The sequence below is a fragment of the Nomascus leucogenys genome, chromosome 13 (assembly GCF_006542625.1).
Source record: "Nomascus leucogenys isolate Asia chromosome 13, Asia_NLE_v1, whole genome shotgun sequence".
Classification (NCBI taxonomy): domain Eukaryota; kingdom Metazoa; phylum Chordata; class Mammalia; order Primates; family Hylobatidae; genus Nomascus; species Nomascus leucogenys.
This window is the reverse complement of record NC_044393.1, coordinates 65327041-65471219: the sequence shown is the minus strand read 5'-3', so window position 1 is coordinate 65471219 and position 144179 is coordinate 65327041. Positions and strand designations below refer to the sequence as shown.

Here is a 144179-nt window from a genome sequence, read left to right as displayed (position 1 = left end):
CTATTGGCCTCTCTCCCCTCACAAACCATCCTAGCCTTCCTAATAATCTCTCCCCACCTCACCCCTTCCCCACTCCCTTACACATAGCATAGGACTACTACGTTATGCAACTCCGAAGACTGACAATTATATTGCAGTCTATGTGAGTAAATGGTGCCCCCATGGAGTTACATAGCACTTAGCCTGTTGGCCATAGGCAGTGCCCCTGTACAAAAACTGCCCAAAATACACATCTAAAAAAAAGGCAACTTAAAAAGTCCAAACTGATGATGCAAATACTGTCTTTCTAGCAAGTTCATGTTCATGTTTGGTAGAATATACCATTATTAACCCTTATCCACTACTCCCAGCTTGTTCAACCTACCTGTACCTCCAGGTGTAATTCTAGGCAATTCCACTACTGACTGCTTAATGTCTTAAACAACTGCCTTATTATTTTGTGGTATAGTTGTGGAGGCCTATTTAATATAGTAGGTTTTTTTTAAAATTTCCTACTTTTCTTTGATTTTTGGAATGGTGAGAAATATCCCACCTAAACTTCTAAATATATCTCATCATTGAAGACTATTTAATATATAATCAAAAGAATTACCATTCTCTTTTTGGTTCAGCCAACACCATGTTTTGTACTGACAATAGAACTGGGACTCTCAGAAGGGCCTGAATAAACTCCATGGCATCAATCTCAAAAGCTAAATGATATACGCTAACATGTTTTAGTCTCTGTTAGTAGCCCAATTCTCACTTATGATTTATGAGTTGCCTAAATCTTCTTATATTGTTTATTTTTCAAAATGTACAACCGACATAAAAATAAATTCTATAACTTTGGATTCATTACAGAAAGCAGACTAATAATATAATTATCTTGTAGGGTAAAAGCTATAAAACTGATTTTCTGATTTGCCTTTTTGTTGTCCAGGCTAGAGTACAGTGGTGTGATCATTGCTCACCGCATCCTCAAACTCCTGGGCTCAAGCAATCCTTCTGTCTCAGCCTCCTGAGTAGCTGGGACTACAGGCTTGCATTGCTGCCACAACTCACTAATTTTTAAATTTAAATTTTAATTTTTGTAGAGACAGCTGTCTGGCTATGTTGCCGGGGCTGGTCTTGAACTCCTGGCCTCAAGTGATCCTCTTGCCTTGGCCTCCCAAAGTGCTGGGATTGCCGGCAGGATTCATTGTACCTGGCCTGATTTTCTTATTCTTACCGTATAGTGAGACATATCAGCAGAGTATTTATTATTCCAGTGGAAGCCGCCTGTTTTTAGTGATGAACTACTTGAGGTCAGGGATTCTGCCTTACTTATCTGTTTCCTTAATGCCTATAGCACTGTGTTTTGCATATAATAGTACTCGATTTCTGTTTCCTGAAGTTCAGTATCCTTTTTTGGATCTATCCTAGCTCTGCTATGTCTTTGAGATAGAACAAGGAGAGGCACAAAAAAGTTTTCAATTGTGTTTGCTTATTTTTTTTTCCAGGAGCATGTCAATTCTTTTTATTTTGTAGCCTGCTAGATAATGATAAGCTGGCACTATTTTTATTTTTTTGAGCTATAGAAGTAAATTCAGCTAAAGCATTAGTTCAAGTACATATTAAAATTTAAATAGGATAATGTTGTGTTGCTACTGAGATTTTTTTTTTTTAAGTATTTTTATTTATTTATTTATTTTTGAGACAGAGTTTTGTTCTTGTTGCCCAGGCTGGAGTGAGTGCAGTGGAGTGATCTTGGCTCACTGCAACCTCCGCCTTCTGATTTAAGAGACTTTCCTGCTTCAGCCTCCCGAGTAGCTGGGATTACAGGCACCTGCCACCACGCCCGGCTAATTTTTGTCTTTTTAGTAGAGACGAGATTTCACCATGTTGGCCAGGTTGTCTCGAACTCCTGACCTCGTGATCCGCCCGCCTCAACCTCCCAAAGTGCTGGGATTACAGGCGTGAGCCACCGTGCCAGGCCTACTGAGATATTTTTAACATTGTTATTTGAAATAGTTCACATTGTATATAGGCTTAAAAAATCTAATAGTTTCCACAGCCAGGCGCCAAGAAAAAGAAATCTAATAGTATAGTTATGTAAAAGTTACAAAACAGCAATGCTTATATTTGGACAGTACTTTAAAATTTCATGTCTATTTGGGAGGCCAAGGAGGGCGGATCACGAGGTCAGGAGTTCGAGACCAGCCTGACCAACACGGTGAAACCCCATCTCTACTAAAACATAAAAATTAGCTGGGCGTGGTGGCAGGCACCTGTAATCCCAGCTACGCAGGAAGCTGAGGCAAGCGAATTGCTTGAACTCGGGAGGTGGAGTTTGCAGTGAGCCAAGATCACGCCACTGCACTCCAGCCTGGACAACAGAGCTAGGCTCCATCTCAATAAAAAAAAAAAAAAAAAAAAAATGCCTGGTATCTCATTTTATCCAGACACCAGTCCAGTGGGAAATGTTCTTTTATCTCCCTTTAATATCAGAAGAAATTGAGATGTGGAGAAAGTAAACCACTTGCTCCCGGTTACATAGCTGACAAGGTTACAAATCAGATAGTCTGCTTTCAAATTCAGTTCTCCTTCCTAGACTTGGGGAAGCCATTTATCTTCTGGCATCTCAGTTTTTGCATTTATTAAATAGAAATAATACCCACATTCCAGAGTTGTTATACGAAATTAATATAATAAATGTTGAATTATTGGCACTTGATAAATGATGGCTGTGCTCTTAATTTGACCATAAAGGGCATATCTAGTTCTGTTGATGTAATAATGCCAGCCAATCAGCTGTGCCCTTGTCAGCACTGAATTCTGATGACAGGTACCGCACCACTGTCACCTGAAGAGTAAGAGCACTGGGATTTCCTTGGACACCTTTAAAGCCCCTCAGAGAGTGAGACAGCATGACACAGTGGACATGCAATAGATATGCACGGAATGAACAAAATAATATGCTGTGCTGTGGCCTCTTTCATCATGTTGTCTTGTGTTCGGTTGACGACACAGTTTTGTCTTCATAAAACTTTTTCTATGTTTATGTTTTGTCTTCCCAAGTACTTTGTAGGTGCTTACATCCATAAGATGTTAAACCTATTCCCTTAAGCACAAAAGATGCTCAACAAGTATTATCTGCTTGAGTGATTGTCAAGACAATGTGGCAGTTGTGCATTTTGCCTCTCTCACTTTGGACCATCCTTTAACAAGTTAGGTTACTACTGTCACCTAAAGAGTAAGAGCACTGGGATTGCCTTGGACACCTTTAAAGCCTCTCAGAGAGTGAGACAGCATGACACAGTGGACATGCAATAGATATCCATGGAATGAACAGAATAATACAATGCACCATCCTTTAACAAGTTAGGTTACCTGGCATGTGGAAGTAGCTTTCAGCAGCCCACGTTGCATTCATTCTACATTCATTCAGTGTGGGTGCTTTCATCACAGAATGTAGAAATGTTGGTCCATACCTCCACTGCATAGACACATCTTCCATTGGTCTGATTCTTGGGAAAGTACTTAATTGGCCCATTATTTTACTAATGGTCTATTATATTTCTAGCCTGCTGTGGGTGTGGCACTGACCAACACAAGGTCTGAGGATGATGCTACATGGGAAATGGAGGTGGGAGTGGTGGCCCAAATGGCTGGACATTTAACTCTATTTTTTTCTGTGAAAATAAATAAGAAAATGAGTTTCTATGCTCTATTTTTTGGCCATAATTATGATTAATTACAAAACGCTAGTTAATTTTAAAATTATTTGAATTAAAAAGATTGTCTTTTCTGTTAGAAAGACTAAGATCTTTTTAAAAAATAATTTTGAGTCATTTATTCATAATTGCTGTCTAAAACTGTAAGAGATTAGCTGATATGGGAGCAGTGAGTCTCTTGTCAACAGAAACACTCAAACAGACACTTCAAGGATGGAATTCATAAGTGAGATAAAGGCTATTTCTAGAGTCAAGTGTCTGTGATTCTGTCCCCATGAGTCTAAGCATGGTCTCCTACTTTATGTTTCTATGAAAGAATTGACCCCAAATCTTTATTTAGGATGTTATGGGAAATTGACCCCAAGGGAAAATCTCATGAGAATTAGAACACTGCTACTTACATTTTTAAAATCTTTGTCAAGATCAAGATGCTGGAGAATGAACAACTGCAATCTAGCTTAAGCCATACATGGCTTTTCTTTTCTCTCTTTTCTTTTTCTTTGAGACGGAATCTCACTCTGTTGCCAGGCTGGAGTGCAGTGGCATAATCTCGGCTCACTGCAACCTCCTTTTCCTGAGTTCAAAGGATTCTCTTGCCTCAGCCCCCCGAGTAGCTGGGACTACAGGTGTGAGCCACCACGCCCGGCTAATTTTTGTGTTTTTAGTAGAGACGAGGTTTCACCATGTTGGCCAGGATGGTCTCAATCTCTTGACCTTGTGATCCGCCCGCCTCGTCCTCCCAAAGTGCTGGGATTACAGGTGTGAGCCACGGCTCTTGGCCATGTGGCTTTTCTTATTGGTGAAACGGATGGTGCTAATTCTCAGAGATTTAATTTTAATTCACTGTGGCTGGGAAAGACAATTTTGGTTTTCAAAGCAAGGCCTTTGGAGTGTCTCACCTGTTTCTCTATTTGGCAAAATAATAGGATTAACGTGTACATTTTTAAAGCTGACAATTTGATGGATCTTGTGAATTAGAATCTTTGACTTTCACAACTATGACCTGACCCCTGCTATGAGTTTCAAAAACGTATTTGGAGCTAAAGCCAAGAACTTGCCTCGGATTCTGCATGTAGTTGTGTTAGTCACGCCTCAATGCAACATGTGTCACCCATTTAATACAGTGATGATCACAAGGAATAGTGTACATTAAGGGGTGGGGAGTTGGGGGAGAGTCAGGGTTGCATTGATGTTGGTGAAGTAGGGTAGTGATGTGAAGGAGCGGAGAACGTAGGTTAATTTATCAAATTCTTACCCTTTAACACATGTAAGAAATAGATGAAACTGAAATGTCTGTTAATCTTTAAGAAAGCTTTCCTTTGACTCCTCTTGTGAAGAATTTTTAAAGGATCTGGGGCCTTTTAGCCTAGAAAACATTAGTCTCTGGGAGTGGCTGGCTGGTGTTTCTTAAGGTCTGCTGAGCTGTCACTGGGCAGGGGAGCCACCAAAAAGTAGGTGGAAGGGAAATTTCATACTGAGTCCCTGCTTTGTGCCAGGGACTATTTCTGTTATTGGATTTATTCTTTTTCTTTCTTTCTTTTTTGTTTTGTTTTGTTTTTGAGATGGAGTCTTGCTCTGTCACCCAGGCTGGAGTGCAGTGGCGCCATCTCAGCTCACTGCAACCTCTGCCTCCCGGGTTCAAGCGATTCTCCTGCCTCAGCCTCCTGAGTAGCTAGGAATACTGACGTGTGCCACCACGCCTGGCTAATTTTTTGTATTTTTAGTAGAGACAGGGTTTCACCGTGTTAGCCAGGATTGTCTACGATTTCCTGACCTCGTGATCCGCCCACTTCAGCCTCCCAAAGTGCTAGGATTACAACTGTGAGCCACCGCACCTGGCGGGTTTATTCTTTAAACAACCACATGAAGGTATTATCACCCTATTTCTGCTGTAGAGAAACAGAGGCTCAGAAAAGTTAAGCAACATTTCCTTAAAGAAGCAGAAAAGCAAAGTGTTTGTAAGCACAGACTCTGGAGCTGAACTGCCTGGTGTTAAACTCAGAATCTGCCACGTATTAACTGACCTTAGGCAATTACTTAACCTCCCTGTGCCTTGGTTTTCTTGACTGTAAAGTGGAGAAAATGATAGGGCACACTCTAAGGGTGGTTGTGAGGTTTAATATCCTAAAATGTGTAAAGTAATTAGAAGGGCACGTAACACATACATTGTAATGTAATTAATTTATACAGATGCAATTGGTATATGCATATGGTATATGGTATAACATGATATTTCATATATAATGCAATACTATATATTCCTATGTATTAAATTTTATAATTTATTCAAGAATTTAGAGAAAAGGGAATAAGGAGAAATAGAATTGCCTATAATTTTTATGAATTTAATAGGACATGAGATGGGACTTGAAGATGGGTAGAATTTTCATATAATAAGCATGCTTTATTTTTGTAAATAGAAAAATAAAAAGATAAAAAGATAAGTGAGCAGATTCAGAAAAAGACTTTCCATATTCAAGGAGCAATTTAAATAAAGGCACTAAAAAATAATTAGTATGATGTATGTAGGAGATTGCGTGATAACCACTGACTGGTCAACCTAATACCCATTCCCACCCCTTTATTCCTTTCACTATAGAAGCTGGCAGGTTAGATACTCATATTCACAGCCTCTCTTGCAGATAGAGTGGTCAGTTGACTCAATTCTGACCACTGAGATAGGAGCAAGTATAAGGATTTTCTAAGGAAGCTTTTGTTTTCCCGATTAAAAGACATGACTGAAGTCACCTTTTCCCTTTTCTTTCTTACCTGAACACAGAAATGATGCCTGGGACTGTGATAACCCTCTTGGAGACAAAAAGATAAAAATCTAAAGAGGTCAAAGCAGAAAGATAGAAAGAGCCTGACTTCTTGAGAGCATCACTGAGCTGCTGAACCACAGCCAGCTGGCTTTTATCTCTCGCCTTATTGTGATGTGAAAAATATACCTCCCTCTTTGTTTCACTTATTTTGGTAGGGATTTCTGGTACTTGAAGCCAACACATTCTACCTACTACAGACAGCTCCTTATACCTACGATTCCTATATTCTTTAGAGCTTTCTTTACTTCTTACTAGTCAATGAAGACTCTAATCTCCTCTTATAGTTAATAATTATTCATGCGAAATGTTACCTGCTCAAATTACTATGTGATTTCTTTCTCCCAATTGGACTCAGAGTGATACCACCTAACTGGAGCAAGTCACTCAAATTGGCGAGTATATGTGGAATAAACAGAGTAAGGTGAAAGTTGTGATGATGGTCATGGTGGGGACACGAAGTTGAAAGCCAGGATGGATTTTTTATTTAAGTTTTGTTCTTTTGGCTGACCTTTTCTCCTCTTCTTTTTCCTTTTCTCCTCCTCCTCCATCACCTTCTCCTCTCCTCCTCATTCCCCTGTCTCTCTTTCTCATTTCCTTCTTTCTTTCCCTAAATATTTATTAAGCCTTTCCTATGTGCTAGACACTGCTACATAGTATCGAGGAAATGATCTGTATACATAAAATTACATTTTGAGTGCTACCACAACAAGAGAACTAACTGGATGGATTGTCTTAAATTTGGATGTTATGCTTTAGATGGGCTGACTTAATACATGGGCTACATCAGTGGTTCTGGGAGAAGATCTCAGAGTTGTCCATTTCTCCTCCCAAGAAGCTACAACTGCCACTTGGGAGAAATTCCCCGAACATATTTTTAACCTTGCAGAATAATCCTAAATCAAAAGTCACATGAGTACAGCCTCTAGAATGCAAGGGTTGGCAATTCATCTCTTACATGGGTAATGCCATGTAATAGTATAGATTCATTTATTTAATGATGGTGCTATAGGGTCAAATACACATGCTAAAAGTCAGATATACAAAAAGAATTGTAATTTCTAATCTTCTGTAATTGAGGTAATGTTGCTCTCAAGCCCTGTTCATCTGGTTAGTGGTGGGTTGAGTGTGGAGTGGAGAAAGTGAGACAGGCAAACTTGCTAATTTGCATTATCTTAGTTTCTTCTAGTTTAAAATAATCTTACTTGGGTTTAACATAGTCTCTTTTTGGTAAATGCTTACTGTTTTATGGTTTACCCACTTCTCTTTCACATAGTAGCATCCTATTTCAGGGGACCTATGTGTGTTTATGCCATGAAGGTTGGATCCCTGGTCCATGTGCTGTCCCTTGGGATAACAAATCTAGTTTTCAAGTTATCAAAATAGGGAAAATAATGCTGGGTAAAATTAATATCTAAAGTCACTTGTTCACAAGCACTTTGAAAAGTACTAGTACATTGTTCTGACACTCTTGAGATTCTACATTGTGGCTGCTTCTTCACTCATAAGGCCCTAAATTATAACAAAAAATCTCCTGGTCTATGTTAATAACATTGGCAGAGACATCAAGATCACTGTATATATTCAGGTTCACATGTCTCATTATCTTAAATACATTATTAAACCTAAATACTTTCACTTGCTAATCACCTTTGGAATAACAAAGAAAATGTTTAAATATTTTGTGACCTATAAGAAAATGTCAAGGCAATGCTCATAGCAGCATTTTGCTGATTTTTGGCATTACTTAAGGCAATTAAGTGCAAAACGCAACAGAAAAGTAGAGTTTTTCAGTCTCTGTTTTTAAATTTGAGTCTATGGATGCCTCCAAGAATGAAACATTCCATTTATAAATTACCCAGTCTTATGGTGAGTGATGGGGAATGACCTCAACTTAAAGCATTTTAGAAGAAAATTTAGAAAATGCTGCCTAATTTCTTCAGTTATCTGCAAAAGCAAATAATTTTCTCAAAGGATCTTTTTCAATGAGAAAAAGGTCCCTCTGTGGTAGAATTTCCTCTTTTACTTTATATTTGAAGGTGAAATGCATATCATCCAGATTCTCATCAAATGTTTTAACTGTTTAAATATCAATTTAGAAAAAAAATACCTACTTAAAAATATTTTTTCTTACTCTCTAAATGATGCCTGTTGTAAACTAGAAGAAACTGCAAATGTCCTTTTGGGATGAAAGGTGTTAAGTTAGCAGGTCTGAGACTTCAATTCTTCAAAAAGCTTACTTGCAAGGTGGCTGATGTCTGAGAATTTGAATTTGGGGGTGTTCTCACCAATTCCCTTAGTGATAAAGTTGGTTTGCTGTGCCTAGACTGAAACACAGCGTGGTATATGCCGAACACCTGCTTTCCTCCTGGGGGTCTGGAAGTTTGGTACGTGGTAAGCAGGGGCTGTCTACATGACAAGCTCCGAATAAAAACCTTGGGTACTGATATGGTTAAGCTTTGTGTCCCCCACCCAAAGCTCATCTTCAATTGTAATCCCCATAATCACCATGTGTCAAAGGAGAGACCAGGTGGACTTAATTGAATCATGGGGGGGGAGTTTCTTCCATGCTGCTCTCGTGATACTGAGTGAGTTCTCACGAGACCTGATGGTTTTATAAGGGGCTCTTCCCCACTTCGCTGGGCACTTCTCTGTCTTGCCACGTTGTGAAGGAGATGTCTGCCTCCCCTTGCCTTCCACCACGATTGTAAGTTTCCTGAGGCCTTCCCAGCCATGTGGAACTGTGAGTTAATTAAACCTCTTTCCTTTGTAAATTACCCGGTCTTGGGGATTTTCTTCATAGCAGTGTGAGAAAGGACTGATACAGGTACGGAGTCTCTAGGGGGCCTCTCTGAACAGAAACATCACACAGGTGCTGTGTTTGTTTGCTGTGGAAGAGGGTGCTCAATGTGACCTCTCATGGGAAGGGGTGAGCATAGGGAGACTGCATGTGGATTCCTCTGGACTTGCCTGTGCTGGTTCCCTTATGCTGTGCCGTATATCCTCACTACACTGCCCTTCTAAGTCTTAGCTGTGAGTACAACTACATGCTGGCTCCCATGGATCATTTTAGGGAATCTCCAAGCAAGGGATGGTCTCAGGGACCCCAGTACACCCCTACAATATTTTACAATTTTTTTAAATGAAGCTTGACATAAAAATGGAAAAGTACAAATGTGCCATTAGCTGCTGACTCATAGGATTTTTTTTTGCCACGAAGATTAAATTTTATCTCATTCTGATAAATAGGTCAAACTTTCTTTCTGCAGGGTTACATGGTAGCATTTTATAGTTACAAAAATATGACAGGACATCATAGCGACCTAGTTTCAGCATAAATACTGAATAAAGAAAATGAACATGCAAACTTTTAAAAGAAACTGTGTTGCGTGAATGGTACAAATTTTAATCCAAATAAGGTTCATACTGGCCCTTTATAACTATGCAGCTCAGAGGGAGGAAAAATGTAACTGGGCTGGTAAATGTGCAACAGCTGGCAAGCTTCTGTTGCCAGCTCTTATTTTAAATTACTCAGAGTCCTGGCTCTATGAAATGTAGTTCAGAATCTCAAAGAAATGTCAGAGGGGATTTTTGAAATTTCATTTCTTTTTTATTTTCTTGAGCTCATTAAGTTAGTAAATGTGGAAGGAAGTGTGACTGAAAAGAACCTATGGTAGGTAGGATGATAAATAACAATTCAGAAAAGCAGACAGCTGTAACTTATAATGAGTTTTAAGCTGATGCCTTCGTGTTGCCAGTTAAGCTGTTGTGAAAACTTGCCATTGACTAATTGAATGCTGGCTTATTTATAAGGAAAACCTGACAGCCAATTAAATCAATCCAAAATGCTTATAGTCCCTGAGCTCTCTCAAAGTACCTATTTACAAGGATTCTGGGGCTTGGGATACATTTTAAAAATGTTAGTGACATTTCAAAATCCTATGGATTTTATTATTATCTCATTGAAGGGAATAAAATGCAGTATAGATTTGGCTGTAATAGAAAATAGAAAAAATAAAAGATAAAAATTCAGTTTGTATAATGTAAAGAGTTGTCCCAGATGCTCTCCTAGGCCTCCTGCCTGGTACCTCTATTCCATTCTGCATTGATATTATTGCTGCATCCTTTAATGGATTGATGTAATGACAGTGCTCACCTAATATAACATGATTGAGTGTAAATGAAAAAGTTATTGTCATGTTTAGTTAAAGCATTTATATGTTTTTTGTGTGTGTGTTTTGAAGTGCTATGTCTAAGAACTTACTTTATTGCCCTTAGTGCACAAATAATCAATGAAAATGTACCCACTGATTATTATGGGCAGGAGGAGGGGCCTCATGGCTCTTTCATATTTCACCAGAGAAGGTACACTTTTATTCATGGATTGTGCAGTTTCATGTTCAATAAATAGAGCAATAGAATATTTTTTCTGAATGTAAAAAGTTACATAATATAATTTCTATATGTTCCATTCCACTCCTGCTATTTTTCCCTATTCACTTTTTAGTTCATGTAACTGAGATTTTCCATAAGTTGAAACCTCTGTTTTTCCCCTATTTTTTTCTTCCCTCATCTTTCAGTTAAAGCATTTATGTAATTCAAGCTTTAATCACATGACTGGTTTCTAGACACTGATGAGAAAATTAGTGTTCATATATATGTGTGTATGTATATGTGTATATATGTGTGTCTATACATATATACACATGTATATGTGTCTGTATATATACATATATGCGTGTATAAATATATATATATATATATACACACACACATTACTTGGAAGATGAAGACCACCAGATATAATCACTCTTCTACTTTCTCTCATTCTCTCATTCTCTTCAGAAGGCTCAGAAGAGGAAGTTGATCTAACCATTTATGATCAATAATTTTCCCACCAATGCAGAAGATTCCACACATTTTCCCCTAAGTAATGAGAGATCTCACTTTTGTTTTCATGCTGTGTGGTTAATTTTATGTGTCAATTTGACTGGGCTAAGGAATGCTCAGATAGCTGGTAAAACACTGTTTCTGAGTGTGTCTGGAAGGGTGTTTCGGGACGAGATGAGCATTTGAATTGGTAGACTCAGTGAGGAAAATTGTCCTCCCCAATGTTGGTGAGTATAATCTCATCAGGCCCTTTTAGGGCCTGAATAGAACAAAAGGCAGAGGAAGGAGAAATTCGCCTGTTTTTCTTTTGCCTCACTGCTGTGCTGAAACATGCCATCTCATCTTATCCTGCCCTGAGATTGGGATCTACACCATTGGCTCCTCTGGTTCTCAGGCCTTTGAACTTGGACTGGATTATACCTCTGGCTTTCTTTGTTCTCCAGTTTACAGATGGCAGACTGTGAACTTTTCAGCCTCCATAATTATATGAGAGTAAATCTATATATAAATCATAAATCTCTCTCCATCTATATCTATACTTCCCCTCCCCTCCCCTCCCTTCCCCTTCTTCCTTCTTTCCTTCCTTTCTCTGGATAATCCTGACTAATATACATGCCTTCCCCGCATTAAAATTCTTTTCTTCTTCCCTGAATACTTCACCTTTAAGCTTTTATCTCCCTGATCGCTACCTAAATCTGATATTATGTCTCCAGTGGTTGACAGAGGAATTTTGTGGATACATTTGATTAAAGATCTGTATTGTATTGAAACAGTAGTTTTCTCTTTAATGTCAACTTCCTGGCTACTTTGAAAAGCACCATAATGTGGAACTCTTAGCCACTACTCTTATTTGTGAGTGTTTTGTAATTTACCCACTGTCATGCTGAACCCCTGTTGACTCCAGTAGGGATGGCACCGTGTCTGAGAGGTCAAATAAAAGACATAGATGCAGCGAATGAGACATAGGGTTAACTGAGGACTTACAGGGGTAACCTTAATCCCCCTTATTATGGGGGATTAAGGTCCTTTATTTTGGATTAAATGGAGGTTGCTAGGTGGAGGGTGCTTAGTGGAAATGCTATGTAACCTGCACGTTTTTTTACAAATGGTAGCAGTTCTCCTGTCCAGCCTGTCACTGTTGAGACGCCCCTGTATGTAAGTAGAGGAGTCTAGGGAACCATATGAGGAAGATAGAGGAGTCTAGGTTCTTGGCTTTGGCAATGGGTAGGCTGTTGTATCATTTACTGAGCAGGGAACACAGGAAGAACTGCAGCCTTGGAGAGGAAAGTAATGAGTTCAGTATCGGATATGTAAAAGTTGACTTGCCAATATTACATACAGAGTGAGTTATTCATCAGCGGTTTAATGTATGAATTTGCAGCTCAAAAGAGAGATCTAGGCTTGAGATAAATATTCAGAAATTGTCAACATGGAGAGGTATGCAAAGCTAAGGTGCAGGAATAAATTTTCTTTTTTTTATTATTATACTTTAAGTTTTAGGGTACATGTGCACAACGTGCAGGTTTGTTACATATGTATACATGTGCCATGTTGGTGTGCTGCACCCATTAACTCATCATTTAGCATTAGGTATATCTCCTAATGCTATCCCTCCACTCTCCCCCCACCCCACAACAGTCCCTGGGGTGTGATGTTCCCCTTCCTGTGTCCATGTGTTCTCATTGTTCAATTCCCACCTATGAGTGAGAACATGCAGTGTTTGGTTTTTTGTCCTTGCAGTAGTTTGCTGAGAATGATGGTTTCCAGCTTCATCCATGTCCCTACAAAGGACACGAACTCATCCTTTTTTATGGCTGCATAGTAGTCCATGGTGTATCTTTGCCACATTTTCTTAATCCAGTCTATCATTGTTGGACATTTGGGTTGGTTCCAACTCTTTGCTATTGTGAATAGTGCTGCAGTAAACATACATGTGCATGTGTCTTTATAGCAGCATGCTTTATAATCCTTTGGGTATATACCCAGTAATGGGATGGCTGGGCCAAATGGCATTTCTAGTTCTAGATCCCTGAGGAATTGCCATACTGATTTCCACAATGGTTGAACTAGTTTACAGTCCCACCAACAGTGTAAAAGTTTTTCTATTTCTCCACATCCTCTCCAGCACCTGTTGTTTCCTGACTTTTTAATGATGGCCATTCTAACTGGTGTGAGATGGTATCTCATTGTGGTTTTGATTTGCATTTCTCTGATGGCCAGTGGTGATGAGCATTTTTTCATATGTTTTTTGGCTGCATAAATGTCTTCTTTTGAGAAGTGTCTGTTCATATTCTTCACCCACTTGTTGATGGGGTTGTTTGTTTTTTCTTGTAAATTTGTTTGAGTTCATTGTAGATTTTGGATATTAGCCCTTTGTCAGATGAGTAGGTTGCAAAAATTTTCTCCCATTCTGTAGGTTGCCTGTTCACTCTGATGGTAGTTTCTTTTGCTGTGCAGAAGCTCTTTAGTTTAATTAGATCCCATTTGTCAATTTTGGCTTTTCTTGCCACTGCTTTTGGTGTTTTAGACATAAAGTCCTTGCCCATACCTATGTCCTGAATAGTATTGCCTAGGTTTTCTTCTAGGGTTTTTATGGTTTTAGGTCTAACATGTAAGTCTTTAATCCATCTTGAATTAGTTTTTGTATAAGGTGTAAGGAAGGGATCCAGTTTCAGCTTTCTACATATGGCTAGCCAGTTTTCCCAGCACCATTTATTAAATAGGGAATCCTTTCCCCATTTCTTGTTTTTGTCAGGTTTGTCAAAGATCAGATAGTTGTAGATATGTGGCATTATTTCTGAGGGCTCTGTTCTGTTCCATTGATCTATGTCTCTGTTGTGGTACCAGTACCATGCTGTTTTGGTTACTGTAGCCTTGTAGTATAGTTTGAAGTCAGGTAGCGTGATGCCTCCAGCTTTGTTCTTTTGGCTTAGGATTGACTTGGCGATGCGGGCTCTTTTTTGGTTCCATATGAACTTTAAAGTAGTTTTTTCCAATTCTGTGAAGAAAGTCATTGGTAGCTTGATGGGGATGACACTGAATCTATAAATTACCTTGGGCAATATGGCCATTTTCATGATATTGATTCTTCCTACCCATGAGGATGGAATGTTCTTCCATTTGTTTGTATCCTCTTTTATTTCATTGAGCAGTGGTTTGTAGTTCTCCTTGAAGAGGTCCTTCACATCCCTTGTAAGTTGGATTCCTAGGTATTTTATTCTCTTTGAAGCAATTGTGAATGGGAGTTCATTCATGATTTGGCTCTCTGTTTGTCTGTTATTGGTGTATAAGAATGCTTGTGATTTTTGCACATTAATTTTGTATCCTGAGACTTTGCTGAAGTTGCTTATCAGCTTAAGGAGATTTGGGGCTGAGACAATGGAGTTTTCTAGATATACAATCATGTCATCTGCAGACAGGGACAATTTGACTTCCTCTTTTCCTAATTGAATGCCCTTTATTTCCTTCTCCTGCCTGATTGTCCTGGCCAGAACTTCCAACACTATGTTGAATAGGAGTGGTGAGAGAGGGCATCCCTGTCTTGTGCCAGTTTTCAAAGGGAATGCTTCCAGTTTTTGTCCAATCAATACCTAACTTACTGAGAGTTTTTAGGATGAAGTGTTGTCGAATTTTGTCAAAGGCCTTTTCTGCCTCTATTGAGATAATCATGTGGTTTTTGTCTTTGGTTCTGTTTATATGCTGGATTACATTTATTGATTTGCGTATGTTGAACCAGCCTTGCATCCCAGGGATGAAGCCCACTTGATCATGGTGGATAAGCTTTTTGATGTGTTGCTGGATTTGGTTTGCCAGTATTTTATTGAGGACTTTTGTGTCAATGTTCATCAAGGATATTGGTCTAAAATTCTCTTTTTTGTTGTATCTCTGCCAGGCTTTGGTATCAGGATGATGCTGGCCTCATAAAATGAGTTAGGGACGATTCCTTCTTTTCCTATTGATTGGAATAATTTCAGAAGGAATGGTACCAGTTCCTCCTTGTACCTCTGGTAGAATTTGGCTGTGAATGCATCTGGTCCTGGACTGTTTTTGGTTGGTAAGCTATTAATTATTGCCTCAATTTCAGAGCCTGTTATTAGTCTATTCAGAGATTCAACTTCTTCCTGGTTTAGTCTTGGGAGGGTGTATGTGTCGAGGAATTTATCCATTTCTTCTAGATTTTCTAGTTTGTTTGCGAAGAGGTGTTTGTAGTATTCTCTGATGGTAGTTTGTACTTCTGTGGGATTGGTGGTGATATCCCCTTTGTCATTTTTTATTGCATCTATTTGATTCTTCTCTCTTTTCTGCTTTATTAGTCTTGTTAGTGGTCTATCAATTTTGTTGATCTTTTCAAAAAACCAGCTCCTGGATTCATTGATTTTTTGAAGGGTTTTTTGTGTCTCTATTTCCTTCAGTTCTGCTCTGATCTTAGTTATTTCTTGCCGTCTGCTAGCTTTTGAATGTGTTTGCTCTTGCTTCTCTAGTTCTTTTAATTGTGATGTTAGGGTGTCAGTTTTAGATCTTTCCTGCTTTCTCTTGTGGGCATTTAGTGCTATAAATTTCCCTCTACACACTGCTTTGAATGTGTCCCAGAGATTCTGGTATGTTGTGTCTTTGTTCTCTTTGGTTTCAAAGAACATCTTTATTTCTGCCTTCATTTCGTTATGTACCCAGTAGTCATTCAGGAGCAGGTTGTTCAGTTTCCATGTAGTTGTGTGGATTTGAGTGAGTTTCTTAATCCTGAGTTCTAGTTTGATTGCACTGTGGTCTGAGAGACAGTTTGTTATAATTTCTGTTCTTTTACATTTGCTGAGGAGTGCTTTACTTCTAATATGTGGTCAATTTTGGAATAGGTGTGGTGTGGTGCCGAAAAGAATGTATATTCTGTTGATTTGGAGTGGAGAGTTCTGTAGATGTCTGTTAGATCCACTTGGTGCAGAGCTGAGTTCAATTCCTGGATATCCTTGTTAACTTTCTGTCTCGTTGATCTGTCTAATGTTGACAGTGGGGTGTTAAAGTCTCCCATTATTATTGTGTAGGAGTCTAAGTCACTTTGTAGGTCACTAAGAACTTGCTTTATGAAGCTGGGTGCTCATATATTGGGTGCATATATATTTAGGATAGTTAGCTCTTCTTGTTGAATTGATCCCTTTACCATTATGTAATGGCCTTCTTTGTCTCTTTTGTTCTTTGTTGGTTTAAAGTCTGTTTTATCAGAGACTAGGATTGCAACCCCTGCCTTTTTTTGTTTTCCATTTGCTTGGTAGATCTTCCTCCATCCCTTTATTTTGAGCCTATGTGTGTCTCTGCACATGAGATGGGTTTCCTGAATACAGCACACTGATGGGTCTTGACTCTTTATCCAATTTGCCAGTCTGTGTCTTTTAATTGGGGCATTTAGCCCATTTACATTTAAGGTTAGTATTGTTATGTGTGAATTTGATCCTGTCATTATGATGATAGCTGGTTATTTTGCTCATTAATTGATGCTGCCTCTTCCTAGCCTTGATGGTCTTTACAATTTGGCATGTTTTTGCAGTGGCTAGTACTGGTTGTTCCTTTCCATGTTTAGTGCTTCCTTCAGGAGCTCTTTTAGGGCAGGCCTGGTGGTGACAAAATCTCCCAGCATTTGCTTGTCTGTAAAGTATTTTATTTCTCCTTCACTTATGAAGCTTACTTTGGCTGGATATGAAATTCTGGGTTGAAAATTCTTTTCTTTAAGAATGTTGAATTTCGGCCCCCACTCTCTTCTGGCTTGTAGAGTTTCTGCCGAGAGATCAGCTGTTAGTCTGATGGGCTTCCCTTTCTGGGTAACCCGACCTTTCTCTCTGGCTGCACTTAACATTTTTTCCTTCCTTTCAACTTTGGTGAATCTGACAATTATGTGTCTTGGAGTTGCTCTTCTCGAGGAGTATCTTTGTGGTGTTCTCTGTATTTGCTGAATCTGAATGTTGGCCTGCCTTGCTAGATTGGGGACGTTCTCCTGGATAATATCCTGCAGAGTGTTTTCCAACTTGGTTCCATTCTCCCTGTCACTTTCAAGTACACCAATTAGACGTAGATTGGGTCTTTTCACATAGTCCCATATTTCTTGGAGGCTTTGTTCATTTCTTTTTATTCTTTTTTCTCTAAACCTCTCTTCACGCTTCATTTCATTCATTTCGTCTTCCATCGCTGATACCCTTGCTTCCAGTTGATCACATCGGCTACTGAGGCTTGTGCATTCATCACGTAGTTCTTGTGCCGTGGTTTTCAGCTCCATCAGGTCCTTTAAGGACTTCTTTGCATTGGTTATTCTAGTTATCCATTTGTCTAATTTTTTTTTCAAAGCTTTTAACTTCTTTGCCATTGGTTCAAACTTCCTCCTTTAGCTCCGAGTAGTTTGATCTTCTGAAGCCTTCCTCTCTCAACTTGTCAAAGTCATTCTCCGTCCAGCTTTGTTCTGTGGCTGGTGAGGAGCTGCTTTCCTTTGGAGGAGGAGAGGTGCTCTGATTTTTAGAGTTTCTGGTTTTTCTACTCTGTTTTTTCCCCATCTTTGTGGTTTTATCTACCTTTGGTCTTTGATGGTGGTGATGTACAGATGGATTTTTGGTGTGGATGTCCTTTCTATTTGTTAGTTTTCCTTCTAACAGTCAGGACTCTCAGCTACAGGTCTGTTGGAGTTTACTGGAGGTCCACTCCAGACCCTGTTTGCCTGAGTATCAGCAGCGGTGGCTGCAGAACAGCAGATATTGGTGAACCGCAAATGCTGCTGTCTGATCGTTCCTCTGGAAGTTTTGTTTCAGAGGAGTACCCGGCCCTGTGAGGTGTCAGTCTGCCTCTACTGGGGGGTGCCTCTCAGTTAGGCTACTTGGGGTTCAGGGACCCACTTGAGGAGGCAGTCTGCCCATTCTCAGATCTCAAGCTGCGTGCTAGGAGAACCACTACTCTCTTCAAAGCTGTCAGACAGGGACATTTAAGTCTGCAGAGGTTATTGCTGTCTTTTGTTTTTCTGTGCCCTGTCCCCAGTGGTGGAGCCTACAGAGGCAGGCAGGCATCCTTGAGCTGTGGTGGGCTCCACCCAGTTCAAGCTTCCTGGCCGCTTTGTCTACCTACTCAAGCCTGAGCAATGGCAGGCGCCCCTCCCCTAGCCTCCCTGCCGCCTTGCAGTTTGATCTCAGACTGCTGTGCTAGCAATGAGCGAGACTCCGTGGGCGTAGGACCCTCTGAGCCAGGTGTGGGATATAATGTCCTGGTGTGCCGTTTGATAAGCCCATTGGAAAAGCGCAGTTTTAGGGTGGGAGTGACCCGATTTTCCAGGTGCCGTCTGTCACCCCTTTCTTTGACTAGGAAAGGGAATTTCCTGACCCATTGCGCTTCCCGGGTGAGGCGATGCCTCGCCCTGCTTCGGCTCATGCACGGTGCGCTGCACCCACTGTCCTGCACTGCTGTCCAGCACTCCCCAGTGAGAGGAACCCGATACCTCAGTTGGAAATGCAGAAATCACTCGTCTTCTGTGTCGCTCATGCTGGGAGCTGTAGACTGGAGCTGTTCCTATTTGGCCGTCTTGGCTCCACCCCCTAAGGTGCAGGAATAAATTTTCTTGGGTGAGTTTGTAGGAGACATGTGGAGAGGGACTCTGCTGGGCATGGAGGATCCCCACATTGAAGGACAGGCAGAGAAGGAGGATGCAACAACAGTAGAGTGACAGAGCCAGAGGATCAAGGCTATGAGGGGAACATGATGAGTGTGGAATCAGAACCAAGGCTTTAGATGAAATTGTCAATAGTGATAAGCACAGCAGAAAGCTTAAGTAAGAGAGGAACTCAGAAGAGACTCTTGGACTTGGCCCCATTGCGTTGTTGGTAACTTTGACAAGAACAGCTTCTGTGGGCATTAGGCCTATAGTGTGGGGAAAGACTCTATCCCAGGATAATGGCCTGTAAGGATGGCTTGCTTGCTTTTATGATGGCCCCACTGTAGTGAGCACTTAGGGGAACATTGGAAACAGCTAGGAGGCTTAAGTCCACTCTATTAGCTTCCTAGGACTGCCATAACAGACTACCTCAAACACAGTGGCTTAAAACAACACAAATTTATTCTCACAGTTCTGGAAGCTGGAAGTCTGAAATCAAGGTGTTGGCAGGACCGTGCTCCCTCTCAATGCTCTAAGGAAAAAATGCTTCCTTCACTCTTTTGGCTTCTGTTGATTAGTGGCAATCCTTGGCATTCTTTGGCTGGTAGCTGCGTCACTCCAATCTCTGCCTCTATTTTTCATTGCCTTCCTCCCTGTGTGTCTCTCTGTGTCCTCTCTTATTCTTCTTATAAAGACATCAGTCATTGAATTCGAGCCTGTCCTAGTTCAGTATAACCTTAACTAAATATATTTGCAAAGACCCTATTTACAAATAAGGATATATTCTGAGGTTCTGGGTGGATGTGAATTTTGGGGGCAGGACACTATTGATTACAGCCACCAAACAAGCATCTGTAATAAATATTGCAGTGGATTATGAGGTAGGTGGTTCATAGCTCACACTTCAGGAAACACTGAGCCTACACAGACGGCTTTTAATGTAAAGATGGGAGTAGAGTTCAGTTAGGGGGGCAGAGGGGTTCCCTGGAAGCTTCAACCCCAGCATAACTGATCCTAACAGCCAGACATCAGTAAAGGCATACTTTAATTGGATTTTAAACAGCATTAGCTCTTTAATCTCAAGAAAACTTAAATGAAGAAAGATACCAACCTGATTTAGAGTTCAGCATTGTTGCCAGAATTGAAAAACTGATAGCAACAAAACAGACCTTCATTGTCCTGAGTCCTGAGAAGGCATCTAGGCTATAGTGCAGAGGATCCAACATATACAACTCCTTTAGTAAGAAACTGAATGGAAAGGTCATTAAAAAATTAAACTAAAAACACTGAGGTTGCTCCTTCCATGTCAGTTTTGTCAGGAATCTCTGGTAATCAGGGAAATACATCTTTATTGAAAATGTTGTCATATTTGTAAGATATATTATTATATGCCAAAATACCTCAGATAAGGCACTAATATTACAAAAAAGAAAAAAACCTGTTTTTATTAAATTTTACTGTTAATGTGCAACAAGTCATTTAATAGAAAACATAATATCAAAAAACAAAGTGCTATTCAGAAACTGAGTTATTAAAAAGAAAACAGACAGGTTATCTACAAAAGAAGAATGAAAATAGATTGGTTAAAAGATAGTCCCTAATGTAGCTGAGATAATGTTTCATAGTATTATGACAGTTTTATTTGGAAAGCATTTATGACAAGTTTATGGAGATTCTCATGATAAATTGATAATTCATAGAGAACAAACATTTTTATTATTGCAAAAACCTTATCACATAAATCACTTTTTTGAACCACATAGAGCTGTGTAAAATTTTATTAATCATAAACATAAATAAAAAGATAGGTTAGATACCCTTTTGAACTCTCTCATGGATGTAAGATCTTATGATATTTATAAAAATAATTATTTTTGCTGCTCTAGAACAGAGATAGCATGGTATTAGCACATTATACTAAAGAAGAAAAGAAAGGCAAAGCGGGAGGAAGGATGGAGAGGGGAGGCCCTAGAGGCTGTGCTGTTATTTGTGTCTCATCTTTGGCCACGTGCTGTTACATTAGCAAGAATGTGAAGGCTGAAGTCAAGGACCAGGAAGCCTTCCTTTGCCAGCAGGCACAAGGCTGAAGATAGCTGTGACCTTGGTAACCACGGAATCAAAAAGGTGTCCCTGTTTTGTGCCTGAAGAGCAGAATTTGTTAACCTTGCATTCATAGCAGCAAAGGATTCAAATTGTTTTGCTCATAGTCTTGTAGTATCTAACTCAATATGAGGTTTTAAAATTAGCACATCCAGAAAAAGTTAAATATGTTCAAAAGTACTAATTAATGTTTTATTAATTAATGTTTTATTAAATGAAAACTTAAAGAACAAACTACCCAGAAAAATACAAAATCATCAAGCTACTCTCATACTTGATGGTTTTCTATTGCCTTGAGTTGCCAGCGCCTTTGTACCTAATAAATATAAGAGGCAACTCCCAATAAATAATACAACAGAATGGAACAGTCTTAAGGGTATAATGAGAACTCATAATTTAGACATCTACTTTATGTCTTATTGATACATTTCTTCATGTAATACATATATACATATATATTTGTTTTTCCAAACAGGGTCTCACTGTTGTCCAGGCTGGAGTCCAGTGACAAAATCACAGCTCACTGCAGCCTCAACTTCCTAGGCTCAAGTGATCCTCCCACTTCAGCCTCCTGAGTAGCTGGGACCACAGTCACAAGCCACTGTGCCTAGCTAATTTTTTAGTTTTTTGTAGAGACAGGGTCTCACTATGTTGCCCAGGCTGGTCTTGAACTCCTGGCCTCAAGCAATCCTCCTGTCTCGGCCTCCCAAAGTGCTAGGATTACAAGCATGAGCCACTGCACCCGGCCCCATATATTTTTAATATGTTACATAAGAATTTTAAAAGAAAATTTCTACTTCTTGCCAACATCAGAAGATTTCAAGTTTAAATTTTGCAAAATGCATAAAAGTAAATAACTGTCTTAAATTATATTAAAAATTATTTACATGACATGCACTTGAATTCAGACCAATGAGGGCAATGATACCTCTTTACAATACTTTCTCCTGGCATCCTAGGGTGCCAAATAATTCTACGTGTAGTTATTTATTGAATATCTGTAGTCCCTGTTCACTCCATGATGACTAAGAGATGCATCCCTGGTATCTAGCATTGTACATAGTGGGTTCTTAGTAAATATTCAATAAATGAATGAAAACAAGGAAAAGGGAGAGGAAGTGTGGTGAGGGAGTAAGTTTAACATTCCTTGAGTGTGCACTGTGTCATACATCATCACACCTTGGGCACAATTCAGCTTTTAAACTAAATAAAAATGGGTAAAAAAGTAGTAATTGAATGTATTTGCTCTTAAAATAGGAAAAAACTATGATAAAGCTAATAAGGAAATAATTTCTTTGATTGGTTTAAATTTGTATGACTTTGTGCATTTGTAGATGGTAATAACCACTGTTTCCAGTTTCTGTATTTGATATTTTGACATCTCACTGACACTGGGGAGACTGCCCTTCCCAGGGCTAGGTAATTCCTAGAGACAGCAAATGACTAGCCTGCCAGTGAGAGTGTCTTTCATGTGCAAACCAACTAATCCAGAGTCAGTCCCCACTACCTCCTTTAGTAGTCTCTCATACTCTGAGCCACTAATCTACCCACCCTGTCACCCAAAGCCAGGTACCAGACAATGAAGGACACCCCAGACCTCACTGAAATTATTCAAACGAACCAATGCTAAGCCGGTTATCCTGTCCTCCTATTCCTTCTTGCAAAACCCCCAAAGGCTCTTGCCCACATATCCTCCTCATTCCTTCTGCCTCCTGACTGACCCTGGTGCTTCCTTGTTTGGCCACCTGTGGCTTGGCAGCTGCCTCCATTTGGGAACTGTGAGTAACGAATGGTATTTTTAATGGCAATTGTTTCCTGATCTGTGGTTCTCACATATCTGAATTAAAACCTATGCTGCAAAACATAGATTCACTGTAAAAATTCTCTTACGTATTAAAAACTGAAGCAATAAGCTGGTCAAAATATAATCTCTCAATTGATACATTTGTCTTATTTCTAAATAATTGCAGTGAAAAAGACCTTTTTAATCTGTTTCACTTAATAATATTTTAAATAATTTTTTGCCAAGTTTTATCCTTCTAGCTAATATAATTTACTGACAAGATAAAAACAGATTAATTTACACTGTTAATAGCAATAGAGACTTCAGAAATAGACTAATACTTAAATGATAGACACAAAGAATACTTTATTCTGTAATTGCATTTTTGTATACAAGAACAAATAATATTCCAAATCCAGTTTCAATTGCATTCAAAAAGGCAGAATGAATGAAGCTCCAAATGGATTTTGTTATATAAGCCCACCATCCCTCATTTACAATTCCAAAATTCAAGCACGTTATGAAAACCAACTTTTCATAGGTTTGTGACAAACTCATTTGGTGGCAAAACCTACTCTGAATTGATGAGGCCTTTGTGTTGTTATTTATTTTTCTTGAGGGTGAATTCATATTTTTGCCATAAGGATATTAATGTGTTTTATTTTCAGATGCTGACCCAGGCCATGGTAGAAATATTAAATAATGTATAGTTTACAGGCTGTTACATTTTAAAATTCATCAAAAATTTTGAATTTTGAAATATAGCTATCCCCAAGTTTCAGAAGAGGAATTATGGACCTAATTCTGTGTGTGTGTGTGTGTGTGTATAGGGGTGTGTGTGTGTGTTATTTAAATATTTTGGTGGTAGGGGCACAGAATGTTACCCTCTCTTTATTAATATTTAATTTTATTTACTAAATTAAATACTTTTAAAAGTATTCAATTTTAAATTAATTTTTTAAAAAATTAATTTGAAGGAGTACAATAAAGACACTGGACCAACAGTTCAAGGCAGTTCTTGATGATTTTCTATGAAAAAAGGGTACAGCGAGGGATATATTCACATGATTATGGAAATAACTTGACATATTCTGACTCTTGCCAATGCTCAAGTTCTTCTCATTAGTATCGCTCTGTCAGTGGTTAGAGACATTTTTAGCTTTTTAACATCAGTAGAAGCTCCTGGAAAAAAAGTAGCTCAGCTTTTGGTATGCCATTGTGTTTAAACAGAGTATAGTGCTATTTGCAGGATTTAATAAAATGCCAATGCAGCGTGGATGCCATGCCGTCCTCCGTCAGGCACCAGATATCTCTGTCTGAACATGACAGATCCTTGGACAGAATGACTGCAAGCACTGAATGCATTCTACTCATCCATAAAATCACATTAGTAAGATAAATAAAGTGCTTTCTTTCCCATAAATGTATACCATTGGCCTGCGGTGATGTGGTATTTAAATCTTAGGTTAGAATTGACAGTGGTGAAGTTCTAGCTGGTATTTTCAAATGCTCATCTCCAAGAAGTGCCAACAGCAAAGATATGATCCGTTGGGTCTTTTCAAGGAAGGAAGATGACAATCTGGTTTTAAACAGCGCTGCAAGAGGAAAAGGTTACAGGCAAAATAAAACTAAACTAAAAAACTCCACTTCCATTTTCATTCTGTTAAGCTATATTATAAGAGAAGCTTTCACGTTGTTAATAATGGTTTCCCTGATTTTGCAGCTGAGCCCCTTTTTACTTTGCAGCCTGGCTGACACAAATCATTGAGAATCTCTGTATAATAAATCATTTGAAAAATATATAGAGGCAATAAGCCAAGAAAGACATTTAGCAGTTAATCAAAGATGACCTAATGTTTTCCACCTATTGTCTGTAAAATGAAACATATTACTCAATTTAATCATCAAACAATGTCAATTTAGAGGGAAAAGTGTTGAACTTTGCAACAAGGAGGTATTTGGGATTACTTTAAAAGAAAAACTAGCAGACAGAGTTTAGGGGCCTAATTATTTGTTAGGATTCTTTAACATCATAGCTGGTACCCCAGTTGATTTATGCTCATTACTATTAATCATAGATTACTCAGGTACAAAATCTAGGACGCTAGACCATATAGATTCTAAGATCTATTTTATTTTTAAAATTCTGTGATACCGTTTTGTACTGTATGCTATGGCCATGTTATGAACCTAATAGTGTTAATCCAGTTTAAAGGCCAAGTATTATCTTGCCTCATAGCTTCATTCTTTATACAATAATTATAAAGTTACTTGCTAATAGCTAATGTTTCATAAATAATGCCATTTAATACAGATGGCATACACGATCATCCCAATTCTTTACGATTTCTGAGAATGTGTGCCTAGCTTTCTGCAAGACTGCATTAATTACCTAAAGAAAACCCAGAGAATATATTGTGTATAAAAAGAAACCATTATGATTTTAAAATGTAAAGCCCATACATTTTATACATTATTTCATGAATGATTACAGTGGTCTAAAAACGTCTTTGGTAGTTGTCCATTTGTCATCCAGCCTATGTGTCTTAGGAAATTGTCTGAAATCCTGTGAAACATGAATAGGCATTGCAATCTGTGTCAGAGTCTAATGAATCATGCAAGACATTACTGTACAAAGACTAGGTGAACCAAAGGCTGAAAACTGTCAACACTACACACCTGGTTGTATCTTTTCCAGTTTTAGATAATAGATTTCATTGTTTTATTGTTAATTCATGCTCCTAAATAACAATTGCTTATTCACCAAAACCTCTGGCATCATATTTTCTTCCCCGTTCTTAAATGACACTCGTTAATGTGCTTGAAGCTGTTTTAAGTGCTGTTTCATGTCTCTTTATTCATTTAATTCTCATACCACCTTTTGAGGTAGGACTATAATTACCCCTATTTTATATCTGAGAAAACTCAAAACAGAAATGTCTGAAGTCACTTGTACTGGAACGCACAGCTAGAAAGTTTTTGAGCTGTGATTCCTGTGTAGGGGTGCCTGGAGGACAACGTAAACTTAACCTACATGCTGCACTGCTGTGATAAAGAAGAGCTGCTTTGATCGATTTCTATCTGGCTTGCAGAGTCTCATATATGAGCGTAGAACTGTCCTAGTTTTCCTACACATACCATATCTTCTGCTGTTGATTATCTTAGACTTCTGATAGTTTTAAAAATAAAAATTGTGGTAAAATGGAATCACGGGATTTAAGTTTAAAGTCTTTAAGTCCTACAATATGGCTTTGTTAGATGTGTTAGTAAGCAAATACAACATAAGTTAAAAGAAGCATTGGCTTCCTAGTCACCCCAAAGACATTGTCTCCAATAAATAGTGAAATTGAACATTCCTGCTATCGTATCCCAGTATGAACTTCAACATATTTAAAAATATTATTCAGTGTTATTGCATTTCAGGGCCATTGTAAGACAATAGGTATGACTAAGCATATAAACATCATGATGAACTATGACAAGACGTTCCTCCTTTTATACATGTTACTTGACAAGATTATGGAAAAAAATATTTCTCAGATTTTTCTGAATCCATTTGTTACTCTGAGCAGAAACCTATCTTTCGAGTCCGTGTGTTCGGTCCTAAGAGGTGTGAACCTCGACAAGATGCTGGCAATGGTAAGCAAGTCAGACAACCTAGAATTCATTTTTTACTCAAGTTTATTTATAAAGGCCATGTCACGTACTTAGTGGAAAACAGTGATAGGTGTATTACCACTAGAAAGAAGTACCGTTATACTTCATGGAAACGTATTTTCAGATGGCTATTTGACATGCTTTTAAAAACCGGGAAAATCACAAAGACATGTTATCAATACGAATGTTTGCTTTGTAGCCCACATTTGAGTGGCAACTCCCGTGAAGAGCATCTTCACATGTGTCATGTGGTGGTTTGTGGAAATTGATTGTTAAGATGACTGTTAGCTAATTTTCCAGGTGAATTCCCTCTTCTTGCTCTACATATGAAATAATTTTAAAGTAATAGACATGTTGAGGCATAGTAGGGGGTGGTTTGAAAGAATACATTTTTGCCCATAAAGAGTAAAATATTATAAATATGTGGATATGGAAAATAGAGATGAGTTTTTATTATTTAATACCCTAAACCACAGCTCAACACTTTTTAAAAAGAAAAACAAGCTATCATCTCTACCAGGTTTCCCAGATAATCCCATTCTGAAGCACAGACTTGGGAACCTCTAATGCTTAGAGTAGCACATTGCTATTTTCTTGACTATTTCTCAAAAAGTATGCAAATTCTAACTTTTGGGTTGTGTTACTCCCTCAATTACACAAAGCATATAACTGATCTTTGGTAAAAACCAGAAACATTCACAGTATTTCTTTAGCCCTTAGCCACCTAGCACGTGTGAATTGTAAAAATAAAGTTCTCTATTTTTGTGAGTATTACGTGAAAATACTTTACTGATGATATATGCCACCCAAAATTATACCAAATTGGGTTTTGAGAGAGTTATAATTACTAGTAATACTACAATTACTACTACTATTAATGATAGTAGGAAAATTCATAACTACAAAAGTATTTTTGAAAGTATAGAATATAGTATTCTGGCCAAAGTTTTATTTAGGATAGAAATTTATATACTCAATGCTTAGCATTAAGGCTTCCCAGATTTAAGAGCACTGGACGTTTAAACTTCTTTGTTGATCCAAGAAAAAAAACCACAGTATTTTTTCTTTTATATGTATATTATATGTATAATATCTAAAAATTATAGAACAAAACTTCTAAGGTTATAGAAATAAGCTCAGAAACAAAAAGCCAATTATAATCAAAGATGGCTAATGCTTCTTGGGCATCCTGCTACATTCCCTCCCATGCTCATGACAGACATTATTTGTTGACTATGGCCAGAGGCAGTTTCAGACCTCTCTCCAAACAGTGCTCTAGGAAGCCACAGTCAGCTAGCAATGGCAAAGGGACCAAACCAATTCGTTATGAATGGATCAAAATAGAACATGACATCTTTTCATCTAGACATCTCCCATTGTATCTGTATCTGTAACCAAAAAGGTTCTACTCTATACGAATTAAGTTGAAGGAAATGAACCCTTAGCTTGTAAGAAAGAAAATGGAGGAAGATCACCTCAGAGCTGTTCACTGGAATGTTTCTATATCCTTTCAGACCTATAGAAGCAGAGAAAACATGTCCTTATATGAAGCAATCAGTTTTGGAAAAGGAAGTTAGCAAGGATCCCAGCATCAGGAATTCCCTCCCACAGGAAATGTGGCCTTGGAGGCTGATGGGTGACCCGCTCAAAGGCAGTTGGCTGCAGTGTTTCCATGTCAGGGAAGCAAACCCTGACCTAGAGGGTGCTCTTCTGTGGAAGACCCAGGCTGGCTAAGAATAGAAATGGGCTGTGTGACAGTGAAGCTGAAAATGATTTCCTCTTGTCTTTATTTTTTCAGTTTTAAAAATATTTTTTTGTGTAATTTATATATTTATGTACTTCACTGGTGGTCTTTTGGCAAGCAATGAAAATGGCTATTAAATATGAGAATTCTTTTTTTGTATGTATGTGAGAAGAATAGGAAAACCTACTAGAAAAATAATATAGTACTTAACCTATACAAAAAAAATCCAAACCAAACAAGCATCTGTATTAGTCTGTTCTCACACTGGTATAAAGAAATACCTGAGACTGGGTAATTTATAAAGAAAAGGGGTTTAATTGGCTCATGGTTCTACAGTCTGTACAGGAAACATGGCTGGAGAGGCTTCAGGAAACTACCAATCATGGTGAAGAGGAAGGAGGCATGTCTTACATGGCCAGAGCAGGAGGGAGAGAGTGAAAGGGGAGGTGCTACACACTTCTAAACAACCAGATCTCATGAGAACTCACTAGCGTGATAATAGCAAGGAGGGAATCTGCCCCCATGATCCAATCACCTCCCACCAAACCCCTCCTCTTACACTGGAGATTACAGTTTAACATGAGATTTGGGTGGGGACACAAATCCAAACCATATCACAACTATGTCATAATAGGAAGACTGTGTTTCACAAACAAGAGTTACATGTTTTCCCATGGGGTCCCAGTGATACCCTCAATGTTCTTAGCCTTATGTAAGCTCTCAAAGGATGGGTGTTGGTTGGTCCATCTTAAAACATTTCAGAATTGAAGTTTTACTAAAATCTCATCAATTAATTAGGGAAATATATAAGGTTTTCCTATCATGAAAATCAGGATAAAAAACAATTAGAGTTTAAGAGGTCATGTTAAGAGCATAATAAGGTGGTCAGATATAAAAGTCAATATACACAAATTAGTAATTTTTTTTTTTTTTTTGAGACAGGGTCTTGCTCTGTTGCCCAGGCTGGAGTGCAGTGGTGTGATCGTGGCTCACTGCAAGCTCCACCCCCTGGGTTCACACCATTCTGCCTCAGCCACCCGAGTAGCTGGGACTACAGGTGCCCGACACCATGCCTGGCCAATTTTTTGCATTTTTAGTAGAGACAGGGTTTCACCGTGTTAGCCAGGATGGTCTCCATCTCCTGACCTCATGATCCACCCGCCTCGGCCTCCCAAAGTGCTGGGATTACAGGTGTGAGCCACTGCGCCCAGCCAAATTAACATTACCAATAATGACTTAGAGAACATAACGATAAAAGCAGTCTCATTCACAATAGCAACATAACACATTTTATACTTGGGAAGAAATAGAAAATGTGCAGAACTTTTCTAAAAGGGTATTTAAAAACCTATAAAAATGAAATTCTATTTCATATTTTTCAATGGGAAGATTCAACATTGTAAAGATGTTGACAAGCTGGTTCTCATTTATGAAAAGAATACCAGTGATTAGCAAATTAACTTTTAATAAAAAGAGAATAACAATGGGATATGACCTACTAATAACCAGAATATAGTATAAAAACAGTGTATTTAGGCATGGGGATGAACAAATACATTAAGAAAAAAAAGTAGAACAGAAACCCAGACATGTACAAGAATATTGTTCATAGTAAAGGTAGCATCTCAAATCAATAAAATTATTCAAGACTTCTCACTAAATTGCATTGTGACAATTGGCTAACCTAAGAAAAAATTAAACTCAGTTCATAACATAAAGCAAAAATATTCAGAGAGATTAAAGAAACTGTTAAAAACAAATTATAAAAGTATTTGAAGAAGATACTTTTTAAATTTATAACTCTGGGGATAGAGAAAGCTTTCCTAAGCAATACACAAAACTCATAAATCATGTAAGTATAACTTTGACCCCCATAAAAATGAAAAAATAAAGTTCTGTGAGATAATCATAAAAATGAAGTTAAGCTACAGACTAGGAGAAATATTTATAACATGTAAAATATTCATAATATATAGAGTGCTTGCATATAAAAAAATACAAATAACTGAGTAGAAGGTATAAAGAGGATACAAAGATTCACCTACAGAGGAAATACCAAAGCATGTATAAGATAAATGATATTTACCAAAATGTAAAGGAAGCTTACTCTTTGATCTTGCGATATACTTCTAGGAATCTGTTCTGCAGAAATACTCATAGGCACTAAGACATATTTACGAGCATATTTGCTATTTTTAATAGGTATTATAGCAAATAAGTAGAAACAAACTATCATTAACAAAAGTCGATGTAACTATATTACAGAACATTCTATTATTATAAAGAACTAGATCTATGTTTACATATTAAAAGTTTTTTGAGACCCAAATATATTTTATTTTATTATTTTTTTTGAGATGGAGTCTTGCTGTGTCACCCAGGCTGTAGTGCAGTGGTGCAATCTCGGCTCACTGCAAACTCCACCTCCCGGGTTCAAGTGATTCTCCTGTTTCAGCCTCCCAAGTAGCTGGAATTATAGGCGCCTGCCACCACACCTGGCTAATTCTTATATTTTTAGTAGAGATGGGGTTTTGCCATGTTGGCCAGGCTGGTCTTGAACTCCAGACCTCAGGTGATCCACCCGTCTTGGCCTCCCAAAGTGCTGAGATTTACAGGCGTGAGCCACTGTGCCCAGCCCTAAGACCCAAATAAAAACAGGTTGTCACAGCATAGCAGAATCATATGTAATGTATGTGTCCCATATATGTATAAATACACTGTATTCATTTATTTTTTACCTCATTGCTTTTGGGTGTTTTTTTCTTAAGCACCCTTTCCTTTCCTTTTAATAAAAGTTGTGTAGATTGAGGCCAGGTGCAGTGGCTCATGCTTGTAATCCCAGCACTTTGGGAGGCCGAGGCAGGTAGATCATGAGGTCAGGAAGATCGAGACCATCCTGGCTAACATGGTAAAATCCCGTCTCTACTAAAAATACAAAAAAATTAAAATTAAAAAATTAGCCGGGTGTGGTGGTGGGTGCCTGCAGTCCCAGCTACTTGGGAGGCTGAGGCAGGAGAATGGCGTGAACCCCAGAGGCAGAGCTTGCAGTGAGCCGAGATCGCACCACTGCACTCCAGCCTGGGTAACAGAGCGAGACTCCGTCTCAAAAATTAAAATAAAAAAAGTTGTGTAGATTTAACGTGTACAATATGCTGTTTTGATATAACTATCCATAGTGAAATAATTACCACAGCAAAGCAAATTCACATATTCTTCCCCTTACATAGTTGCCACCTTTTGTAACTATGTGTGTATGGCAAAAGCACCTGAAATCTACTTTCTTTAGTTATGCGTGGTGAATTAGTCTAGCGATCTAATGGGTTGACTCTTCTACTGTGTGAGAGTATAGTCATGTGGTTCTTATTTAACTAAAATAATTTGTTGTTGTTAAAGAGGAATATTCAGGAAAGGTCAGGTCTGGTGGCTCAAGCTCTTCCTCACATGATAGAGAACTGCTCTGAGGAGGCTGTGTGGGAATCACATGTCTGTTGATAACTTGAGTTCGGCCTTCTCTGTACTTATTCTCTTGACCTGGGGCTGTGCTGTCAATTTTTTCTTTTCTGAGGGTTTTTTGAAATGAACATAAAAAATCCTTTTAAGACTGTTCAGATCCTTGCTATGCAAAAATTGCATTTGAAAGAGGTCTTAGATATGATCTAATGCAATTCCCAAACTTTATGTGGAATTCTGATTTCTGAGATGGCGAGGACACGTTATTTTTATTTTCAAGACAGGGTCTCGCTCTTTTGCCCGGGCTGGAATGTATGGAGTGATCACAGCTCACTGAAGCCTGGACCTCCCACTTCAGCTTCCCGAGAAGCTGGGACTACAGGCATGTGCGAGCATGCCTGGCTAATTTTTTGTGTTTTTTGTAGAAATAATGTTTTGTCATGTTGCCCAGTCTGGTCTCAAACTCCTGGGCACAAGCAATCTGCCTGCCTCAGCCTCCCAAAGTTCTGGGATTACAAGCATGAACCATTGTGCCTGGCCAACCAGGACAGTTTAATGGGAATTTCATATTTCTCATCCGTGAGTCATATCCCCTTACCCAGAAACTGGGAAAACATCTCCACTGAAAACCCAAATAGGTGGTACTACTTTCCCAATTTTTACATCAACAAAACAAGGTAATTTCATTCAAAGGAATTATAGTTAATATTATGTATTTTTCAGCAAATTAATTCCGTGATGCCATTTGATGACCTACAAAAAATGTGTCCCAGTGTTAGTTACTTCACTGTTCTATATTAGGGCCCTTTTATACACAAACTCTGTGGTATTCCTTTCTACTAACTGCCCAGCACTGGCCTGGTTAGTTCATCTCCATTTGTCAAATCACTGTTCAGGGGTAATTGGTCATGTTAGTGTGTTTAAGCCATGTCACGTTATTCTGTTAGTCAGGTCCTATGTGTCCCTAGAGCCCTTCAAGAAACTCACTGGTCTCTTTAGATCCTAGCAAGGAAAGACTGGAAATGGCTCCTTCCAATTTGGTGATTGTATTTCTTATAGAACGGACTGCTTTGGCAATAAGATGCCAAATACTGCTACTCAGAGCTTATCTGATTTGCATGCAGCTAAACTGCCTCTGTGTATTCAGCTGCATGTCCCTATAGAAAAATCACCTTACTATTTTTAGAACTCCACTGTCCATTGTCCTATTCTGGAATAGAGAGTAGCTCTGACTATAAGTTAAAATGGGCTACATTAAACCCCGCCAGGCCTTGCATTTCTCTCATTTGGTCCTTCACTGACAAATTCACATAGTGCAAAGGTCATGGGCAAGCTATAACTCTTCTGTGGAGCTCCAAGCTGGCTGCCCCTGGAGACTTACGTTCCACTCTCCTAACTGGGCTTAGCAAGCCATAAATTCCTGATTAAAGCACAGACCACTTGAGAGACAAGGAGGTTGGAAGAGTATCGATGCTCAGGTCTACATATTTGTGTGAGGGCCTTGGACTCCTGGACCCAAAGCCAGTGTAATTACTTTATAACTTAAAAATCATGGTTTTCAATTTTAAAAATTCACGTCAAAATGGAAGTCACTGTGCTGGAAATAAGTCTTTCCTTTCTAAGTTCTGTAATGTTATGTTATCTTTATATGTTTACAATAGAAGGAAATGGTCCTACTGGCTGCTAGTGAGTGAGGTAGCAGAGTAGAGCTGCATTCTAAAATCAGAACTAATATTCAGCACCAGCTTCTATGGTCTTGTGTTTTGATGTGCTGGCTATTGGGCCTACAGAAATACACCTTCTGTTTATGCTTCCAAGTGTTCCTTTTATCTCTAGATAAAAGTGTACAGGGGAAGTTGCCAAAATTAGTCTACCTTTTGGACTCAGGCCATAGTTAAACTTAGATATAAAACAGATCAAAGAGTTCCATTCTGATCCAAATAGCTGCAGCCCAGCAGCATGGCTGGTGGCAGTATGAAGTGGCTGAACACCTTCTGATTTGGAACATCTGAGCAATACTTTCTGGGCTGCAAGGTACAAAAAGAGGCAGCATGCATGTCTGCTTTTGAAATGACTGTCTGCCTTCCAGGATTTGACAGAGGAGCACTTGTTTAGACTTTGGTGTATAATCCAGTGGGAAGCTCCCAAGTATTCCTAAAGGCTGCCGCAGGGGGGCTCTATGAAGGGGGGTACTCTCGTCTCCTCAGTACACACAGAGTTAATTTTGTTCACAGTCCTTCCATGCTTCCTTTAGGTGAAGCCAAACTGTCGAGGTTTCTTCTTTGCCAGGTGGCCTCAATTCCCCACCTGACTCTTTTTCATTTTGCATTTAGGTTCTGATTTTTAGAGTCTTAGACTGATGTCCCCAGGAAGAGTAGGAGAAGACAGAAGATTCTTGGGCTCTGTGAATCAACAGGGTCACCAAATTATTTACTATCCAAACCAGAACACGTTTGTCAGTGAAAGAGGCACTGTTGGTAATTAAATCTGGACAACTAGAGTCAACCGAGACTCTCCTGGCAAACTGCGGTGTATGGCCATCCTCTGCATAGAGAATCCGGTGATTTCTGGCTCTAGAGATGCAAGTCAAGTGCTTCTTTTCCTGTGCATGATCGGGCATTTTTACTTGCTCCTCTAAATTATTATAGATGATCATTTTCTGCTCTTGATAGCAAATAAAGCAATAAGAAAAAAATTGGATAATAAATTTTCATATGACTCAAAACACAGCCCCCTTGTTAAATAATATTGCTTCAAAATAGATTTTCTTGCAAAGAAAATGTTCTGTACAAATTCTTTAAAGAAGTCTTTCAAGCGGATTTTTTTAAATGACGCCACCACCCACTACTTACAAAGAAAGTCTTGAAGGGGAGCGGTAACCCCTCAGGCCATTTCTAGCAAAGAGATGTACAATCAGTACCAGCAACATAAAAATGCTGCTGTAGTTGTACCCAAACTATTTCTTGTGTCTAACAAATTTTTGTCTTCAAACTGCAGTTGTATGGCTGTGTTTCCATTCTGTTTGTTTTACCACTTCCCTTTGAAATATTTTGCATCATCCTGGAGATTTTCCCAAGTTGTGGTCTGCTCGCTGGAGGGCTGCGCTCCTCTGATTTGCAGCATGAAGTTGTGTTGCCATGGCAGGCAGGGGTTGTTTACCATAGGAGAACACTTAACAGGATGGGCACCTCCCACAGCCATTCCAACCTCCTTTCCTCCTCTTCTCCACTCGCTTAGATAGTCTAAGACAGCAGCCCAGATATGGCATTCTCTAATCGTAAACTACATTCCCGGAGCGTGAACTTGACATTGCTATGCTTTCGAGATAGGGAAATGTTTGGCTCTGTTTATTCCTCTCAAACTGGGCAGTGTCCTCTTGACTGTTATGACTAATCCACTTGTCATGGCTGGAATCTCCTAACAATTCTTTCCCTCAGGTAAATCACATCGCTCAGACTTGTGAAGCAAAAATGCCACTGAGGCCAAAGAGTGACCTTGTGGTGGTCGCGGCCCGTTCACTTGACAGAGGTCTGTGTTGCCCAGGAGAATTTTTTTTTTCCAATAAAAGGAAAGCTTAGTCAGAACCTGACAAGTCTTGCTCCCTCACATTCCTGCAGAGGAACCAGCCTGGGGAGAGATAAGAGCCGTGGGTTGACACCCTGATTATGCTTACCTTTTTATTTGTTGAATGTGGAAATTGACTTCATCCAATTAATAAGAGCAGGAAACAGTTTTTGTTTTGTCTTTGTAGGAAAACATGAAGTAACGGTTTTATCTCAATTTGTCAGGCATTGCCCAAGAGACTACAGCCATGTGGGCCAGTGGCCAAAAAATTGCTCTAAGGCCCAAGTATTAACACCCAGATATAAAAAGAATGCTAATTGGTTTTCCAGCTGAAAAATAATAAGGGATTTACTGCCAAAAAATGCTGTATGGCCTGGAAACCCCAAGTTTATACAATAGGGCCTGATTGCAATCTGGGGGCTCCATTTGTGCTCCTACGAAGAGCTAAACAAAGGGAGGTGTTTCGCTCCTCTGCCTTTGTAGAAAGCTCCGCTCCAGATCTCAGCCTGGTGGAACACCAGGCTTCCCACAGTCTTCCTGCCAAATCCCCAAGTTTTTTCCTGGCTGCCATTCAGGAAAGTACAGCTTCGTCTGTAGGACGGAAAGTTAAAAAGGCCTTGCTTGGATACGCTGAAATATATACAAACACTGCCTGATGTATGGAGTAGGCTGCTGCCACTGGCATCCTAGTAGAAAGAATGTGAAATTTTTAAAAGTCATTTTGGGTACGTGATTGAGATGTTAGCTGGAAGAAGAAACATTTTTTTTGTTTGTTTTAGAAAAATGAAAATTCAGCATTCCCCTTGATCTTAACAGTTATCTACCTTAGTTTTCTCGTTGGTAAAATGTCAACTAACCTCCAAGATCCCATTCAGTTTGGGCTGTCTCTAACTTGAGGACCAGGTGTAGCATATGTAGAAAATACAGGCTGTCTACTGAATATCTTTGAAAAGGTCCTTGGAAGTGAGTTGGGATGAAAGTTAAAGTCTGGAGCACTGGCATGGTACAATCCCAGGCTGGTGTGCTGATGCGCATTGGCTGGGTGCCAGCCTGCCTGTGACTTCACACTACAACTCCAGGTCTGTATCACTTATGGGAATGGGCCCGAGTTAAAATGATTGCATAATACTTACAACTCTGTTCTCTTTATTTCCAGCTGATGGTAAATATTATGGCAAATATCACAGCATTTAATTAATCTTACCCATAATGTTTCTAAGTTGTAGTTAATACTAAAATACACTACCATTTCACCAGTCATGGTCATAGACTATTATCCTAGTCACGTATGTAATTATGCAACTAAGTTAAAGAGTTTTTTTTTTTTAAAAAGAATTATTTCGAAAAATGAAGTAAAATATATTATCAACAACCAACTTCTGCCAAAATATGCAAAGAATAAAACAGGCCATAAGAATCCATTGATGTGTACAAAATTATTTTTTTGACAGAAACAGGCAAGCAACTATGTTTGTTGCTATCAATGCTTTTCTCTTGTTTATTACTTTTTGTTTGTTATTATTAATGTGTTTTCCCTTAAAGTAGTGAGGCAACATGGAACATATGTAAGAGTTTACGGGCGGGGAGCAGTGGCTCACACCTGTAATTCCAGCACTTTGGGAGGCCAAGGTGGACAGATCACCTGAGGTCAGGAGTTCGAGACCAGCCTGGAAAATATGGTGAAACCCCATTTCTCCTGAAAATACAAAATTTAGCTGGGTGTGGTGTCGGGCGCCTATAATCCCAGCTACTCAGGAGGCTGAGGCAGCAGAATTGCTTGAACCCGGGAGGCGGACGCTGCAGTGAGCTGAGATCGTGCCACTTCAGTCCAGCCTGGGCGACAGGAGCACAACTTTGTCTGAAAATTAAAAAAAAATAAAAATAAAGAGTTCAGGAAGTATTTCTTAAAACCTGCTGGGCCTCAGGACTTTTTACCTGTAGGACACACCAAGAACTAGAAGGAGCATGGAGCTAGTGTTGCTGAGCTTTCATGAGGTTCACTCCACCAGGTTAAATTAATTTTCTGGTGTCCCACATCCTTCTGGGTAGACTCCAGTCTCCTTGGGCGTACTCCTGCCTCTGTGATTTTGTGCTTACTCTTTCCTTCACCAGGAGTGAGGGAGCTCCCTTCTTTCCATTTTTTTGGGATTCAGTTCAATCCGCACGTGATTTGTGAAGCCTCTTCAGACCACTCCAGCACCCCTTGGTTTCCCACTTCTTTGAACTCTCATTGTTCTTATCATTTTCAGAAACAAGGTAAACACATGGCGGATTCAAGTGAGAATTGAACTGGAACCCAGAAGGTAAACAGAATACCCTTTTTTATTGCAAAGGGCAGAAACCCACTCAATTGTCTCAAACTAAGGAGAAGGTGTTGTAAACCTACAAAGTCCAAGAAACGGGCCTTTCGTGATGTGAACTGGAAACCTCTTGGAAGCTTAGGCAGCTCTCTCCGACTCTCAGGATCACACAGTCCCCCTTTCTTTCCTAGCCATGTCTACTTTCATTTTCTTCCCTTTTCTCTCTTCCAAATTTTTAATTTCTTCCAATTTCCTTATCATTTCTGCTTTTATGCTTCAGCTCAACATCCCCCTAATATCTTAATTAGACTTAGGGTCTTTATTCCAAATTTAAAGGGATTGGATCATCTCGTCTTGTGCTGCATATCCAGCCTTCTGTTCAATCAGTGTTGTTGGCAGGGCAGGGCATTGTGGTACAACAGCTGCCTAAACCACTCCTACTGCAGCCTGTAGATGGAGGAGTGGGTAGCTACTCTAGAAGATATCCACTGCCTACAGAGTTGTATTATTCACTTTTGGCAAATTCCTTTTTGTTTTTTTTCTTTTTTTTTTTTGAGACAGAGTCTCGCTTGCTCTGTCACCCAGGCTGGAGTGCAGTGGCGCCATCTTGTCTCACTGCAAGCTCCGCCTCCCGGGTTCACGCCATTCTCCTGCCTCAGCCTCCCGAGTAGCTGAGACTACAGTCTCCCGCCACCACGCCCGGCTAATTTTTTGTGTTTTTAGTAGAGACGGGGTTTCGCCGTGTTAGCCAGGATGATCTCGATTTCCTGACCTCGTGATCCTCCCGCCTGGACCTCCCAGAGAACTGGGATTACAGGCGTGAGCCACCGAGCCTGGCCAGCAAATTTCTTAAGGGCAAGGAATAGATTTCCCTTTGCTTACTTCTCTCACTGTGTTTGGCATGGGCCTGTTAGACTGTCCCAGTGATTCTCAACCCTGGTTGCACATTAGAATCACCTGGAGAATTTTAGGTGCATTTCGGTGTCTAGCCCTCTCCTTGTCCCACCACAAGGACTGCTGATTTCATTGTTTCGGGGGTATAGCCCGGACATCGAACATCAAGAGCTGGTCTTTCCAGATAGCAGTCTTGTTCCTACTGAGGTCAGGGCCACAGAAAGTGTTACTGCTATGGGTGGAGAAGTGACCACCTTTGTAGTGGAAAACATGGTGGAAATTGAGGATCTGTCAAAGAGGTTAAAATTCTTGCTTGGCCTTTGTAGTAGGGTAGCTATATATTACATTCATGCTGTTTTAGATAGATTGGATACCAGTAATATTGGTAACTTTAGAAAGAGATATAAAGTTTTTAACTTTTGCATTTTTTGCTTTTCTCCATACCCGTAACTGGTTTCAATGTGATAGTCAATGAGTATTTCCGAAAGGCTTTTTCCTTGATCACATAATCAATGAACACATCTTCAAAATGAAGAACTGTTCTATATTCTTTGAAAACGTTGTTTCATATGACTAGGAACATTTAAGATTTAACAGTAAAGATGTAAAGATGACAATACAGAGTGCCAATTGGATGATAGTTGTTTTAGTTTTTCCAGTGGTAACTCTAAAATCAGCATTTGATAAATTTGATGTTGTTTGCCCCCAGAATTGCATTTGATAAATTTGATGTGTTGTTTGCCCCCAGAATTGCAAGGAGTCGATTTACTGCAGGCACTACATAGAGACGCTCCTTCAGTGTATCCTTGACTGTGTCCTGATGGTTGCCAAGGTTTGCCTCAGGTGTTAAAACCAACAGATGTGATTCACCGGTTGGAGAATTTCTTAGAATAATTTCTGGGGTTTTTCAATATGGTCAGTGAAGCCAAGGAGTTTCTATTGAATTGGCTCAATTTTTGATTCTTGAAAGAAAAGCACTACCTTTTCTGACAAGTGCCTCTGCGACCACCTGGGACATTTGTTAACAACCTCTGAAAGTCAAGCCACCCCAATCTTATGATCACTTTGGTCATGATTGTGATATAGAATGTGAATCATGGACTTTGACATTCCCTACCCAAGTTTCTCTCTCTGAGGAGGACCTAGTTTGCCAAATTACCTGCAATTACTCCTATGGAAGGCCTGGTAGCAGTGACCTCTTTGACAAAGGGCCTTGAGAGAGAATATCGTGGAAGACATCATCATAGATTTTTGATACAGCATACCCAGACTCAGTTTCCTTCTGGTGTTACAGCACAGACCAGTTGCAATACTAGTACCTTGTTATACCAGAGCAACTTGACTTGGACTGTTTGGCTAGTAGGATCTCTTAAATTTACTACCATGTGTCCAACAAACACTGAATGGTCAATAATGTAAATTGCAATGCTAGTTCTTAAGGATCCTTCAGGGATGGTGTCAATGGCTTATCCTTTCTCTAGCATGATCTCAGCTTTGCCTGGGCAGAAGAAGCAGAGACACCACCCCTGTAGGCTGACCAGTGGTTGCTGTGTCTGCACTGACTGGAAGGTGCTCTGGAGTATTCAATCTTGTGCAGCAGACCCTGGTGACCATTTTGGTAAGAAAGCTGTGGTTGTTGGATAGGCACAGCAGTTAAAAAAGAGGATAGCTCCTTACCTGCTGTGACCTCTGCAATTTTTGCCCCATTTGGCAAAATTGATTCTAAGAACTTTGCATATGTCCGATTTGATCCCAAATGAAAAGACTCAAAGAAGATTCATTGACGATTTCATTGTGAAATCTGCTATAACATTATTCTGCTGCACATTATCAAAGAAGTGCCTTGTGTAGTAATGTACAGAGACGGCACAACTTAGCACTATGTACATTTTGCTAGTTCTGTGTTGAAAATATAAATCTGAAAAATTTGACCATTGTTTATGAGAAGTGTATTTCTATTATCCCACAAGACTGTCAGGTGTGCTCGTCAAGCAGCAACAAAATAGCTGAATGAAAAATCTATTCTAGGATCTCCAAACATTCAGAAGCATAGCACGGTTTTTCTTTTACAGACTTTTGATTTTGTTGCCACGAGACAGCATGTAATTTCATCATGTAAATCCTAGGGAGCAAACTTCCTGGCAGAAATCTTTCACTGTGCCCCAGAACAGCACTTTAAACGTAGGGTCTATTTGGGTATTAGAGTGGTGGTTGCCTCAATTGCTTTCTAGAATTTCTTGTTGTTATCCAGCTTAATTTTGAAGAGGAGCTCCTCATCATTTCCTTTCTCCCTCACTCCATTCCTCTCTCCTCTTTTCTTCTCTCCTTCAACAAATGTTGAGTTATCTCAAAACTGTATGATGAGCTTCTGGTGAACATACAAGTATTAAATGTGATCCTTACCCTCACAAAACTTTCTTCTTGTGGGGGGGGAGTATAGAAGACACATATCACAACCATGCTGGCTGGTAAGAATTATATTTGGAGTGTTGTGGAAAACATAATTGGACACCTAACCAATCCTGGATGGAGTGGGACAGTTGAGTGAGAAGGTGTAGTGTTAGGGATGGTATCTGGAAGAGATGATCCCAGGTGTTGTTGGGAAGGTGGAAGGGAGCCTGTTTAAAGATGTGGGGGTGGAAAATGGAGGTAGACAAATGCATGAAGTCAAGGGATTAGGTGGCATCAAGGAAGTGGCAAATAGTTCTGTGTTACTGAAAAGTAAAGTAGATGGGTTGGGGAGGTTGGAGTACAAGAAGTGACTAGTGAGGTAGGCAGACTAAGTCAGGAAAAATGTTGTATCTGTTTATGTTAAAGATTTTGGAATTTTGCTGAAGAAGTATGGAGACATTAAAGAATTTTAATGATCAAATTTTCCTGTTACCCATGTCATTCTAGTGATATGTAGAGTGTAGACTGGATGGCAAGTCTGGAGGTAAGAAAACCTATTAGAAGGCAATGGCAGTCATCCAAGGGAGAAATGATGAGGGTCTGATCTAAGGCAATGACAGTGTGATGGAGATGAGACGATGGGCTAGAGAGAATTTGAAAGGGTATAATTGACAGGACTTGTGCTCAAATAGATTTGGTGAAAAAGAAAGCACAAACAGGCCTTTGTTGATGAGGTCTTTATTGCTGTAAGACCATCTATTCCAACCATGTCTAAAGTCCCTGGAGATCCAGCCAGAGGAATTCAAACTGAACAACTGCAAAAACTCGTAACTCCACAGAACACATATCAAACGCTCTGTGCTGTGTCACATGCTTGCAAAGGTCCATATTTGAGATTCTCCAAATTTTTTAACTTTTCTCAGGAAATAGCCTAACTACTGGAGATACAACAATTAATTTTTCTAGCATAGAGCCCCAGGATTAGCCTCCATATACTTTTCCTTCTAATAGGTAATTTGTTCTTTTTCCAACTCTTATCATAATAATCTTTATAATATAATATATTTATATTATATATAAATATTTATATTAATGTTATAAATATTTATATTTATGTTATAAATATTTATATTATGTTATAAATATTTATATTTATGTTATAAATATTTATATTTATGTTATATTTTTATTTATGTTATATTTATATTTATGTTATATTTATATTATGTTATATTTATATTTATGTTATATTTATATTTATGTTATTAATATTTATATTTATATTATACAAATATAAATATTTGTAATATATTATATATAAATATTTATATATATTTATATTATATATAAATATTTATATATATTTATATTATATATAATATTTATATTATATATATAAATATTTAATATATATATATATTATATATATATATATTATATTATATTATATATATATTTATATATTATATATATTATATATATATATATAATATATATATATATATAATATATATTATATATAATATATATTATATATAATATATATTATATATTATATATAATATAAATTATATATAATATATATTATATATAATATATTATATATATAATATATAATATAAATTATATTTATATATAATATATTTATATAATATATTAATATTTTATAATATAATCTTTATAATCCATGTCTTTTTAATAATTATTAAAATAATATTATTTATATATATATATTATATAAATAATAATTATTTATATAATAATTAAAAAATATTTATTATTATAAAAATAATAATTATTCGATAACAAAGACTCTTATCTAAAAAGTCATGGCAGCCATCATAATTTGACCTACTCAGAAAACTTTTTCTTTTCAGCTTTTTTGCTCTTCAATCAGCTAAAACCAATATTAATAGAGTATTTTAGTTTCTACATTGTTGTGTTACTGCTAGTGATTGTTTTTGCATTCTGCAAGCACAAATGTCCACATGTAGTGGAGAAGGCTGCCCCTCAGCTGTAGCTATTCTTTTGGGAAGCCTTGAAGGGTTTCCATACTCAGAGTAAGCAGTTAAGGGGAGCAAGCAGGGAAGCCAGGCAGGCAAATGGTGATTGGCCGAAGGACTGTCTGTGGAGTAGTAAAGTCAATTGCAAGTCTTACCTTTTGTACATTAAATGGTGACAGTGACTTTTTACTCTCACTCTAAAATCCACATTGTAGATGTCTAAAGAAATGGAATCATCAGCCTGAGGACTATGACACCTTGCTCATTTACTGAAGAGTCAGATTTTGTACAATTTCAGTGTACACCTGAATGTGGGTGTAAGACAAGAAAGAGTGCCACACACCAGAATGGCTATTGAGAAGCTCAGAGGCTGAGTCTAGGCCCTTATTCTAAAATTTGCTGCCTTGAATCTAATGTATCTTACACATAACTCTTAGCCAGCTCAGTTATCTATTTTTCAACCCCAAAAAAGATTAGAAGTGAATTAGAGGCAGGCATTCTGGCAGCAGCAGACGGATTTGAGAACTGACAATAGCAAGGGAAAAGCATTAAAATGGAAAGAAAGCATAGAATTGTGCTCTGCGTTATAGCATAATGGAAGACAAGATAGGTCAAGTTATGCGCCACTGTTATCAAGGAAGATTAAATTATAACTTGTGCGTGTGTGTTTTTAAAACACAGTTATCTGTGTTCCCCCAATCCCCACGAAGATTGCCACCAAAATTTGTCAAAAAGAGCTGAGGAATTTAAAGGTTTTCATTACTTGGAAAACTAGTAACATAAGAAATGCTTTCTTCTCTTACAGTTTCTGACAGTCTTGCAGAGAAGTCACACACACACACACACACACACACACACACCCCTGTCTCTGTTGTTTAAGTACTCTTAGAACTGCTCCTCCCATCCTCTAGTTACCACCTGAGTTCCTCTCTCATCTGCTATCCTCATCTTTTTTTTTTCCCTTGCCTTTCTGTACACATCAGCACTCTGCCTTTCCTTAACTATTGTGTTGTAGTTGAGAACCTAATCATTTTCCAAATAGCCAAAAATGGTAAAGAAAATAATATTGTTCTTCCCTTTGACCCTTTTCCCATTTAGAAAAAAAAAAGTGCAACTCTCTGCCAGTGCTCATTTAATTTTACCTAAACACGGTCTTTGAGGCTGACGGAAATCTGACTGATTTTCAATGTGAAAATAAAATATAAATACTGTCCATGGGGTTATTTCAAAACAGAACTAAGATCAGAATCATCTGGATCATCAAAATTGTTTGTTTCAAAAAAATCAGATTCATCATATGAATCTTCGGCCAACAACTGTTCAAGAACAATGTTAACATCATGCACAAGAATGCTATGTTGTCTAGGAGTTGACATTTTCAGTGATCAAGCATTACTATATTTTGTAAATGGGGATACTGCTACAGAATACTATAAACAGAATGATGCCTTTTGTTTCCAAAGTTGATATACTAGAGTGATGTGAACATAATAATAAAAGCGTGATATTTTGTGGCAAAGTTATCTCTAGGTAAACACTACAATTGCAAGTGCTGCCAGCAAGTATCCTTAGGGCAAAAAAACTAGTTTTCAATGCTTTTCAGTATTTAATTGGCATACAGTGGAGACAGTCAGCCCTCTGTATACAAAGATCTCTCACCTGTAGATTCAACCAATTGTGGATCAAAAATATTTGGAAAAAGGAATTTCCAGAAAGTTCCAAAAAGCAAAGGAAAAATTTTTTCAAATATTTACAACTTCTGCATAGAAGATTATATACTGAGAGAAAGTCAGGAGACCCGAATTTAGAATGTTACAATAATCAGTAATAACTTGGTAAACTAACTATATCAGAATGGATAAAGCTTCATTCTAATATTCATCTGTATTAAAAGACAACCCTCCCAAATTCTCATAAGTCACGTCAACCCACTTCTGTAGTCATTATTTCTACTACAACTATGATGGTTAAATTTTAAGTTAAAATTAATATATCAGTTAATTCATAATTCTATGGAAACAAACGCTTTGACTTAAAGTTTCAAATATACTCTTAAAAATGACTTCATTGTCATGCAAGGGATTTTTGTATGTGTAGCTCTTGTGTTGGAGATGACTGAAGCCGAAGGGATCATGATTAATTTATATGAGTATCACACTTTTATTGGGTTGAGTTTCCACTTAAAAGACTGGTCTGGCCAGGCGTGGTGGCTCACACCTGTAATCCCAGCACTTTGGGAGGCCGAGGCGGGTGGATCACGAGGTCAGATTGAGACCATTCTGGCTAACATGGTGAAACCCCGTCTCTACTAAAAAATAAAAAAATTAGCCAGATGTGGGGGACACCTGTAGTCTCAGCTACTCAGGAGCTGAGGCAGGAGAATGGTGTGAACCCCGGAGGCGGAGCTTGCAGTGAGCCAAGATCGTGCCACTGCACTCCAGCCTGTGTGACAGCAAGACTCTGTCTCAAAAAAAAAAAAAAAAAAAAAAAAAAAAAAAGACTGGTCCACTGACCAAGGCTGACCTGGCTATATGCCTGGTCATGTAGGCTGAGTGTCCAACTTGCCAGCAGCAGAGACTAACACTGAACCCTCAATATGGCACCATTCCTTGGGGTGATCAGCAAGCTACCTGGTGGCAAATTGATTGTATTAGACCTCTTCCATCATGGAAAGGACAAAGTTTTGTCCTCACTGGAATAAACACTTAGTCTGGATATAGATTTGCCTATCCTTCATGCAATGCTTCTGCCAAGACTACCATCCGTGGACTCATGGAATGCCTCATCCACCATCACGGTATTTCACACAGGATTGCCTCTGACCAAGGCACTCACTGTATAGCTAGAGAAGTGTGGCAGTGGGCTCATGCTCATGGAATTCACTGGTCTTACCATGTTTCCCATCATCCTGAAGCAGCTGGATTGATAGAATGGCAGAATGGCCTTTTGAAGTCACAATTACAATGCCAGCCAGGTGACAATAATTTGCAGGCTTGGGGAAAAGTTCTCCAGAAGGCTGTGTATGCTCTGAATCAGCCTCCAATATATGGTACTGTTTCTCCCATAGCCAGAATTCATGGGTCCAGGAATCAAGGGGTGGAAGTGGAAGTGGCACCACTCACCATCACCCCTAGTGATCCAGTAGCAAAATTTTTGCTTCTTGTTCCCGCAACATTGCGTTCTGCTGGCCTAGAGGTCTTAGCTCCAGAGGGATGAACACTGCCACCAGGAGACACAACAATTCCATTAAACCAAAAGTTAAGATTGCCACCTGGACACTTAGGGCTCCTCCCACCTTTAAGTCAACAGGCTAAGAAGAAAGTTACAGTGTATTTTGGAAATCAGAGAATATTTTGGAAAACAATCAGTGGTATTGGTGATTGACGTGGGTATGGAGATAAGGAAAATAGAGAAATGAAAGATAGCTCCAAAATTCCAAGCCAGAGAGGGAACTTAGAAGAATGGTAGTATTATTTAGCAAAATGGAGACATAAAACAAGGCAACCTTTATTATCTCTGTTTTATATATAATTAAAGTAGAGAGGTAAAGGAAATCTGGTATTTCCAAGTATTCTCAATAAAAATGGATTGTACAAGAACAAACAGGAAAAAAAAAAAAGACTGGGAAAAATATCTTCACTATTTGGTTCAGGAAGCTGCCATCAGCTTCCACATTTGGAGGCTGTACCCAGTGTATGAAAATATTGGAAAGAAGCCATGTAAGAGAAAACTATGGTTAGTCACTGGTTATTCTCAGGTGATGTGCTCAAAGCATTCTGAAAGCTGTATCCAGGTGGTTTTCTAACCTTAACCTAGGGTTTCTCAACCTCAGCACTATTGATACGTTGGGCTGAAAACCTGTTTGTATTGTAGGGGGACTGCCTTGTGCATTCTATGATGTTTAGCATTATAATATCCTTGGCCTCTACTCATAGAGGTCAGCAGTAATTCCGAGTGTTAACAACCAGTAGTATCTCAAGACATTGCCAAATGTGCCTGGTGGTGAGCAGGGGTGGTGGTAAAGAGGGAGTGGATAAATTAACCCCAGTTGAAAAATCAGTGCCCTAATTATAACTCCAATCCATTGAATTAACATGCTATCATTATTCTTGAGACATAATATCCCAGAAATGTTTCCGCTATCCACGGAGATAACAAAAATGGGCATTGTTCTCTAACCCATTCTCTGAGTCGTTCTACCTGACTGTAACTGCATTATCTGTAAAATATCCTGGTTGCATTGTGCCCAAGGTATTAGTTAAGCATTTTATGTCCCCTCACAGAATTCACACTTCTCTTGTCTCATTTTCTTGTCTCTTTGTTGGACTTAAAAGCCTTTTTGCCATAAGTCTGCACCTAGTTAGTGTGCACTTATATATGTAGTGTGACCATGCAGCCTGATTTGTTCATATCAGTCCTGGAGTATGCTTGTTAGCTAGGCTAATAGTTAATAATGGTACCCATTGTTAGCCTCAGATGTGTTCCAGTTTGGGTAATAAATCATGGTCATCCTTTTATGCCACTCTGGAAATAAAAAGAATGTATTCAACTTTGATGAAAAAGATGGTGAAATTACGATTCAATTGAAAATGAAATATATAAGAATGTATATTTACCTCTTTCCTCCCCCATTTCCCCATTCCATTAACCTGAAGAAAAAAACCCCTTAGGAGGGAAGGGTGCTTAAGAGTAGACCAGAAGTTTGAATTTGTTCCCAGAAGGCAGAAGCAGCTGAATGCTTTTTGGTAGATGATCCAGAATGGTGCTGGCAACAGCCCACATCTTGCAGTAGAGAAGGTTGCCTCAGGACTGTTGCCCTTCTTTCTGACAGATCTTTGTAGAGTTTTCATATCTTTTTGGCAGCAGGTCTGCCAGTCAGAATTGGGAAGAGAATAATTAATGAAGAACTATCTATGTAACAGATAATTGAATTGTTTAAATCTTGCCAAATGTGTAACTAATGTTAGCTTTTAACTCACCTCCTCCAGTCCCTATCTAAATCAGAAGATTTATCCCTACAGAAATTCAACAATCTTCTCAAGGAGTACTATAACTTCTAATATAGACCTTGGCATTCCAGAACAAAAACGCAAGATGATTGGGAAGCCAGTTGGTATCACTTTCTTCTCTATTCCTTCCTAAAGTGAAGACTGCCCCACACCATTGAGAGAGAAAACTTCAGAAGAAACATATGCCAGCTACATAATCCTTTACCAACCAATGTGAATGGCTAAGCAAGGACCACTACACATTAAAGGAAATAAATAATGGAAATAGGATGATCAAAGTGAACAAGCAGAATAAATGGCTTGAAAGGAAACAGTATACATAAGGGAATTTTTTAAGAAAAGGTTATCAGTGTCTTCAAAAAATTCTGACTAGATGATGCATCCGGAAGGTATATAAGCTTAGACTGCTGTAGAAAATGAGTACTTAGGGAACAAGCAAGAGTTCCTGGAAATAAAGAAATAGTTGCCCAAATTTAAAAAGTGAAGGGAAATAATAGAAGTTAAAGACAATTAAATATCTCAGAATATACAGCAAAAAAGACTTAAAAGTTAAATATAAATAATCAATTCAGGACAGTGACCATCTATCTATCCATTAGAAACTGAACAAGAGAATTCTGGGAAGATGGCAGAGTAGGAAGCACCAGAAATCTGTCTTTCCACCTAGACAACAATCAAATAGGCAAATTCTGTCTAATGTAACTCTTTTGGAACTATGGAGTCTATTAAAGGCTTGCAACTTTCAGGGAAGGCATGAACAGTGAATTGTGGTTAATTTCAGTCATTTCCAGCCATTAGCACAGTAGCAGCTACACATCCCCCACAACCCCAACCCCGTGACAGGCAGCTATGCATGTGTTCCTAGAGCAAACTGCACACAGCATGCAGAAGCCAGGGTTAGCACGAAAGACTCTGCCCTACAAATATTGGGGATATGTGCTCTGACTGCTGCTGCTAATCACAGAGGTGCAAAGAGGCAGGCAGCCACTGTTGCCGCACCTCCCTACATTATTGTAAACCCCTCCCCTTCAAGCTGAAGTGACTTCTAGGGGATTTCATAACCTGGAGCTCTTTTTTCTACTCCCTTCATTTTTCTCTTTTTCCCATTTTTGGAGCCAAACATTAAAGACTGGGGCATTCAAAAACAATTGCATATATAGATATATAGGGACAATTAGAAAGTGACTGTTTATGCCCAGAACAGGAAAAAAGGCAGCCTACAACAAGAATATATGTGTGTGTGTGTGTGTACAGGCTTTTATATATTGTGTGTATGTGTATATATATGTATATATATACACACACATATATATATGTATCATCATGATTGCTTTCTTACCTCTCCCTAGTTTGTTTTCCTACACATAAATTTCTTCCCTGCTATGTAAACCCTTAATTTTAGTCAGCCAAGGAGATGGATTTGAGACTGATCCTCCAGTATTAATTCGTTCTCATGCTGCTAATAGAGACATACCTGAGACTGAGTAATTTATAAGGAAAAAGAGTTTTAATGGACTCAAAGTTCTATATGGCTGGGGAGGCCTCACAATCATGGTGGAAGGTGAAGTGGGAGAAAAGGCTCATCTTACATGGCAGCAGGCAAGAGAGTGTATGCAGGGGAACTGCTCTTTATAAAACCGTCAGATCTCATAAGACTTATTCACTGTCATGAGAACAGCACAGGAAAAACCTGTCCCCATAATTTAATTACCTCCCACTGGGTCCTAAACCATATCATCTCCCATCTCCCATTGGTTACAGCACCTGATTAAAGCCTTCTTCCTTGGCAATATTAATTGTTTCAGTGATTGGCTTTCTTTTGCAGCAAGCAACAGGACCTAGACTGAACCCCTGGTGTTTTAGTAACAAAAGCAGCAAGAGAAAAGCAACCTGCCATATACGAGGGCTACTCAATAAGATTATGAGCAAATTTGTCATGAGAGAATTTGAAGGCCAACGGCAGTGGGCCAAGATATTAAGAGTGCTAAAAGTAAAACAAAGAGTAAGAGTAAGTAAGTAAAACAAAAAGTAAAAAGTAAAACAAAAAGTAAAAGTAAAAAAGGTCAACCTAGAATCTTATATCTAGCAAAATTGTCTGTCAAAAGTAAGGGAGAAATTAAGACATTCCCAGATAAAGAAAAGCTGAGGGAGTTCATTACAACTAGATATTCCCTGCAAGAAATACTCAAGGGAGTCCTGCAGGGTAAAATAAAAGGACACTAGAGAGTAATGTGAAGCCATATGAAGAAATGGTAAATTCATAAAATTTACCAATAAAGGTAAATTCATAGACAATTATAAAAGCTAATATTATTGTCACAATGGTCTATTACTTTTGTTTTCTACATGGTTTAAAAGACTAATACATTAAAAATAATTATTCTAAAAGCTGGTAATATTGTAATTTTGACTTAGAAATCCATATTTTTTTTACATAATTTAAGAGACTAATACCATTTAAATAATTATTAATATATTTTGGACATCATGTATAAAGAAATAATTTTACGACATCAACAATTGAAATGGGTGAGAAGCTGCTAAAGGAGCAGAGATTTTGCATATTATTGAAGTTACTTTGGAACAAATTCAAATTAGAATGTTACAACTTTAGGAACTTAAATGTAATCCCCATGATAACCACAAAATGTAGCTATAGAAAACAAACAGAAGAAATGGGAAAGGAATTTAAATGTTTCACTATAAAAAATACAAAAGAAGATAGTGGTATAGGATGTGAAGGATGAAAATACTGTAAGGCCTATAGAAAACAAATAGCAAAATGACAGAAATGTGCTTACTTAACAGTAATTGCTTTAAATGTAAGTGGCATAAGCTCTCAAATCAAAAGACAGAGATTGACAGAATGAATAAAATACATGATTCAAATATATGCTGTCAACAAAAGACTCACTTTAGATCCAAAGATACAAATAGATTGGAAGTGAAAGGATGGAAAAAGATATTTCATGCAAATAGTAACCAACATAGAGAAAGTCTGGCTATACTAACATCAGACAAAATAGTCTTTAAGTTTAAAAAGTTTACAAAGGACAAAAGGGCATTATATATTAATGAAAGTTTTGATATGGCAAGAAGATAGATCAATTATAAACATTTACTCACCTAATAACAGACCATCAAAATATATAAAATAAAAACTGACAAAATTGAAAGGAGAAATATAGTAGTATAATAAGAGACTTCAGTACCTTGATGAAGAGTGTGTCATTTAATTTCCACAACTCTGTGGAATTTTCCAGTTTTATTTCTGTTATTGATTTCTAAGTTCATCCTCTAGAGATCAGAGAAGACACTTAATCAGATATCTATCTTTTTAAGTCTATTGAGACTTAATTTGTAGCCTAATATGTAGTGAATCCTGAAAAACATCCCAGATACAGTTGAGAAGAATGTGTATGTTGTTGTTGGGTAGAATGTTCTGTGTGTGTGTGTGTGTGTGTGTGTGTGTATATATATAAAATATTAGATCTAGTTGGTTTATTGGGCTGTTTAAATCTTCTGTTTCCTTACTTATTTTCTGTCTGGTTGTTTCATCCATTATTTTTTATTTTATTTTTCGGAGACAAAGTCTGCCTCTGTTGCCCAACCTGGAGTGCAGTGGCATGATCTTGGCTCACTGCAGCCTCAGCCTCTTGGTCTCAAGCAATTCTTCCACTTCAGCCTCCCAAGTAGCTGGGACTAAAGGTGCATGCCACCATGCTCGGCTAATTTTGTGTATTTTTTTTGTAGAGACAAGGTCTCAGTATTTTGCCCAATCTGGCCTCAAAGTCCTGGGCTCAAGTAGTCCTCCCTTCTTGGCCTCCCAAATTGTTGGCACTAAAGGTGTGAGCTACCATGCTCAGCCTAGTTCTATTCATTATTGAGAAGAAGAATCACAAGGGAAATTAGAATATACTTAGAGATCAATAAAAGTGAAAACACAACATACCAAAATTTAGGGGACACAGCAAAAGCAATCCTGAGGGAAAAATTTATAGTTATATATGCTTACAATGTAAAACAAGAAAGATCTCAAATCAACAACCTAACTTTACAACTTGAAGAACTAGAAAAAGAAGAATAAATTAAAGCCCAAACTAGCAGAAGTGAGGAATTAATAGATTAGAGCAGAGATAAACAAAATAGAGAATAGAAAACCAATGGTGAAAATCAATGAAATCAAAAGTTAATCACTTAAAAAGATCAATAAAACTGACAAACATTTGGCTAGATAAACTAAGAAAAAGGAGAAAAGACTCAAATTACCAAAATCAGAAGTGAAAGTGGGGACATTACTACCAACTCTATAGAAATAAAAAGGATTATAAACGTGTTATGAACAATTATACTACAGAAAATTGGATAACCTACATGAAATGAACAACTTCCTAGCAACAAGAAGAAATCTACCAAGACTAAATCATGAAGAAATAGAAAATCTGAATAGAAACTCGTAAGGATATTAAATCAATATTCAAAATCTCCCACCAAAAAAAAAAAAAAAAGATCTGGACCTTATGGCTTCACAGGCAAATTCTACCAAACATTTAAAGAAAAAATAATGGCAATCTTTCCCAAACTTTTTTAATTGAAGAAAAAGAAATACTTCTACATTAATTTTAGGAGGCCAGCATTCACCTGATATTAAAGTCAGACAAAGACTACAAGGAAATAAAACCGCAGACCAATATCCATTGTAAATATTGATTAAAAAATCCTCAACAAAATACTAGCAAACCAAAATCTGCAGCATATTAAAAGGATTATATACACAGCAACCAAGTGAAATATATTCCTGGCATCTAAGGATGGTTCAACACATGAAAATTGATCGATGCATTACACCACATTAACAGAATGAAGAAAAAAACACATACTTATCTCAATTGATGCAGACAAAACATTTGATCAACTTCAATGCCCTTTTATGATAAACAAAAACCACTTAACAAATTAGGAATAGAAGAACTACCTCAACATAATAAAAGCCATAATTTAAACAAAGTAATCATTACACTCAATGGTACAAGGTTGAAAGCTTTTGCTCTGAGATCAGAACACAAGCATGTCCTTTCACCACTTCTATTCAATACAGTACGGCAAGTTCTAGCCAAAGCATTAGGTAGGAAGAGAAAATATTAAAGGCATCCAAGTTGGAAGGAAGAAGTAAATTTATCTCTGTTTGCAGATGAGATGATCTTATATGTAGAAAACCCTAAAGATTAACCTCACATACAAAACTGTTAGAACAAATAAATGAATTCAGTAAAGCAGCAGGATACAAAGTCAACATGCAAAAATTAGTTGCATTTCTATACATTAAAAATTAAGAATCTGAAAATGAAATTATGAAAACAACTTTATAATAGCATCAAAATTAATTTAAAACTTAAAAATTGACCAAGCACATAAAGACTTGTACGGTTATGCAAGTTAAACTATAAATTTTTTTTTTTTTTTTTAGTAGAGATGAGGTCTTGCTATGTTTCCCAGGCTGGTTTCGAACTCCTAAGCTCAAGCAATCCTCCCTCCTTGCTTTCTGAAAGTGCTGGGATTAGAGGTGTGAGCCGCCACACCCAGCCTAAACTATAAAATGTTGCTGAAAGAAAGAATACATAAATACATGAAAACACATCCCATATTCATGGATAGATTGGAAAACTTCATATTGTTAAGATGTCAATGCTATCCAAAGTAATGTAACAATTCAGTGCAATGTTTTTCAAAATTCCAATGATTTTTTTTTCATAAATAGAAAAACTCATCCAAAAATTCAAATGGAATCTGAAGGGACCTCAAATAGACAAAACAATCTTGAAGAAGAACAAAGCTGGAAAAATCACAGTTTTATATTTGAAAACATACAACAAAGCTACAAAAATCAATACAGTGTGGCACTGGCATAGACAGACTTACAGGCTAATGGAATAGAATACAGAGCCCAGAAATAAACCCTAACACATATGATCAAGTGATTTTTGACAAGGTGCTAAGACTATTCAATGTAGAAAGAATACTCTTTTCAACAATGGTGCTTAGAAAACTGGATTTTCCCATGCAAAAGAATGAAGTTGGGCCCTTACCCAACACTATATACAAAAATTAACTACAAATTCATCAAAGACCTAAATGTAAGATCTAAACTAATAAAATTCTCAGAAGAAAACATAGGCAAAAGATTTATGACATTGGACTTGGCAATGACTTCTTGGACTTGACACCAAAGGCACAGACAACAAAGGAAATAATAGACAAATTGACTTCATTAAAATTAATTTTATACATCAAAAGACACTAGCAATGGAGTAAAAATGTGAACCACAGAATGGGAGGAAATATTCTCAAGTCATATGTCTGATAAGGGATTAATATCTAGAATATATAGAAACTTCTGTAACTTACAACAAAAAAGCAAACAACCTGATTCAAAAATGAGCAAAGTACTTGAATAGATATTTCTCCAAAGAAGATACACAAATGGACAATAAGTATATGAACAGATGCTCAGCATCACTAATCATTAGGGAAGTGCAAGTTGAAACTACCATGAGATAACACCTCATACTCATTAGAATGACAAATATCAACAAAACAAAACAGAAAATAACAAATGTTGGTGAGGACGTGGAGTAACTGAAACCTTTGCACCATTAATGGGAATTTATATGATACAGCCACTGTGGACAACAGTACGGCAGTTCCTAAAAAAATTAAAAATAGAATCATTACATGATTCAGCAATTTCACTTCTGAGTATACACCCAAAATAATTGATAGAACCCTAAGAGATATTTGTACACTCATGTCCATAGCAGCATTATCCACAGTAGCTAAACCATGGAAGCAACTCAAGTATCCATAAGTGGATGTGTGGATAAGTAAATATGGCGTATACATGCAGTGGACTATTAGGCAACCTTAAAAAGAAGGAAATTCTGATTCATGCTAAAACATGGATGAACCCTGAGGACATGCTAAGTGAAACAAGCCAATTACAAAAACACAAATGCTGCATGATTCCTTTTATGTGAAGTCCTTAGAGTATTCAAAATCATAAACACAGAAAGTAGAATATTCTTTCCAGGGGCTTGAGGGAGGAGGAATGGGGAGTTATTGCTTAATGGGTATAGAGTTTCAGTTTTACAAGATGAAAAGAGTTATGGAGATGGATGGTGGTTATGTGGCATAACATTATGAATGTATTTAGTACCACTGAATTGCATACTTAGAAGTGGTTAAGATAGTATTTATGTATGTGTATTTTATTGCCAAAATGGAATAAGAATGATTTGAAAATCATTCTTCAAATGGAAAAAAGAAGTTCTAGAAAGAGTGAATAGGGAAAACAGAGGGATGAAAATGATCAAAGATGTAATAGAAGAAAATTATTCAGTTTTAAAAGAGACACAAATCTGCCATTTGAAAAAGCCCACAAAGTACTGAATGGGTGAGAAAAAGATCCACCAACTTATCCTAGTGAAATTTCAGAAACTTTTGAAGACTTTTTAAAGGATATGGAGAGAAAGGTACTATTCATTTATAGAATGAATAACATTACTAAAATTTGACTTTGTAAATGCTGTTTGTTTCCCAGCAATAATGAACCACCTATAGACGGGATTCTAAAGATTGATTAAACACATACAGGAACAAAATGCAAATATGATCAGGGCCGCTGCATTAATCTGTAGGGCTGTGCACTGCTCAACTCCAGGAGGCACTGTTCTCAAAGGAGGCAGTAGTACAGCGGCCCTGAATGTAAAACAACCCCACTGATGGTTAGTGTTGGACAACATGCAGGGCCTGAACTGGAAACCAGAAGTAGAGGATTAATATACTACTGAACAATTAATACAGGAACCTATATAAGAGCTAAAAGATTGTGTGAGTGTGTGCGTTAGCATGTTCGTATGTTCATACACACGTAAAATGAAACTCAGGAGAGAAAAGGAGGCGGGGGAGCAGTGTGTGTACTGAATATCTTGTATTGGGAGTGAGAAGATACTATCGAAACTTGAGTCATCAAAAAATAGAAGTATAAATGTGTATCAGTCACAGTGGAGAGCAAAAAGGAAACCACCAGAACTAAAAACAGAAACTGGGAAATGGTATAAATGACAGGGAGTAGGACAGGGAATGTAACTTTTAATATCATTTGAATTTTAAAAATATTTGTATGTATTATTTTGTAACAATAATAATAAAAGTAGATCAATCTGTTTTTTTTGACCACATCATTACTGTACAATTACTCGGTTGCCTGGTGACTTTCCAGAGGAGCATATGCAAATCATATGCAGAGCAAACAGACTCCTCATCCCTTGAGGACTATTTATGTCTCATGCTTTCTTTGACTGTAAAAAAGTTGAGGCATAGGGTGCTATTTTGTATTCTAATTGTGTGGACAAATTGTCAGTGGACTACATTTCCCACGAGGTATGGAGCTCTCTTTGTCCCCCTTGGATATTGGTGAATGTATCTCAGATATAATCGACTACTAACACTTCAAGATCTTTATTACATATTGATTCCTTAAATATGATACACATAGATTTTATTTGAGCCTCACAATAATTATGTGACAATTTAGAGCAGGTATTACTATCTTCATTTTCTAGAAAAAGTTAAGCAAGGTTAAGGTGTCTCAGGTCATTGAGACAGAGAAAGAGCCAGCATCGTCTTCCTCTCCCTGCCCCATATGGTTTCTTAAGTGATGGAGATTAAGTAATATTAATGCATACAGGCAGCTTTAAAAAAATGTGAAAAACACATTACCAAAGAGGAAAAAGTCACTACAAACAGGAAATCCTTGTAAATGCCTCAGCTATAACCTTCCTCACCCTGAACTCTTGTTAAAATTGAACAATATGGTAGTTAAAAATGTGTCTCACAGAAAGGGCTTTTGAAGGGAGCTGCAAAAGTAAAGAGAAACAAAAAGAGGAAGAAAAGTAAAAAGCTTTCCTTAAAAATGCGGAGTTCCATTTAATTGCTGTGCTTGCCTGGGTCCTGTGAAGCATCTTACGTTCTGAGTCCTATATTCCAAGTGCTTCCTATGTCCTGTAAACTGTATTCTGACTCAGAATAAAACAATGTAAAAAACAGCCTATGATTAATCTTTCCACTTGATTCTGACATTTATTCACCCTTTCTTCCTATGTGCAGAAGTGGAAGTGGGCATGTGTGTGTGACAATGGGGGGAAGCGGGATGAATGGCGGGGTTAGAATAGGAAATGTAACTTATTTTTAATGTCATTTGAATTTGCTTAATATATGCATATATGGAAAGGTTGATTAAACTATAGATAGGAAAACATTGACCAAAGGGCTCTTTTCTAGAATGCTGTCTGACTCCTTTAAAGTTAAAATATTATTAGAGGACCATAAATTTAATCAAGAGTTTCTAGGTATATTCTGCTTTTCTTTTTCTATTAGAAATTCAAAGCTCTGCCTTCACAACACAAAACCCTTGACTTAAACTGAACATAAAAATTTTTAGATACCTCAGAGGCAGGTCATTCCCTTTTTCTTGGCCCATCTGGCATCAGTGTGAATGTTTGGTGAACCTTGTCCAAATTCTGGCTCTTCCCATATTGATTCAGTTTCTATCTGCTAGAACAAGGTTACCTGCCAAGCTGTAGTGAACAAAATACGATGACTTACATAAAGTTTTTTCTTTTATTTAAACAAGTTAAGTGCAAAGACCATTGATAAGAGCAATTTTTAGCAACCTTGTTATCAGCTTATAGTGAGGCAGTCCCTCTTCCTTCCTCCCCTTTCCACCCACCCCATAGTCGTAAAACCCTCACCCAAGAGAAACAATTTATAAAGCTTTTAAAGACAACTTTCAGGTTTGAGTGTTAGTATTTAAATGTGGAATTATTTTGAATTTGAGGCACTTAGCCAAATTGTTACTAAAATATACTCTTTTTCTTGGCAATTACCACTGTAGACAATGTAGAATGTTTATTTCATGTGTACCTACCATAAATGAATTCAAAAGTAATTTAACTTAAAGCTTTAACTAAATCTTTTAATCCCAATAACATAAAGCAGTGTGTTTGGATCAGGAATCATCTTATACAACTGGCATTTAATAGGCATGACAAAATATATAATAAAGAAGTATATGACTTTTGTTGCATCTACATTAAATACAAATGAAGAATAATGAAGCTTATTTCTTCCATAGATCTCAGTGTCTTTGGAAAAAATGGACAATCAATAACTGCTGTAATATAACAGCACGATTCTATTATTTTCAGAGCTCTATAGTGAGATTAATAGTACTATTTTTAAAAATCAGAATGTGACTTTATTAAATCCCAGAAGAATGTACATTTAAGAAAAAGGGATAGAAAAATCACCAAATATCTTTTCTGTATTGAATATAGCAGTCTGAATGTCACAGTCTTTAAACCTATTTCTTCTTCCCTGAATTGCTATATCTTGGTAATTTTGAAATATGAGTTAGAAACAATCAAGCTCCTACCTAACGGATATCATTATTCCAGTTAATGTTTGTCCCAATGTTTTTCTCAAACACTTAAGAAAAATGAAAATTCTATTTGACTTACGCTTGTAGCAGATATGGCTAACAACATAAAATTAATGCTGTGTCTTTCTTAGTAGCTTTGTCTTGTGGCTGCTTAGCCAAAACCAACTTTTCTATACTTGCTAGCAGTTAGGGGAGAGGCCATGTGACTAGTTTCCACTAATAGAATGTGAGAGGTAGTGGCATCTGTTACTTCTGGACCCAGGTAATTAAATAGCTGGTGTGGTTTTTGCATCCTTTCTCTTGCCTCTTCCATCAGTTGGATGTTGATGTCCATGGCAACCTCTAAAGCCATGTTTTGGAGAACACATCACAGCTATCAACTTGGGTCTCTGTATGACTGCATGAGACAGATGCATCCTGGCCCCAGCAGCAGACCATGAGCACTTGTGCTGGACTGTTGCGTGAGCAAGAAATAAAATTCAGTTGTATTAAGCCATTGGAATGTTGGGATTTATTTGTTAAAGTGCTAATGTTACCCTATTGTGCTATCCATTTTTTGTGCTATCCATTTTTCTTATGCTTGTATAAAAAATTTATTAAGAGAAACCTTGTTAATCTTAACATTACCTGTTCATTGCAGAAAATGTTGACTATGTCTTACATAACAGCACAATTCTATTATTTCCTTATGAAGGTTTGAAATAATGAAATTATTATTTCAATAATAGAGGTTTGAAAATAAAATTAAAGCAAATCAAAATGGCATTAACTGCCGAAGTTTTATTACATTTATTTTTAAGCACTGTGAAAAAATGTCAAGTTGTCAAGTTTCTGGTGTTTTATTCTTGTAATTCTAGTTAGAATATAGTTTTATCTTTGTCACGCATGAGCATGACATTCTCTTATCTTCTCTTAAGCTGATGAGTGTGAATTAAGTAGCATATGTCACCATTCCCCAAAATCTTTCAGGATTACACATCTGACTCAGGAGAATAAACACATGAAATCACATTGAAGTCTTGTTGAAGTAGTCTACATGTTTGTTGATAAATAGAATTCCATGAAACATATCCTGTTAAAAGAGCTAGGCCCTTTAAAAAACAGAATTTTCATTTTTCGTAAGTCTTTGAGAAATACATTGGGACAAACATTAACTGGAATAATGATATCAGGTAAGAGCTTGATTGTTTCTAACTCATATTTCAAAATTACCAAGACATAGCAATTCGGGGAAGAAGAATTTAAGGAAGCTAGGCCCAGACAAGCTTCTGCTGTCTTCAGATCTATCTCAAACAATTTAATTAGCATCGCTAAAAATAAGGCCAATATTCTAGGCAATGCAGTTTACTTGTCAGTTTAACAACAGAGATTCCAAGTGATTAATAATAATATAGACCTTTTCATTTGTTTCTTAATATCTAAGAGGGTTAGTGAAATATATTATTATTAATATTTTCTTCCTTTAGTATTTTTCTCAGCAATATGTACTAATCAGATGATGCTGGAACCTCCCCTTGGGCAAAATTTTGAGCTATACAGAGCATGAACTTTCACAGTGATATCCATGTGTCTTTCACCTAGAAAGAGCTGGTTATAAGAAAATGCAAAGGATCTGAGACTTCACCCTGCTTGCTAATTAGCTTAATAGCCTACCACAGTTCCACAGAGGCTGGCAAGAAGACATGACGCTCCTGATTGGGAGACAAGGGACATTATCGTGACACAGTAAGCAGCATGAACTTCATGTTTACATTGATTCTCACTTGCCTGGGTTCCCACAGGGTTGACATGGAAGAGACCCAGAGGGATGCTGCACATGTGGTGGTGTTCTAACACAAAAGATAAATGCTAGGGGTGAGGAATACCCCAGTTACCCTGATTTAATCATTACACGTTGTATGCTGGTATCAGCATGTCACATGCATCCCCAAAATATGAACAACTATTATATATCCATAGTACTTAAAAATAAAAAATTAAAAAACAGAATATACTAGACAATGAGCTTTACAAGTGTTTTGATACTTTCCTCAGGTTTTTCTTCTCTTTGAGCATATGGCTTGAGATAGTTGAGAACATGAGACATACTAGCACCCATATTTCTTGTGTTCTCTTTTTAAACATGAACTCTAGACCCATTTCATCTTCCTCTACTGATATATCAGAATAAGTTACAGAGGAAATAAGATCTGAGAGCAGATGGGGAAGACAAAATTTAGGGTGCAGGGACAGAAGTAGGAACCTTGGAAAGAGGAAAGGACCCAACTACATCTGTAATCTCTTTTTTGATATTGGCTTTTTAATACCTGCCTGTAAGCCACACACACAAATGTGCGTGCACACACACACACACACACACCATCTTGTCTATTATCTTACTTAGTAGACTCAATTATGTTTATATCAAGAATTAAATGTATTCTGGCCGAGCGTGGTGGCTCATGCCTGCAATCCCAGCACTTTGGGAGGCCAAGGCAAGTGGATCACCTGAGGACAGGAGTTTGAGACCAGCCTGGCTAACATGATGAAACATCGTCTCTACCAAAAATACAAAAATTGGCTGGGCGTGGTGGTGGGTGCCTGTAATCCCAGCTACTCAGGAGGCTGAGGCAGGAGAATCGCTTAAACTCAGGAGATGGAGGTTGCAGTAAGCTTAGATTGTGCCACTGCACTCCAGCCTGGGTGACAAGAGTAAAACTCTGTCTCAAAAACAAAAAAAAAAAAAAAAAAGTGTATTCGTTATAGTCTGTATGTGCAACATATTTTATAATTTCCTTTATTTAGCAGACAATTTCAATTCCAGGTGAAGGCAGGGTAAACAACTTTTCCAAGTTAAGATAGTCAGTCTCTTGTGAGTAAATAACTTTCAGCAATTTAGAGCCCTATTTTGGCTGTGCCTCCTGCTACCATAGGCTGGTCCCTCCCTGATCCTTCTTTCCAATGTGTAGGAGGAGGTTGCATCCATCCTCATGTGGCAGGAGTTGAGGGCGCTTTCCACATTCTTGATGTTCTTTGCTTCAGAGGGGTTGGTTTGGTCCCCAAAGGCCCTATACTGGGGTCTTCTGAGATGTGGCTGGTTATACCTAACCTTGTTGAATATTTCGCTGGCATTAATTTCTAATGTATCACTTCTTGCCAGTTGCCTCAAGGAGTAAAGTCCCTAGGCTGTGTAGCTTCCTTTTCCCAATCAGGAGTCCCCTCTAGGTTTTTGTGGTCTCCCCACATTTCCCCACTGAGCCACACAGACATTTCTGGGTCTCTGGTATGCCTTGCATAGTCTATGGGAGGACTGGGGCACCCTCTTGGGTACATCATCAAATGCTTTCTTTGTAATCCCTACTGTACAGCTCTTTGGCCTGTTGACAGAGAAGCAGAGCATCCACCTCTCATTTAATCCGTTTTAGCTTTCTATGGGCATTTTTAATTATTTGTTCTGTCTCTTTGGCCACGGCACAGGGATGTCAGTGTGGCTGCTCTAGATCAGCGAAGGGAGCCAGGCATCTCATCAGTTTAACTGCTTCCTCTCTGAGACCTGTGCCTCCCTTCCATGACAAAATACTTTCTTCTTCTTCCTTCTTATTATTGGGCATATCCCTTGTATCAAATCATTTGTTGTCTCTACATAGTATTTTCTAGTAAAACTCTAGGACAAAAGTCCATCAGGCCTAGATCTGTATATAAAAATTGGAGTTTAACTTCTCTCTTTAAACAAAGCCTCATTTCTAAGAATCTTACTGGAGATTCAAACAAGTCTAATTTTGGAAATCAAAAGCTGGACACCGACACCTTTTTATCTTACATTGCTGTTTTAATGCTTAGCCTTCTTACAATAATGGCCAAGCCTCCACTAGCTGAAGTAAGAGGGCATCATATACAAGGAAACGTGAGAAAGAAAAGTACACTCAATATATTTAAAAATATTCCTATCACAGAAATGGACTCCAGCTAACTTAATCATATGTGACATATTAGAAGGCTATTGATGTTGGAAAATCAATGGAAGGCTGAGGGATAAGTGTGGGGATGCACAGGAGTCTAGGGTGATCCCGAGTATCCAGATGTGGAAAGCACAGCAGTGTGGATAGCATGCTGCTATTTATGACTCAAAGGCCAGTCAGAGAGCATAAGTGGCTGAGCTTAGGTGTGGACCTATCCTCTGCCTTCAGCAGGGATGAGGAGTCATGGCCTCTGTCAGCTTCAGCTTCCATATGGGTTGGAGGCATCTGGATTCCCCTATCACCAACACAACAAATGGTGGTGGGTTTTGGAGGTTTATTAACTTCCAGAAAAAGAAATTGTGGTGCTGTTAGAAAGTCATTCTTGGAAAATCCTAAATGACAAATATATGCAACATCTAAATGAAAACAAAAAAATGTGGGAAGGAAGGGCTCAGAAACAAAAGGTGGGATGCCCAAAAATGAGCTCCTTCTTTGTACTTCTGTCAAGGATAGGCACAACCCTGTGGTTTGGGGCATGACCTTGGCCTTAGCACCCATACCATAATGCCTCTTTTCCCTGCTTTTCTTGGCTCCTTTGCTTAATTTTTCCCTGAAGGCTGTTTTCTCCCCTTCTCTGTGTAAATGGCCACTACAGCACCTGAGTTCACAGCTCTGCCATTCAATTAAAGTACCAAATTAACCAGAGCCTCTTTATTCCAATTCTAAACTTCCAAGGGAGCATATTTGATTAGGCTGGTTTAGTATATCCACACCTAATGAGCTATGAACACAGGGGAATGGATAGGTGCAGAGGGTTATGTGGTATGAACACTATTTGGGAGATGCGAGGCTGGCAGTGGTTCTCAGAAAGGAAAGAATGGGGCATAGGGGGAAAACAGGCTAAAAGTCATGATGGCTGGCTATGATTACACCATAACATGTTTTACGAATCCCCTAATATTGAATATTCTTTCATCCTAATTTTTTTCCTATTATAAGAAAATTGCGATTTTAAAAATCCTTTGAAGCTAAATCACATTCTTCCCTTTAGGATTAATTCCTGGAAGTGGAATTGCTGGTGCAAAGAATCATTACATTTTAGAACTTTTGATATATATTAGTTGTCTTCCAGAAGCCAATGTATGCCATCTCTAGTATTTAAAAGTATTCATTTTCCTGCTTTCATCTGGGTATATTAATTTGCTTATTAGACATATTAAAATAGTTCATTGCTTTAATTTACTTGTATTTAATTCCAAATAAGATCAAGCCTTCTTCATAAACATATTAGCCACTGCATTTCTTCATGTCTTTCATGTGTTCTACTTTCATCGTGTTAATCTTATTGATTTTAAAATTTCTCTAGTTATAAAAGATAATCTTTTGTTGTACAGTATGTCTCAAATATCTCCCCAAACTATAGTTTGCCTTTCGAGAGTTTATATCTAGATTTTTAAAACACAGCTATGAAGTAGCTTTTTAAAAAACCTATGATTATATGGTGTAACTAAGTCAAAATTTGGTCAGAGGGATATTCTTCTTTACAGAGTTATTGGATTTATTTGTTCTATGTGGAATATAGTGATCTTTTGTTCAATCTTCTGCCTTTAGAAAATGGAGTGGCTGTTGACTAAAACCACCAGAAGTGAAATACAGAGTAAGGTTCACTTTATGCATAAGGATGTTATTGATTTGTTGATAGACTTGGTCACATAAATCCAAGATATAGTTGATCTAGGCCTTTTATTTTGCCATTTAGGGATAAGATAAGAAGAAAACAAACCTAGTAATGCAGCACCAATTGTTAGAATATTGTCTGTAGGGCTCTGCTTTTACATCTCTTTTCAATTTTTCAAATAGATATTCATAGGTCAAGATTTTCTTGAGAGCTGACTAGAATTAACTTCTGTGTATTAGATTGAAATTGGCTCAGAAGTTAATGTGTAGCAGGAGGTATTATTTCTTCTTCCAAGAGATATTTGGCTGAGAGGCTGCCAATTTCTGTGCTATGAAGTTTTTTGGAGAAGAAAATTATTTTATCTTTGGCTTTAAGGAGTAAATATCCATCTCCAAACTTTCTAGCCCTGTCTGAGACATGCCGTTGTACATATCTTTCTAAGCTTTATTTTTATCACCACCTGACAAATATTATTTCATTTTTGTTTTCATATATAAGGTTTACTTCTCTTTATTTTATAAATGTAATCAGCACAAACTGGATAAAACAATATTATAAGGAAATAGCAATTTAACTCTAATTGATATCAAAAGTTCACAAAGGAAAAAAACATTCTAGATGTACATTGTCCAGTTTATAACCGCGGATGATTTGTTCACCAAAGGTTCTTCTAACACCTCAAACATGACACATCCAAACTTAGAGCAGACATACACTAAGGTGACCCCCAATGCATCCTCATTCTTGTTTAATTCTCTCTTCTTGAATGTAGGCAGAGCCCATGACTTGCTTCTGACCAATACAGTATGCAAAGGCAGGATTTCACTCTTTTGATGAGTTTATATTGTATGCCAAAGATGGTGGAATGTCACTGCCTTAGGTATACAAGACTCTCTTAGCACACTGCAACTAGAGATTCTCCCACTGGCCTTGAAAAAGCAAATGGCCATGTTATGAACTGCCTATAGGGAGGCCCAGGCAGCAAGGACCTCCCTTTAGGGCTTAAAGTTTGCCTTAGCCGCAACCAGTAAAAGGCTAAGACCCTCAGTTATACAACCACAAATACACGAATTCTCAAAAAACCTGAAAAACTTGGAAAAGTGGATCTCCCCCAGTCAAGGCTCCATATGAGAATGCAGCTTCCAGATGAGAATGTAGAATGCAACCTTGATTACAGCTTGTGAGCTTCTGAGCAGGGAGCTTAGCTAAGCCATACCCAGACTGCTGACCTACAGAAACTGTGAGAGAGTAAAGGCATATTGTTTTATATTGCAGGTTTGTGGTAATTTGCTATAGAGCACATAAAACAAATATGCAAACCTAAACTCGATTGTGTTTCCCAAGCTTCTTGTATTTTCTTTGTATCAGCACAACTATCTTTCTAGCGAAATTCATCTTTGATTCCCAAAGTCAAGCAGCTACCAAATCCTGCTGATTTTATATCTAAACCATCTCTTGTGTGATTCCATTATCATCAGTTCTTACTGAGACAGCTGCAAATCTTTTCCTTCCTTGGGCCCTCATGGTGCCTTTATTCTGTGCAATGTTGGCAAATTACTCTCTCCAAAGCTGTGCTTCCCAAAACACCTTCTGTAGATACCAGTCCCGTGAAATATTCACTATACTGTAAGCTCCATACAGGGAAGAAAGGCAGCTGTTTTGTCCACCATCGTATGCCTGATGTGAAGTAAATATGTACTTAATAATGAGTACACAGATCAGAATGTTTCTGGAAGAAAATTGTGAGTATTATAAAAATAGAATCCTGCTAATTTATGCTTCAGGTTTTAAGAGGGAGTTTAATAAATTTTTTTCTATCACAAGAATTTTCAGAGCTAATCAGAGTCTCAGAAAAGATGTGAACTATTAGTAGGATGACCATACATCTCACTTCTGGCTCCCCTTTCACTCAAAATCATGCAGGTTGAGAAGATAAATTTAAGGTGATGGGTGGTGGATGAGGTTCTGATACAGAACACTAGATCAGATAACCAGGCAGTTTTCCAAACTCTAGTCTCTAGCATATGCTTCCCTTTTAAATATAAATGAATTGGGAGAAAATGTGGAGACTTGTGATGCTGAAAATTCTTGATTTTTTTTTTTTTGTTGTTAAACCATTACAGTTTGCCAAGTCCTTTCACCCTGATTGTAAATCTCAAAGGGAATTCAATCCCATGTGTTTCTGATTAATTTACACTTGAATTATCCAAAAGTTTTGTAAGACTCATTTGAATTCCAAAAACCTTTGTGAAGCTTTTTTTTTTTTTGGTGGTAGTGGTGGTGGTTCGTTGGGAAGAGACTGTTGGAAGGATAGGTAAAGAGTGAAAACAGGTTATTTTGAGTTAGAATTAGGATCACAAGGAAACCTCTCTAAAATGGTAAAATACACAACATAATCAAAGTGAGTCTTAAACATGAAATTTATGTGGTTCAAATCAATCTATAATGTGGCACAGTGTAATTGCCTCATTTTTGAAACTGATCTCTACCTATAGTACCCACATAGCTCATAAATATAGCATTTATACAATGCTAGATAGAAAATACTTTCTATTTCCAGATTAGAATAGAAATTATTTTAATTGCTTGTTCATGTATCATTGAATATTAATGGAATCTCTTCTCCATTTAACGAGTCACAGAATTTCCGAAAGGAGGGAGAGCAAAGAAACATTAAGCAGTATGGAGATTATCAGTGTTATCACTCTCTGTCAAAAGGACTGAAAGGTTGTATATACCAAATCCCAATATGTGCAGTCATATCATCTGAACATATTTGAAAGTTAATGACTATGTAAAAATAAAACTTTGTGGCATCATTACATTTTAAGAAGCACTGTAAATGTATTGCTCCACAGAGAAATGCACACAGACTAATATTAAGTCATGCTCCATGCTTCTTGTCCTATTTCTTGCTAAGTTTGAGTGTCTGGAATCCTTAGCTGAGTGCCAATGTGTCTGGAACTCAGACAGAGGCTGCCCAACCTCACTGGCTCTGCCTATTACCGGCTGTATTTGGTCCTGATTTACTCTACTGGATTTGGTATCTGAGTATAATGATGGATTTCATGTAGAATGAATATAGTAACTTAAAATTAGGAGATGAAATTGCCTTACAAAACATTATTTCTTAACTTTCTGAAATTTGATGACAGGACACATCCAGGATTTGAGCATATATCTGTCAGTTCTCAGCTCCCTCATCTTAGTTCCAACCATCACCAACCGCATTCAACACTTCTTAGTTTGGAACAAAGATCCTCACTACCATCATGGTAGAATTAACTTGTAATGAAATTCATGCTTACCACATCCTATGAACAGGCCAGGATTTTATAGAACATACTTGATTCCTTTGGAAAACATGTTTATTTTTGAGTTTCTAAGCAGATGCATTTCTGCATTTGAATAGCAGCTTGCCAAGAAGTTCTGAAATCTAGCCATTTTAATAAGAAAAACCAAAATAGTGGTACAAGTTCTTGACCATCTGTTACTGCTCTTACAGAGAAGATTACTACATTGGGTGGGAGGGAAGAGTACAACGAATCCTTAGGTACCAACAAGTTCTAAGACTCTATTATTCAAGCACCTCAGATTCACTGATTATTTCATGCAATTTATTTTGCTTTACTTTGGGAATAGCTATGAATAGCTATGCACAGATTTGTGTTATCTGAGATGCATAACTAAGCTTCTCAAGGCTATTCTTCTATCTTCACTAATATCTTTTCTACTTAATCCCTAATATTCAAAATATATTTAAAGGAGGTGGGAGAGGAAATGCTTCCCATGTCACATTATAAACAAGGCCTAAAATAAAATTCCTTTAGGGAGAGAATACACAGCAGTTTTAATTTTCACCAAGGTGGAAATGACTGATATCAGAGCCTATTCAATTAGCAAATTGTGATAGCAGACACTAGACATTCGTATAGGTATAAGGAGGACACTCCAAAGGGAAGGACAGCCAGAGAAAACAGAAGGTGGAGAATGTTACCCTTTGCTTTAGAGTCGGCCTGTCTAGCTTTATAGCTGGTTTATACACCCCACAACTTTAGACTTCATAGTTAAGTACCCAGAGTATAGGAGAGTCCTCAGAAGTGGTTTGAATGAGGCTAGGTGTGGTGGCTCATGCCTGTAATCCCAGCACTTTGGGAGGCCGAGGTGGGTGGAGATCACCTAAGGTCAGGAGTTCGAGACCAGCCTGGCCAACATGGTGAAACCCCATCTCTACTAAAAATACAAAAATTAGCCAGGTGTGATGGTGGGCTCCTGAAGTCCCAGCTACTTAGGAGGCCTGAGGCAGGAGAATCGCTTGAACCTGGGAGGCAGTGGTTGCAGTGAGGCAAGGTTGTGCCACTGGGCTCCAGCCTGAGCGACAGAGTGAGACTCCGTCTCAAAAACAAAACAAACAAACAAAATAACAGAAGTGGTTTGAATGGTTTCTTATTTCTCTCTACGAACCTTGGAATTATTTTCATTTGGTGAAAAAGGGCAACAAATATATGTTTAGCTCTTAATTACATGCTGCAGAAAACATAAAGAAGTACATATGGTAATAGTCAGTTTTCAGTACAGGTAACACAAAAGGAAAGGGAAAGCTAATCTTAAGACGAAATCGCCATCCTAATGAATTACCAAAAAGTGTGAAAAGTACTTTTACATCAAATGAAAAAATGTAATCTTTATCAAATTTATTTTTTACAACATTTATATTTATTGATCTGAGGTAGGCTATTGTTAGAACAAAATTAATAGTAAATACTGAACCATATGTCAGGCATGGGGCAAATTAGTTTCTGTTCTTTACAGCAAGCCACTATGACCCTATTAGGAAATGTTTTAAAGGCGTTTCTTAGCATTTTCAACAAAATATTTGTACTCCCTACTGAAAATAGCTTAATATGAAGTCCCAAAGGAATTCTGTCTGCCTCATAAAATTGCTTTTAGAGTTTTCAGTTTCTGGCCTCCTCCTTCCAAATGCACAGTGAATATATGGTGGAGTTTTGTCTAATTCTTTCAGTAGAGGAATTTTGCTACATTAAAATAATTTGTTAATCATCATTTTCATGGTAAAATAGAAATTACTCACCCTGATTCGTAATACGATCGACATAACTTTGCTTTTCATACATAAAGACATTGGTATGAAAAGGAAGCATTCTCTCGCTTCCATCCATATGCTAGCCTGCTTGAGCGGTTGCATACTATGACTATGGAAAGCATCACCTCAAATTCCAGCCACATCACTTCCTAGCTGTGTACCGTTCAACAAGTCACTTGCCCTCTGTAATGACTCGACTTCCTGGTCTGTAAAATAGAATCATAGTGGCCACCACCAGAGATAATTGCTGAGGGGAGTAAATGAGAGCATGAACGTAGATTGCAGCACAGCATCCATCATGAGGGATGCTTTCAATAACTGTGAGTGATTTTTTTCTCTATTATTAATTAATGCTTTTCTTGGATTTTGTTAACTATATCATATATTTCTAAAACCAATACTCTCTGTTTTTACTTATAAAACATAAATCTTCCGTAAGTAAATAATTATAGACTGAATGTTAATTCGTGACCAAGTGCAGGATATACTGAAGCCATTATCTGGTGAATGCAGGGTTTATAGATAGCCTATCTCAATTATTTAGAACCTAAAGTGGACATTAAGATAAATTTTAAACATTTCAAAAATAGAACTGGTTGTCACACAGTTTAATAAGCAAATTTGACCCCTAAAGTCTTTGAATAAATGAACAGATACTGCTCATTGTACATTTAAGCTTTCATTTCTACATGTTAACAATTTACTGAGATAAGCAAGTATAAACAAAATGAACACTGTGGGAAAGTGTGTTTGATATTTTAAAACTCTTGTCAAACTAATTAATTCAAATGTGTCATTCAGGCCATTATTAAAAAGTCAAAAAATAATAGATGCTGTGAGGCTGCGGAGGAAAGGGATGCTTATACACTGCTGGTTGGAATGTAAGTTAGTTCAGCCATTGTGGAAAGCAGTCTGGAGATTTCTTAAAGAACTCAAAGAAGAATTACCACTTGACCCAGCAGTCTCATTACTGGGTATACACCCAAAGGCATATAAATCATTCTACCATAAAGTGACATGCACACATACGTTCATTGCAGCACTATTCACAATAGCAAAGACATGAAATCAACCTAAATGCCCATCAACAGTAGACTGGATAAAGAAAATGTGGTACACATACACCATGAAATATATGCAGTCATAAAAAACTAATGAGAACATGTCCTTTGCAGCAACATGGATGGAGCTGGAGGCCATTATCATAAATGAATTAACGCAGAAACAGAAAACCAAACACTGCATGTTCTTATAATTGGGAGCTAAAGATTGAGTACACATGGATACAAAGAAGAGAACAATAGACACTGGGGCCTGCTTGAGGGTGGAGGGTGGGTGAAGGGTGAAGATTGAAAAACTACATATCGGGTACTATGCTTTTGCCTGGGTGACAAAATAATATGTACACCAAACCCCTGCAACATGCAATTTATCTGTAGAACCAACCTGCACATGTACCCCTGAAACTAAAATAAAAGTTAAAGTCATTCATTAGGTATTAAATTCTGAAAGACCAAACCAAACAAGATGGAAAAAATAGGAACCATCAATGTTTCTGTCTCTACTGGACCATTTCCATCATCATACAACATAGGACAATTATCTCCTGTCTTAAAAATGAATAAATGAACCTTCTTTGTCTCTGTGGTCTCCTAAAACAACCACGTCATTTCTCTGTTCCCTTTTAAGACTAAACTTGAGGCCTGTCTTAACAACTGTACTGAAAGCTCTCTTATCAAGGTCCCTTAAAACCCCCACATTGCAAAATCCACTGGCATTCTTCATTCTTCATCTTGGACCCAGTTTATTACTTGGCCACTAGTCCACTACTCTATCTTATTTCTTGACCTCTAAACACTGGAATGCTGCAGGTCAGGCTTTATGTGCTCTCTCTACCTGTGTTCCCTAGGTATCTTTATTCAGGCCTCAGCTTTTTAAAAATATCTATAGATGGATGAACCCAAATTAGATCTCCAACACTGAGCAGTCCCATGAATTACAAATTTGTATGTTCAACTGCTGCTTTCGTATCTTCACCTAAATGAAATACAGGCATACCTTGGAGATGTTGCGAGTTCTGTTCCAGACTACCACAATAAAGTGAGCCACACACATGTTTTTGATTTCCCAGTGCATATAAAAGTTGTATGTTTACACTATAGTCTGTTCAGTGTAAAATAGCGTTACGTCTTAAAAAACATGGACATGTCTTAGTGTAAAGATTGTTTATTACCGAAAAATGCTAATGCTCATCTGAATCTTCAGTGAATCATATTCTTTTTGCTGGTAGAGGGACTTGCCTCAGTATTGATGGCAGCTAACCAGGGTGGGGGCTGCTGAAGGTCGGGTGGCTGTGACAACTACTTAAAATAAGACAACACTGAAGTTTACTGTATCAATTGACTCTTCCTTTCACAAAGAATTTCTCTGTAGCATGTGATGCTGTTTGATGGCATCATACTCACAGTAGAACTTCTTTCAAAATTGGAGGACATTGTCTGAAATCCTGCTGCTACTTTAAAAAAAAAAAAAAAAAAAAAAAAAAAAAAAAAAAAAAAAAAAAAAAAAAAAAAAAAAAAAAAAAAAAAAAAAAAAAAAAAAAAAAAAAAAAAAAAAAAAAAAAAAAAAAAAAAAAAAAAAAAAAAAAAAAAAAAAAAAAAAAAAAAAAAAAAAAAAAAAAAAAAAAAAAAAAAAAAAAAAAAAAAAAAAAAAAAAAAAAAAAAAAAAAAAAAAAAAAAAAAAAAAAAAAAAAAAAAAAAAAAAAAAAAAAAAAAAAAAAAAAAAAAAAAAAAAAAAAAAAAAAAAAAAAAAAAAAAAAAAAAAAAAAAAAAAAAAAAAAAAAAAAAAAAAAAAAAAAAAAAAAAAAAAAAAAAAAAAAAAAAAAAAAAAAAAAAAAAAAAAAAAAAAAAAAAAAAAAAAAAAAAAAAAAAAAAAAAAAAAAAAAAAAAAAAAAAAAAAAAAAAAAAAAAAAAAAAAAAAAAAAAAAAAAAAAAAAAAAAAAAAAAAAAAAAAAAAAAAAAAAAAAAAAAAAAAAAAAAAAAAATGCAATATTCTAAATCTTTTGTTGCCATTTCAACACTGTTCATAGCATCTTCACCAGGAATGGATTTGATCTCGAGAAAACACTTTCTTTGCTCGTCCATAAGAAGAAATTCCCAGTCTATTCAAGTTTTATCATGAGATTGCAGCAATTCAGTCACATGTTCAGGCTTCACTTTTAATTGTAGTTTCTTGCTGTTTCTACCACAGCTGCAGTTACTCTCTCCACTGAAGTCTTGAACCCTTCTAAGTTAGTTTTCCATGGAGATTCGAATCAACTTCTTCTAAACTCCCATTCATGTTAATATTTTTACCTCTTCCCATGAATCACAAATGTTCCTAGTGGCATCTAGAATGATTAATCCTTTCCAGAAGATTTTCTGCTTTCTTTATCCAGATCTATCAGAGGAATCACTATGTATGACAACTATAGCCTTACAAAATGCATTTGTTAAATTAGACAACTTGAAAATAGAAATTACTGCTTGATTTATGGGCTGCAGAATGGATATTGTGTTAGCAGGCATGAAAACAACATTCATCTCCTTGTACATCTCTATCAGAGCTCTTGGGTGGCCAGGTGCATTGTCAATGAGCATGACATGGTTTGGCTCTGTGTCCCCACCCAAATCTCATCTCTAATTGTAATCCGCATGTGTCTGGGGAATGGCCTGGTGGGAAGTGATTGAATCATGGGGGCCGATTTCCCCTTTGCTGTTCTTGTAATAGTGAGTGTATTCTCAAAAGATCTGGTTGTTTAAAAGTGCGTGGCGCCGGGCGCGGTGGCTCACGCTTGTAATCCCAGCACTTTGGGAGGCTGAGGCGGGCGGATCATGAGGTCAGGAGATCGAGACCACGGTGAAACCCCGTCTCTACTAAAAATACAAAAAAAATTAGCCGGGCATGGTGGCGGGCGCCTGTAGTCCCAGCTACTCAGAGAGGCTGAGGCAGGAGAATGGCGTGAACCCAGGAGGCGGAGCTAGCAGCGAGCCGAGATTGCGCCACTGCACTCCAGCCTGGGTGACAGAGCGAGACTCCATCTCAAAAAAAAAAAAAAAAAAAAAAAAAAAAGTGCGTGGCACTTCCCCTTTAGTGCTCTCTGTCTCTCTCCTGCTCTGTCATGGTAAGAGGTGTTTGCTTCCCTTTCACCTTCCGCCATGATTGTAAGTTTCCTGAAGCCTCTGAGCCATGCTTCCTGTTAATCCTGAAGAACTATGAGTCAATTAAACCCCTTTTCTTCATAAATTACCTAGAGTCAGGTAGTTCCTTATAGCAATGTGAAAAAGGACTAACACAGAGCAGTTATCTCTGAAAGGATTCTTTTTTTCTGCGCAGTAAGTCTTAACAGTGAAATTAAAATATTCAGTAAACCATGCTGTAAACAGCTGTGCTGTTATTCAAGCATTTTTCCATTTATAGGGCATAGGCAGCATAGATTTAGCATAGTTCTTAAGGGCCCCAGGATTTTGAAATAGTCTGTAGTATTGGTTTCAACTTAAAGTCACTGGCTGTGTGAGTCTCTAACAAGAGAATCAGTCTGTCTTTTGAAGCTTACAGGCATTGGCTTCTCCTCTGTAGCTACAATAGTCCTACATAACATCTTCTTCCAATAGAAGGCTGTTTCATCTACATTCAAAATCTGGGTGGGTGTAGTTTTCCATATATGTCCACTTATTCATTTAGTTAATCATGTTTTTAAAATCATCTATATCATGTTAATTTTATTTTATCAGCAGTTTCTTTAGCTATGAGGGGAATATACTAAAGGTGTAGGCACCTTCATCAATGACCTTAGCTAGATCTGCTGGATAACTTGCTGCAGCTTCTACATCAGCACTTGCTGTTTCACCTTTCACTTTTGTACTGTGGAGATGGCTTCTTACCTTAAACCTCATGAATCAACCTCTGCTAGCTTCCAACATTTCTTCTGCAGCTTCCTCACCTCTCTCAGCATTCATAGAATTGAAGAGTCAGGGTCTTCCTCTGGATTAGAATTTGGCTTAAGGATATGTTGTGACTAATTTGATTTTCTGTCCAAATCACAAAAACTTTCTCCATATCAGCAGTAGGCTGCTTCACTTTCTTATCATTTGTGTGTTCACTGGAGCAGCGCTTTTAATTTCCTTCAAGAACTTTCCCTTTGCATTCAAAACTTGGCTATTTGGCATAAGAGGACTTCCTACTGTGGCTTTCAACATGCCTTCTTCACTAAGCTTCATCATTTCTATCTTCTGATTCAAAGTGAGAGATGTGCGACTCTTCCTATCACTTTAATACTTAGAGGCCATCGTAGGGTTATTAATTGGCCTAATTTCAATAGTGTGTCTCAGGGAATAGAGAGGCCCCGGGGGAGGGAGAAAGACAAGAGAACAGCTTTCCAGTGGAGCTGTCAGAACACACTTAACATTTATCAGTTAAGTTTGTCATCCTATATGGGCATGGTTAGTGGGGCTGCCAAACAATTACAGTTACAAAAATCAAAGATCACTGATCACAGATCTCCATAACAGATATAATAATAATGAAAAAGTTTGAAATATTGCCAGAATTACCAAAACATGACACAGAGACATGAAGCAAGCACATGCTATTAGAAAAATGGCACCGATAGACTTGCTCAATGCAGGGTTGCCACAGACCTTCAATTTGTAAAAATTTCAATATCTGTGAAGCACAATAAAGCAAAGTGCACTATAAGGAAGTCCACCTGTATAGGAACTTCAAACCTACTTTGTCCATAATGGAACTCTTGGTTTCCTTAAAACTTTCTCTTCCTAAGGATTTTTTCATCTCAGGAAATGGAATATGTTCTTCTGATCACTTTGACAAAGAAACAAACAAAAGAAAAAACAAAACAACTTTGGAGAAATCACTGTTTTGAACTCATTGTATTTACTTTCTCTCATGTTCCATATTCAATTCACTAGTAAATCCTCTGGCTCTACCTTCTAAAATATCTAGAACTAATTACTTCTCTCCACCTTCACCCCTACCACTTGAGTCCATGCCACCATCTCTTACCTGATTTATGAAAATAGCCTTCTATTTGTCCTTCCTGAGTCTGCCTTGCCCTTGTCTGGTTTATGTTTAGACAGTTGCCAGAAAGACCTATACAAAATGAAAGTGAGATTATGTTACCCCTCTACAAAAACTTCCCAAAGCTTCTTATCTCACCCTGAAAAGCCACATTCCTTATGATGTTGTTGGTCATGTCTGACAGCATCACCAAATGTTAGGAATCCTACAGAGAACAGGATAGATACATTTTCCAGGTTGAGTTAATAGAAACATAATCTGTTAATCTGTAGTGATTTTACAGGAATAAAGTTGTTTATTATATTTTCTTAAAGTCTTTCAACTGTATACATCAACTGTAGCTATGCCTCCATTTTCATTCCTAATTTTGACTGCTTCTACCTTTTCTCTTCTTTATTAATCTCATCACAATTTAATCAATTTTATTTATCTTCACAAAGAACCATCATTTGGCTCTTTTGATTCTATTATATATATATATATTTCTATTAAAAAATTTACTCTGTTTTTCTGGTTTATTTCTTACTTTTTAGATGGTTGCTTAGCTTGAATTCTGAGCTTTCATTTTTTTCTAATATCACTGAAATGGAGACGTGCTATTTTAACCATGTCCTGTGAGTTTTTATGTATAATATATTCATTATTATTCAGCTTTGTATATTTTGTAATATTATGATTTTATCTTTGGCTCATGGGTTATTTAGTTGTGGTTTCCTTCCAAATATACTGTGTTTTTTTCTAGTTATCTTTTTGTTTTGATTTTTAACTAAATTTCATCATAGAGAATGTGACATGCATGGTTTAGTTCTTTAAACTTTGTTGAGAGCTGCTTTTGGATCAGAATGTGGCCAATTTTATAATATGTTTTCTGTATGTTTCAAAAGTTTTTGTAATTTACATGGGTGGATGTAGTGTTCTATATATGTCCGCTTATTCATTGAATCATGTTTTAAAAATCACCAGTATCATGTTAATTTTATTTTGTCAGCTGTTTCTTTAGCTATGAGAGGAATATACTAACATCCCTCACTATTATTTGCATTTATTTTTTCCTGTCTTTCTCTCAATTTTTGGTTTACATATTTTAAGGCTATGTTGATAGGTGCATACAGGTTTAGAACTGTTATATCTTCTTGAGTTATTAAATGTTTTAGCACCGTGTAGTGATCATTTTAATCTCCTAATGCTTTAGTTAGTAAATCTATTTAGAGTGATGCTAATAGTTTACTACCTGCCAATTACTTAGATTTTGATTCATGTATATGATTTGTTGAATCATTTTACTTCCAAATGTTCTGAATATTTAGATTTCAAACTTGTCTCTTATAAACTGCTTTGGACTTTTTGTCTTTTGTTCTTTGCACCACATGAAGCTAAAATATTGTACATCAAATTCATCCTAATTAGCAAATGCCATAAAAATGAAAGTTGGCTGCAGAATTCCACTTACCTTCTGGATTTCTGCTAAAAATGCTTTATGACCCTGTCAGTTCAATAATTATTTTTAAGAATATATATTTACTCAGGATTATTAGCTGGTTTCAGCAAGAGGGTTGATCTAGATAACTTTCCATATTACAACAAATTAAAATGCAAAAATACTAAAATTTTAATACATTAAATTTTATGATTTAGTTTTAAGATGTGGTAATTCATGTATGTTAAATAATTTTCTTATTATGGATGACATTTTGATTTTTCTTCATGCTTTATTAAGACACACTTTACATGAATAAATTTACCTGTTCTAATGTATAGTCCTGTTTTGTGTCCCTATAGTTTTGCCTTTTTTCCGAATGTCATACAACTGGAATCAAGTAAAAGTATGCAATCTTTTATTTTATTTTATTTTTGAGGCGGAGTCTTACTCTGTCACCCAGGCTGGAGTGCAGTGGTACGATCTCGGCTCACAGTACCCTCTACCTCCCAGGTTTAAGTGATTCTCCTGCCTCAGCCTCCCGGGTAACTGGGATTACTGGTGCCTGCCAGCAGGCCCAGCTAATTTTCTATTTTTAGTAGAGATGGGGTTTCATCATGCTGGCCAGGCCAGTCTTGAACTCTTGACCTCAAGTGATCCACCTGCCTCAGCCTCCCAAAGTGCTAGGATTACAGGCTTAAGCCACCATGCCCAGACAGTATGTAGTCTTTTAAATCTGGCTTTTTTTGCTTGCCATAATGCACTTGGCCATGTTGTGTGTATCAGTAGTTCATTCCTTTTTAATCATGAATAGTATTCCATTGTATGGATGTACCATAATTTGGTTATCCATTCATCTGTTGAAGAACATTTGTGTTGTTCCAGTTTTGGAAGATATATAGAAAAGCTGTATAAACTTTTCTATATCTGCTTTTATGTAAATAAAACTTTCATCTTTGAAGTGGCAATGCTAGATTGTATTGTAAGTAAATACTTAACTTTTTAAGAAGCTGCTAAACTGTTTTTCTAAAGTGACAATGCTATTTTGCATTTCCATTAGGAATGTATGAAGCTTTCGCTTTTTCTATATGATCATCAATATTGTCAGTTCTTTTGATTTTAGTAATTGTAATAGGCAAGTAGTAGTATATCATTGGGTTTTTCATTTGCTTCATAACTAATGAACTCAAGGGTCTTTTCATATAATTATTGGTTATATGAATATCTTCTTTGGTGAAGTGTCAACTCATGTATACCTGTGTAACAAACCTGTACATTCTGCAAATATATCCCAGAAGTAAAATTAAATTAAAGTAAAATTTTTAAAAAGTGACCAAATGAAAATAAATTTTGTCCTTTTTGTATTACGTTGTATTGAGTTTTGAGACATCCTTATATATCTTTGTTATAAGTTCTTTATCAGATAAATGATTTGCAAGCATTTTCTCCCATTCTGTGGCTTATTTTTTCAAAAGGTACAATAATTTAATTTAGATTTCACTTTTAGGTACTGATCCATTTTGAGTAAATATTTGTATGTAAGGTATGCCTTAAAGATCTCTTTCTTTTGTCCCTCCTTCCCTCCCTCCTTCCTTCCTCTCTCTCTTTTTCTCTCTCTGCATATTGTCTTAATTTACTAGTGTTGCTATGATAGAACACCCAAGACTGGATAATGTGTAAAGAACAGAAATCTATTTCTTACAGTTCTGGAGGCTGGGAAGTCCAAGATCAAGGTGTCTGCAGATTTAGTTGTCTGGTGAGGGCTGCCCTCTGATTCCAAGATTGTGCCTTGTTGCTGCTTACTCAGGAGAGGCAGAACACTGTGTCCTTATATGGTGGAAGGCAGAGGGCAAGAGGGTCAAATGCTGAGTGAAGCTCCTTTTATGAGGGCCTTAATCCCACTCATAAGGGGAGGAGCCCTCATTACCTAATCACCTCTGAGAAGACCCACCTTTTAATGTCACTACATTGGCCATTAAGTTTTAACACCTGAATTTTGAAGGTGACATATTCAAACTATAGCACATGTGGATATCAAATTGTTTCAACACCAATTGTTTCTGTACTATATTGCCATTTCCCATTCAGTTTGATGCTAGCTATAGTATTTTGGTTATTTGTTTTTTAAATGGATGCCTTTATCAGGTTAAGGGAATTCCCATCTATTCCTCGATTACTGAGTGCTGTTCATTCTATCATGAATCTATATAGAATTTTGTCAATTATATTTTCTGCACCTATTGAGATGATCATCTGTTTTTTATATGGTGAATTACATCAATTTATTTCCAAATGTTTGCCCTGCACTCTTATAATAAACCTCATTTATTCATGATGTATTATTCTTTCTATATATTGTTAAATTTCATTTGCTAGAATTTTCTCAAGGTTTTTTGTACCTATGTTTATGTGGGATATTTAATGTTGTGTAGTTATCTTTTCTTGTAACATCTAGATTTTGGGTTAAGGTGAGGCAGGCCTCCTAGATAAAGTGGGAAGTATTTCCTTGTCTTAAATTTCCTGGAAGAGTTTGTGTATAATTGGTTTTATTTATTTGCTAAAGGTTTGGTACAATTTAACCATGAAAACTTTGGTGCCTGGAGTTTTATGTGTGGAGGTTTTTAACTATAATTTCAATTTCTTAAATAAATGTGAGGCTGTTCTGGTACTCTCTTTTTCCTCTACCTGGGATTTCCTCCATTCATTGCCTACCCCTCCCTCCCCCTCAGCAAGAGTCACTACTACAAGTCCTTTCAGATCAGCTCATCTCTCACTTTCCCAAAGCTTTCCCTAACATGTACCCCTTTTTCAAGATTTCCTCCCTTATGCCCAAAATACCCTGTGCATGACTACTATTTTATAACAGCATATAGAGAATATTAAAAATTCTCTATATGAAAATTTTTTCTGTTTATGTGTTTTCTTTCCCAACAGACTATACAATTGAGGACAAGAACTATGTCATTTTTATTATCATATCCTTGGTATCTATACATATAAAACATGGATTTATACATATTACACATTGCATCTATTACATAATCATGCAATGAAGATATAGGTTCATATGTGCATATATATGTATATTTACATTAGATATGTATATACATACCTTAACATACATGTAACTATGTACTTTATGTACATATATGTATATAAGTAATTCACCTATATACTTATATGTAAAAGTCATATATGATAGTCATATATATGTAAAAGTCTGTTTTTGCCAGTGCTTTAAAACAAAAATCATCAGCATCATAATTTATTGAAGTCGACTGCCCTTTCTTAACCTTATGAGATTTAAAAAATGTTTGGAATATTTTTTTAAGCCCATGAAGTTTACTCTTGTGAGGAAAGCCAGGTTGAGGGCAATGGCATTTCCACATTTTCTGGGGCTTAATTGAAAGAACATAGAGGGCCGGGTGCAGTGGCTTACACCTCTAATCCCAGCACTTTGGGAGGCCAAGGCCGGAGGATCACCTGAGGTCGGGAGTTCAAGATCAGCATGACTAACATGAAGAAACCCCATCTCTACTAAAAATACAAAATTAGTCGGGCATGGTGGCACATGCCTGTAATCTCAGCTACTCAGGAGGCTGAGGCAGGAGAATCACTTGAACCCGGGAGGCGGAGGTTTTGGTGAGCTGAGATTGCACCATTGCACTCTAGCCTGGGCAATAAGAGTGAAACTCCGTCAAAAAAAAAAAAAGAAAAAGAATATATAGAGAGGTATGTATCAAGCCTGTTATGACCACGGGCCATCTGTGTAGTCACACAAAGGTATCTAGTTTTCTTCCACATTTCTATGTGTCTTCTTTAGCATTTTCCTTTCTAAAAAACAGGCTCTATAACTGGGCACACTTGAACCCCACAATTAGTCATGGATGTGGTGATTCATCAGGCTGGCTTCTAAGTGCAAGCAGCCCTGGCCTTTCTAAGCCTTGACTGTTGGCAACTCTTTTTTCCCCGCTCTGAATCAGGCGTGTATTTGTTTGAGTAATCAAGAAAGAACTGTCTGTCTTGTGACCTTAGAGGCTGGTGAAAGGGAGCAACTGAGTGTTTTTGGCACAGGAAGGTTAGTGAACAATGCAAATCTGTAGATCAGAGAGCACGCTGCTTGGCTGCTGACTCTGGGCAGACTTGAATGTCACAGAATACTCTGATTGCCGGCAGGGTTTTTCACCCTCTGCCGAAAGCCATTTTAATATAAGCAGAATAGATTTCAGGTATTCCAGAAACCATTCTTAAACTCTCACTGTGTTCATGTTGTTAAATTCTATACCTTCTATTAAGACTTGCAGTCTTTCTGAAATGAGCATTTTGAATCTGACTGTGATAAGAGCCAGTGAGAGACAGCTTTACACACGGATGCCACTGGGAAGAAAGCACACCAAGTAACCCTGCTGAGGAATGAATGAATCAGCCTAATGCAAATTAGGTGAGGAAACTGGACCGCACAGAGGGAATGTTGAAACCATTTTAAAGATGAGAGAGAGGATGATAGCCAGTGAGTGAGCCCAAGAACTTTGATGACAATGAAGGCAGAAGAATCTGGTGGAAGCAAAGGATTCACTTCTTATAATGAATTCACTCATCCCATTTGCCTGTTAATCAATGGGTGTTTTAAAGATGCCAGTTGGAGGAAGTCCAAGTGTTCAATTTTAAAAATGCCTATTAGATTAATTACAAGAAGGTCTCTCTCTTTCTTTCATATCTCATTTTTTCTCTTGTTAGGGGTATGCAGGAGGTCTTCTAATAGACCAGAGAGAGATACAAGCCACAATTCGGGAAAACATCCCAGCAGACTCCTCTCTGCCTTACGTTTGACATTCTTGAAATCTATGCTCTCTGTCTTGAAACCTTTGAACAATGTACAGTAATCTTATGCTTGCCCAGGGAAACCTGTTCCATTAGATGAGATGAGTTGGTTACATACCTTTTTTGACTTGTGTTCCCAAGTGATCTTATTCCAAATATGACTTGGAGACACTTGTATGTGCCATTCTGATATTGTCCTAAAAGGAAATTATTTTGGAAGTAAAGTCACTGATAAAATCAACTCAGGAAAATACACTTTGCAAATATGAGAATATAGGCATTATTAAAAGCCATGCTGTAAAAATACCAATGGTTATTTTTACTGAGAGTAGTGTTAAATAAAATTTATGGGACGCTATTGTTTTGGACTAAGCTCTTGCACTAGGCCCAACAGAACAGACCAAACCAGAATGGAATCACTAGTGCTAGGTCCCCAAACTGGACTTTAAAATCAGCCAGTTAGAAAACAAACAAACAAAACCCCAAAAAACAAAACAACAACAACAAAAAACAGATTCACAGCAATCAATTTAAAGGGGCCCAGTCAACCTGAGCTGACATAATAAGAAAGTCCCCTGGCTCTGCTTTATCCCTTTAAAGAAAGTAACTTTGAAACAACCAATTGGCTTTCTGTTCCTGTTTCTGCTTTCTTCAGGCTTTTCTGCCTATAAAGCCCACTGCCTCTGCTCAGCTTACTAGCATGCTTTTCTGTTTCATAGATGGGATACTGTCTGATTAATGAATCACTAGTAGTTTAGATCATTAAACTAAATTTGTTGAAATTTTTATTTTTTGACAGTAGTTACACAAGAACAATAAAATATCCTTAAGAGGAAAGTGAGAATATCTCATCTGAGAAATGTGGGACAGACAGAAAAAGGTTTAAATAATTGTATTCAAAAGCATTATGTAAATGACAAACAACACATGAAAGTCTAATCTGAAAGGAACGGGAATTAATGTTATAAAGGGAGACAAACAAAAATCAGGTTTCTTTCCACATCTCAACATGGAGGATTTTCCTTTACCCTGGCCTCCTATTTCTGTGTGGAGAAACTTGCTTCAACATGTCAGTCCCAGCTCTAGCTATCCTGATTCACTCCTCCCTAGAGGGAATGAGCTCACTGGGCAGACTCTGCCCCGGTGGGGACTGTCTGGGGAAGGCCTGTCATTCCCTGGGTCTGCCTTGGCATCACTGCTCTGACAGTCTCCTTCAGGAGTTACGTGTTGGAGGCTAGTGATGACCCAGATCTAAAGCCACATTTTAAAATCCACTCTCTCTGAGGCAGTGGTCTGACTCCTCTTCTCTTTTTCAATTGGTTCTGAATTTAGTTAGGAAAGGAAATGGTCGTTTGTAGACCCTGCTAAAGTTCCAGTAGCTGATTATAAAACAAGTTTCTATGACATGCAAGAGTATATCGGAGTCAGAAAAATTAAATAGAATTTATTTTCCTGAGAAGAAACAAACTGAGAAAAGAAAAACCAAACCTCTTTATGTTTGTTTGTACCGATGTATGACATCAGAAAGGCAGCCGTATAAAAGAGAATCAGGCTGGAGGGAGCTTAAGGCTCCACTAAATGGGGATTAATTGACCAGAGAAGAACTGGAACTATTAAAAAGCCTGAAAGAAGAAAAGAATTATGAATTTTGCTCCTCTCTCCTTCCAAAAAAAAGTAAATGCACATGTTTGAGAGGGAAGCATGGCCATAGATAATGTGATGCCATGGGGAACTCGATTTCAGGCTTCAAATAAGGATCCATCACTATAAGAGGCCATAAGGCTGTGCCCAAAAAACTTCCTAGTGAACCAGAGGAGGGAGTGTTCTCTATCGGTAGGAGAGAGCTTCACTTCAGAGAAAAGAAGGAAGGACTAAGAGAGTTAGAGGCCAGAGGAAAAGAAGGCACAAGTAAAGGGAGTGGAAAATGGGTTGACCAAAGACAGGCAGAGCCATTCATATGCAGACCTCAGATGAAGTACTGTTTTCATTTGGACTAAGAAAAAAAAATGATGACTTCTTAACTCTTATAAACTGAGCACTACTCACTGAAAACCCTGGTATCAGTGTGCAAGAACTCAGTAGGGACTTTAGAATGACAATGTCTTTTTTTTTTTTTTTAATTATACTTTAAGTTTTAGGGTACATGTGCACAATGTGCAGGTTTGTTACATATGTATACATGTGCCATGTTGCTGTGCTGCACCCATTAACTCCTCATTTAGCATTAGGTGTATCTCCTAATGCTGTCCCTCCCCCCCAACCCCACAATAGTCCCCAGAGTGTGATGTTCCCCTTCCTGTGTCCATGTGTTCTCATTGTTCAGTTCCCACCTATGAGTGAGAACATGCGGTGTTTGGTTTTTTGTCCTTGCGATAGTGTACTGAGAATGATGATTTCCAGTTTCATCCATGTCCCTACAAAGGACATGAACTCATCATTTTTTATGGCTGCATAGTATTCCATGGTGTATATGTGCCACATTTTCTTAATCCAGTCTATCGTTATTGGACATTTGGGTTGGTTCCAAGTCTTTGCTATTGTGAATACTGCCACAATAAACATACGTGTGCATGTGTCTTTATAGCAGCATAATTTATAGTCCTTTGGGTATATACCCAGTAATGGGATGGCTGGGTCAAATGGTATTTCTAGTTCTAGATCCCTGAGTAATCGCCACACTGACTTCCACAATGATTGCACTAGTTTACAGTCCCACAAACAGTGTAAAATGTTCCTATTTCTCCACATCCTCTCCAGCACCTGTTGTTTCCTGACTTTTTAATGATTGCCATTCTAACTGGTGTGAGATAGTATCTCATTGTGGTTTTGATTTGCACTTCTCTGGTGGCCAGTGATGATGAGCATTTTTTCATGTGTTTTTTGGCTGCATAAATGTCTTCTTTTGAGAAGTGTCTGTTCATGTCCTTTGCCCACTTTTTGATGGGGTTGTTTGTTTTTTTCTTGTAAATTTGTTTGAGTTCATTGTAGATTCTGGATATTAGCCGTTTGTCAGATGAGGAGGTTGCAAAAATTTTCTCCCATTTTGTAGATTGCCTGTTCACTCTGATGGTAGTTTCTTTTGCTGTGCAGAAGCTCTTTAGTTTAATTAGATCCCATTTGTCAATTTTGGCTTTTGTTGCCACTGCTTTTGGTGTTTTAGACATGAAGTCCTTGCCCATGCCTATGTCCTGAATGGTAATGCCTAGGTTTTCTTCTGGGGTTTTTATGGTTTTAGGTCTAACATGTAAGTCTTTAATCCATCTGGAATTAATTTTTGTATAAGGTGTAAGGAAGGGATCCAGTTTCAGCTTTCTACATATGGCTAGCCAGTTTTCCCAGCACCATTTATTAAATAGGGAATCCTTTCCCCATTGCTTGTTTTTGTCAGGTTTGTCAAAGATCAGATAGTTGTAGATATGTGGCATTATTTCTGAGGGCTCTGTTCCATTGATCTATATCTCTGTTTTGGTACCAGTACCATGCTGTTTTGGTTACTGTAGCCTTGTAGTATAGTTTGAAGTCAGGTAGCATGATGCTTCCGGATTTGTTCTTTTGGCTTAGGATTGACTTGGTGATGCGGGCTCTTTTTTGGTTCCATATGAACTTTAAAGTAGTTTTTTCCAATTCTGTGAAGAAAGTCATTGGTAGCTTGATGGGGATGGCATTGAATCTATAAATTACCTTGGGCAGAATGGCCATTTTCACAATATTGATTCTTCCTACCCATGAGCATGGAATGTTCTTCCATTTGTTTGTATCCTCTTTTATTTCATTGAGCAGTGGTTTGTAGTTCTCCTTGAAGAGGTCCTTCACATCCCTTGTAAGTTGGATTCCTAGGTATTTGATTCTCTTTGAAGCAATTGTGAATGGGAGTTCACTCATGATTTGGGTCTCTGTTTGTCTGTTATTGGTGTATACGAATGCTTGTGATTTTTGTACATTGATTTTGTATCCTGAGATCACAATTAAAAGAACTAGAAAAGCAAGAGCAAACACATTCAAAAGCTAGCAGAAGGCAAGAAATAACTAAAATCAGAGCAGAACTGAAGGAAATAGAGACACAAAAAACCCTTCAAAAAATTAATGAATCCAGGAGCTGGTTTTTTGAAAGGATCAACAAAATTGATAGACCGCTAGCAAGACTAATAGAGAAGAAAAGAGAGAAGAATCAAATAGATGCAATAAAAAATGACAAAGGGGATATCACCACCAATCCCACAGAAATACAAACTACCATCAGAGAATACTACAAACACCTCTATGCAAATAAGCTAGAAAATCTAGAAGAAATGGATAAATTCCTCGACACATACACCCTCCCAAGACTAAACCAGGAAGAAGTTGAATCTCTGAATAGACCAATAACAGGCTCTGAAATTGTGGCAATAATCAATAGCTTACCAACCAAAAAGAGTCCAGGACCAGATAGATTCACAGCCGAATTCTACCAGAGGTACAAGGAGGAACTGGTACCATTCCTTCTGAAACTATTCCAATCAATAGAAAAAGAGGGAATCCTCCCTAATTCATTTTATGAGGCCAGCATCATCCTGATACCAAAGCCTGGCAGAGACACAACCAAAAAAGAGAATTTTAGACCAATATCCTTGATGAACATTGATGCAAAAATCCTCAATAAAATACTGGCAAACCGAATCCAGCAGCACATCAAAAAAGCTTATCCACCATGATCAAGTGGGCTTCATCCCTGGGATGCAAGGCTGGTTCAACATACGCAAATCAACAAATGTAATCCAGCATATAAACAGAACCAAAGACAAAAACCACATGATTATCTCAATAGATGCAGAAAAGGCCTTTGACAAAATTCAACAACCCCTCATACTAAAAACTCTCAATAAATTAAGTATTGCTGGGATGTATCTCAAAATAATAAGAACTATTTATGATAAACCCACAGCCAATATCATACTGAATGGGCAAAAACTGGAAGCATTCTCTTTGAAAACTGGCACAAGACAGGGATGCCCTCTCCCACCACTCTTATTCAATGTAGTGTTGGAAGTTCTGGCCAGGGCAATTAGGCAGGAGAAGGAAATAAAGGGTATTCAGTTAGGAAAAGAGGAAGTCAAATTGTCCCTGTTTGCAGATGACATGATTGTATATCTAGAAAACCCCATTGTCTCAGCCCAAAATCTCCTTAAGCTGACAATGTCTTTAGCTAAATAACAAGTGACTGAAATTCAGTCCCTTCCACAGCTGCTTTATCTGGCAAACATGTCTTCTCCTCCACTACCAGCCCCCTGGATAAAATCGACCTGGCCAACTCCTATTCATTCAAAACTCTATTGAAATGGCTTTTCCTCCAGAAGGCTTTCCTCATCCGTTTCAATTCCCATTCCCCTCACCAACCTTAGTTGTCTCCTGTCAGATTCTGCCTGGCTGGCCCAGTGTTTAAGAACTTCAACTCTACAGTCAAAACAATCTCTGCAATTTGCTATCTGCATGATCTTGGGCAAGTTATTTAATCTCTCCTTAACCTTAGTTTCTTCATGGATAATAGCTGGCAAATGATAGCATATATTCCATAGGGTTGTTGTGAGCACTCAATAAAATAATGTACATGGAGTGCTTGACACTGTGCCTGGACACTGCCTGACACAGTGCCTGGACTCAATTAAAGGTCATAATTACTGGGCCAGTCCTTCCCCTTCTCTACATGGCACTTACCACGTTCCCTTTCCACTGTCTGTCTGCCTATCTATCTGAAGATCTGTTTGCATGGGGACATTGAATTGGAAGTTTAATTCCTAGTGCCTGGTACATCATGAGGCTCCTAAATGTTTGTTGAATGAATTTGGAGAGTAAGCCTCCCCATTCTCTACCATAAATAATACTGATGTCTGTGGTTGTATTTTAGAAAGGACACATTAGGCAAGAATCTGCCCAAGTCAAGAATTATCATTTTCTATTCTTTAAAAATATCTGAAAAAGGAGATTCTACAAACTCCTTTAGTAACATTCTACAGTCAACATTTTCTCTAAGTCAAACATATGCCTCCACTTTAAAATGAAAGACTAACTCCTAATTTTTTTATATCAGTTGAAAACAAAAACATTTGCTTTAATTCCCTGTATTCTCTCATACATGCAAACATTCATATTGGCTGTTTCTCATTCTCTCCTTATTAAAATAAACCTATTTAGCATTTTCAAATAGTCTTTTCTCTTCATGCCTTTTAATAATTGTGCTTCTGAAAAATACTGTGTCATAATGCATAAAAACTGAGACAATTTTTGCAGTCCCAGAAGTGGTTCATTTAGGCTGGAGGTGGTGGCTCAGTCCTGTAATCCCAGCACTTTGGGAGGCCAAGGGCAGATCACCTGAGGTCAGGAGTTTGAGACCAGCCTGGCCAACATGGTGAAACCCTGTCTCTACAAAAATACAAACATTAGCCGGGCGTGGTGGTGGGTGCCTGTAATCCCAGCTATGTGGGAGGCTGAGGCGGGAGAATCGCTTGAACCTGTGAGGCGGAGGTTGCAGTGAGCCAAGATGGTGCCACTGCACTCCAGCCTGGGCGACAGAGTGAGACTCCATCTCAATAAATAAATAATAAAAAAATACAGTTAAATGGGAGGAGTCAGATTATGAAAGTATATAAAAATCTCAAATTCCACATAATTTTCTCTGTAAGCAGAAGCAGCCCCTTCTTCCCTTTGTCATGAGCCTGTCCACTGATTCCTTGGAAACTAATAACAACCTTGCCTAAGATGGTTACCTCGTAAAGGGAAGCCACTTTTTCTCCTGTCTGCCTGTACCACCTCTCATTGTGGTCAGTATAACCAACATCAGATATCATCCGTATGTCACAGGGCACTAATGTCAAATAAAACAGAGAATAGAATGCTTATAAACCAGATAATTTGCAACACTATTAATTTGTGATGGCAAAGATCTACAGAATATATGTGTGAATGAATGCTGAAGGGGCCAGACTAAGAGGGGAGACGTAATTTTAAATCAGGCTGAATTTGCTAATTTAAAGCATGTGTCAGAATTTCTTTATTCAATATTCAAACTCAAGCAGATGGAGGTGGCATTATTTCTTTAGTTTTTTGGCTAAAACTTGGAGTTACCAATGGCCTATATTAAATTCAAATGTGAGGCCATGAATGAACTTCTTGTGATAATGTAGATGAAGGAAATCATGTATACCAAGTATAGTGTCATTTCCAGTAGTAGAAGACTATAGTATTTACCCATATTTTCTCCCTTCATTGTCATGTATTCATTAATACATTTCTCTTCCACTGCCACTTCCATTTTTCTATTTCATATGGGGAAGGGTTGGTAGTGGGTAACATTAGTATTTTAGTCCATAGCTTATAAAATATCAAGACATGATAGAACTAGAAAGGGAATTAATATTATTGAGGGATCCTAACTTGAAATTAGATGTAGTAACTAATGAGATTTTGATCATTTCACTTAACGCAGAGTGAGTGTGCTTTATTTGTATGATCAATAGTTGCATAATGTTGGATGAAAAAATATTGTTTAGAAATTTAAATTGAGAGGGGTAAGTGTTGATGTTGGGCAGCAGAGAATAGTTAATAGCTGAACTATAGTTCTTAATCTGCCCCCGCCTGCTTTTGTGGCTGACCTATATTTTTTGAATATCTTTTCTATACTTTGGGAAGCCATAACTATATTTCCCAGTCCGCTTTATAGCCAGAATTTAATTCTGGCATGTAATTCAATCATATGTATCCATAAAAATAATTAGGTGAATTAAAAGCATCACTTTTAAGAAAAAAAATTGAGATGTGATTCTTCTATTTGCTCATGAAATAGATTAGTTCTGATATGAAAGCATGGTCTCAGCCTGAGATCTTTATAATCCAAAAGAAAAATATGGAGCTAGGAGGAAGATAAATTTGATCCATTTCTAAATATGGACCAGACTTTGAAAAATAGCATAGTTGTAATAGGGTGAGAAATCTGTATTAGAGACACACCTGTATCTATGCAGGGTTAATGTTTTTTTTTCAGGATTTCTGTTTGTACTTCTTTATTCATATTTACTAGAATTTATTTAGAAAATATCAGCCTGTCTTAGCTTTTCTATATGGAAGCAACTGAAAGAATTTTGTCTGTGCTGTAGCCAAGTGGTAAAAAGTTGGGAGTTAGTTGTGTCAGGAGCAATCAAGTACCAGCCTTCTAAGAGGAGGGCAAAGCCAGGGCGAGAGTCAGAGGCTGCTTATATAACTGGAGAGCTTTTGGAACTCTCTTCTGTTCAAACCTTGGAAGGAATGGCTTTGTTTTAATTACAGCAGCCAACACCTGTGAGAGGAGATAAATTTAATTAACATTTGTTGGAAAGGATTTAGGTATGTATAAAAGGTAAACCCAAAAGCTTTTGGGGAACAATTTGCAGAATGAAAAGCAAAACAGAAGCTTTAGTTGGGTCAGCATAATGTTCAGATTTAATTGAATATACTGCTTTATTGATTTTTGAAATCTTTATTTAAATAACATATGCATAAAGCAAAGAGAATGTATAGTAAATGAACAGCTCAATGAGTTTTTTGCAAATTGAAGACATCTGAAACTAGCACCCAAAGTAAGAAACAGAGCATTGACTGTATCCCAGAGACCTCTCATTTCCTCTTCCCCTCATAAACACCCCTTCATTCATGATCACAATCTTGACATCTGATACATTATGATATATTACATCATATGTTACAATCACATTTTATACTATGTATAATCTTATATTAATTTTGACTTAAAAAATTATATATAAAAGGAACAATGCAGTATGTATTATTTTGTATCTGGTTTCTTTAACTTAGCTTATTTTGTGAAATTAATTCATAATGTTGCATGAGACTGTAGTCATTCTCATTTCTGTGAAGTATTGAATTGTATAGTATTGTGTTCTACTGTCGATCATTTGAGTCACCTGTGGTATCGGATATTATAAATTGTGTATCCGTGAACATTTATATATGTGTTTTGGTGAACATACAAACACATTTCTGTTGGGTATATACATAGGAGTAGAATTGTTGGGTCATAGGGTATAAAAAAGCTTTAATAGTGTTTTTCAGTTTTTAAATATTGTATTTCAGACAAGGTATATGGAAATCTATAATCTTCTAACTTGCAAAGGAAAACAATTGGGTTACTTTTGCAAACTAATAGTGTGTTATGTCTAAAATACCTTTAATAAAATTGGATTTATTCATCTTCTGTGTTATGATCAACTTAAAATATTTTCCTTTGTTTTTCAATGTGCATCATCTTTGCTGGCTTCAGTTACACTAAAGTAACATATGGGTCATTACATTATTAGTGGACAAAAGAATAGGATCTTTCTTACACATTCTTCCACAATTCTTTAATAATTTGAAGATGTCATGCATTTACTTAATATAAATTATTGAGTGCCTACTGTGTGCCAAATGCTATACTTCATATGGAGATACAGCACAAGACAAAATAGAGTTCCTCCTTTCATGGAGTTTCCATGCTACTCAGACAAGACAGACAATAATGTGTCAAATTGCAATATGAAGATAGATAAGGTTGGGAATAGGTAACCTGGACTGATGTAAATGACTGTTAATTTAAATAGGGTGGCCTGAAACATCTTTCTTGAGAAGGTGACATGAGAGCAGAGACTTGAAGAAGCTGAGAAAGCTAATATCTGGGAGTAAATCAATGAGGGAAGAGTGGACAGCAAGTTTTAGAAACAACAAGGTGGCCAATGTGGTTGGAGCTGAGGAAATTCAGGGAGAGACGTAGAATAGAGATCAGAGCGGTAGCCCCGGGTAAGGCCGAGTGAGACTGTATGGGCTGAAGACTGCCATGAATTTCATTAGGATGGGAAATGACTGGAAGAGATCATGCTGAGGAGTAACACGATCTGATTTATGTTTTCAAAAAATTCTTTGCATTCTATAGAAAGAAGAAAATGTAAGGAGTAGGGGTGGAAGTAAGGGGATCAGTTAGGAGGCTTTTGCAATAATTCAAATACGAGATGGTTTGCAAGAATTTGGTGTTGGTAATATATTCCAGAAATATTTGGAAGGTAAATTTAACAAGACTTGCTGACAAATCAGATGTAGAGTATAAGAGAAACACAGAAGAAAAGGAAGACTTTAGGAAATTTGGCCTGAGCAAGAGGAAGAATGGAATTGTGATTTACCAGGAAAGACAGAAGAATAAGGAGGAAGAGGGTTGGGTGGTTGGGCAGAACCAAGACATGAAATTTGAAATACCAATTAAGTACCCACACACACAAGCTAGGAAGTTAGGTGTTTGCTTGCATGACTCATTTTTATATTGAATAATAAACTTATGTATTTGAACACCACTAAACTGAAAGGTTTGAGTTTTTGGTTTGTTTTGCCAAGAAGCAAGCATTTTACCTATTCACACTACTTTGGAAACCCTTTCCTATGGCACACACAGTCTGTGGATAAGCCAAGAGACAATCAATTTACTTTAAACCATAGTTTCATACAAGGCTAAGCCTGAATGTGATCTTGACAACCACATAATTTAAATCTATCTTTTGTCGATGAGGTAACAGAACCCTATAGAGAACCACTAATTTTGGAATAGTTCTATGGCAGTGACATCTTAGTGCTGATTTAGTGATTAATGCCCATTATCCTTAGAAGGATAGTTTGGGAAGCCATAAAAATAATCCTCACAATCCCTTATGCCTCTCTTCTCACATATGCCAAAGGAATGGAAAAGATATTTTGCCTCCATGGACAGATCAACAAGATGGAAGGTACCTGGGTTTCTAAATAACCACAATAGAAATGAACTTCTATTATATTAAACCTCTGACATTTTTTTCATATGTGTTAAAGCAGCTTGACTTACTTATTCTAAATAATTCAAATTGCTCTACAATATGAGTAAGGGGTATCAATATAAAATATAAAATATGTAATTATTTAAAAATAAAATATAAAATAAATAGATAATATAAAAGAAATATGTCATAACCTCTGTTTGCTCTCAGAAAGTTTATTAGTTAAAGGAGACTAAACAAATCTAAATGAAAAAAACATATGCAGTAGAAATACAATGCAATTGCTCTTTGGTTATAATCTTTTAACAGATTATATGTAAGAGCTTATTACTTTCCACGCTTATGGCATATGAAATATAATATTTTACTGAACAGGCCACATACTGTCTCACAGATTTTCCTTCAGCTTAAGCAGCCATACCTACTGTCATGTAGCACCCTTAACTTTTCCACGGTTGGCTGAACTAAGAATTGGTGTCCTGGCTAGAGGAAACCTATAACAGTGGTTCTTAATATTTAATGGGCTGTGACTTATTTGAGGATCTGATGAAAGTAAATCATTCTCTTTTTTAAAGAAAGCACATTTTCACATACACATCCACAATTTAAGAGAAATCATGATCTCCTAAATAACACTTAAACCCTCGGGTAAAACAACTCTAAATTAAGATGCTCTGATGAAAATCATAGTTTTTGGTTCTGCATGCTAACAAAAGGCACTAGATCACCTTGAGAACTATAAGGAGTTGCCCTTTTGGGTAAGTTATCTTTGTGTCATGGAAGAGAGTAGCCATTCTCTAAAGGGTGTGTGCAAGATCCATGGGGACTGAGAGGGTAGCATCCATTAGCGTGTGAGTGCATAGATGTACACCAGGAAAACATGGTCTAATCAGAACTTTCATGTTTTGAGGATTTAAAAGAAGAAGCTTCCTGATGATCAAGATAAAGATTGCGAAATAATGAAAATCCAGAAAGTACTCAAAACCTAGCTTGTGACTTGGAAGAGGCTGTGCCCCAATGAGAAGGGAGAATGACCATGGCAATGGACATTGTTCCAGTGCCTATGGCCATAGCCAGAGGAAAGAACTCAGCTCACCATCCAGCCTGAGTCTGTGCGTCAGGCTAACAGATTCGTATGCCCTTGTGCTTTAGAACTTGAAAGGGCCTCATAGAAATACATCTAAATACAGCCAAATAGAAGTCCTGAAAGTGACATTGAGTCATTGTATCTAGAACTCAAGAGAACTTCAGAGATTATGTAGCTCAAAACTGTTTACGGAGGCAGAAACTGAGTCAGGCTCAGAAAAGTGAAATGAATTACCCAAAGTCACACAGCAAGTTCATGGCAGAGAAGTAGAGAACCCCAAGTTTCCAGTGCTCAGCCCATCATGATACTCTACTTACTGGAGTTCTTGTCTGGAACATTTTCATAATAAAACACCCACTTTTAGGATATGTAATTAACTTGAAGAGCAGCTCCAAGTTTCACACTTAACTTTAATGTTATTCACATTTATTTCACCATTCTCCTTAGAAATCTAATTTTAACATTTTACCAGTATATGTAGAAGTTAACTTTACTTCCCTTAAATTTAGGAGTTCTACCTTATTGCTATTGCACCCCTGTGATTTCTCTTTCTCCTTTTTAATGACTAATTTTGATATCAAAATACAGATATACACCAGGGTTCAATAGTCAAGAATCTAATCTTGTCTCTTTCTATTGGTAATTGTAATCACTATTACAATTGCTGAATATGAATATGCTGAATATGCTAAATTTTCCCTCTTTAGGAATAACCCCTCTTTTCTTAAAATATTCTCAATTTTCTTTCCTTATATATGTACCTGATGAAACTTTGCATAAAACCTTATTGTTCATCTTTACTCACCACCATTCAAGTACTCCAGTCTCTTCTTTTCACTTCCACATCTGTGGCAGTTCATTTTTGAGCTCTTTTGCTAGCTCCAAATCTTCTACTATGTGTCTAAAACTTGGAATTTTCAAATAACAATCGTGGTTTATTTTCTCACTAAATAATTGCCCTCAGCAATCTCACCCATCCCAGGCTTTGAATACTAACAATACACAAGTGAATAACAAACATCAACCTCTTCTGAACTATTTATTAAACTGTCTACTTGACATCTCCCCTTAGTATTTTGTTTGTTTTGAGACAGAGTCTCGCTTTGTCACCCAGGCTGGAGTGCCATTCTCATGCCTCAGCCTTCCGATTAGCTGGGACTACAGGCATGCACCAGCATGCCGGACTGATTTTTTTATTTTTCATAGAGAAAAGGTTTCACCATATTGGCCAGGCTGGCCTGACCTCAAGTGATCCACCTGCCTTGGCCTCCCAAAGTGCTGGGATTACAGGCGTGAGCCACCACACCTGGCTGCTCTTTACTATTTCACAGGCATCTCAATATAATGTATCTAAACTAAACTGTTGGTCCTTCCCCTAAACTTTGCTTCTTCTTCAATCTTATCCTACACAATTATTAAAGCCAGATACATAGCCATTGTAGTGGAGTGAATAGGCATATGTCCCCTAAAAGATATGTCCATATCCCCAAACCATGAATGTGACTTTATTTGGAGAAAGGGTCTTTTCAGATGTAATTAAATATCTCAAGATTATATCATCCCGGTTATTTAGGTAGATCCTAAATCTAATGACAAGTGTTTTTATGGGAGAAAAGCTGAGAAAGATTTAAGTGAGAGAAGAGGAGAAGACTATGTGTAGACGGAGGAGAAAATTGGTGTTTTCCAGCCACAAGCCAAGGAATGCCTGGAGCCACTAGAAGCTGAAAGAAGCAAGGAAGAATTCCCTCCTAGAGCCTTTAGTGGAAGTGTGGCCCTGTTGACACCTGGAGTTCAGATTTCTGCCCTTTGGAATTGTGAGAAGATAAATTTCAGTTGTTGTAAGCCACCCAGTTTGTGGTCATTTGTTACAGCAGCCTCAGGAGACTAATAGAGCCGTCAACCTGAATACTCCCCTTTCTGTTATTCTTCTCATCCAATCCATCACCTCCCCAAGAATTCTGCTTCAAGAATGTCACTTGAGTAATGTGACTTTTCTCAAATTTCTCTTCCAACAATTTATCACTTTAGTCCAAGCTGCCATTATCTCTGGCCTTGCCAACTGCCATAGCCAACTCTTTATCTCCCTATTTCTACTCTTGGATCCTCCAATTTATTCTCCATATATGAATAATAACCAATTTTAAAATTGTAAAACTGTAAAATACATTCTTTTAAAAATGTAAAATGAATTTTCTCACATCTCTGCTTAAAATTTTCAATCATTTCCTATTACAACTGGATTATATTCCGAAGTTTTAGTATGAACTCCGGGCTCATCCCCTGCCTATTTCTTCAACATCTTGTACTTCCCACCCCTTTCTCTCTGCAGCTCAGTCACTTCCTTCTGTTCCTTAAACCCACCCATTTTTGTCTGCCTCATAGCCTTCACCCATGCCATTTCAACCACTTTCAATATTTTTCCCCTGTTCTTTGCCTGGTGGCAAAGTCATACTCATTGTTCAGTGTAAATGTCATTTGCTAAGAGAAGCATTTCCCAATCCACAGATATGTCCTGATGATGTCTGTTATGCTTTCACATAGAAACTATACATTTCCTTTACATAACTTACAATTTCCAATTATATTGATACACTAGAGACTATCCATTTAATGCCCACCTCCTCCACTAAACTCCCCATGAAGGTAAGACCTATATCAGCTTTGTCAGCCACCATATCTAGAACATTAGTCCTAACTTTTCCCCTAACTTCTAGTCCAGCATCCCCAGCCTCCAATAGACAATTCTATTTGTAGATTTTACCTTTTTCATAAATTCTGCAAATCTACACCCAAACTCACCAACACACAGACATGAACAATTCAGCCTGTTTTCTGGGCTCCAGTTTTGCCTGTAGTGTCACGATTCCAGAGTGACCTGGAAGAGAATTCCCATGTAATCTTTGGCCTTTGTTCTCTTTTGCTCCTCTGTGTGAAAGCAGTCACCAAGTTCTTACATCTGTCCTTTGTCTTATCTCTAGTTTTTCTCTTTGACTGCCTTCCTTCTAGATCTGGTCCACTCAACCTTGGCACTATGCACACTTGGGGATGGATAATTCTTTGTCATGAGGGGCTATTTTGTGTTTCGTAGAACAGTTAGCATCATCCTTGCCTTTTACCTTCCAGATACCAGTAACACCCCCTGAGTTGTGAAAAAAATGTCTACAAATGTTGCTAAATGTCTCTTGGGAGGCTAAATCACCTCCATTTGGGAGCCATTGTTCTGGAACATAAGCTTATTTCCTCTAGTCCAAGAAAAATACAAGACTTATTGATTCACTTCCTCCAGGCATTTTCTTCTTTATTTCAGTTACTCAGCATATATTTTACTAGACATATACCATGTGTAATAGAATATCATGAGAAGCATGACTGACAGTCCCTTCATTCATACAGCATATATACTAGTTGAAGGGTTCACACAGGTGCCATAATACTCTTCCTAAAGCTTAATGTATTCACTATATCACATAACTGCTCAAAAATTTTCAGCAGTATTATATCACCATGAAACTTATTTTGCAATCCTCAGTTTGCCTTCCACAGACTGGCGTCAGTATAAAATTTCCAGACTAACGTCCCAAACTTTTCTCCAGCACGTGCTCCGCCCAACCAATGTGTTGACTCATTGTGCCTGTAAACTTATTCATGCCCTTACCAGCTGCATTCCAACTACTCTGCCCATCTTTCTTTACTCAAACCAGAACCTATCTCCAAAACTCTCTACCTGTAGGGATTTGTACCTTTTGTTCATCTATTAGAATTTGCTGATCATGACATTAATTTGGCACATATCTTGCCTTGCCTTACACTACATGCTAGAAGTTCTTATACATATATTATCCCATTACACTATAAATGCAGCTAGGCCCTAAATATCTCTGTATCCCCTATAACACATATTGCTTTGCAGGTAGGAGAAGTTCAGTGAAGATTGCTATATTATTTGTTTAAACATCACCCAACTATGTCAGCAGATACTCCATGTCAATGTCTCATATTTTAAGGGATTTAGCAGCATTTGTAGTTTTAGTTCCATAATACTGGACTAGGGAGAGGGAATGTGGGGGGAAAAGAAAACATGCCACCCTGGAGCTGGGAAATATTTTGAGTCTGACATCACAATTAACATGAGGGGAAAATGAAATTTTCCTGAAGTGTGAATTTGAAGTTCCACAAGCTCTTTCCAGGCAAGGGCAGGTCCTGGTCCACCTGCGATAGTTGCATTAGAGCCAAGCCCTGCATTAAAAGAGATAAGAGTAACACAAGAGCTAAATATGTAATTTAGAAAAAGCAGAGGCTTTGTAAAGGAAAAGTATGAGGTGCCCAAGAAGTCACTTTCATTGTCAGAATGAAATTTGGCTCTCTGATAAATTGAAGTCTCACCTGACCCCATGTAATGCAAGATCACAAGGTATTTCAAAGGCTGTGCCCTCCATAGTGAGACATTAATCAAAATCTCCAAAGGGACATTCAGAAAGTGAGTCACCTTTTTTGTAAATTAAATTTTATGATTAAATACTTGTGAACATCAGACTTCTTAAAATGTATACTCATTTCCCATATTTTTATGGAGGACAATTTTTTTGTCAGTATACTGATGGAGAGAAATGGTAGTTCTTGAAATAAGGAGACTATGAGATAAATTTATGTTAAAGTAAAATATGCAGAGACTGAAACAGAATGATTTAGTCATGGTTCCCCTTGCTTCCCTAGCCCACTTCCTTTTCATGCATTTTCAGTGAGATTAGTTATCAAGTAAAGGATTGCGAAAAGAAAATCTATCTTTACCATTCATTTTGACTATTCCACAAATCAAAGGAGAATGCTATGGATTGGAGGCAAAGCTTTTTATAAAATATTTATTTGTACAACTGTATTGGGTACTTGTATAATTTTTTATATGCATAGATCATGTAGTGGTCAAGTCAGGGCTTTTAGGGTATCCATCACCCAAATAATGTACATTATACCCATTAACTAATTTCTCATCATCCACCCTCCTCCCACCCTCTCACCCTTGCAAGTCTCCATTGTCTATAATTCCACTCTCTACATCCATGCTACACATTTCTTAGCATCCACCTATGAGTGAGAGGATGCAATATCTGACTTTCTGTGCTGGGCTTGCTTCACTTAAGACAGTGACTTCCAGTTTCATCCATGTTGCTGCAAAATATATGATTTCATTCTTTTCGTGGCTGAATATAATATGCCATTATATTCAGACACGAAAAGAATGAAATCATATATTTTATATGAATAAAATGGAATATTTTATATATATAATATTCCATTATATATTTAACAATATTCCATTGTATATAGCATATATTTCATTATTATATAATGGAATATTATTATGTATTATTATGTACATATTATTATAATGTGATACACACACCACATTTTTAATGGGTTCAGGAAACTTGATGAAAAACATCATTTATCTCTGTTTGCCCCATGCTATCTCTTTAGTATACTATTGTTTGTAACTTGGCAAGAGTGTCAGGACAAAAGCCTATAGCTACACACTCACAAGGAGGCTTCTTAGATGCTCAGTAGTGGGAATAAGACAGGATGAAGGTGTGAGCTAACTGCCTGAATGAAAAGGTTATACTGTGTTACTATCAGTTATAGTTGCAGAGTTTTAAAGAAAGGTTTAAAGCACCACAAAGCCCTTTGAGTTTTGAGCTATTGCTGGTAGTACTGGAATGAACAATTTTGTTCTATTAAGTGCTTACGCTTCATCCCAAGCACAGTAGTCTATCTATTCCCAGTTTCATCTGGCTATTATGTGCTCAGAAATACTAACATCATATTTACAGCTGATTTGTAAGCTTCTGAAATTCTCTTTCACTGCCTGTCCTGATTGCCCAATCACCTCTGCCCTTGATCATGGTCTGCTTCTACTAACACAACATCTGCCTACCTGGGGTGGTCTGCTCCAGGTCTGAGTCATTCGGCAAATATTTATTAAACAACTGCAAGAACACAGGCCCTGTGCTGGTTGCTAAGGACGCAGAGTTAAATAGTTACCCATAGTCTAGTGATGTTAAACAAAGATCTACTTTCTCTTGACAAATTCCTTAATAATGAGAAGATTAAAAATAAAAGTTTTAGTAATTAAATGAAGCAAAGAAAAAGCAGAAGACATAAAAAGATGAGACAGCATAAGATGAGAAGAGCCTTTGCTGTTCTGGCTGTTCTCACAGGTTATTTCCTAACTGAAAGGCTCCTCTCCTTTCAGAAGTTTGGCTTCTCCACCTACTGCTTCAATGCTATTGTTCTAAAAATACAAATTATTTCTTCCCTGTTTATGCTCTTTTCTTAGCAAAAACATCCCAATTACAAGCCCTCAAAAGAGGCAGCTCCATTATTATAGGGGCCATGACAACAACCAGTTGCACCAGAAGTGGAAAAGTGATGCAATTCAGGCTCATCGGAATGCAGGATCTTGGGAATTTGACATTGACACACCTATGTCAGGTAACAGTGATGAGCTCACAATGAGGTCTTGTAGAGTCCAAGCTGAAATCAAAGCCACAGTGAGCCCAAACCACATGAAAACTAAAATAGTGAGGGAAGCAGAGGGACTGAGATGGAGAATCTTAATCTTCAAAGCAAGGAAAAATAAGAGGAAGGGATGTAGGGAGAAGAGAGAGAAAGGGAGAGAGAGAGAAGAGAGACACACAGAGATGTTCATATGAAATGCAAAGCAATGGAAAGGCATTAGAGTAGGAATCACGGTTTCAATTGTCAGCTTTTCCTTGACCTTCACAGATCATTTTTTCCTTTGTTCTCTAAGTCCTCTTGAAGGGCGCTTGGAAGAAAATAAAATTTCAGCCATGGAATGGAAATCTAGCTATAGGTTTCTACTTGTATTTCTGAGCACAAAATGAATCCACATTTCATGGAATTAACTTGGAGAATTTCCACATTGTATATGAGATCTGACCCTCCTAGAAATATTAAAAATTATTCTGGATGGATCAGTTTACTTACTAATGTGTAAACTGGTCAAGTTGCTCAACATCTCTAAGCCACCATTTCTTCATCTATGGAATGGGCATAAAATATATTGTAAGGTTTTTGTAAGAATTAAGTGAATTAACATATGTAAAGTGCTTATCAGTGCCTGGCACTTGGTAAAGCACACTATAAATGCCAATCATTATTGGTAGTGACATTTCTAATAATGGTGTTATCAATATTATTTTTATAATCAAGTTCACTTTCACTGCCATTTCTTTACACCTTTCCTGTTTCCTGATACTCCCTGAGCCCCAGCCTCCTATGGCTGATGACAGACATCTGTATCAGCTCTTTCACAGTGTCTATGCTCTAAAATTACCTGTTTTTCAATCATTTTACCTTTTCTTATTCCTCTAATCAACAACCCTATGCCCCATCCACAATGCCATTGTCTGCAACCTCAACTATAACCTAAAATAGAAGCAATCCAACTAAAGGGCATAATTAATGTTAAAGCTCAAATATCTGAACTACTCAGGAGTATTGGCCTCTTTCAAATACTACTTGTTAAACCTTAAGCTGGAAAAATTTCAGAAAGTATAAATAATACATCTTTTTCTGCAAGACTTTTTAAAAAACAGGAAAAGGCCAGAAAAGACTAAATCTGAATTGTTTTTAAAAATGAATTAAAATACATGTATTAGGCCATTTTACAGTAATTGAGTTCTAATATTTATGAGCAATGCAATGTTCTGGGCTAGCAAATTTAACTGTTCTTGAAACTTACTATTTCAGCTCTAAAACTTAAAAAAATAAAGTGGAGAGGAGCACTCCATCGTATTTGCTTGCAATCCTTTCTAAATTGCCACATGGGTGGGGAGGAGGTGGTTTGAAAGAGTGGAAAGATATAAAATATGTAGCCCCATTAGAAACAGAATTACATTCTGATTCTGACATTTATTTGCCTAGTGGCCATAAGCAAAGTCTCTTACTGTCAGCTCCTCATGTTTTGAAATGGTGACAATATTATCTATTCAATGTAATATTTTTATTAGCATTTTGTATTTTATTATGAATATACAGACTGGCAAATACAACAGAAGTTAACTGTCATTTATTCAAGCAGTCAACTATGATAATATTGAAAGTAAACATATCTGGTAATTTGTTAGAATCTCTTTGATTAGACCAGATACAATGTAACTACATTCTACCTTCTTAAGTTCCAAGATGCTTTGTGATATTTGTGTGTAATATAGTACCAGAAATGTATCCTATAGTTAATAAATGCTTACTGATTTATGGATGTCGACCCAATGATTATTTATTAGTAGCATCTATAATCTAGCACCTTTGTCAATGGGTAAGAACTTTTTTACTATAAAATTTTTAGTGGCAATGAAAGACAGTCAATATTTTTTAGTATTATATGATAAAATGGAAATGCAAAATTCTAAAGCTTTATAATCCATATTGAGTTCAGCTTCATTTGCTTGCTCTGTGGGTTACAACAATCCAAACTTCCAAGTTGTAAAAGGATGATTTCCATATTCCTATTATAATCTTTTATGTAATTAATACATAAACATATTCTCATTGTAAAGTTTAATCAGTTGAGAAGTTTATCTTCAGCATTGCTTCAGCACGCTCTCCCTAGCCCCATTTACCTCCCAAAAGTATAGCACGAAGAGCTTGTTTTATATCCCTCCAAAACCTTCCCTAGGCATTTGTTCAAAACCATACACAAACATTTTCACAAATGTGATCAGACTTTATACATTTTTGCAACTTCATTTAAACATTTTTATAGGGTCTTATGCATCTCACATGTCAGTATATAAATTTTACTTACAGTATTTCATGGTATGGGTATAGCATAATTTAGTTAGCTTTCCCTTGGTGAGCATTTGGATGACTGCCTTTTTTTTTTTTTTTTTTTTTTTTTTGCTCTTAAAACAATGCTCCATGAAAATTCTTGTTCATGCTTTTTTATGTAGATGTACAATGTTTTTTTTTTAAAAGATAGACCTTAATAAGTGGAACTGCTGGCCCGAAGGATAATAAGCATTTTTAGCTTGCATAAATTTGGCCAGCTTGGGAGTGCCATTCTGTTTTCTCCTCACTCTGGTTCTCCGGTATATCCAAAATAATTTTTGACCTCTCCCCGAAATCTTTGCCTTGTTCATCACATTCCTAGTAGAATATGGGCTTAGCAAAGTTCTGTGATGTTGCAAGGGCTCTGGGGAGAGCATATAGAGTCATCACACTGAGGAACTCTCTCATCTCCATCCTTTTTTGGATACATAAATAGGCTTAAAGACCTGGAGAAAATCAGGTCCACTGCTCAGCATAATGAATTTTATACTCTGTCCTTTTCTCCTCTTGGAACTTGCTATGGGTTTCAAACATAAGGAAGGTACTTTCTTTTTTCTGATTGATTTTTTTTGAGAAAGAATAATTTTACTTTATATCTGGCTATAGATATGCATAATATAGATGTAGATACAGAAAAACTTGCCTTTAAGCAGTGAATATATATTTCTTTGAAATGCCATGAATCACTTTTGTCTAAAATCATTTTTTAAGACAACAAAAAATTTAAAAAATTCCAAACAATAGAAATTACTCAGACTACATCTTCTTCTCTCAAAGCTGAATTTAGTTAGGTCAATGCTAAAGAAAAAGAAAGAAGTAGACACTATTTATGTCTATATGTTTGTTGAAGTTAAAACATAATAAGCCTTTATGTACTATGTAATGTAGCCTTAAAATAATTTTTAAAAATATTCGTTAAAATAGAGAAGAAGCTCTGAAGAAAAACAATAGGGAGGCTTTAACATAAATATCCAAGTCTTTGGTAAATTACGAAGGTGAAAGGTAAATGGAGTGTAACTGTTCTTGAATAATTAGGGCTCATTAGGATACACACCGTAAAGCAACTTTATTCTTTTCTCTTACTCCCTTCAAACTCAGTTAGATCTTTCCTCGGTGTTGAATGATATCTCAGGCAGGTCACTTAGCCACAAGAGCAATCACAATTCAATAATTAAAACATCCAGTCCAATGCAATAATCAGAACTCCAAATTTCATTTAAATGAAAACTTTCTCTCCTTCCCCAGAAACCAGGCAGGGGGTGGGGTCACCCAATACAGCTTCTCTCTGTTGGGGTCTTTTTGCCTCTCCAGGTAGTTCCCTTGAGTGGGGACTTTGAAAATTTCCCAAGTATGTCCCCTTTCTGGGAACAACTTGACTCTTGAGAAACTCAGGCATCCTTGCCCTATTCCTTGGAAGAGCAGTTCGTGCCCAAGCACTCTGATTTCCCTTTACTTCTAAAAAGAGACAACTCCAGTCTTTAGAAATCTTGAAGGAAGTGTCAGGAACCAATTTCTCCAGGGGACATGCTGATGTCTTGCTATAATTCTCTCACAGCCCTTCTCACCTGGCTGAGGTGATGAAGAAACCTTTCCTCGTAGTTGGCGGTAGGTAAAGGGAGGTGGGGACACACAGCAATTTAACAGTTTCCCCAGCTTCTGTATCCATCAAACTTGCAGTCATTTGGCTTGAGGTGAGGGGATTCAAATGCATCTTCTCTTTCAACTCTTCCACACATCATCTTTTGCCATCGAAAGTGCATGACCACTAGGGAATTGCCTATCTTTTGAGGGGCATGAGGCTGATACAGTTTTGGAGAAGCCTTAAAAAAAAATCCAAAGTAACAAATAAAAATTAAGAATGAATGTGAATTCTAATTTAGAAGATAAAAAGAGGCTGGGCGTGGTGGTTCACACCTGTAATCCCAGCACTTTGGGAGGCCGAGGTGCGTGGATCATGAGGTCAGGAGTTCAAGACCATCCTGGCCAAGATGGTGAAACCCCATCTCAACTAAAAATACAAAAAAATTAGCTGGGTGTGGTGGTGGGCACCTGTAATCCCAGCCACTTTGGAGGCTGAGGCAGATAATTGCTTGAAATCAGGAGGTGGAGGTTGCAGTGAGCCGAGATTAAGCCACTGCACTCCAGCCTGGGTGACAGAGCGAGACTCATCTCAAAAAAATAAAAGATAAAAATAAATCAGAACTAGTTACAAGTTTTGAAAATCTCACAAATACTATAAATCTCACAAAATAAAAATATATATTTTTATTAATTAACTGCCTGACATACCTCTAAAGCCATGTAACTTTTGGATGTCTATTCTTTGATCTCCTCTTCATACTCCAGTGATTAGAAATATGATTTTCTTTTTCTTCAACTTTTGTTTTAGGTTCAGAGGTACATGTGCAAGAAATGTGATTTTTCAATACACATAATAGGAAGGTATTTCTATTTTTGCTCTGGCATGGTTTATTACATTTTTTATTAGTTTAGAAGTTCTTTCTACCTTAATACATCTCTACTGGAACTGCATATAAATTTTTGGGATTCTTATAAAATTCTTACAAATTATTGTAACATGCAAAAATTACTATTAAGTTTTTTTTCACATTTGAGTTATAAAATCTCAGGATGTTTCAAGTTTTCTCGTTCGGTAATATTAAATACGCTTTCAATTGACATTATTTATTGTCTAGAAAGGGTCCTGTGCAAGAGAAGAGGCCCTGAAGATTAACCTTCATTAATTTGCAGCAAATCCAGAGTGACCTGCTCATGTTGGAGGAACTGGCTTTATAATCTCCTGGTATTTATCATCTAGGCCATCCAGCCCCTCGAATTGCCCTTTAAGGATGATACTTGGCACCTAACCCATTGCTCTTAGCCTTAAGAAAGGTATTTAGGACTCAATTGAAATTGAGACTTTAAGTGATATTATGTAATAATATATGGAATATGAATAAGATGATTATGTTTAAAAAACTAAATCAGACTCTGTGCCCTATGGACAGAGAACAAATATTGCATCTTTCAAACTTATAAGACATTGTAAGGGCTGCAATCTCTGACAACAATGCAGAAAACATACAAAGTCATTATAAAGAGATATTAGAAAAGATGAATCATTCAAACACTGGAAACTATTATTCTCAGTAACAGTAGGGACAAAGAGGAAATAAAAATTAGCAATTACCCAGAAAAGAATATTAATAAAATCACTACCTATAAAGGTCTATGGAATGGTGTTAAAGTTGTAACTAAAGATATACTGAATACATTAAAATTTTATTATTAAAAACAATAAAAACAAATAATACAAACATTATCTTAAAATATAAAAAGGAGAATAATATATGTAAGAAATACAGAAGCTGAGAGTATATTTGTATTCAATAACTGGAAATCAGATAAAAGTAGGAATCATGAATAAATACTGAATCAGTAGGCATTGCCTCTCTTGAGGATTTGCTTTGTTTTCTAACTAGGAATCAGATTTGAGACTTAGGCACTTTAGGGAATAGTGTAATGAAGCATCCATTAGCCTATTTATATGTGAATACTGTTTCAGACAAGACTGAGCTGAAAGTTAGAAGAAACTAGCAGGAGATATGTCACTATTTGGAATTATTTTATTAGACATTTCCCGTTCATGACTTGGTGAACCTAGTGCATATTTCTGTATCTATAGCTAGTACAATAGATTTATAACTTCACTATGCTTGGCTTACTTTATACTTAAGTGTATATGAAATGGTGGAATTTTTAAATAGGGAAATTTATGAGCCATGAGAAACATGATAAAATTTCTCATGGAAATGTTTGCAATACTTCTTGGTAGAGACTTCAACTAATAATAAGTTATGTGAATATTGATTGATTTCCTGTGGTTATATATTTTTTCTGGTGGTTTTATTTAAAATAGAGACATGATACAGGTAGAAATATTGGTTGTCCTTCATTTTTGTTTTACATTTTTGCTTTGCATAGTATTTTTTTTTTAGAATAGGGTACATTAGAAAAATATTGTAGGTATATAGTCGGTGCACATATTTACGGGGTACATGAGATTTTGATACAGGCATACATTGTGTAATAATCATATCAGGGTAAATGCAGTAATCATCACTTCAAACATTTATCATTCTTTGTATTATAAACAATTCAATTATACTCTGGTTATTTTGAAATGTACAACAAATTATTGTTGATGGTAGTCACCCCATTGTGCCATCAGATACTAGATCTTATTCATTTTATCTACTACATTTTTATACTCATTAACCATCCCCACTTCTCTCCAGCCCTATCACTACCTTTCCCAGACTCAAGTAACCATCATTCTACTCTCCATCTCCATGAGTTCAATGGTTTTAATTTTCAGCTACCACAAATAAGGGAGAACATGTGAAGGCTGTTTTTCCATGCCTGACTTACTTCACTTAACACAATGTCTTCCAGATCCATCCATGTTGTTGCAAATGACAGGAGCTCATTCTTTTTGACGGCTGAATAGTACTCCACTGTGTACAAGTACAACCTTTTCTTTATCCATTCATCTGTTGATGGACACTTAGGTTGCTTCCAAATCTTGGCCATTGTGAATAGTGCTGCAGTTAACATGAGAGTGTAGATATCTCTTTGATATACTAACTTGCTTTCTTTTGGGTATATACCTAGAAATGGGATTGCTTGTGTATTAGTCCATTTTCACACTGCTAACATAGATATACTCGAGACTGGGGAATTTGCAAAAGAAAGAGGTTTAATGAACTCACGGTTTCATGTGGCTGGGGAGGCCTCACAATCACGGCAGAAGGCAAAAAATAGTCTCACATGGCAGCAGACAAGAAAAGAGAATGAGAGCCAAGCAAAAGTGTTTCTCCTTATAAAACCATCAGATCTTGTGAGACTTATTTACTGCCACGAGAAGAGTGTAGGGGAAACCACCCCCATGATTCAATTATCTCCCACTGGTCCCTTCCACAACACAAAGGAATTATGGGAGCTACAATTCAAGATGAGATTTGGGTGGGAACACAGCCAAACCATATCAGCTGGATCATATGGCAGTTCTATCTTTAGTTTCTGAGGCACCTCTAAATTGTTCTCCATAGTGCTTTTACTAATTTACATTCCCACCAACAGGGTGCAAGCATTCCCCTTTCTGCATATCCTCACCAGCATCCGTTATTGCCTGTCTTTGAATGAAAACCATTATAACCGAGGTGAGATGATATCTCACAGTAGTTTTGATTTTCATCTCTCTGGTAATCAGTGGTGTTGAGCACCTTTTCATATACCTGTGTGCCATTTGTATGTCTTCTTTTGAGAAATATCTACTGAGATAGCTTGACTACTTTTTAACCAAATTATTATATTTTTCCCATAGAGTTGTTTGAGCTCCTTATCTATTCTGTTTATTAATCCCTTGTCAGAGGGGTAGTTTGCAAATATTTTCTCCCATTCTGTGGATTGTCTCTACACTTTGTTGATTGTTTCCTTTGCTGTGCAGAAGCTTTTTACCTTGATGTGATACCGTTTGTCCATTTTTGCTTTGATTGCCTGTGCTTCTGGAACATTACTTAAGAAATCATTACCCAAACCAATGTTCTGGAGAGTTTTCTTAATGTTTTCTTCTAGTAATTTCACATTTTGAAGTCTTAGATTTAGGGTTCAGTATCATTCTTCTGCCTGCGGATATCCAGGTTTCCCAGCACATACATTGAACAGACTGTCTTTTCTCCAATTCATGTTCCTGGCACCTTTGTTGAAAATGAGTTCACTGAACATTTATGTATTTATCTCTAAGTTCTCTATTCTTTTCCATTGATCTATGTGTCTGTTTTTATGCCAGTATCATTGCTGTTTTGGTTACTATAGCTCTGTAGTATAATTTGAAATCAGGTAATATGATTCCTCCAATTTTGTTCTTTTTGCTTAGGATAGCTATAGCTATTCTGGGTCTTTTGTGGTTTTATACAAATTTTGGGATTGTTTATTCCATTTCTGTGAAGAATGCCATTGGTATTTTGAATGGAGATTGCACTGAATCTGTAGATTGCTTTGGGTAGTGTGGACATTTTGGCAATACTGATTCTTCCAATCCATGAACATGAAACATCTTCACATTTCTTTGTGTCCTCTTCAATTTCTTGCATCAATGTTTTATAGTTTTCAATGCAGAAATCTTTCACTTCTTTGGTTAATTCCTAGGTATTTTATTTTATTTGTGGTTACTGTAAGTGGGATTGCTTTCTTTATTTCTTTTTCAGGTTGGTCAATGTTAGCATCTAGAAATGTTACTGATTTTTGTATGTTGTTTTTGTATCTTGCAACTTTAATGAATTTGTTTATCAGTTCCAATAGTTTTCTTGTGGAGTCTTTCATTTTTTTTCCAAATATCAGATCATATCATCTGCAAATAAGGATAATTTGACTTCTTCCTTTTCAATGTAAACACTCTTTATTTCTTTGTCTTGTCTAATTGTTCTAGCTAGGACTTCCAGTACTATGCTGAATAACGGTGGTGAAAGTGGGTATCTTTGCGTTGCAGATCTTAGAGGAAAGGCTTTCAGTATTTCCCTATTCAGTATAAGACTAGCTGCGGATATTTTGCATATGGCTTTTGTTGTGTTGACATATGTTCCTTCTATAACCACTTTTTTGAGTTTTTTTTAATCATGAAGGGATGTTGAATTTTATCAAATGCTTTTTGTGCATCAGTTAAAATGATCATATGATTTTTTGTCCTTCATTCTGTTGAGATGATGTATCACATTGATGGATTTGTGTATGTTGAACCATGCTTGCATCCCAGGGATAAATCCCACTTGGTCATTAAAAATGATTTTTTAATGTGTTATTGAATTTGGTATGCTAGTATTTTACTGAGGATTTTCACATCAATGTTCATCAAGGATATTGGCATGTAGTTTTTTGTTGTTGTTGTTTGTTTGTTTTTGATATGTCTTTACCTAGTTTTGGGATTAGTGTAATTGATATAGTTTGGCTGTGTCCCCACCCAAATCTCATCTTGAATTGTAGCTCCCATTATCCCCACTTGTTGTGGGAAGGACCAAGTGGGAGGTAATTGAATCATGGGGGCAGGTTTTTACTGTGCTGTTCTCATTATAGTGAATAAGTCTCATGAGATCTGATGGTTTTATAAAGGGCAGTTTCCCTGCACACACTTTCTTGCCTGCTGCTGTGTAAGACATGGCTTTCCTCCTCGTTTGCCTTCTGCCATGATTGTGAGGCCTCCCTAGTCATGTGGAACTGTGAGTTCATTAAACCTCTTTTTCTTTATAAATTACCCAATCTTTGGTATTTCTTACAGCAGTATGAAAATAGACTAATACTGGCCTTGTAGAAAGAGTTTGAAGTATCTCCTCCTCCTCTATTTATTGGAATAGTTTCAGTACGGTTGGTATTATTTCTTCTTTAAATGTTTGGTAAAATTCAGCAGTGAAGCCATCAGGTCCCAGGCTTCTCTTTGCAGGGAGACATATTATTATGGCTTCAATCTTGTTACTTGTATTGGTCAATTCAGGTTTTGAATTTCTTCATAGTTCAATCTTGGTAAGATGTATGTGTCTAGGAATTCATCATTTTCTTCTAGGGTTTCAATTTATCGGCTGATAGTTGCTCATAGTAGCCTTTAATGATCCTTTGAATTTCTGTGATATCGGTTGTAATGTCTTCTTTTTTCATCTCGTTTTATTTATTTGGGTCTTCTCTCTATTTTTCTTAGTCTGGCTAAAGATTTGTCAATTTTATCTTTTCTAAAAACCAACTTTTCATTTCATTGGTGTTTTGTACTTTTTTTCATTTCAATTTCATTTATCTCTGCTCTGATCTTTATTATTTCTTTTCTTCTACTAATCTTGGGTTTGATTTGATCTTGCTTTTCTAATTCTTTAAGATGCATTGTTAGGTTGTTTATTTGAAGTTTTTTCTACTTTTTTGATGTAGACATGTATAGCTATAAAGTTTCCTCTTAGTACAACTTTTTCTGTATCCCAAAGTTTTGGTATATTGTTGTTCCATTACCATTTGTTTCAAGAAATTTTAAATTTCATTTTTAATTTATTAATTAATCCACTGGTCATTCAGGAGCATATTGTTTAATTTCCATATATCTGTATCATTTCCAAAGTTCCTCTTGTTAGTGATTTCTAGTTTTATTCCATTGTGCTCAGAGAAGATGCTTGATATTATTGTAATTTTTTAATGTTTTAAGACTTGTTTCGTGACCTAACATGTGGTCTATCCCTGATAATGATCTATGTGCTGAGGAGGATGTGTATTCTGCAGCCATTAGATGAAGTAGATGAAGTAGATATCTACTAGGTCCATTTGTTCTATAGTGCAAATTAAGTCCATAGTTGCTCTGGACTTAAGTCATAGTTTATTTTCTGTCTGGATGATCTGTCAATGCTGAAAGTGGGGTGTTAAATCACCAGCTATTATTATATTGGATTTTCTCTCTCTCTCTTTAATAGTATTTGCTTTTTATATCTGGATGCATATATTTTTAGGTGCATATATATTTACAAGTGCTCTATCATATATATTTATAATTGCTCTATCTTCTTGATGAATTGACCCCTTTATCATTATATAATGACCTTCCTTTACTCTTTTTATAGTTTTTATCAGTGATACTGTTTGGCTGTGTCCTCACCCAAATCTCATCTTGAATTGTAGCTTCCATAATTCCCTTGTGTCATGGGAAGGTCCTGGTGGGAGGCAATTGAATCATAGAGGGGTGGATCTTTCTTGTGCTATTCTTGTGACAGTGAATAAGTTTCATGAGATGTGATGGTTTTACAAAGAGGAGTTCTCCTGCACATGCCCTCTTGCCTGCCGCCATGTAAGACATGACTTTGTTCCTCACTCACCTTCAGCCATGATTGTGAGGCCAGCCATGTGGAACTTTGAGTCAATTAAACCTCTTTTCTTTATAAATTACCCAGTTCCAGGTATGTCTTTATTAGCAGCATGAGAGCAGACTAATACAGTCAGGAAAACCTATTTTGTCTGATATAAATGTAGCAAATCCTGTTCTTTTTTCATTTCTATTGGCATGGAATATCTTTTCCATCCCTTTATTTTCAGTCTATAGTTGTCTTTATGGGTGAAGTGTGTTTCTTGTAGTTTCATTGAGTCTTTTTAAAAACTCTATTCAGCCATTCTATATCTTTTGATTGGAGAGTTTAGTCCATTCACATTCGATGTGATTATTGGTAAGTAAGGACTTACTCCTTTGATTTTGTTGTTTTCTGGTTCTTTCATGGTCTTCTCTTCCTTCTTTTATTGCTTCCTGTCTTCCTTTTAGTGATGGAGATTTTCTCTGGTGGTACATTTTAATTTCTTGCTTTTTATTTTTTGGGTATCTTTTGCATGGTTTTTATTTGAGATTACCATGAGGCTTGCAAATACCATCTTATAACTCATTATTTTAGACTAATGACAACTTAACACTGATTGCATAATCAAACAACACGCAAAGAGAAAACTAATAAAAACTCCATATTTTAACTTCATCTCCCTGCTTTTAAACTTCTTGTTTTTTCTATTTGTATCTTATAATACTGTCTACATCTTGAAACGTGGTTATAGTTATTTTTTATAGGTTTATCTTTTAGTCCTTCTACTCGATATGAGTAGTTCACACACCATGATTACAGTATTATAATATTCTGTGTTTTTCTGTGTGCTTACTATTACCAGTGAGTTTGGTACTTTCAGAGTATTTATTACTCATTTATGTCCTTTTCTTTCAGATTAAAGAATTCCCTTTACTATTTCTCGTAGAATAGGTCTGGTGTTGATGACATTCCTAAGCTTTTGTTTGTCTGGGTGTCTTTATTTCTCCTCCATGTCTGATGGATATTTTCACCAGTATATTATTCAAAGGTTATTGTCTTTATCCTTCAACACTTTAAATATGTTCTGCAACTCTCCTGCTTGCCTGTAGGATTTCCACTGAAAAGCATGCTGCTAGATGTGTTGGAACTCCATTGTTTGTTATTTATTTCTTTTGTCTTGCTGCTTTTAGGATCCTTTCTTTATCCTTGACCTTTGGGAGTTTGACTATTAAATGTCTTGAGGTAATCTTATTTGGGTTAAACTTATACTTGAATATTGATATGTTTCTTTAGGTTTGAGAAGTTCTTTGCTATTTTCCCTTTGAATAAACATTTTACCCCTATCTTTCTCTCTCCACCTCCTCTTTAAGGCCAATAACTCTTAGGTTTGCCCTTTGAGGTTATTTTGTAGGTGTTGTGCATGCTTCTTTTTTAAAATCCTTGTTTCTTTTGTCTCCTTTGACAGTGTATTTTTAAATAGCTTGCCTTCAGGCTCACTAATTTTTTCTTCTGCTTAATCAATTTTGTTAAGAGACTTCGATGCATTCTTCAGTATGTCACTTGCATTTTTCAACTCCAGAACTTCTGCTTGATTCTTTTAAATTCTTTCAATCTGTTTATTAGATTTATCTGATAGGATTCTGAATTCTTTCTCTGTTTTAACTTTAATTTTGTTGCATTTCTTCAAAACAGCTATTTTGAATTATCTGTCTGAAAGGTCATGTATCTCTGTCTCCCCAGGATTGACCTCTGTGCCTTATTTAGTTCATTTGGTGAGGTCATTTTCTTTTTCTTTTTCTTTTTTTTTTTTTTTTTGAGACAGAGTCTTGCTCTGTCCCCCAGGCTGGAGTGCAGTGGTGCGATCTCGGCTCACTGCAAGCTCCGCCTCCCGGGTTCACGCCATTCTCCTGCCTCAGCCTCTCCGAGTAGCTGGGACTACAGGCGCCCGCCACCACGCCCGGCTAATTTTTTGTATTTTTAGTAGAGACGGGGTTTCACCATGGTCTCGATCTCCTGACTTCGTGATCCACCCGCCTCGGCCTCCCAAAGTGCTGGGATTACAAGCGTGAGCCACTGCGCCCGGCCGGTGAGGTCATTTTCCTGGAAGTTTGTCAGTGTCTGGGCATTGAAGAGTTAGGATAAGGTATTTATTGCAGTCTTTGCAGTCTTGTCTTGTTTGTACCTGTCCTTCTTGGAAAGGATTTTCAGGTGTTTTAAGAAACTTCAGTGTTGTAATTTAAGTTTTTGGTTACTGTAGCCATATCTGCATTAGGAGCCGCCCTGAGCCCAGTAATGCTGTGGCTCTTGAAGACTCATAGAGGTATTGCCTTGATAGTCTAGAATAAGATCCAAAAGAATCCTCTGGATTACCTGACAGAGACTCTTGTTCTCCTCCCTTACTTTCTCCCAAAGAAATGCAGTCTCTCTCTCTCTCTCTCTCTCTCTCTCTCTCTCTCTGTGCTGAGTTTCTTGGAACTAGAGGAGGGGTGACATAAACAACCCTGTACCCACCACCACTAGGACAGTGCTTCAGACCTGAAGCCAGCACAGCATTGGGTTTCACTCAGAGTCAGCTGTGAAACTGCCTGGCTACCACCTATGTTTGCTCAAGGCTCTAGGGCTCTAAAATCAGTAAGTGGCAAAGCCAGACTGTGTCCTTCTTTTCAGGGTGGTGAGTTCCCCCTGGCCCTGCATGAGTCCAGAGATTCTGTCTAGGAGTTGGAAACCTTAGAAATATACCTGGTGCTCTATTCTACTGTGGCTTAGTTGGCACCCAAGCCACAAGACAAAATTCTTCCCACTCTTCTCTTTCCACAAGCAGAGGAGTCTCTCCTCATGGCTACCACTGCCCTAGGCCCACAGTGAGAACTGCCTTGCTACTGCTCATGTTCACTCAAGGTCCAAGCACTCTTCAGTCAGTTATGGTAAATGCTGCCGGGCCTGGGACTCTTGCTTCAGGGCAGTCAGCTCCCCTCTGGCCAATGGCAGGTCCAGATATGTCATCTAAGAGCCAAGGCCTGGAATCAGGGACCACAAGGATATGCTTGCTGCTCTACGCCACTGTGGCTGAGCTGGTACCCAAACTACAAGACAAAGTCTTGTTTATTCTGCCCTCTCTTTTCTTCAAGTAGAAGAATTTCTCCTCATAGTCACAAAAGCTGGGAATATACTGGGTCATGGCTCTGAATCTCACCCCAAACCCATGGTAAGTACTGCCCGGCTACCGCTGCTGATTGTTCAGGGACCAAAGGCTCCTTAGTCAGCAGGTGATAAATCTTGCCAGAACTAGGTCCTTCCCTTCAAGGTGATGGGTTCTCTTCTGGCCCAGGGTATGTATAGAAATGTCACATGGGAGCTAGAGCCTGGAATGGGAGCCTGGGACTCTGCTCTGTGCTCTATCCTACTGTGGCTGAGCTGGTATCCAAGTTGCAAGACAAAGTACTCTTTAACTCTCCCTTCTCCTCTCAAGTGGAAGGAAGCGTTCTCTCCTGAAGTTGCAAGCTTCACTGCCTGGAGTTGGGGAGGGGTGACACAAGAACTCCTTTGGCCACCCCAGCTGATGTCTCACTAAGTTTTGTGCACCCCAAGCCCATTGGTTTCAAGCACAGCACAGCACCAGGAGTTTCCCAGAAATTGCAGTCCTTGTGGCCTGGACTGCCATTCATTTCAAGTTTATTTAGAACCCCAGAGCACTTTAGCCTATGTTGGCAAGACTTGCCAAAACTCAAGTTCTGCCACTGGGATGGGCTATTTCCCTCTAGCTAGGGTTAGTTTAAATGCTCCCTCTACGGGTGCTGGCTGAGTTCTATCCTGTGTTGCTTTCTGCTGTGACAGAGCAGCACTGAATTCCAATGCAAAATTCCACAGTCACTGCACTGTCCCTCCCTCAAGCACACAGATTCTCTCTCTGCTTCATGAGGGGCTGCTGCCTGGGGATGGGGGAAGAGTGGTGTAGGCAATTCAAGTCTGCCTTTCCTATCCTCTTCAGTGCCTCTTTCCTTAATATGATGTGGAGAAATAGGAACACTTTTACACTGTTGGTGGGACTGTAAACTAGTTCAACCATTGTGGAAGACAGTGTGGTGATTCCTCAAGGATCTAGAAATAGAAATAACCATTTGACCCAGCCATCCCATTACTGGGTATATACCCAAAGGATTATAAAGCATGCTGCTATAAAGACACATGCACACGTATGTTTACTGCAGCACTATTCACAATAGCAAAGACTTGGAACCAATCCAAATGTCCATCAATGATAGACTGGATTAAGAAAATGTGGCACATATACACCATGGAATACTATGCAGCCATAAAAAAGGATGAGTTCATGTCCTTTGTAGGGACATGGATGAAGCTGGAAACCATCATTCTCAGCAAACTATCGCAAGGACAAAAAAACCAGACACTGCGTGTTCTCATTCATAGGTGGGAATTGAACAATGAGAACACTTGGACACAGGGTGGGGAACATCACACACCGGGGCCTGTTGTGGGGTGGGGGGAGGGGGGAGGGATAGCATTAGGAGATATACCTAATGTAAATGACGAGTTAATAGGTGCAGCACACCAACATGGCACATGTATACATATGTAACAAACGTGCACGTTGTGCACATGTACCCTAGAACTTAAAGTATTTTAAAAAATGATGTTAAAAGCAGGTACTGTGATCACTCACCTGATTTTTGTTTTTTTATGAAGGTACTTTTTTTGTTTAGATAGTTGTTCAATTTTGTTTTGATGGTTGTTCGATTCCTTTGGGGGAGATGATTGCCGGAGGCTTCTGTTTGGCCATCTTGTTCCATCTCCTCCTGTATAGTACTTTTTAATGCTGTCTTATGATTTTTCTGATCTTACACAAAGGTCTTAAGTACGTTTGCCTGCTCAGAGAAAAAAAAGTGTATCAGATGTAGGTCTTCATAGTATGATTCATTTTAATTTTGAGGACTTTATTGGCTCATTACAAAAAATGTTTTCACTAATAATAACAACTTTCTTTTAAATCAAAACACATTATGAAAACACACATAATTTTTTTAGAAAAAGTGTTCAGTAAATATTATTTAACAGTGCTCCTCTAACTTCAGCCAAACCAGAGAAGAGTAATTTATAGATTTTGAAAAGTTCATATGCATAATTTGCAGAAGTGATAATTGGTACATTCTTTGTGTAGTTGCCAAAATTTCTCCACCAAAAATTAGAACTCATTTCATAAAAATTGTTGACAAAAATAACCACAATAACAATACACAATGTATGACATGAGAAGCTTATTAATATGATAAATAATATGTCTTGAGTGTAATGAAAGAGTATTTTTAGTGTTTATCCTCCAAAAATTCAGTTTATATTTAGTACAGCTAGAAGTTCTGTTACAAAAATGCATAAATTCAAGGTTTACTTGTTAATACCTAATTGGTTTTGCCCACTATTCTATAAATAATCCATAAAATTAGATGTTCTTTACATCTTCCGTGATAATTAAAACAATATTTAACCAGATTTTAACAAATCTAGCTAATTGTTTCTTCTGTACTCAATTGTTTCTACTTACTTCAAAAAAAGTAAACATCAGAACCAAGATCAGGTTTCACATGTGAGAATTTGGAGGCTTTTTTTTTAACATAACATCTAAATTTGAAGTACTTTAATTTTAAAAATCAGGATATGATGAATATTTATCAGAAGATCCTCTTTTTCAGATAATTGAAAACTTTTGTGTATACATTCAGCATCAGAAATAACATATTGATTATTTTGGCTGGGCACGGTGGCTCACGCCTGTAATCCCAGCAGTTTGGGAGGCTGAGGCAGGTGGATCATGAGGTCAGGAGATCGGGAAATAACATATTGATTATTTTAATGGATTGATAGCCCTCTTTAATGCCAATACAACATTCTGCCTGTAAATTTAGCATTATTGCTTTTCATAAGAAAAAGAAATACAGTGGCATATTATGCTTTTAAAATTTCTTGATTTGGCCAGGCGCGGTGGCTCACGCCTGTAATCCCAGCCCTTTGGGAGGCTGAGGCAGGCAGATCACAAGGTCAGCGGATTGAGACCAGCCTGGCTAACACGGTGAAACCCCGTCTCTACTAAAAATACAAAAAAAAAAAAAAAAAATTAGCTGGGTGTGGTGGCCGGCACCTGTAGTCCCAGATACCTCAGAAGCTGAGTCAGGAGAATGGCATGAACCCAGGAGGCAGAGCTTGCAGTGAGCCGAGATGGCGCCACTGCCCTCCAGCCTGGGCGACAGAGCAATACTCCGTCTCAAAAAAATAAATAAATAAAATAAAAATAAAATTATTAATTTAAGGTAGCAAGGCTTTAAAAATAAATCTACAACTATTTCTTACAAACACTTCAAACTCTGAGAAAGATGAAAGCTAAACAAAGGACAATATTGTTATGAGTCATATATTTATTAAAAAGGAAACATAAAGAACTACCGTGCAGGCACACACTGCTGGATTGTAAATGAGGCTCATTTAGGCTGGGAATACGTGAATGTGCTTGTTGTGCTGGGCCCAGGGAGGGTCTGGTCATAGCTCTTCATGGAAGTGGCCTGTAGAGTGAGTGGGGGTGAACCCATGCCGTGGACGGCAGAATACAGCGGAAATAAAACTTATTTGGTCTGGATGGCAGAGTTAGAGATAGCATAGTGGCATGGGTTCACAGCCTCTCCTTCTCCCAATACCTATCCGAAACAAAAAAAAACCCCAAAGTTAAAAATTCAGCAATAGCTTAACAAGAAAAGACAAAACTTCTTTTCATAAAATGTGGAAAGTGATGACTTGATAGAGAGGAGAAAGAATCTTCTGGTAAAATGTCATTCACGTACCCAAAACTGGCCAATGGTTTCTCATTTTCCTCAAAGTCCAAGTCCTTAAAATGCCTTCCAGGGCTCTCTATGACCTGGGTCCCAATTCGGTGACTTCATCCCCTATTCTCCTGATTCACTCCTCACCAGTTGTGTTGACCTCCTCACTGTGCCTCTAACATGCCATCACTTTTCCACTGCAGGCCCTTTCCACCTGTATTTCCTCTGCCTGAACAGTTCTTCCCTGACAATGTACAGGGCTCATTCCTCCATTTTCTTCAGGTCTATGGTCAAAAGTCGCCTTACCAGAGGTCCTTTCAGACCACCCTGTCCCAAACAGCAGACCCTAGTAGTCTCTGATATGCTTACTATGATCGTTAAGATTGAGTGTCAGCTTAATTAGATTGAAGGAAGCAAAGTATTGTTCCTGGGTGTGTCTGTGAGGGTGTTGCCAGAGATTAACATTTGAGTCAGTGGATTGGGAGAGGCAGATCCACCTTTAATCTGGGTGGGCACCATCTTATCAGCTGCCAGCATGGTTAGAATAAAGTAGGCAGAAGAACTTGGAAGGGGCAGACTTGCTGAGTCTTCTAGCCTTCATCCTCCTCCTGTGCTGGATGCTTCCTGCCCTCAAACATCAGACTCCAAGTTCTCCAGCTTTTGGCCTCTTGAAACCTACACCAGTGGTTTGCCACAGTCTCTCGGGCCTTCAGCCACAGACTGAAGGCTGAACTGTCCACTTCCTTACTTTTGAGGTTTTGGGACTTGGACTGGCTTCCTTGTTCCTCAGCCTGCCCACAGCCTATTGTGGGACCTTGTGATTGTGTGAGTCAATAATCTTTAATAAACTCCCCATCATATATACATCTATCCTATTAGTTCTGTCCCTCTAGAGAACCCTGGCTAAACACTTATTTCATTTTTCTCCATAGCACTTATACAACCTGGCTTATATAAATCTGTTTTGTTATTCATTCATTGTTGTCATGTCAACAATAGTAATATTCATAGGTCAGGCACATTGTGTATTTTGTTCACTGCTGTAAAACTAAAACGATACTTGGCACAGAGTTGACACTCAGAAGTACGTGTTGAATAAGTAAATTCTGGTGTGGCATAGAGTTCTGGCTGTGGTCCCATCCTGCAGAAGCAAAATTCTGTTAGTATTGTGAGGTCACAGAGTCATGGCATTCTCACTCACATCTTCTATGGGGAGACAGGTAGAATGGTGAGGTACCCTTGGAAGGTCAAGAGAAAAATTTAGTAAACACTTTTGAATGTATAGACTCTTGCTGCATGATCGCACTGTATAAGAATTTGCTTATTTCCAGGGCTTCATACCAAGATGGGTATAGCAGAAGCCTACCTGTATGACAAAGGAGTGAATACACTCCCAGCTGCGTGCAGGGGGGCCTGCCAGAGTATCTTTAACAGTGTTTCAGAAAGGAAGTATGTGGTTTCATTGGAGTATTCCCTTTCTTCTCCTTCCTAGCCTCAGTTTACAGAAAGTGGAAAGAAAGTAATATCCAGCTTTCAAAATCAGACCCAAAATGTCCTGCAAGAGATGGCAAGGATGGCAGTCATACAGATTTTACTATACAATATCCAAGTTACAAATGAACAAGATGTAGAAATATGACCTCTCATATAGATCTATTGAGGAATATGTGAAGAATGAATGTAGACATTGATTTTTCTCTTGACTTTTCTTCCAGTTAAGCAATCTCTATCTGTGAACCTGTAGTCAATTCAGAGTTCCCCAGACTGGCATTCTATTACAGAGGGGGTTTAGATTCAACTTCAAGTGAGTGATGGGACCCTCTAGGCTGAGCTCCAAGGTGCAGCTTGGTAGTGACAGGCTTGAGGCTGAGCAGAGGGGCAGGTTGGCCTCCTGCCTCTTAAGGCTCATATCTAGCTGATGAGATCCCCTTTAATGTCATGTTGTTGTTTTATTTCCTATTTATATTTGAATTCACGATTTTACACATTTTTAAAATGAATATAACATGCCATATTCCTCATCTATACCTAGATCAATTAATAGCTATAGATAGACATATATATAATGAACTTAATAACGAGTTATTATATAAAAGAAAATCCCATATTCCTCATCTATATGTATGTGTGTAAGAAGAAAAATCAATGTCTACATTTATTCTTCACATATATTTTACAGGCACCTTCTTTACTATGGTCACCATATTAACACTGAGATCATCACTGTCCGTCACCACCTAACATTAAGCTAACAAAAGTTACAGAAAATGAATTCAACATTCAATGAATACCTTTTGAGCATCTATTGTGTATCAAATACTTCGAAATATAACTTATTTAACTTTCTCAACGATTTGGTGGAGCAGATGCTGTCTCTTTATAGCCGGGGAAATTGAGGCTAAGAGAAGTTGGGTGAGTCATACTTTGCACTCAAACCTCTTTGTTTCAATTTTACTCCATGGAAGTGCCATGTAATGCCCCAGAAAAATAATAGACTGCAATGTTTCTCAGCCCTGTCTGTTGAAAAATTATTGGTACCTAGGGAACTCAGCACAAATATTAACACCTTCGCCGCATCACAGAGAGCCCAATTTAATTGGTTGGGTAGGGAAGGGAACAGAGGAAGCTAATTTTTAAAAACTCTCTTGATGGGTCTAACATGCAGTCATGGTGAAGATCTACTGATCTATTGTTTCTTATATTTACTAAGTTATATATTCATATATATTATAACTAAGTTTCTTATATTTACTAACTGCTTTCAAATTAATGTGGCTTGAATTGTTGGGGGGCTGTATATAGTTAGTTCAGCAGTATCATAGACACTTCTATTTCCTAGACTGGCATGATTTACTCAAAGCTGGTAATCATTAGAACTTTGATATTTATTTTACTGCTTACTCAGTAATATCTGTTTCTGAATTTCTATTTTGGAGCTCCTACATGACTCATTAATTTTTATAATAACACCGCAGAAACAAATGTTAACACATCATATTAATAATTTTATCTTAAATCAGAAATATTTGCTCTAAATTTTTAAGGATCAGGTAAAGAAAGTGAGCATCCAAACCCCATCCAGCACTAGGGTTTAGTTCTTTACAGCAAATGTGAAGGTCAAGGAAATCTCCAGAGTTTAGTATCACCTGATAGTTGGGCAAAGTTAGAGCCAAATCCCTGGTAATAAAAATAGGGATCGGGTCATGTGTACTGTGTTGTGGCAAGTTTCATCACTGAAAGAGTGAAGGGTCATAGAAAAAATATTTCAAGCTTCCTGAATGCTCCAGCATCAAGGACAAACCACAACAAAGTCACACTCTCTTAAGTTATACCGAGTGAGACTTTTTAGCCAATCAGAAGCTATTCACAGAGCATTTGTAGAATTAGATGAGACGAAACCTCATAAATCGTTTAATAAAATATTTTCTCTTTACAGATGAGAAAAATGAGGATCTGACATGAAAAGTGACTTGCAGTAGGTGCAAACTAGTGTCCAGGGCTCCGGCCTCCACCTCTGGTCAACTTTCGCCACCCCATGTTATGCCAACCCCTGGCATTCTGTTTGTGTACAACCAAGTCTTTAATTTGTCCTAGTAGTCATGTTTTTTTCTTCTTGTTCTTAAATTGATGTCTTCACTTGCTCTTTCCTTGGGTGTTAAAACCCAAGTCCCACCCACTGAGGCGCCAACAACATTTAATAAGAATATGGCCATGAACTGATTGGTCAAATCTACTCTGACCCACGCTCCCAAGGTGAATGACCTTGTTCGGGTTGACTCAGTCTTTTCCAGGGAGGTCAACATCACCTCAGCTATTTCAAAACAGAGCTAAAGTTCCAGTCTAGGGAATGGCTGATTCTTCAGGTGTGTTTCTGTGTGCACAACTTGTTCTTTCAACAAACCCCCCATGAGTTTCTGGAATGTGAAGACTGCTTTTGTCTGAAGAAATCACTGGCCTACATATTTTTATTATACACACATGAAAAAATTGTTACAAGAGGTACTGCTGTGACAAGCAATATAACATCTTGGACTGTTTCCTAGTTATTTGTCCATACTTTATCCACATGCCTGAGGAGAGTGGTACAATTTTGAGAGGAAGCTTGTGAGCGAAGTAGAATAAATAAATTAACAAATAAGTAGACTGAAGAATAGGCATTAAACTATAAACCAAATACTTTCCATAAAGGGTCCCTTTTGGCTGCATGACTTTCTTTGCAAATATCCTTTTTTTTCTAACCACTTGTACTTTCTCATTTTTAACATTCTCAGCCTTACTTAAACCCAAATTACTTCCTTTCTTTTCTCTTTTCTTTCTTCCCATTCCCCATTTCCCACATATTCCTCTTTGACTTTTCTAACTAAAGAGTAATTTTGATCACTGAATATGTAATATATATTATGGAAACTATGTATATATAAAATGTTTGTGTTACTATATATATGCTATATGTAGCAACACACATTACTATATATATGCTATATGTAATAACACACATTATATATATGCTATATGTAGTAACACACAAACTCTTTTCCTCTGCTATTATATATATGTTATATATTCCTCTGCTATTATATATATTATATATAATTTAATATCAGAGGAAAAGATAAAAAGCATTTTTCATGCTTATTTCATGAAACAGTTCTTTCTAACTTTTTCACACTGGAGTAAACTAAAAGGGATTTGGAGGCATCTGCATGGGACCTGTTGAAAAAACATATATACTTTATCTATATCATTATGATAAAAACACAAATATTAATGAAAAGATTGAGTACTTAAACAGTCAAATCTTTGCAGTTTTTAAAATGAGACTTCAGTATGCTTTCCTAACCTTTTTTTCTTTGGCATATTTTCATGCCTGAAATGATTAAACACTTCCTAGCCTCCTAGTCAAGTCTTATTAATGATGATTCCTGCAAGGTCTTAACAATCCTCATTGATAAGACACTTTTTTGCATAAGTTATAAAAATTAAAACCGTTAACATAACAGTTAAAGTGTATTTGAAAAATTTAGCAGCTTCTGCCTTTTTTTCAAAAACAACTGTAAAATTAGAATTTCCCTTGCTAAAAAGAATAGATCTTTGAATCCAATAATTTTTTTTAATGCCAAGTATTTTGAAATAATGACAATTTAATCTGGGGATAGGTCTGTGTGTTAGAGGAGCTACTATGCAGCCAGCTTGGATGAGAAAACAGAAATATTCAATATTTGTGATGCTAGAATGTGGGGGTCACTGCTTGGAGCTACCTCTTTCCCAGCACCCACCTGAGCTTTCTGCTTCTTCCTTCCCCACCCCCCTCCCTTCCCCTACCAGGCTCACCTTAAGCTATTGAACATCTTGGACACCAGCTCCCTTGGCAGTCTCATGGACTCTGTAGTGAGTTGAATAATGGCCCTCACAAAATATGCCCATGTCCTAGTTACCAGAATCTGTGACTATTATCTTACTTGGAAAAAGGAACTTTGCAGATATAATTAAATTAAGGATCTTGAGATGAGGAGATCATCCTGGATTATCTGTGTGGCTCTAAATCCACCGACAAGTTATTTATAAGAAATGCACGGGGAAGACTGCTTAGACACTTCAGGGCATTATAGCAGAATATCATAGTCTGGGTGGCTTGTAAACAATAGGAAATTATTTCTCACAGTTCTGGAGGTTGGAAGTCTAAGATCAGGGTGCCACCATGGTCAGATTCTGGTGTGAGCCCACTTCCAGGTTGTAGGCTGCCAACTTTTTGTTGTTTCCTCACGTGACTGAAAAAAGAGCAAGGTAGGTTTCTGGCCTCTTCTTTTAAAGGCACTGATCTCATTCATAAGGGCTCCACTCATCCCAAAGTCCCTATCTCCATATACTAGTACATTGGGATTAGGGTTTCAACATATATGAATGGGGAGCACACACATTGAGTCCATAATAGCAGATTCAGCAGAAGTGGAAGAGGTGATATAGCCTCGGAGGCAGAGATTGGAGCGATGCAGCCACAAGGCCACGAGTCAAAGAATGCCAAAAGCCTCCAGAAACTAGAAGAGACAAAGAAAGCCTCTCCTAGAGCTTCCATAAGGAACATAACCCCTGCTGACACCTGAATTTCAGACTTCTGGACTCTAGGACTGCAATAAAATAATTGTTTTCTTCTTTTAAGTCACTAAGTTTTGGGGAATTTGTTACAATCGCTACAGGAAACTAATATAGGACACTTGTCTATAATGGGCACTAGGCACCTGGGAGGTGGCTGTTGCATCCCACCTGGGCAAAGTGGCAGGAGTGGCCATCTTGGGGTTCCCTACCTGTGTGGCCCACAGCATACCTCAGGCTGCCCTCCGAGGAGCCCAGATGAACTTCTGCCATCCCTGGCCTTGCTGCCCCAGCGCTGATGGTCTCAGCATGTTATAGCACAGTAGCTCAGCCCCTATGGACACACTGTCCTGCGGGTGTCACCTAGGGGTTGCTGTTAGCAGTAAGCTCATCCTGTGCTTGTGGTTTCTTCTCATTAGGGTTATTAACTCTGTGTGGAAAAGGCAAACTATTATGTGTAAAAAAATCCATAATTTTGGTAAGAAAAATGTAGGTTCATCATAAATTGGTACTAGGAAAAATAACTCATCAGAAAATATTTCTAATTTTATTCTGTTTTTTATTAAAAGCATTCCTTGAACAGAATACAAAAGACACTTGAGAGGTGGTACATGGGTAGAAACCCTTACTGCTTTCTCTAGTTGGGTTTGGAATTATTCTAAATTCATGCATTAGTCTTTTTGAGCTTCATTTTAATTAAATCTCAAACATATTCTTTATTGAGCTATAACAGAATTTGTTAGAAGTTTCCTTCAACCCACTTCAGGTCCCAGTTTGCTCTTTGCAGTTCCTCCCTCTGCATCATACGTGGCCCTGCTCAGTGAATACTTCCCCTGTCTCTTTGTGTCTGCTTTCCTGAACATTACCTCATTGTTTCTGTCTCCTATAATCATACTGAAACAATTAACGGGACACGTAAAAGACATTTGAAGAAATATTTTATTTGCTTCAGAGAGATCATACTGACCATCGAAGAGGGTGCTTTTCATGAACATGCAGTCATCTGAGTTACCAAGAGATGGATTTAAATTGTTATCGTTATTTATTTTCCTGTAACAGGTGCTTTTTTTTTTTTTTTTTTTGGAGACGTAGTTTCGCTCTGTCACCCTGGCTGGAGCGCAGTGGTACAATCTGGACTCACTGCAACCTCCGCCTCCCAGGTTCAAGCAATTCTCCTGCCTCAGCCTCCTGAGTTGCTGGGATTATAGGCATATGCCACCATGCCTGGCTATTTTTTGTATCTTTCGTATAGATGGGGATTTGCCATGTTGGCCAGGCTGGTCTCGAGCTCCTGACCTCAGGTGATCCATCCGCCTTGACCTCCCAAAGTGCTGGGATTACAGGCGTGAGCCACCGCGCCCAGCCAACAGCTGCTCTTAGTGCCCTGTTCTGTCAAAACTGTTCAGTGGAGACCATGCTGCATAACAATGTTTTCTCAAAGCATTTTGCAAAGTGTGTATACCCTGAGCATTTTTATGTATTATATAAGGTAGAATGATCTCACCCATGGAGTCTAAATTGGGCTTTGCAGTGGTATTCTACAGTCTGCACATGATGCCACATCCATGCACAACCGTGGCTATTCCTAGCCTCAGATGATATTCCAAGGAATTGGGACAAGCATTTTACCCAGGATAACCTGTGGCCATAATTTACTGAAAAAACTTCCAAGGAAAATACCAAAATAGACAATTTGATAATTTAAAATTAGTGATCGACCAGCTTTTAGGGTTCTTGAACTCTAATGATAAGCTCACAGTTGTTGGGGCAGAGGGAGGGAGACGAAAGGTGGGTTCCCTTCTTCTAGGCCAGAGCATGGTAATATTAAACAGTACACAGGCAGATCATGAGCAGTGACCACACTCACTTCTAGAAACTTCCTGGGGTCGTGGCAGAAGTGACAGCAGCCATAGCAGCAGCACTGGGGGCATTTGTTTATGTAACTGCCAGCTTATGAATAGTGCTGGTGGAGTCCTTTCATCTCAAGAAATACTATCTGCATTGTAGCTAAGAAGTCCTAAGGCTGACCCTTCGGATATAAGTAAGCACCTCTGTAGTTTCTTGACCAAGAATTAGATTCTGGAGCAAGATGAAACTCTGTTCATCTAGGCAGGTAGGATTCATTTTCCTTTGGCAAATTGATTTGGCACATAATGTGACCAAAACTCTAAGTAATGTCATTGTTCCATTTTATAGATGGGAAAACAAGGCACAAAGAGATTCAATACCTTGTACAAGATCACAGTTCATAAGTGGCAGACTCAGACTCAAACCCAGGCAGTCTGGCTAGATACTCTGTTTGATAATATTAGATTAGCATTTACAGTAAAGACAGCAGAAAAACTGCTTTGCTTTTATTCTAATCATTGCTCCAAGGAATGGAATAAATTATGTATGACATATTTACATGTCAGGATGAGCTACTGTCACAGGATGATGGGAGGGTATCTCTGGAATTTTACAACAGACCAGGGTCAGGCAAGAATGTCTGGTGTTCTGCTTTGGAAAAGTTGAAATTGCCTGGGTACTCAAGATTAAAATTATATTTATTTTAGCAAAACATTTTGAGTCTGTCAGTTTCATACCTTGAGGTTTGGGAAACCTGACATTTTCTTAGTCTTAAATTAGTGTAATCTATTTTAGCATCAGCTTTCTTCATTTTCTAATTAAATTCGCGCTTTATTTAAAAGTGAAGTCTTTATTAAGGCAAATGTTTTCACAGCTAGATTGTTTAGCTTAACCAAACTAGTATCCAAGGTGACCCCTAGAACATAAGCTCTGGAGATTGTGAAGTTTAGGAAGGTTAAAAACATGTACTTGATTTTCTTGAGGAATTTTAAAGCCTCAACTGATACCATTTTCAATCAATTTTTGGAACATATACAAAATTTTCTTCATTGCCATTAATGTCTGCAATGCCAGGTTGTGGCTATTGCTAGATCCCTACTATCAATTGACACTTATTTAATATAATACACTTGAATTTTTCTTCTAAACTTAATTATAAATTGTTTATGTCACTATTTTTTCTAGGAGAGTCTAGCTCATAAAAAAGGAAAATTTCATGTATTATATTAAGACCCAAGCCAAAGTTGCAGGTTTGCTTTGGAAAAATTGTTTAAATGAACAGAGAAATTGTCAGTTAATTAAAAACACCAGCAAGTGGAGAATATCTTTTAAAAAAAACCTTTATTTTATGTTCAGGGGTACATGTTCAGGTTATATAGGTAAATTGTGTGTCACGGGGATTTGGTGTACAGATTATGTCACTACCCAGGTAATAAGCGTACTCTCTGACAGGTAGTTTTTGATCCTTACCCTTCTCCCTCCCTCTATCCTCAAATAGGCCCTGGTATCTCTTGTTCCCTTCTTTGTGTCCGTATGCACTCAGTGTTTTAGCTTTCACTTATAAGTGACAATATGCACAATTTGATTTTCTGTTCCTGTGTTAGTTTACTTAGGATAATGGTCTCCAGCTCCATCCATGTTGCTGCAAAGGATATAATCTCATTTTCTTTATGCGTGCATAGTATTCCATGGTGTGTATGTACCACATTTTTAAAATTTGGTCTACCACTGATGGGCATCTAGGTTGATTCCATGTCTTTGTTACTGTGAATAGTGAGTGCATGTGTCTTTATGGTAGAATGATCTATATTCCTTTGGGCATATACACGATAATGGGATTACTGGGTTGAATGGTAATTCTGCTTTGAGTTATTTGAGAAATCATGAAACGGCTTTCCGTAATGGCTCAACTAATTTATATTCCCACCAGCAGTGTATAGGCATTCTCTTTTCTCTGCAATCTTGCCAGCATTTATTATTTTTTCACTTTTTAGTAATAGCCATTCTGACTGGTGTGACATGGTATCTCATCGTGATTTTGATTTGCATTTCTGTAATGATTAATGGTGTCGAGTATTTTTTCATATGATTGTTGGTCTCTCGTATATCTTCTTTGAAAAGTGTATGTTCATGTTGGATAAGGAAGCAATACTCAGCAGTATGCTGTCTTCAGAAGACCCATCTTATATGCGATGATGTCCATAGGCTCAAAGTAAAAGGATGGAGAAAAATCTACCAAACAGTAAACAGAAAAAAGGAGGAGTTGCTAATCTAATTTCAGACAAAACAGGCTTTAAGCCAACAAAGATCAAAAAAGACACAGAAGGGCATTACATAATTGCCTATTTTTTTTGTTTGTTTTTTGCTTGTTGATTTGTTTATCATCCTTATCGATTTTGGATATTAGACCCTTGTTGGATGCATAATTTGCAAATATTTTTTCCCATTCTCTCTGTTTACTCTGCTGATAATTTCTTTTGTTTTGCAGAAGGTCTTTAATTAGGTCCCATTTACCCATTTTTGTTTTTGTTGCCGTTGCTTTTGGCATCTTTGTCATAAAATATTTGCCACCAGACCTGCCTTACAAGAGGTCCCAGAAGGAGTGCTAAATATAATCTGCCTTACAAGAGGTCTCCAAGGGAGTGCTAAATATAGAAAGGAAAGACTGTTACCAGCCACTACAAAAACACACTTTAAGTACATAGACCAGTGACACTATAAAGCAACCACACAAACAAGTCTGCATAATAACTAGATAACAACATGATGACAGGATCAAATCTGCATATGTAAAAACTAGCCTTGAATATAAATGGGCTAAATGCCCAGTTAACACTGAGTGGGCAGTTAGATAAAGAAGCAAGACTCAACAGTATGCTGTCTTCAAAAGACCCATCTTATATGCAATGATGTCCATAGGCTCAAAGTAAAAGGATGGAGAAAAATCTACCAAGCAAACAGAAAACAGAAAAAAGGAGGAGTTGCTAATCTAATTTCAGACAAAACAGACTTTAAGCCAACAAAGATCAAAAAAGACACAGAAGGGCATTACATAATGGCAAAAGCCTCAATTCAACAAGCGGACCTAACAATCCTAAATATATATGTACCCAACACAAGAACACCCAGATTATAAAGCCAGTTCTTAGAGACCTATGAAATGACTTAGATAATCGCACAATAATAGTGGGAGAATTTCAACACCCCACTGACAATATTATTGAGGCAGAAAACTAACAAAGATATTCAGGACCTGAACTCGATGCTTGACCAGATGGATCTAATAGATATCAACAGAACTCTCAACCCAAAAACAATTGAATATGCATTCTTCTCATCTGCACATGGCACACACTCTAAAATCAACCACACAATAGGCTTAAAACAGTCCTCAGCAAATAAAAAAAAAAACTGAAATTATACCAACCACACCCTTGGACCACAGGGCAATAAAAGTAGAAATCAAGACTAAGAATATCACTCAAAACCACACAATTACATGCAAATTAAACAACCTGCTCTTGAATGACTTTTGGGTAAATAATGAAATTAGGGCAGAAATCAAAAAATTCTTTGAAACCAAAGCAAACAAAGCTACAATATACCAGAATCTCTGGGACATAGCTAAAGCAGTGTTAAGAGGGAAGTTTATAGCACTAAATGCCCACAACAAAAAGAAAGATCTCAAATTAAGAACTTAACATCACAAACCAACCCCAAAGCTAGCAGAAGACAAGACATAACCAAAATCAGAGCTGAACTGCAGGAAGTTGAGATGCGAAAAGCCATACAAACGACCAATGAATCCAGGAGTTGAGTCTTTGAAAGAATTAATGATATACCTCTAGCTAGACTAATAAAAAAAGAGAGAAGTTACAAATAAATACAATCAGAAATGACAAAGGGAACATTACCACCAACTCCACAGAAATACAAACTCTCAGAAACTGCTGTGAACACCTCTGTGCACTCAAGCTAGAAAACCTAAAAGAAATGATACATTTCTGGAAATATACAACCTCCCAAGACTGAACCAGGAAGAAACTGAATCCCTGAACAGAGAATATCTCTTGTAAAGATGTCTTCAAAATCTCAAATTCCAGTGTCCTTCTTTTAAGAATTTCAGGCATGTCTTACCAGTAATGTCCCCCTGGAGATGATACTGACATTTTGAAAAACATTCCTCAAACAGAAATCACCATCTTCCTCTTTCAAATCCTGTTCCTCCCTAGCCTGTGCTCTCCATATGCTCATCCATTACTGAAGCTAGAAACTGCATAATTGCCGTTGACTCGTATTTAGTACCTGTTGGCTTTGCTTCTTAAGATAAATTCCAAATGGGGTTGCTGAATTATTTTTTTAACTTTTTATTTTCAAATAACTTCAAACTAACAGAAAATTTTCAAAAATGTACTAATGTTTTTGTATATGTCCTTCACCCAAATTGGTTACCAAATTTTAACATTTTCTCATATTTGCTTTGCTTTAGCATTCTCTATATATACACATATATATGTATAAATATATATAGTGTATGTATGTACATATACAAACAAACACACATAGACAACAACCAAGACCGACCAATTATATAAATATATACATTTTAGATATAATATTTATATATTTTTTTGTTTCATTCTAGAGTAAGTTACAAAGTTCATGTTTCTTTCCCCTTAAATATTGCATTATTTTCCAAGAATAAAAACATTATCCTATGAAATCACAGTAAAATTTTCAAAATCAGAAAAGTTAATATTGATATTGTACTATTATCTAATTCATAAGATCTATTCATTTTATTCTAATCGTGTCTTTGATGTCTTTTATAGCATGTGTTTTACAGGTCCACGATGCAATGAAGAATCACAGTTGCACTTAGTTTTCAAATCTCTTTAGTCTTCGTTGATCTGGGGTGGTTCTTTGGCCTTTCTTTGTCTTTTATAACATTGATTTTTTTTTTTTTTTTTTTTTTTTTTTTACAGTACAGCCCATTGATTTTATAGAATGATTTTCAAGACTAGTTTCAGCTTACGCATTGTTGTCAGGAATGTAACATAAGTAATGTAGTGTTCTTCTCAGTGCATCACATCAGAAGGCTCACGATGTCTGTCTCATTATGAATGTTACCTTTGATCACTTGGTTAAGTAATATATTGACATTTTCCCCTCATTCACTTCTTCACTCGCCATGAACACCTGGATGTTTAGTTATGAAATTCCACCAAATTCAGGTATTCTCCTTCGTTCCCATGGGCTTTACCCAGACACTAGTTTCCCAACTATGTTTCACTTACAAACCCTTCTTCCATATTCTTGCCAAAGTTGCGTTTTAAAAATACAAATTTGGCCATGAATTTTCCACATCTTTATTAAATAAGACTTTCTGTTCTACTCGATTCCTTATAGTAGCATTTCCAAACTGTCTTATATGGAACACTAACTTTTCAAAATATCCGTGCAGCTAAAGGGATATTTGGAGAACTAAGTGTGGGGAATTTTATCTTTATTAACATATCTTGCAGAACCATATACATTAGCACATTGAAGACTGTGAGAAGTTTTACAGAAAAAAATTGAGCATTTCTCACATTTTCTTGAAAAAGAAAACTTTTGTTTGCTAGTCCCCATAAATAATCCAATAAATAAGTGGTCTATGGAGTTAATATTTTATAAAACATCTTTGGGAAAATGTCACTGTATAATCATACTCTTCAGCTAGCCTTACGGTGATACTCACACCGCACCTCCCTTCTTCACCAACCCAAAGTCCATTCGTCTTCCTGCCAATAATCCTCTCATCATGGGTCAGAACTGTTACTTCTCCTTGATGCTCATGTCTTCTTACTGCATAATGCCTTCTGTCTACGAGACTGTTGTGAAACTATGTTTGGAATGCCCTTTGCTATCCCAACTCCCACCCTTCTCCTCCTGGGTCACTTATTCTCTTATTCAGACCCAGTTCAAAGGTTGCCCTCCTCCCCCAAGTCTTCTCTGCTCTCTTCTTCTCTCCTCCCTTTTTGTGTCTCTCTATTGAGGGCTTATCACATTGCATATGATGGTCATAGTCTGTTAGAGCTGCTATAACAAAATGCCGTAAACTGAGTGGCTTATAGACAGCAGAAATTTATTTCTCCTAGTTCTAGAATCTGGAAAGTCCAAGATCAAGGCTCTGGCAGATTCACCACCTGGTGAGGGCCCACTTCCTCATAGTCATCTTCTCACTCTAGCCTCACAGGGTGGAAGGGGCAAAGGGTTTCTCTCAGACTTCCTTTATGAGGGCACTAATGCTATCCATGAGGGTTCCCCCATCCTCCACCATGACCTAATCACTTCCCAAAGGCCCACCTTTTAATAACCATCACCTTAGGGGTGAGGATTTTGGCATGCGAATTTTGAGGGGACACAAACATTCAGTTTGTGTTTGACAGTTACTTGTTTGCATATCTGCCTCTGTCCTCACTTGGTGAGCTTCTTATATGCCTTGTAAATATCATGGTATTTGGTAAGCTCTCAGTGTTGACTATTGAATAACTGAGTAAACACAGACTTGACATTTTCTACATACTGATTTAATCTGGTGGATTTGTTAACATTGGCTATACCTGGTGACCATATCAGATTGTTGGTACTGAAGGAATTTTTGTATCAAGCCCAAATTATAAGTAACCAAATAGAAATTTTTATTTTTCATTCCCCTTTTCTCATGCAACTCACCTGTATTTAGAAATGTGTGTTACAAATTATATGAAGGAAATAACTTGATTATTTTATTTGAATATTAGTCAAAAGCAGCAGGTAACAGACATATTTCCATTTCGTTTACTTTATAAGATTCATGAATTAAGAAGATATGATTATTTTATTGCTTAGTAAACACAGCAAACTTTCTGGCGTATATGTGTATTTATGAAGCATAACTAATTCTCTAATTTGGAAGAATATGTGAGTTTGATACATCTAGCTTATAGTATAATTCTAAGTTTCTAGCCACAAATTTTCCAGTTTTTCTGTTCATTCAGTATGTCATCACTAATCTTTTTTTCATTTCAGATATTTGGGTATCTAATGATATTTAAAAAGAAAAAGTATAACGTTTGGTTAGTATAGTGTGTCTAGTTTCTTTGAAATTATATTTAGACCCTGATAGCTAGTCTTAATTCATTTTTCTAGATAAATGCATGTTACTGCATTTAATAGTAAGAAAACCCATTTTCCTGAACTTACTGTAAACAGGTGAATATATGGTGATAAACAGTGTTCTTGCATCATCTATGACTTTTATAAACACACCTTATCTTGTAATATTCTTTACCTTCTTTCAGTTAAAGATGTGATCTGTCAAATGCCTACATTTGTTAAACAGCATTGACAAACGCCTTAGCCTGTGATACCTGTGCATTCTCAACTTCATTTTCCCCCTTTCCTTCACCATGGGATCAGCTACTTCATTGCCATAACAGGAAAGCAGGATCATCTAAAAAAGCCAAGCTGTGGAGTCTTTCCTCATCAGAGACCTCAGAGCCTAAATGAGTGCAACTTAGTTCCTGTCCCTTTGGAGACAATTGTAGGGGAGTAAACTTTTCCGTAGCGGGAGAGACACGATGATTTTTTCCCTATTGCACTCCAATTTTTCAAGAATGTGTTTGAAATCAGATGTCGAACTAAACTCTAAGTTTAGTTCTATTTCAAATACATTCCATACAGATTGTAGCACAGGATAGGGTATATTACTCAGCCTCCCTCCACACTGTGACTCATAAGGAAACCCCTTTTACCAGCTGCCAACAAATGAAGAACTTGGGTTACCAGAGTTTGAGCAAGCACAGATGCAGAATGAGCTGGAGCTGGGCAGGGACAGAGTGTGCATTCCAGGTTGGCAAAAGTGCACAGTTTACAATTGCAAGGCAAGGTTCGTGCTTGAGAACAGTCGAGGAGGCTGATAGATGCTTAGTAAATCAGGCTAAGAATGCATGACTTTCTCCCCCTGCATACTCCTAATGTGTTTTCAAAGCGGAGATATTAATTGTAAATTTTCCAAAGTCCTTTCTTTGTTGTTAATGGGTAAGCCATTTAAATATCTCTACAGCTACATAGTTCTGATCCAACCCCCAAATCACAGCTAAATTTGTAATGCTGCAGTATGTGGTGGCTTGAATCAGCATTACCATACAAGGCAGCTTTGAATTCCTCGCGGTAACCTTTTATTACTGTTTTTAAGTTTCCCAAGCACTGCCAAATGTCTTGAACTTTGCGGAATGATTATAAATTTTATAAATATAAACCTTTGGTTCCTCTTTGAAATTCTGCTAAAGAAGGCCAAAATTATATTAACAGTGCATATATTTCAAAATCAAAGACCTGTAATACCATTTTGATTATTCACTCTTGGAAAAAAATTTGTTGGGATCATTGGACAATTGATAAAGGGGCATTGCAACAGCTGTGCTGACTTTCAGGAAAAAAAATGATACAACCCAGGAACAATGTTTGGGCTGAAAAGCAGGCCTGCATGTCTGGTTGTTTGCAGATGCCTTGGATATTTAGAAAGCTGCCCCTTTAAAATCTCCAAAACATTTTGTTAGAAACACTTCATAATGGAAGTATGTTGCCCTTGGCACCTTGGCAGAGCAGTTCTTGCTTTCATTTCAAAATATGAGAGATTTCGTTAGAAACAGAAAGGGTTTTGTCTTTTGCAAGCTGACATGATGCATGGCCCCGAATCAATCCGATGTGGAGCAACTCCTTGAGGAGAGAAGAGCCTTCTCAAAGAACAGGCTACAGCTTTTGGAAGCTGCAAAGGCACATGGAAGAAATCTCTGTGAAAGGGCAAGCAAGCAAAAGAAAACTATTTCTATGTGGTGCTGACATCGTGACCTGACATAGTTCATATGAAAGGGAAGAAGATATACATTCAGCATTTAGTATGTCATGGCGAACACGAATTCACACTTTAGATCTTGATTGTCAGAGTGTGAATTCCAGGTCTTTCACTTCTTAGCTTGGTGGCTTTCCAAATTACATAATCATAATAATTCCACTGCCTTCAGTTATTCTATCTGTAAAATGATATAATAAAGTACCTACCTCGAAGGGTTGTTGTGAGGATTAAGTGAGTTTGTATGTATAAAGTAGATATAACATTGACTAGAGCCACTTTTTCAAATAATGCTAAGAAAATGTTAAATAGAACAGAATAAGAATAAACTTTATCTTTAAAAGGTTTCCAGTAAATTTACTCTCATATAACACTTGCTCCAACACACACAGACACACACACACACTCACTTGCTCTCACACATGCACACTGCTCACACACGCTCACACACCCTTGCACACACACTCGATCACACACACACACAACTCACTTGCTCACACATTCATGCGAGAGTGATGGGGGGGGGGGGGGGGGGGGGGGGGGGGGGGGGGGGGGGGGGGGGGGGGGGGGGGGGGGGGGGGGGGGGGGGGGGGGGGGAGCATCATGGCGAGAGATGAAAAAAAAAAAAAAAAAGAGGTCATTCTAATGTTTTTCCTCTCCTATTTGTAAAATCTATAAGTACTTTGGAAAAGGTTCTATAATTATCCTGCAAAGTTCTTCTGGATGGGAATAAGTCATAGAAATTCCATTTCATTTTATAAGTTAAGAATCAAGAACCCATCTCAGCCTTCGATGAGAATACTGAATCTTCCCTCTGAGGTGCCACCCCTTTAAGGCAGGGGCTTCACCTGCCATGTTTGCTGTCGTATGCCAGCCATTGGAATGGGCAGAAGGGAATGCTTAATAAAGATTGAGTGGTGATGATAATTCATAATAGTGTTTTATAGTTCATTACCTTACAGATTTTGCAAAACAGCATACGGTATTTCCCAGTAGAGGCAAATGCTGAGTGCTGTGCCATTTGGCGAAAAAAGGAGCATGACATGGAAAATCAATTCAAAATGAAAGCACCTCATGTTGCTGCGGACCTATGCTGTCCTCCAGCTCCTCTCTTCCTTGCTCCCATTTCACACCCATCCGCAGAACTTTGTTCGGAACAAGGGAAAAGAGAGAAAATATGTGTGGGATAAAAAAAGAATGTACTATATGACTTTGTTAAGCAGAGCTGCCAATACTCTCACCTCCTTCCTTACAATTCTCTCTTACAAACACATAAATTATTCAAAGGTATCTTACATAAATTTTATCAGTTGCAATTAAATAGAAGTAATTTATTTAAAAATTTGACAAAAAATGTAATAAATCAGGTAAGTCACTAATTACGAATACTATTGCATACCATCTTGCTTTGGAAAATTGTACATATTCACAAACTTCAGGACTAAGCACTAGATTTTCTCTCTACTATTGCATTTATCATAATGGATTGCCAGCTTGTTTAAATACCTCTCTCGTTTATGAGATATGACACTGTAAACTTCTTGAGGCCAAGGTCTACGTTGTATAAAAGTTTGTACCCATAGTACTCTGGAGTTCATGGGTGACTAATAAATCCCTACTCCTCCCAATTTTCCTTAAATAAATGTCCTTTATTTCATAGAATCTGGAGAACAAACAAGGTCCTGTATTCTAAGTTCTTTCCCACTGAATCTTTAGCAGCACCAAAGGTGTTTCTCCCTTTAGCACCTGGAGTGTTGAGGATCCCATTTGTTCAGCATAGAAATGCAAGAACTGAAGGCTCTCTGTGAAAATATAGGCCTTCTGTTTGCTCCATGACTGTGATCCTAACCTCTGGAATGTACTGTCCTGAAAATAGTGCTCACCAGAATTTCTGAGTCTAGAATATTATAAATATTCCTGATGTTTATAAACTCTTAGAGTTTATAGAATTAAGTTTCTTAAGGCTGCACAACTGCATAAATCCCTAAGCAAAGGAAGAAGAAAGGTAGATCAGAAGATGAAAGTTAATATCCAAAAAAATGCATCTGTGTAAATAACAAATTATATGAATTTGTATAAATAACATTTTACACAGGGCAAATGTATGTGTTTCATAGAAATTCCCTTGTATGTATCTGTTGTATAACAACAGAATTATTATATAATAGTTCTGTTAGATATCTTAGATATTCTGTTAGATATAATATAATTCTAGGCCGGGCGCGGTGGCTCATGCTTGTAATCCCAGCACTTTGGGAGGCCGAGGCGGGTGGATCACGAGGTCAGGAGATCGAGACCACAGTGAAACCCCGTCTCTACTAAAAATACAAAAAATTAGCCAGGTGTGGTGGCGGGGCACCTGTAGTCCCAGCTACTCAGAGAGGCTGAGGCACCAGAATGGTGTGAACCTGGGAGGCGGAGCTTGCAGTGAGCCGAGACTGTGCCACTGCACTCCAGCCTGGGCAACAGAGTGAGACTCCGTCTCAAAAAAAAAAAAAAAAAAAAAAAAAAAAAAAAAAATATATATATATATAATAATTCTGTTAGATATCTTGGCCACATAACAAATGACCCCAAATTCAGCAGTATAAAGCAACCATTTATTCTGCTTATAGAGTCTGTGGCTTAGGAATTTGAATGGCACACACTGGGTCCAGGTTTTTCTTCTGATGTCAGGGGCTTCAGCTGCAAGACTAGAGGCCCAGGATTGGAACTGTTTGAAGATTTGTTCACCCAGGTTTCTGGCAGTCAGTGCTGGCATTGGGCTGGGAGCCTCAGTTCTTCTCCACGTGTGTCTTTTCACATGGGATCTCTGGGTGGAAAACTTTGGGTTTCTCCACAGTATTATGACTGGGTTTCAAAAGCAAGCATTCCCAGGGTAGATGGTAGGGGAGAGAGAAAGAGAGACGGTGAGAGTGATCCTGGAGAGCTCCTATCACCTCTGATGACCTTGCCTAGCCAGACAGACATGCTGCAGTCTGTTAGTCCAGGCAGTAACAAAGTTCCACTCAGTTTCAAGGAGAGGGAAGAAAGACTCCAGATGATTGTCGACAAGGTTCTGCAAGAACATGTGACCAGAAATATTGCTATGATCATTTGTGAAAACATAAGCTGCCATATAGGGATTGATAGTCCTGTTTTGTAGGTAAGAAATTGAGGCACAGCTTAAATGGTTATTCACGTCCCCACAGCTGGTAAGTTGAGGGTTCACACTTCAATCCAGTTCTTTTGATTTAGCAATATAATTTTGCCACTACACTACAACTGTGTAGAGCCAAGCCTTCACACCAACACTCCACCTATATGAAGAGATGAATGACTTTTGATGAGATGTATTTTCTTCTTTCAATGGGTAAAATATAATTATGAGACTTCTTATGAAACATGGTATTTTAAACTGAGAACATTAATAAGAGAAAATTATAATAAAATTCCAAATTTCCCCTGAACTATGAGCTGATAACTTTTAAAACTTTGTATTTTGAAATAATTTGAGGCTATAGAAAAACTGCAAACAATATTACAAATAATTTGTCTACCCTTTACCCACATTCCTCAACTGTTAGCGTTTTCCCACACTTGCTTTCTCATTCTCTCTCTATGGTACTTTTTTAACCATTTATGTGTAGGTTGCAGATACGATCCTCCTTTACTCCCCAGTGCTTACTTCAGTCTGAATTTCTTTAAAACAAAGACATTCTCTTGCATGATCATGGCAGGAAATTAAATATGATATAATACTGTTGTCTAATATATGGACCTTATTAGCTACAATTTAAATAGACACTAGAATAGAATAATTTTTTTCAGGAAAAGCAACAAGTCAATATATTTCCTTTTATCTTCCCACAAAAGAAAAAGCTGGTATTCAAAGGAGTAACTACTACCTTGGAGAAGTTCATGATTCTTTAAGATATAATAGATGTAGGTTTTAAAAAATAAACAAAGCTAATTTGTCTAGGAATTATTTTTCTCTGTATGAGTCTGCTTTTGTTAATGGTCCTCTTCTCTGTCAATAAGATGGGACTATAAGATGTCTCATTTATAGGATCCAAGTGAAAGTAGTGTAGCTAATGAAGAATCTCCTTCAACTTGTAAGAGTAGCTAATGAAACTGTAGCTAATGAAGCTAATGAATGCAGAATGAAACTGTAGCTAATGAGTCATTGGGCTGCAGTATTTAGGCTGATTCAATGTAATATACATGAAATATATTTATTTTTTCTTTTTATCCATATCTGGATTATGGTAAACATTTAATTCCTCTTTGATGGATTTTATTAATGAATAAAACTATAAATTAATAATATATCAAATAGTTAAAACAGAGAAGAGAATACATCAGGAGTAAGTTTGGGAAAGAAAGTAAAATTTAGAGAAAGAAAAGTTTAGGAGAAAAATTCAGAAAGGCAAAATAAAATGAAAAAGAAAGATAAGAAGAGAGGAATGGGTGATATATTGTCACCTATTGCATGGTTTATGCATAGATGAAGTTAATGGATACAGCAATTAGTGGCACATAATAGTACAAGAAAATCAATGTGCAAACTGGGACCTGAGATTTCAGAGGCAATCTGAAATTCCCTAGGGGAAAAGGGAAAAATAAGGAATTGGCATTGCTGAAACATTTAATACTACAACCTCTTCTGTAGTTTATTGTCAGATAAGCAGATCCTTGACTATCTTTGCAATACAATGAGTACTCAGAATTTTTTAGGTCTCAGAACTTGCAATATCTATTGTGGAAATACAAAAACTGCTGATATAATTTCACCAAAAAAGAGAAAATACACTAAACTTGTCATTGCTACCTGGAGAAAAATAAAGTAACGTGAAAATCATTTCAAAACTGTCTTTGACTTATCACATTTGATAAGGAGACTGGAGCCCTTTTTGATAAGCTATTATCAGATGTGAATGGTAACTTTTGTCTATTGACTTCTTCATCTGTATCTCTAGCCAGAGGTTTTTCTTGAGCATCCACTTTCAGGTCCCAAACTGTCTGCTGTACTCCTCCACTTGCCTCAAGCTCCACGTGCTCCCAAGTGAAATGATCATTTTTCTCTCAATGTAGCTCTTCCCTAAGTGGATTTCCCATTTCTGTTGAGGTCACCACCATTCTTCCAATTGGCAGGGTTGTCTTTGATTCCTCCCTGTCCTTCAGTCCCACTGTGACCGTGCCTCATAGATTCTATTTTTGCTATGTTCCCTTTTATCCATCCACTTACCTAGGGTAACAGTGAAAGCAACCTCTCATACTAGAGAAGATATTTTGGCATCACAAACAGCTGGTTTGGCATCACTTCCGTTGTCTCCTGTCAGTGACAGGTCTTCATTATTTTCATTTTCTATTACCTGCTTGTCTCCTCCATAAGCCTTTGGACAACTGACAGCAGAAGTTTTTGCTCTATTCACCCTCAGTTCCCCAGCATCCCAATGTGACTCATGACTTAGTAAAGGGATATTTTCAGGATGAACATGTGATCTTCATTATTTATTTATCTGTACTAGTTAGGGAAGGTTAACTCCTATGACCAACAAGCCCAGTATCAGTGGCTTGAACCAATAAATGCATATTTCTTGCCCACGTCATGTTTCCGTGCACAACACTGCAAAGGAGAAAGCCTCCTTTATCTCTTGGCTCCACCGTCTTGGCCTGAGTTTTCATGGCAAAGCCTGAAGGAGACTACATTGCTTCTTTCCTTGGTCTCTTGGCCAAAACTCAATCAGAAAGCTCCACACAACTACAGTGGATGCTGGGAAATATAGTTGCACTAGAAATAAGCTTGGAGATCATCTAGCCAGTGCCTGCCATGCTATCCTTCTAACTCTCTACTTACAATTATAGTAATAAACTAGCAGAGTGTCTTCCTGCTCACAATGACCCCCTAAGCTCCTTGATTCACTCCCACTTATTTCCAAGGTGTTCCCCTCTCAAACTTCATTTGATGAGATTTTTAACTGTTTTGTTTAGGTTGCATGACTGTCCCCTGATCATAAACTGGTTTGTCTATGTGTAAAACAATTGGAGACAATCAGGGTGGTTTTTTTGTTTTTGTTTTTGTTTTTTTTTTTTTTCTGGGGAATTTGGAATCAGAACCAAGAGGCAGCCAGTCAGTTTCTCAGTGTGACAATATTTGTAATCTATGAACTCAGAAATTTTAGGGCACCCATCTTTACTAACTGATCATGCAGACTAACAAGCAGAGAGACTGTGCCTACAGAGAAAGAAAAAAGAAGCAGATATTCAGGGAGGAACTTGGAGGGAGGCGAAAAAGACCTGGTGGCTGCCCAGCCCTGGCTTCTGTTCCATCTGTAGGCTGACTACTTCCAATACTCCTGCCTGTACCCTTATAATGATCAATGTTTTTTGATACTTAGAAAAGATAAATAATCCTAACCAAGAAGGCCTCCTGCCAAATTCCACAAAGAATTTGAAGCAGGCCGAAATGAGAATTCATACAACAACGTTGTCTGGAAAAAAGATTTAAATCATAATTGCTATGTTAGTGAAGGGTCAGATTTTGCTCAAAGCTTCCTGGAAGTCAAAATGAAGAAAAAAAGATACAGTTATTGACATTACTGTCAATTTCAGAAAGGAGGAAATATACACCTTTCTTTGGGGAGTGAAGCTCTGTTAGTATTAAGATCTAATAGTAATTTCTTAGGCAGGTAAAAATGATTCATATGTGAAAGATCATAGCCTTCCCTCAATCCTTCCAGACTGTCGAAGAGAAATCCAATTTTCACATGTCAAGCTGAAGAGCAATGTTAAGAATCTGAGAAAAAAATGTGAATCTCCGTTCTAGGTATTATGCAGGCCCTTATAAAATATTTTCAATAGCCTTGGCCTTCTGTTGTTATTAATAAATCTTCTGTTCTGGAGCCTTCCCCTCCCCACGCCCATTTGGCCAGCATTTCATTTTCTGTTAGAATTCTTTACTTCAGGCCTGTTCTCTCCCGAATGTAAAACACCATGAGAGCAGGGATCTTGTTTATCTTGTTCACATAATTGGTCCCAGTGCCTGCAACCGTTCCTGACACATAGCAGACAATAAATATTGTTTGATTAAGCAAATGAATGAATGAATGAATGAAGCAATGGAGAGAAGTGGAGATGGCAGAGTGTGAGAGAAAAGAAATTGGGCAGGATTTAGGTTTGGGGGACTTGTGGAGAGAGCAGCTGGAGGCATGAGAAAGGCAGGTAGCAGAGAAGAGGGAATTTTAATAAGTGTTGCTGAGGATTATGCAATTGGATCCTTGTATTGTCATTTTTTAAAACACAAGTTATTTTTTAATTAAAAAAATACTTAGTTACTGAGCTATGTTTCTTCTTTTGCTCTGTCCTTTAGAAACTTGGCCAAATGAGTTCCATCTCAATTAGTAAAACTCTTACCTGATTTATTATGGCTTATTCAGATGCCACTTAATTCACTTTGTTGTTCACCATTTTGGGGGCACATATCATGTGTTAAGTGCTATATTTGGTTCTAAGGAAATAAACATGAAAAAATTATATTTCTGCACTTAAATAGGGCAATGATATCAGTGTACTAGTAGCATAGGTCAAGATGTATGTGAGCAAAGATGAGCTTCAAGCTTGAGGGGGCTGTGGAAGGGTCATGGATCAGCTTCTTAGAGGTAACTATCTTTACAAAGTCATGAGATATGAAAGAAGCGACTAACTTCAAAAAACTGCAAGCATTCAGTTATGGCTAGATGACCATGTGTATACATGAAAAGGGTAGGAAAAGAGGCTGAATCATTGTTAGATTTTTCAGTAAGGGAATGCTAATATGTTCCCTGTATTGCACTCTGGCAGAAGAAAAGAGAATGGATCTGATAGTATAAAATATGTATTTGACCTTTCTTCCCATTTCCTGGCATTAACTCCTAAAATCATAGACTATCCAAAGTAATAGATGTAATCTATTAGTAATAATGTTTTTTTATATGTGAAAGAGTTGACTGATGGCTGGCAGCCCCTAGGTAGCTTCAGAATAGGGGTTGGTCACCAGAAAGACCAAGGCAGGATAAGAGGTGGGGTTGGGACTTTCAGCTCCCCCGACCCACCTTCCAGGGAGAGAAGAGTGGCTGAAGGCTAAGTTGATCAACAATGACCAATAATTTCATCAATCATGCTTATGTAATGAAGCCTCCATAAAAACCCCAAATGACAGGATTCTTGGAGCTTCCAAATAGCTGAACACGTTCTGGTTCCTGGAGGGTGGTACCTCAGAGAGGGAATGGCAGCATGGCGCCCCTTCTCACATGCCTTGCCTTATGTGTCTTTCCATCTGTATCCTTTGTAATATTCTTTATAATAAACTGGGAAATATAAGCAAATTGTGTCGCTGAGTTCTGTTGTGAGTGGCTCTAGCAAGGTAATAGAACCTGAATAAGGGGTTGTGGGAAGCCTTATTTCTAGCCAGTTGACCAGAAGCACAGGTAAAGCAACCTGGGGCTTGAGATTGGTATTGGAAATGGGGAACAATCTTGTGAAAGTGAGCACTCAACCTGTGGGATCTAACACAGCCTCCAGGTAGATAGCATCAGAAGTAAACTGGAGGGCACCCCGCTTGTGTCTGCTGCAGAATTTTCCGATTGCTTGGTGTGTGGGGAAACACCCCCTTACGTCTGGTGTTAGAAATGTGTTGGTGAAGGCTGGGCTGGGCGCAGTGGCTCACACCTGCAATCCTTGCACTTTGGGAGGCCGAGGCGGGTGGATCACCTGAAGTCAGGAGTTCGAGACCAGCCTGGCCAACATGGTGAAACCCCGTCTCTACTAAAATTCAAAAAATTACCTGAGCATGGTGGTGGGGACCTGTAATCCCAGCTACTTGGGAGGCTGAGGCAGGAGAATGGCTTGAACATGGGAGGCAGAGGTTGCAGTGAGCTGAGATTGCACCACTGCATTCCAATCTGGGCAACATGAGTGAAACTCTGTCTCAAAAAAAAAAAAAAAAAAAAGGAAAAGAAATGTGTTGGTGAGATTGAAGTAAGAGAAAATGAGTTCAGTTTTTTCCTCAATATTCTCAGGATTAGAACAATGTTTCTTAAAGTGTAAGCATCACCTGGGAATTTGTTCAGAATGCACATTATCAGGCCCTGTATAAGATCTATTGAAACAGACACTCTGGGGAGTGGAGTCCAATAGCCTGCATTTAACAAGCCCTGCAGGTGAATTGGATGCATGTTAAAGTCTGAGAGCCACTGAATTAGAACAAGGGAACTGATAGGAACTTACGATATACCTGGTGAGAAATGCTAAGTTTATCAGCCAAAGTATTGGTTACAGTAATGGAGAAGCAGGCATAGACAGATTCAAATAAGTGTTTCAGTGGCCAGATAAATCAGTGTGATAGGAACATCAAGGAATAAGTCATCATCGCTTCTGAGAGAGAGGTGAGGGCGGTGCTTGATAGACATGTAACAGTGACTGGTGGCTTTGAGAATGGATCAGACAGAATGAGATGCTGGGAGGAGCAAGCCAAGCAT

At 37.5% G+C, this 144179-nt stretch overlaps 1 long non-coding RNA gene across 1 annotated transcript; it reads right to left on the bottom strand.

The window, feature by feature from the left end:
* Positions 1-60075: 60075 nt before the first annotated feature.
* Positions 60076-115899, bottom strand: LOC105740773. The gene is made up of 3 exons (XR_001116859.2): positions 115724-115899; positions 65511-65702; positions 60076-60238 (listed from the first exon to the last, which is right to left on the bottom strand). It is a non-coding gene; the product is annotated as an uncharacterized LOC105740773 (long non-coding RNA).
* Between the last annotated feature and the right edge of the window lie 28280 nt (positions 115900-144179).